The 141,693-nt window shown below is 42.4% G+C and overlaps 8 protein-coding genes across 10 annotated transcripts in view; 5 read left to right on the top strand and 3 right to left on the bottom strand.

Annotated features, from left to right (window-relative positions):
* The window catches only part of camta2 (calmodulin binding transcription activator 2), a 26,993-nt gene extending 22,051 nt beyond the window's left edge, over nucleotides 1–4,942 (top strand). For 2 of the 3 annotated variants that reach the window (XM_085258825.1, XM_085258835.1), the window contains exons 23-26: nucleotides 3–23; nucleotides 806–999; nucleotides 2,368–2,442; nucleotides 2,519–4,942. In XM_085258825.1, the coding sequence (XP_085114951.1) occupies nucleotides 3–23; nucleotides 806–999; nucleotides 2,368–2,442; nucleotides 2,519–2,573 (345 nt within the window). In that variant the 3' untranslated portion in view covers nucleotides 2,574–4,942. The remainder of the gene's footprint in view (nucleotides 1–2; nucleotides 24–805; nucleotides 1,000–2,367; nucleotides 2,443–2,518) is intronic. The other variant, XM_085258843.1, reaches the window with a different exon arrangement.
* A 13,747-nt stretch (nucleotides 4,943–18,689) lies between these two features.
* Nucleotides 18,690–20,537, top strand: LOC146578363 (E3 ubiquitin-protein ligase TRIM35-like). The gene has a single exon (XM_085259377.1). The coding sequence runs from the start codon at nucleotides 18,702–18,704 to the stop codon at nucleotides 20,094–20,096; it is 1,395 nt and encodes a 464-aa protein (XP_085115503.1). The 5' UTR covers nucleotides 18,690–18,701; the 3' UTR covers nucleotides 20,097–20,537.
* Nucleotides 20,538–34,251: 13,714 nt separating this feature from the next.
* Nucleotides 34,252–42,169, bottom strand: LOC146578364 (stonustoxin subunit beta-like). The gene is made up of 3 exons (XM_085259453.1): nucleotides 42,138–42,169; nucleotides 36,404–36,450; nucleotides 34,252–36,249 (listed from the first exon to the last, which is right to left on the bottom strand). Exons 1-3 carry the CDS (start codon nucleotides 42,158–42,160, stop codon nucleotides 35,702–35,704), a joined length of 618 nt encoding a protein of 205 aa, XP_085115579.1. The 5' UTR covers nucleotides 42,161–42,169; the 3' UTR covers nucleotides 34,252–35,701.
* On the bottom strand, nucleotides 38,753–40,097 carry LOC146578365 (protein NLRC3-like). Its single transcript, XM_085249921.1, has 2 exons — nucleotides 40,079–40,097; nucleotides 38,753–39,489 (listed from the first exon to the last, which is right to left on the bottom strand). Exons 1-2 carry the CDS (start codon nucleotides 40,095–40,097, stop codon nucleotides 38,753–38,755), a joined length of 756 nt encoding a protein of 251 aa, XP_085106047.1.
* A 4,190-nt stretch (nucleotides 42,170–46,359) lies between the features above and the next one.
* LOC146578366 (protein NLRC3-like) lies at nucleotides 46,360–57,583 on the bottom strand. Its single transcript, XM_085258942.1, has 6 exons — nucleotides 57,495–57,583; nucleotides 50,921–51,052; nucleotides 50,756–50,836; nucleotides 48,690–48,768; nucleotides 48,317–48,527; nucleotides 46,360–48,160 (listed from the first exon to the last, which is right to left on the bottom strand). The coding sequence occupies exons 2-6, from the start codon at nucleotides 51,007–51,009 to the stop codon at nucleotides 46,371–46,373; spliced, it is 2,250 nt and encodes a 749-aa protein (XP_085115068.1). The 5' UTR covers nucleotides 51,010–51,052; nucleotides 57,495–57,583; the 3' UTR covers nucleotides 46,360–46,370.
* A 12,556-nt stretch (nucleotides 57,584–70,139) lies between these two features.
* On the top strand, nucleotides 70,140–83,980 carry LOC146578367 (uncharacterized). The gene is made up of 7 exons (XM_085259070.1): nucleotides 70,140–70,176; nucleotides 70,883–71,239; nucleotides 72,188–72,520; nucleotides 72,606–72,707; nucleotides 72,911–73,231; nucleotides 76,757–77,101; nucleotides 83,495–83,980. Exons 1-7 carry the CDS (start codon nucleotides 70,140–70,142, stop codon nucleotides 83,557–83,559), a joined length of 1,560 nt encoding a protein of 519 aa, XP_085115196.1. The 3' UTR covers nucleotides 83,560–83,980.
* LOC146578368 (putative C-type lectin domain family 20 member A) lies at nucleotides 83,646–110,299 on the top strand. The gene is made up of 5 exons (XM_085267807.1): nucleotides 83,646–83,849; nucleotides 107,610–108,030; nucleotides 108,127–108,471; nucleotides 108,557–108,645; nucleotides 108,729–110,299. The coding sequence occupies exons 1-5, from the start codon at nucleotides 83,646–83,648 to the stop codon at nucleotides 108,852–108,854; spliced, it is 1,185 nt and encodes a 394-aa protein (XP_085123933.1). The 3' UTR covers nucleotides 108,855–110,299.
* A 24,475-nt stretch (nucleotides 110,300–134,774) lies between these two features.
* On the top strand, nucleotides 134,775–137,162 carry LOC146578369 (nuclear factor 7, brain-like). The gene is made up of 2 exons (XM_085259206.1): nucleotides 134,775–134,905; nucleotides 135,007–137,162. The coding sequence occupies exon 2, from the start codon at nucleotides 135,024–135,026 to the stop codon at nucleotides 136,176–136,178; it is 1,155 nt and encodes a 384-aa protein (XP_085115332.1). The 5' UTR covers nucleotides 134,775–134,905; nucleotides 135,007–135,023; the 3' UTR covers nucleotides 136,179–137,162.
* The last annotated feature ends 4,531 nt before the right edge of the window (nucleotides 137,163–141,693 follow it).

Genomic DNA, 141,693 nt, shown 5'->3' on the forward strand with positions numbered 1-141,693 from the left:
AGCTAACATGGATAGCTCTGAAGGTAATATGGCTGACAGTAGACGTAGTGATGTGTAGTCAGTACATCGCCCTGTGTGTGTGTTGGTGTGTGGCTCACTGTTTAACGACCGCAGTAATGTATCCGTACTACCTCGAGCTCATGATGTCACTTTATTTTAGATCCAGTTTTCATTCGAGCTGGAACAGAGAGGCCCAAACCTGGGAAATTACATAAAATTGTTAAAGTAGGGCTTCACTGTGCAGCAATAAAATACTCAAAGATAACAACTTTATTGTCAAGTGACAAAGAAAAATAAAAATTATCACCTTTGACAGCGTAAAACAGCAAATATGTTCCCTTCTCTTTTAGTGGCAAAAGCAATGTAAGATAGTCCCAGCAAGTTATGTTCATCGAGATATTGAGTTCATAGCAGGATAAACTTTTACTATTACTGTGAAAGTAAAACTGAGATTAAGTTTATGCCCAACATGAACATCTTAAAAAACATTGTTCAACTCTGCTCAGAGGTTAAATGGGCGAAATGGAAAACCAAACGAGTGCTGTCAGCGTTAATCGCGTTAAAATGATGTTAACGCCATAACCGCATTAATGCGGCAAATCTCCGTTAGCGAGCTGATGCTGACAGCACTGAGTAAAACAAAAAGAAAGTCAGATTTATAAAGAGTCCTGAACTGAGGTACGGTATTTGAGGTTCACCGGAGTGACGACATCAAACAGAAAACAGATGATGGATCATCTCCCCGTCAGTTTCTCTAAACACTGTTTCTTCTGTACGAACTCTAACACTCCGTTTGCCCCCTCAGTACGCTCTCTATAAGAAGATGACCCAGGCAGCCATCTTGATCCAGTCCAAGTTCAGGTCGTACTACGAGCAGAAGCGTTTCCAGCAGAGCCGGCGGGCCGCCGTCCTCATCCAGCAGTACTACCGCAGCTACAAGGAGTATGAGAGGCTCAAACAGGCACCAAGAGGCACCGCCTCCCACAACTCCAAGATCAAGTAAGACCTTATCACTCCTGAAACAAGCTAATAAACCTGGTCTGATCGCATGGAAACAAGATTCATTTCTGCCCACAAAAATAATGTAGTAATGACAGGTTAAGACGGTGTCTTCTTCCATACTCTTAAGTATAATAGTTTCCTAAAAGGAAAAAAAGTTTCATTCTGATTACAAATTGTTCCCTCAAGAAAACAAGGAAATTTTTATCTTTTCCCACAAGATAAAATTTTGTTCTCTCAACACAATAAACGAGTTTCTCCTTGTTCCTTCTGAATATGAATTTGTTCCTTCAAGAAATACAACTTAGCCCTTAAATAAATCATTCTTTAAAACAGGTTAATAACTTGTTCAGTCAAGATAACTTTTTCCTCCAAAAAGGTAATTTGTTCCCTCAGGATAAAAACTCGAGGGAACAAGTTGCTGTCTTCTTTCTGTCGTCTGCAGAAAAATAATTTGTTTTCCCACAACAAGATCATTTGTCCCATCATGAGAATAACTTGCTCCTTTGGGATATTCACCGACGTGTTGAACATCTGGACATATGTTGTTAGCTTGTTTCACACAAGAAAATAACTTTCAAAATCTTCTCTAAATATAATCACTTGTTCCCTCAAGTTTTTCTCGAAAAGATCAGTTGCTGTGCTGCCTTCATGTCAACAATGAAGCTTAATGTAAAAGTTCTCTTTAAATAAGCCTCTGCATCGAAACACAGATTTAGTTCCTCATTTTTAAGTAAGTCCCATTTATTAATGTAGCACTTTTTAAGAAGAGAATGTGCTACAAAGTGCTTTACAGGGAACTTAAGTTATGTTGTTTTTGTGTGATGCATTTTTAAGGCCATAAAAGTAAGAGTGAGGATTTTAAACTGATATCTGTAGCTAACCACAAGCCTTGCAGCAAGCCATTGCAACTAACAGTGGAGTGATATGTGAGACTTTGAGTGTGAGTTGAAAGCCTTGCAGTAACCCGTATCCGCTGCCATCAGAAGGTCATTTGTGACTTTAAGGAGAGCTGTTCCTGTGGAGTGTAACTTCCTGAAACCTGACTGAAAGTTATCAAGAATATTATGTGTCTCAAGTGCCTTACTTACTTGTGACTTGTTTTAATATTTCTGTAATGATGGGAAGTTTCGAAATGGGTCTGTAGCTTGTCTGTGGTGTGTAGTTCTTAGCAGAGGTTGAATATCTGCTGTTCAGAGCACCTGGGTAAAGAGCCGGAGAGCAGAGAATAATTGATCAAAGTGACCACAGAGGGCCCAATTTAAACTTTAAGATAAGGGTTTCGTTTGAGTTAGATAGATCTCTTAAGTTGTGAGGTTTAGAGACACACACTGATGACAGATTTTTTCTTTTCTCGTTGTCATTAAGGGGGTCGTTTCTGACAAAGAAACAGGACCAGGCAGCCCGCAAGATCATGAGGTTTCTGCGGCGCTGCAGACACAGGTAACAGGAGGAATTTTAAAATTATAATGATATTTTTTCTGCCAGCTCGAATTGAGTTTTAAATATATTTTTACAGGATCAAAGAGCTGAAACAGACGAGGGAGCTGGAGAGGAGAGGACTGACCACCTAAACCATTTCAACCTTTTTTCCTCTCCTCCAGCGGGGAGAGGGATGACGGCGGGAACGAGAAAGTTCAGCAGGTTTAGTTTGATGTATACAAAGAGAAAAACCAAACGAGGAAACGACAGATGGAGAGAAGGACAGTGACGGAGAGATGCCTTACCCCACGCCAACTCTATCTATCTACTGATCTATCTATCTATCGATCTATGTCTTCTCTCCTGTTGAATGTAGCTGTCTGTCTGCAGCTTGAAGCGCTCCGTTCGTAAGCAGCTCAGCCTCCGTGGGCTCGCTTCTTTGCCCTGAGCAGTGTCTTGTAGTGAGATTCTGGCGGTCTTTTCTTACTCCTCATCTGACAGGACAATCAGAGCTTTCAGTCTATATTTACAAACTGAAGATGATATCAGGAATTGATCTGATCAGTGAGTTCACTGACAGAAAAAAATGAACTGTTTTTGTAATAAAACAAATCAAGCTTTTTTTTAGTAAAAACAGAAAAAAAACAATCCTCAGATTAATTGCTGAGGATCCCTGTTAATATTGACCGCACTGCATTTGTTTACCTTTATATTTATTTATTGATTATTTTCAGTGCGGTGAATAAAAACCTTCCTCACACTGCCAGATTGAAATTCATCCTCTATCGGGCGCTTCTTCCAACAGGTCTGCAGTTTGATTTTTCCTTTCCATAACAATCAGCAGCAGACGAGTCAGAGACATGAAGTTAAGGAAGAGCGCTTTGGTTTCACAAGGAAGCACACTGAGAAAGCTGCCTCCTGGGAGGCACAGCTCAGGGCACAGTGAGCCCACATCCAAGTGTTGTTCTTTTGTTTTTTGTCCCATAATTCACTGCTGTTTGTCATTTTGGGGTTTTTTTATATGAGGGATCGAAGGGACGTGTGAATGTTTGATTTCAGCTGCGGCACTTTTGAATGGAGCTCTGCTTCTTTTGAAATGTACATGATTCTATCAAAGCTACTTATAAATATATTTAAACACAGCCACATATAGAAACATATATACATATATATATTCTAGCGTTGGACTTTATAGATGCTCTGGATGTTTTTATTTATTACAGCATGAACTGTTCCTGTGAGTGAATGTGCGAGTGTGAGTTCTGCACAGACTGTGAGGTCGAGTCTTAATAATCCCACCCCCCAGGCGACGGAAGCTTTCCCCTACCCTGACCTCTGACCTCAGTCCGATGCTGATTTTTCTGTTTTAGTGAGAAGATCTGATCAGAAATCAGAGAATTAAACAGCTTGTTTATTGTTTACCTTAAGTACCTTAGAGATCTGGTTGTTGCTGCCTGATCTAAACCAGAAGCTTCATTTATTCTTCACATGTGCAAAAAGGGCTTCTTCCTGTTCCTGCCTTTCACAATAAAGGCTCTTAGTGTATCCACTTGCAGAAGATGGACATTGATAAAATGTAAAGCAGATTGTAGAAACAAAATCAAATTTTATTTTCAGGTTTATTAGATGCTAAACAGAGAACATGTTAATATATATGTTAATCAGTATTCATGTTAGATTTATTTGGCAGTTTTGAAGTCTGCTCCAGGTTTAGGGAATAAAAAGTAGTAGATTTGTGGAACACAGAGTCCGATGTGGGGAAGTAGAACTTGCAATAAGTACTGCCACCAAGGGAGTGGAGGGATTCAGATCACTTTATGAAAAAACTCCACAATTTCTCTGCTTCCTGTTTCGATGTCTTCTACTGCGCGACACCTGTCAATTAAAACAATGCAATGAGTGCTTCACTCATCAGGCACCTGGATAAGACTTAAAGGGCCCTCCATCCTTTATCTTCCATTTATCTGAATTCAGGCTGTGGTGGCAGGAGGCTCAGCAGGTAATCTGGATGTCCTTCCAGATGCTCAACAGTCTAGTTCCCCCCAGGATTCTCCTCCCAGTTGAGCGATAAACCTTTAAGTAAGATAGCAACACAGATGCAGGTAGTAAGATGTGTTTTCTTTGTAAGTTATTATTATAAATGGTACTTTGAACTTTTAAGCACAGCCACTTCCATTTGATCAAATCCCACGTTATTCTTCCTCTGATGAGGTCAGAGGTCAGATGGAGCTCCTTTCTCTTCCATATTTTAATCTGTGCAGCATTTTATTTCAGGGCAACATTGAGGACAAAGTACTCTCCAAGTCCTGCTGTGTTTTTTAACGATGTGCTTTTGTTAGGCGGACACTGAAGCGCCCGAGCATGAGCTTTCATTACGAGTTGTTTGCTCTCAGTTTTTCTTCTTCAGCCATTGCAGTGAAGCTTTGCATGAGTTTGTATTGACTTGTTCTGCATTTTAAACCTTTAAGATGAAATCATTGTTGTATGACTCGGATGATTAAATCAACTGTTTGCTACTCGTCTCTGTTGTTTGATTCCTTATTTTGATAAGTGAACCAAAGAGGGGAAAGCCCAAATATATTTGTGATTTTCTTCACCCTTTTGTGTATTTCTGTATTAATGTGTAAATTAGATCCTAAAAGCTTTTAAAACAAAGTTTAACCTTTGTTAACTTGTCATTCCTAAGGGGAGTCAATCCCTGTAAACTCCAGTGTTAAGACTTCGCAGTCCAACTTCACAGCAGAAATAAACGTTTACAGCCTGATACATAAAACTGCTCCCCTCTCTCCACACTTGTGAACAAGAGGCCGAAATACTTACACTCCTACACTTGGGACAGTAACTTGTCCCTGACCCGAAGTGGGCTCTTTGCCATTTTCCATCTGAGGACCATGGCCTGACGGTGCTGATGGCCACGAACCACTCCAGTGTGAGCTGGAGGCCAGCACCTGAAGAAGCCATCAGAACAACATCATCTGTGAAAAGGAGGGGTGGGTGTGGCATCATGAGCAGCTGATCCACACAGCTGTTCTACATCAGCTAATCATGCTTCTATATATTTTCCCACAATCAGGTTTTACATGTAAAATGACAAAGGTCTGTTCTATTGTATATGAGCAGGATGCCAGGTTACGAAGGGAGCTGGAGAGCAGGACAGAACTGAAGGGTGCAGCTGGAAAGCTGCTAAGAAGAAACTGTTTAAAAATCAACTGTAAATAAACATTAATTTACCTTGTAACACTGTGTGCACCGGGTTATTTTTCATGAGTGATGCCAAAACCCAGTCATAGGATGACTGGCAAGAATGGTGGCAGAGCTAACCGCTGGATCAGGAGCAGGCGGTGGAGCACCACAGACAGCTCAACTGACTGCAGGACCAGGCCAAACACCGGACAAAACCACTGGAGGTTCGGTGTCTCTTGCCAACACTGCTTCCCCTGGCCCCCGCATTGACACTCCACCGGATGGACAAGGGATATGACCCCCAGCCTTCATGGAGGTCTTCCAAGCAACAGCAAAGGCGTACCAGTGGCCCGCACTGGAGTGGTCACTGCAGCTGCTGCATTTGCTGTCCAGAGAGTTGAAAGTGGCAGTGGTGACCCTTCCTGCAACAGCAAGGGCCAACTTTTCAGATGTCCTCCAGGTAATACTGGAACAACTGGGGCTTGAACCAGAGGACCACCGCTGCCACTTCCGGAGAGATAGAACGGTGCCAAAGGAATGACCATTCATCTATGCCATGTCGCCAACCAGTAGCGGTTTTTGATACGGGCGGTTGCCCAGGCGGCATCGTGGTGGGAGAGAGGTGTCTTCAAGCAACTTAAAGAAGTCCAGACGCTTTTCTTTGCAAGCTCCTTTGATTAGTTTTAATCTCCCCAATCAATGATGATGTTATGTTGGAATGTTGTTAAAGAGGGTCAAAAATGTTTCAACCCAGTTTGTTTTGCAGATTCTGTACAGCAGCTTTAATATAGGGAGGACAGTAAAAGTAAAATCAGGTTTTTTCTCTTTGTCAGTTTAACAGTTTCTGTTGTGCCTGTCACTGCTCCCTGTCTGTTTGCTTACCTGGTTCTTCCTGACCTTGTACTTTCTCCTCACGTTCCCTCTTTCCTCTCTCCCTCTTTGGACTGACAATCATACACAAGTAGATTGTATTCAATCAGATGAAAAATTACATTAATATGAAAAAAAAATTCTATTAAGATCACTAATAAAAAGTCCTCTCTCAGTGTACTTTCAACCAAAAGGCAAATAACCAAACCACATGAACATCTAATAAAAGATATAAACATTGAAACATTGATCCAACATTATTCCTGATTCACGGATCATTTGATTTTACACTTTTACCTGAATGTGGCTCCTTTTTTTGAAAAAAACTTCCTCATATCCATTATGAACCTGGCTGTGTCTCTGTACACACACACACACACACACACACACACACACACACACACACACACACACACACACACACACACACACACACACCAGGAGTTATAAGGTTAATGGGCATTCAGTCAGTTAGTATCCATTTCTAACAGGACAGCGGTAACAACAGCAGGCTACGGACAATTCTAAGTTTTAGATTTTAAATAGGCTGTATACATTTCAATGGGAGCAACAGGACGGTCAAATGTGGCTGATTTTACTACAGAGCAGGACGGATTGTAGGGTAGCAAACATCGACGGAAAAGTTTTCAACACTGCAGGTTACCTGGTGTAATGTATTTCAGCTAAAAGAAACATGGTCTGACTCCTACCTAACTATATAAAGAGTAACTGAAGGTTAAATGCAGCTAATATGTCCTGTTTTAAGCCAGGCACTAACACCTCCGCTCTGCTGCGTCTCAGCCACCATCGCTCTGGCAGCAACGGCGCTGGAGCCAGAGTAGGGGAGAGGCGAGCTGGAACAAACCATTTTGGGGGAGGGGGGGGGGGGGGTTGCTCTTTAAATCAATGGCTAAAATCGCCATTGATTTAAAGTCTCACACACAACCCGTCGAAAGGGCAGGAGGGCCGGCTGCTTCCAAATAGAGCACATTTCATTCATATTGTTGTAAATCCAAGCCCATCATGTATTCATGATTTGAATCCTGGGTTGTGTGAAATCCCAGAAATAAACGCTAGACAAAGTGAATCTGTGAACTAAGGTGTAGGTGTGTTAGGTCATGTTGTGGTGATCCTCGGGTTGGAGGATGGGTGTTCATACTGGAGTACAAAATTAAAACCAAGATGGACAAGAAAAGTTCAAAGCCATCAGGTGCTCAGTTTAGAAAAAGAGAAAAGAAGAGGAGGAGAAACGAGCAAAAGATGCAGGTAAGCAGATGTGTGATTGGATAATGGCAGGACATCCTGAACCAATCAGAATCAGAGTACTTTATTAATCCCTAAGGAAATGATGTGGGTTACAGTTGCTCCAAGAAGAAATGGTAAAAATAGCAACAGTAACAGACTAAACTCCAAACAATACATTATGTTACAGATTTTAATATTAATTAGTCATTGTCAGTTGTTGATTTGTCCTGTTCTCATTGTGTGACACATTATGATGGCTGTTTGGTATCCGTTTGCATACAATGCATACTCTCTCTCTCTCCATATGTGTGTGTTGGTCTGTGTTTCCACAAGCCCCGCTGGTTTAGAGACTTATTCATCATGAAGAAAGCAAGAGAGTCAGCGATCGATCGATTTACTTGCAAGGGAGGCCTCGTTGGTGTCTACAACAAAATGACCCCAAATCCAGCCTCCGACTGCTGCCTTTTATTGGGAACACAGTTCACACAAAACAATAGTACCTCCCCTCATAACCCCCCTCGGTTACAAAGACAAGGCACTGTATGTATGTCTGTGTGTGTGTGTGTGTGTGTGTGTGTGTGTGTGTGTGTGTGTGTGTGTGTGTGTGTGTTATGTGAGAATGTGTGTGAGTGACCTCCTGCTGACCGAAAAGGTCATAAAAGCAGGAAGCAACGTGTGTTTCTCTGGTGAAATTCAGTATGGTTCCGACAGTTTTATGCTAATGTACAATTCTCAATATGTTTTGTGTGTGTGTGTGTGTGTGGGGGGGGGGGGGGCACCATAGGGAGTGTTCGCCCAGGGCGCCAAACAGGCTAGGACCGCCATTGTCGCCAGCCCTCAACACCCTCCCTCGGTCTGAAAGGGATTCCGTCCTCGTCCAGCATCCAGCTGCCCTGGTGAGCCTACAGGAGGAACACATATCATATGTTTTGCAAATGTAAAGTGTCCAAAACTGTAAAACAAAAACAAACACACGAAAAAATGTTTGAGCTGGCTGAAGGAGTGAGAGATTGCCAAATTGCAAAACTCTTATCTGTGTCTCTATCAGGTAACGTTCATATGTTGATTCATGGTTTTCTTCAGTTTTTGATCTACTGCAGAATATCTTTAAGGTTATCTGCTATAAAAAAAAAAACAAAACCAGGCCAGGAAAAGCTCCTTCATGTTTTTCTGTTTTATCCTCAGTTACTTTGACACAAAAGCATCTGCAGTGATGCTCACACCTCACAAGCGTCTGCTTAGTTTAGATAGATAGTTTACACTGAGTTTTTAATTGCAGAGAAACAGTCAAATAATTTGGAAAGAAATATCTTTAATTTACAAGGTTTACAGGGTTCTTTTAACAGCCCATATCCAAAATAAATGATCGTATTTATAATATTTCTGACTGAGTCAAAATTGAATTGAATCCAATCATGACCTTGTGAATCAGAATAGAATCAGTTGTAGAAATCAGTGACAATAACCAGCCCTGCTCACACACTTCTAGATCTGAAAGTCTACTTTTACTGTTTATATAAAGAAAGACAAAGTCCTGCCTGCTGCTCTACACGCATAATAAAACCACAGTAACGGTGACGTTATTACTGACTCACACAGATTTCTTTAGTCAGAGAAGATTCATTCATGCACACGGACTAGCTGACCAACACCTGCCTTCCCTGACCGCTAGCTGGTTAGTTAACCAGCTAAAAACACAGTTAACTTAGCGAAACAGTGCGGAGGGGTTTCGGGTCCGTCTGTCGGTTATTTTCAGTTTATTGAATAACACCTCAGGCTGTCAGTGTGTAACAGTCTTGGAAAGGTTCATTATCACTAACAGGATACTGTTTACTTCACGGCTGACTCAGCGGAGGAGGATTTAAAGACGTACTTAAGATGGGTGAGAATTAGCCCATGAAAAAGCCCATGCCTCTGAGCACATCTGTCCTTAGTGCGACTGCGCATACAGTTCCGACAACCCCCGCAAGGATGATTTATGGTACAGACCAGCGGTTCAATACAGTGTGGCTTTATAAACGGAGTTATTGTGAGTAACACGAATGTTAACAGAGGGAGAATTTCACTGAAGCACATCGATCAGCACTGTCACAGCTTTCTGTCTTTAACAGTCTCGTTATTTTTATTTCCTTGTTATTTTTATTTACTTCCAAAACGTGACGATCACAGTGATCGACAGTCTGATATAACAGGGAGATTTGTTTGGTATTGTGTTGCGTCACTGTTTCACATAATAGCATTATCAAAATGTGGCAATGGCCAGTTTTATGGTAGTAATTAGAATCAAACTTATGAAAAAGTAGACCCCCGCAAGACAAATCTTGGGGAAGCCTTTATCTGAGGGGGAGGTTGTCGTCCCACCCGCTAACGTGGAGGAGGCGGGGATTATGGGCTGTCCTGCAGCCAAACACCAGTGGGCGAGTCAGCGAGTAGGGTTGCCGAAATGTTTTCTTTACCTTTTTTATAATAAATATGTCTTCCCTTATTTAAAAACAGAATCTAGTCGTTGAGGTTTTATTTCCTTTTGAGATGAATAAAAAAGTTAAATTACATTGTTTTTTAACAGAGCCATTTGTAATGCAACTACTCAGCACCGCAATGGAGGCAATGTGGCAGCTGTGGCGATGGCGGCGACAAGAGAAGCCGGATTAACGGGAATCATGGCGGAGCAGACCATAAACCTAGACACCAGCGACGGAGGGCAGCCCTCCGAAGCTCCCAACGAGCTCCAGGTCAGCGTCCCGGATGTTTTTTACTCTACAACGGACCGTTTATCATCCGGTTTATTCTGGTTTTAGTTCGGTTTCGGAAAAAGAAAATAAAGACGGTTGGGCTTTTGGCGCCTCTGAAAAACAAACTAATAAGACGGGGCAACCCGTCCACGAGAGTACCCACGAGAGTACCGTGCTCCAGAAAGCTGTCGTCTGTCCTGCAGACAGCCGGGTTTGAGAGCTGCAGTCAGGCTTCTCTGAGGTTCAGGCTCATGTTAATAAACCATTGTTACTAACAGCCAGACACTGTAAACTTGTGGGGGTGTGCAGTGCTACAGGTTAAATAACCATCCAAACTACTGTTACCCGATGTTCACATATGGCCATGAGCATTATAGCTACATGTACACTTTGTGCTTCTGTTTGTTTCTATCGTCTTCGTTAATCTGACTGTTAAGGTGGATTTCTTCTGTTGTAGTCCCTTAGTTTTCTGTGTTTTTTAATGCCGAAGTTTAATAATTCACAGAAAGAATTAAAGCCACACATTAATTATAACATGTTAATAACCAGAAAATATCTTTAGACACCACGTACACCAATAAAAACATGTTATTCCTGAATTTTACAGTACCAATAAAACAATAATAACCCACACATATATTATAATTAGAGATGGACCGATCCGATATTACGTATCGGTATCGGTCCGATACTGACCTAAATTACTGGATCGGATATCGGAGAAAAATAAAAAATGTAATCCGATCCATTAAATATCACGAAAGCACCTCACAAAACTTGCAACACGCCGTAACTCGCCTCAGAACGTTAGCACGTCGGAGCAGTATGCATCACGTGATAGAGCGGCTGTGGCATGCGGGACCCTTCGGTGGTCTGGATAGCATTTGGAGCTTCGCTAGCAACCTGGCATTTCATCTCCGACAAAGTTATCCCCGAGAGAAGTAAAGCAAGTGTGTAAGTCCATCTCTGAATGTTTGTAAAGCATTTCTGCTTAAGCTTAACAAGCGACTGCCTCTTCTTGCTGCTATCATGAAATCATCATGAAATTGATCAATGATCAGCTGATCGGCTTTTCTGTCGCGAGTCCGTCTCTCTTGTTTGTTTTTGGCCCACTTTGCACCAGAAAGAGGAAACCAGCGGCTGAACAACAGCAGCACGTTTAAGCTTGATAAGCTGTTGTTAGAATTTATTTAATATTACTTTCTACACCAGGATCTTTTTCTACGTAGCTGACGCTGGTAACTGTGCAGGGGCGGATCTAGCAAAGTTTAGCCAGGGGGGCCGATAGGGCATGAACAGGGAAAAGGGGGCACAAAGACATACTTTTCTTTCTTATTCTCATTTAAAATGTCTAGCTTTTAATGAATAATTATCTGACACCCAAAGTTTTAATTTGATGTAAAAGGAATAGAAGTCAATTACTGTACATAGTGACTATTAAGTCTAATATATATACCCTAGTAAGCTATAGTACTTTTTCCTTTGGGAAGGTACCATCTGTGCAGTCTGCAATTTTGTTGAAGAAAGATGTTGAATCTATTTAATATTTCTTGAAAAATAATTGATTTCTGTGCATTTTTTTTCACACTGCATCAAATTAAGGTTGATTAGGTCGATTAAGCATCATGAGGTGGTGCGTGAGGGGTGGTTCTTTATTTTTTTATTTATTTATTTTTGTTGTTGCTGGGAGTTGGAACCCTATTAGATAGGTTGCTTAATATTTACGCTAAGTACTCTTTAAAATACCAGAATAGGGAGGATGGTGTAGGTTTAAGTTTATTAGATTGATCAGTATTGCTGAACTATGAAATATTTTTTTTTGCATACAGGTATAACAGAATAGCTTTAGTGTAGTTGTTGTTTTAAACTTGAGTATGAACTTATACAAAATGCAGCAAGATATTTAAAAAAAACAGTTTTGTTGATTCAAAAACACTATATCGGATTCATATCGGTATCGGCAGATATCCAAATTTATGATATCGGTATCGGACATAAAAAAGTGGTATTGTGCCATCTCTAATTATAATAGTTAGTATATAAAATGACTAAACTGTTCACCCATCTGTAAGGGAGAGGCCAGCTAGCCTTCAAAGGATTTGCACCAGAGAGAAACTGTACAGCTGCGATGAATGTGGATCACTATCTACTCAATCAGGTAACCTGAAGAAACACATCAAAATTCATACTGGAGAGAATCTGTTCACATACAGAAAATATGGGAATGCTTTTACTCTTTCAGGCTCCTTGAGTCGCCATCAGCAAATCCATATGGAGGAAAGGTCTTCCAGCTGTGACCAGTGTGGGTCTGTGTTTACTCAGTCAGGTAGCCTAAAGACACATATGTGTATTCACAGTGGAGAAGAACCATACAGCTCTAACCAATGTGGGAAACGTTTAACTGTGCCAAAAACCTTTAGAGTAGAAATGCGAATAAAGAGCTGACTGGAGAGAAACTCGACATGTGTCGTGAATATAGAACCGCTTTGATGCTTTTATGTTCCCTTAGATGACCTCAGTCATCCTAGAAAACCTTTACTCAGAAAGGTACTCTGGTGTGCCACATGTTAGTTCAGGCTGGAAACAGACCACACTGGGGGAAAGAATGCAAAACACTTTCAGGAAAAGGTTGAATTTAGTGCTCTGTGAAAACCGAGACACTGAAGTCCAGACTTTAGTGTAGACCTTTAGAGTTAAAAATGTATTGTGCATGTAGTCTATACTTGTTAGAAAGGCTGTTGGGAAGTACCCATTGACATCTGTGGTATTGAAACTGAGCAGATGAAATCAATCAGACGTGTGGAGCAAATGTTTTGTTCTAAACCTCTGAGATGATATATTGAATTGACAGTTTTCTGTGACTCAGATGAACAGATCCGTTGTTTAACATTCAGTGCTTTTGTGTTTTTCAGAAGCAAAAAAAAGGTAAAATATTACAGCTATTAACTTGTTCCTTATGCTGTCTTGTTCACTTAAAAAGAAATGATTGAACTACTCCCCTCTGTCTGCAGGGAGCGAGCAGGGTTGTAAAACTACTGATGGTACATAGTGTACCATACCTTCATGAGTATTATTTAAACTGTACTGTACTGCAAAAATAGTGTGTTGTTGTAAAAAGGATGCAAAAATGGAGTTAACAATAGAAGAGATATCATAATACTTCTTAAAGAAAGTCAATGTGTCACTGAGTACAGTTTCTTTCACCATGAAAAGGCACTCAGGAACTGGTGCAAACTGAGAGGAAGAACTCTGGCAAACACAAAGCCACAGCTAAATCAGAAGACAAGTTTCTAAAAGTCAACAACTTGTGTGATAGGCACAAGGCACAAGCGATGAACTGGTAAAGACTGGAAAAAGGTGTTATGAACTGATAAATCGAAATCTGAAATATTTTGTACATCACACGGTGATTTTTCAATATGTGGCATCAAATGTCAGACATGTAGAACACGTGATAGTACTGTTGCTGGGCCCATCAAGTTGTTTTGGGATGAACTGGACAGAAGGTTAAAAAGCACCCAAAAAGCGCTACACATTTATGGAAACTTTTGCAGCAGAATTGGGAAGAACCTTTTGAAGAACATCCCCAAAGTGGGATAAACGTTTCGTCACTTATCCAAATGACTTCTTCAGTCTCAGCTGTCTACAGGTTTGACCAATCTTATAAACAGTACATTTGCACAATGACTGAAGCTAGCTGAATGAACAATGAAATGTTTCTGCCACTGAAAATGCTTTTTCCAGATGAAGAAATCAACCTTTTGGGATTTACCTACCCAGATGACTGATCATGCATCAAAACCTTTCGAAGAATATTTGGTTTCCACTGTAGAAAGAATGACACTAGTGTGTTCAGCTGTCATAGGTGTCAAATAGGTTACTATTTTGAGTCTAGAATAAGTCTAGAATAAATTTTGATTACAAATGGATTCTGTGATTTTGTTTTTTAACCTTAGTTGTTTATTTGTTCTGTGCTTTCATTTCAAAATACAAAGAGACATTAAACTGCTTGGGTTTCAGTAAGATTCTGGAAGAATTGGGGCTTTTGACCAGAGTGTGTATATATAGAGAAAATATATATACTTCTGAGTAATATGTAAACATCTGTTTTCAAAAGAAAGAAGCTGCTGATAAAAACCACAGTTTTCAAAAAATTGTAATCAATAAACTGTAATAACAATAACTGGGTGTGAAGGCGGGTGGTTTGGGGGGGGGGGGGGGTGCGGGGGCTCCACTCCAAACTCATTTATGGTGGTTCATTATTCTATTGTGAGAGTATAAATTCAGTTACAATATGACGGTAATAGAAAAAGAACTTCTAAATTCGAAAATTTCAAGATTATAATGAAATTTCAGCAGCAGTGTCAGTCCAGCAGACTGCAGAGTTTTCTCCAACTAATACCAGTCCAGCAGACTGCTGGCTGCAGTCCAGCAGAGTACAGGGTACAGTTCAGCAGGCTACAGTCCAGTATCTTATAAGCCCTGCTGTAAACAAACACATTTTTAAGATATTCTCATTTTTAAAAATGGAAGACATATTTTGAGAAATATGAAAGGAAGATGAGCCGATGAGGTGGTGTAACACCTGATTTTTCTCTAGTTTTAACACCTGATGCACTGGGTGCATTTTTAGGTAAATAGTTTGATATAACTTTGCTGTTTGCAGTTTTAACATATTTTTTTTTTCAAGATTACAGTTTATATTTGCATTTCAAGTTATAAAAATGATATTTTTAAACATGTATGTGGTTTTTACAGTAAAAAAAAATACACTTTTTCTACTCGGATTGTATTTTTTTTTTAGATTGTTTGTGTTAATGCAGCATGTCAATGAATAAATAACTGTAAATTTAGAGATTTGATGTTGTATGGAAAAGAAAGATACCAAACAAGGCAAGGCAAATAGCTTTTAAAGGTGAAATATAAAGGTAAAATCAAAAGTTGTCTGAAACAGCCAATTATAGCGTTATAGAGCAATGGACAAGCAACACAGCGAACATAAGAGAGCGACTTAAAATTTGCCTCTTCCATTCTAAGTTTCAAACCCCAAACCAATGAATTACAATCCATTTGGCTTTCCATACACAGCTGATGTGTCAGACCTGCAGAGATGGGAAGTAACAAAGTACAAATACTTTGTTCCTGTACGCTGAAGTACCATGAACACAACGTATTACATTTTTGAAATTGTAGGGATTAGAAAGTACAGAAATTTGTTTAAAGTTGTAGGGGGGAGAAGTAAAATTTTAAGTGGCAGGTATATCAGCAAGCACACAAACTGTTTGTGTGCAGTTTGTCACATTCTGCAAGCTGAAGGTAAACCTGCTATATTTCCCAGAATGAGAGGGAACGTCACTCAGAGATGGAAAAAGCAGAGGTGATATTTAGAGGTAAGGACTGCTTAGTGGGAACTGAAAACATTTACATTTAAAACTTACATGCAATGTCTTCTTTTCTTAAAATCAGATTTTGTGTTTGTATATGATGTTGGTACAGGGCATTGAAGATGATAACAGTGGGTGGATTATATTCTTAAACTTAGTTACAGCGCTTTCAGAAAGACATCTACTGTGATAAAGTCTACTCTCCAACGCTGTGTAATCAATTATTGTAAATGTTATCAGGAAATGATCAGACAGGAGAGGGTTTTCAGGAAACACTGTTAAATGTTCAGTTTCTTTGCCATATGTTAAAACAAGATCTAGAGTGTGATTAAAGTGGTGGGTGGGTTCTTTTATATTTTAATCTACTGTGGATCTCCTTTTGTGGTGTTCCTGATGGACAGTGTTGGGAAGGTTACTTTTAAAATGTATTCCACTACTGATTACAGAATACATGCCCCGAAATGTATTTTGTAACGTATTCCGTTACGTTACTGAATGAGAGTAATGTATTCTGAATACTTTGGATTACTTAATATATTATCATGCTTTTTTACAACTACATGAATGTACTATTGCTGTGTGATTTATTACTATTACTGAAGGTTACTCGTCATACCAACACCAACTAGATTTTTAAATGTTAATATAAATGAGTAACAGTAGGTGGACATTAGGTAAGGCTGCACTTTTTGCAGTGATCTCGTATAGAAAACTATTCTGCATGTATATAAAACGGGTCCGCGGCTCCGAACCGTAGTAAAGGGACCTCTGGCTAATACGTTGGGTTCGTGTTGGGCTCGTAGCCGAAAAATAGCTTTACTTTGTTGTGTGGGTCAACTTTTCTTGCGAGAGACAGAGAGAGGCGTTGAAAGGCTGCTCCAACGGAACTTATTGTTTCAGAGGAAAACATGAACACGGTGTACAGTCGAGTCTTAATAGCTTACTTACAACTGGGCTCGTCAGGCACTCTTCTTGGCTGCAGTGGTTATTATTATATTTACATGCTTCCAGCTCCCGTTTCTGCTCGATGACAGCTCGTACTTTTCCACTATCCTTTTTCTCCCTCCCTCGCTCACAGACACATAATGGGTATAGCAGTCCATTCTCCCTGCAGCAAGGACTACACTGCCCATGATGCTACATTCTTCAGGGCAATGCCTGTAACACTCTGCCTATTGCCTTCATATTAAATCATTTAAAAAAATATTTCTTCAAGTCATTATGAGACGAGAGAGACACAGACATTAGAGCCTCTTAATGTGTGTTTTGTTTGGGTTTCCAACGGTGTGTAATTACCAAAAATAGTAACTGTATTCTGAATACCACCTTTTTAAACGGTAACTCTAACAGAGTACAGTTACTCATATTTTGTATTTTAAATACGTAACGGCGGTAAATGTATTCCATTACTTCCCAACACTGGCTGCAGCTGATGAAAACAGTGCATTGTAATTGATGGAGGACTGAAGTGTGTGTCCAGCTGAGCTCTCTGTGTGCTCATATATACAGATGCTGATAAACACATGTTTGTATTTGGACCCTGTTACTGATCAGGACCTGCTGTGTGTTTCCTGTCCACAGGTCTACAAAGAGTCACACTTCCTGCTGTGGTTCAGATGTTCAGCGTGTTGCTTTGTTTCTCACATGTTGGCTCCACGGTCTCTGCTGCTGTGGGCTGATGTCATGCAGCAATACAGCTGCTCAACATCTGGCCTTGTTTTGCTCCATCAGCAGATATTTGGCTTTTAGATCACATGATATTTGCATGCAACCTTCAAAGACATGTGGAGAATTCATTATTTCTTTGAGAGATTTTTTAGTAAATAACAGAAAAAAGAAAGTAAGAGAAACTTTATTCTGTAAAACGTGAAAAATTCCACACACATGTAACTCACCACTGTGTGAACATCACAGGGGAGAAATCGTTTCTCTGAGTCAGAGATGAGTGTCAGTAACACAAAAGTAACACTCAGTGTCATGCAGTGACTTTTACACAACCAGATCAGATGAACCAACTCACACTAAAACATGCATTTTGCTGCACTCTTTACACTTATTTCTTTTCTTTCTGCTCTTTTATATATTTTGTAAAACCACAAAAAATATTTTATATCAGCAGCAATTTTTCTCAAACTGCTGCATCACAGCTTTCATGCTCTGACCTCCATGTGAAATGAGATAAAAGCTCTTTATTAGTAACTTTTACAACTTCTGGCAGGTTAATGTCTGAACTTTGGAGTGAAACACACCCTTAGTTACAGGAAATAACACCACTGTCTGTAACTAAGTGAATCCACCTTAACACCACCTGTGTGTGTGTGACTGCATTACACTCCCACTGCTGGGAACCTGAACAAGAACCAGAACAAAGTCTAAAATAGAAGCTGACAAACAGCTGCACCACCGAGTGACACTTTATTTTATAAACTTCACAACAGGTTTCATGTTGTGACCTGTGGAGGTGAAAAGACACAAAACCTGTTTTACAGCTTTTGAGCTGCAGGCAGGATTGAAACACACCTTAGTTAAAAGTCAAACAGCAACATTTGTCTCCTCCCCTCACGTCACTCAAATGTGACAAACCAGGAAACAGGAAGTTCTTCGTCCTCAGTAAAGAGAGACGCACAGACGATCAGACTGAGCTCAGACCAAACTAGCAGCTTCCTCTGAGTGAGTCCAGCTACAGGAGAGAAAAGTGGAAAACTCCAACACTGCTGCTTCAAGCTGCTGACGCTCCACACACTGAATGTGAGTTTGAGCAAAAACACGACTCAAAGGAAGTTTCAGTGAAGGTGGTAGAGGAGGGAGGGGAGCCAGGACTGACTGTACTTCCTGTCTGCTGTTTTCAGCTTCACTCACAGACTCAATGGCTTCCAGATCAGAGGAGGATCTCTGCTGTCCGGTCTGTCAGCAGGTCTTCAGAGATCCTGTTCTTCTGTCATGTAGCCACAGCTTCTGTAAAGACTGTCTGAAGAGATGGTGGAGAGAGAGACCAACACACGAGTGTCCAGTTTGTAAAAGAAGATCTTCAAGGGATGAACCACCTTCAAATCTGGCTTTAAAGAACCTGTGTGAGTCGTTCTTACAGGAGAGAGATCAGAGAGCTTCAGAGGCTCTCTGCAGTCTGCACTCTGAGAAACTCAAACTCTTCTGTCTGGACCATCAGCAGCCAGTGTGTCACATCTGCTGTGCCTCAGAAAAACACACCAATCACAGATTCAGACCCATCGATGAAGCTGCACAACAACACAAGAAGGAACTTCAGGAAACTCTGGAGCCCTTAAAGAAGAAGTTAAAGGTTTGTGAAGAAGTTCAAGTGAAGTTTGATCAAACAGCAGAACACATTAAGGTCCAGGCCCGACACACAGAGAGGCAGATTAAGGAGCAGTTTAAGAAGCTTCAGCAGTTTCTAGCAGAGGAAGAGGAGGCCAGGCTGGCTGCACTGAGGGAGGAAGAGGAGCAGAAGAGTGGGATGATGAAGGAGAAGATGGAGGCTCTGAGCAGAGAGATAGCAGCTCTTTCAGACACAGTCAGAGCCACAGAGGAGGAGCTGAGAGCTGAAGACGTCTCATTCCTGCACAACTACAAGGCTGCAGTGGAAAGAGTCCAGCGCTGCCCCCTGCTGGATGATCCACAGCTGCCCTCAGGAGCTGTGATAGACCAGGCCAAACACCTGGGCAACCTGACCTTCAACATCTGGAACAAGATGAAGGACATGGTCTCCTACACTCCTCTCATTCTGGACCCAAACACTGCAAATCCATATCTCATCCTGTCTGAAGATCTGACCAGTGTGAGACGAGGAGGAGAGAGGCAGCAGCTTCCTGATAATCCAGAGAGGATTCATTTGTTCTGCTCTGTCCTGGGCTCTGAGGGCTTTAACTCAGGGACTCACAGCTGGGATGTTGAAGTTGGAGACAGTACAGGGTGGGGACTGGGTGTGTTAGCAGAGTCTGTGCAGAGGAAGGGATGCATACAGTCTGGATTATGGAGAATACAGTTCTATGAAGGTAAATACTCAGCACGCTCACCATCAGCTCCATCCACTGCTCTCTCAGTAGAGAAGAAGTTCCAGAGGATCAGAGTGAATCTGGACTGGAACAGAGGAAAGCTGTCGTTCTCTGATCCTGATACTAACACACACATACACACCTTCACACACACTTTCACTCACAGGATGTTTCCATACATTGACACTGTTGTTGGTAAACTGAAGGTGTGTCCGTTGAAGGTGTCAGTGTCAGTGCAGCAGATGAGTTGAGGATGATGATGTTTCTAATGTTGTTTCCTGTCAGTGAGTTGAAGCTGTTAAACTGCAGCTGTCCTCCTGCTGCCTCGTTGTTCCAAAGCTCTTTGTTTCTCTTTTAGTTTCACTGTTTCTTTCTGTTTCTGCTGTCCACCTTTTCACATGGAAAATCATTTCACCGTTTCTCACTGAATGACTCCCCAAACTAGATTTGAAATTCTATCAAGTTTCTAATCATTACAAGTGATTCATGTTTCTATTTGATGTGTAAATGGAGATGATTTAGTTTGCTGGGATATGGACTGACATGTGTTGAATGGGAGGAGCAGTTTGTTGTTGTCTTCTTGTCTGTTTATGACAACAATAAATATGTTGTTGAAACAATGATTCATGTTTAACTCCATATATGAAATGTTTCTGATCTTTGAATTCTGTTTGATTAAAGACTTTCTTCATGACACAAATGAGATTTCAGTGTATTAATAGAACTAAATAAGCTCAGAGTTGAAAGGCTGGAGTATTATGTACGTGCTTCACTGTCAGGATCTTCAGGGGGATTCAAAGGGAAACATCAAACTGCTGTAATGAGATAAACTAGTTGGGCTGAACACACTTATCTGTAGTTTGTCTCCATCCAGGATCATCAGAATATAATGAACATGTGTGAAGAGCCACAAAATGCTGCTGCCCTCTCAGCATGATGAGCCCCAGCCTTTGTTAGCAGGACAACAGGAAACATGAGACAACTTTCAGAGACAGTAACCAACTGTGGCCACAAGATGGCAGCAGCTGATCTGAGATCCTTTATTGGACAGAAGGACTCTGCTCTGTAACGTCATCAGAGAGACGGCCTTCACTCTGATAGATCTGACGTCATGTCTGCACTGCGATGATGAAAGCTGATAAACACATTGTTATTGATCCATGAAATCACCTCTGTCCTCTCAAGTGTAGCTGTTTACAGAGCTGAAGAAGTCCTTCATCATCAAAACAGACAAACATTAAGTCCTGTATTAAGTGACGTCATCCTCACTCTGACCTCTTACATACATTCTGTTCAGTTTTCCTGCTGTAAGAAATAAACTGTGTGAAAATAGAAATGCAGGGAAACATCCATTAATCACAGCTGAGCCGTTTGTTTCTGACTCACATTCAATGAGGCTTCAGGTGTAAATACCTCAGAAGTGTTTGTGAGTTCAGTAGAAGCAGACCCAGTCGACCATCATGGCCTCCACAGCACTACACAATGCAACAGAAAGGCCTTCATCATCTGCTGAACCACCTCTGAACCACGACGCTCTCCCTGCATCTAAAAGCTGTTAGTCAGGATGAGATGCTGCTGTGATCGCTCACAATTTACCTGTGAGACCTTTGTAAATATTGTCTTTGTTTCTGGAGGAAACACCTTTAGTCTGTTTGTATTTGGAGTGCAGATCTGGGCGTCCATCACAGTATATACATGTGTATATAAGCACCACTGAACAACACAGGAAATCTTTCCTGCCTGTGGCCATCTCCCTGTACAACGCATCCACTTAACACACTGGTTACTGCTACAACTACACGCTTCTTTTCCAGCTATTTATTAATGAGTGACTTATGTATATATGTGTATATATTGTACTATTCTTAGTTAGCGTATTGTCTGTCTTGTCTTAATGTTGGTTTATGTTGGTTTATAATGGAGCACTGTAACAAAAAAATAATTTCCCCCAGGGATCAATAAAGTATTCTGATTCTGATTCTCATATATACACTCAACAAAAATATAAACGCAACACCTTTGTTACTGCTCCCATTCCCCATGGGATGGACGTAGAGACCTAAAATTCATTCCAGATACACAATATAACCATCCCTCCCAAACAGTGGTCACAAATCAGTCCAAATGTGTGGTAGTGGGCACATCTGCCATATTGAGATAATCCATCCCACCTCACAGGTGTGCCACATCAGGATGCTGATCTGACATCATGAGTAGTGCACAGGTGTACCTCAGACTGCCCACAACAAAAGGCCACCCTTTAGAGAGTGGTAAGTGGGACCCTTGTGTTCATCATAACGTGGCATATAGTAGGGTGGACCTTGACAACTGTTTCCCTCTTTTGTTGCAGGTTTGCACTATACTGCTGCTGTCTTGTCACATGCTGTTTTGTTTGTTATGTGATGCTTTTATAACGAACAGTACTTTGGGGTGTAATTGTTTTATGTAAATCTTTTATTTATGTGTGTAACGTTTTATGCTCTGTTTTATTGTTTTAGTGGAGGTGCGGCCGCTTGCTGAGGGGCTAGGCACGTGAGGTGGAATCCCCTTCCCGATGCATGCGAGTGTATGCACCGGGCATAGGTAGATTGCACCATTTAGAGTTTAGTGTGAGTGACAGTGAGGTCTGCAGTGAAGTTGCACAGGTGAGTAATTGGTGGCACCCTTGGGCACTCCTCCCTGTAGGTTGCCTCCTCAAGTGGCCGGCCTCCACTATTTTGTTTAGTTATTCTTTTAACATGTTGTGATTGTTTTTAGGGTAGCATCGTGGTAGGGAGTCTGGTCGTTTTGTTAATAAAGTGTTTTAATTATCTATTTTGCCGTCTCAACCCTGCTACCTTAGGTGCCTTTTTGATTTTACAATTCTATGTTTTTAGTAGTAGTTCTTAATAAACTTTGTAAAATTCATCTGTCTCACCTCTGCCGTTAATAACGAGTCTGTGGGCTTTGGTAGCCAGTGTGATACTTTGGCTAGAGAAATCTTTCCTGGGGTGTAACTCCCTCCCCCAGGTGGCATTGTCAACATCTTAGTTACCGTCCCCGGTTATTCCTCATCGCGACACCACATTATGCTGTGGTGTTTGAATGGTTCTACGTGCTGAGAAGCAAAACAAATCCTGTTTGTCCCGTTTTCTAGAATGTAGTCCGTAAATCCGAGGTGTTTTGAACGCAGCAACTGTCAGTACTTACAGCTGGAGGAAAGCGGGGTGTTTCCCCGCATATACAAAACACAAGGAACAGGAGCCACAGTGAGGCGTGTGTGGGAGCTCTGCTTCATCCAGGGTTACCGGACTTTGTGGCTGCTGTGGTTTTTAAAGGAGGATGAAGATGCTGCTGTTTCTCCTCCTGAGCGGTAAGAAACTCTGAGCTCAGTTAAACTGTTTAATCTGCACTCAGTCACATCACAGCGCCATAAATTCACTCAGTGTCGGAAAACAGCGACCTCATGATGTTGACTTTACCTGTGAGAGTGTGAACGATGTCTGAGAGGGTCAGGACTAACGGACTGCGGGCTTTCAGGTGAAAGCTTGAGAGTTTCTACCATGGGGGAGGCTAACTATGTGCCAAAGTAGCTCAATGTGCCAGAGTGCAGGGCTGATAAGCGTTAAGTCACATCAGAATATTAACAACTTTTGGAGAAAATGACATCAGGTCATTCTCAGATTATTACCGCCCACAGTTTAACCCTCAGGATTTGTTCAAAATCAATATCTGTTCGGCTTGTTTTTGGCCACAAACAGATTAGGTCTGTGACCGTTGTGATCCAAGATGGGGCCGATAAGAACGATCACGTTCTCATTGTGGGAGATTTTAAAATCCATGTCTGCTGTCCTGACAAACCTCTGGTGAAGGAGTTTTTAAGCCTTATTGACTTTTAATCTGGTCCAGTCCGTATCTGGTCCCACACACGAATACAGACACACACTAAACCTGGTCTTGTCACACAGTCTGCCTGTGTGTAACGTGGAAATGTCTGACACTGCCTTTCCTGACCATATAATTGTATTATTTGATGCTGTGTTTTAACACACTACCGTTCAAACTACTGTTCGCCGCTGTCAGATCAGTAACTCTTCCACTGCCGCCCAGTTTTCCTCTACTTTTAGCCTGTCTGACCCTGCTGATCTCACTCCCTTGGACACAGAGGACCTCAGCTCCTGGTTTGAATCTTCTTGCCTAGCTATCCTGGACTCTGTGGCACCATTAAAAACCAGTGTTAAGTACCAACACTTCACCGAGTTCTTTTGATTCCTCAGAGGCATCTGATGGAAGACAAAACACGGCTCAGTAGACCATTTAACTCTTTATTTCTCTTTCACATGACTTCCTGAAGGGAGATACGTCCTGCATGACACGTTGCTGCAGATCTCAAAATAGTGGTGTGCCCCTGACAGTTTTATTACAGGGCGTCCCACTCTAGTCTAAACAACAGTGTCTCAGTAACTTTCCACTAGAGATGGTCCCTCTTATCTACTTTTTCCCAGGCAAGCGTGAGTGAGAGTCTGCAGCTTTCTACTCCCCAAGGACACATGGTCTCATGCCTTTATTTTTCAGGGCTGTATCCACTTAATACTACACTATATAACTTTATAACACCTATTAATAAAAAGCATAGCATTATTGAGGCACTGCAAATTAGCTAATCTCAACACCAGGCAGCCCAAGGCTAAAACCGAGCCTTGGTTTAACCTCCTAGGACCTGACATGTGGACATCACACTTTGGGTTGTCTAGACCAAAATAATAAATTTTGCTCTAAAGGGCCTGATATCCACTCACGAGGACATTTTACCGCCACTGTTCTATTGAAATTTAAAATGAATGTCCTCATATGTGGATATCAGGCCCCTGTAGAGCAAAATCAGGTAAAAAGATCATTCTTTGTTTTTACATTCATCAAGTCCCAATCAGCCCGAATAGCAAAGAGAAATTAAAAATGCATGCCACGGAAGAGTTCGGGTCTTAGGAGGTTAATGACACCACTCGGGCTGTGAGGAGTAGTGTTGTAGAGCTGAACGCAGATGGAAGAGGGACAAACTGCAGGTGTCTCTTCAAATCTTAAAGGACTGCTGACGTATCAGGATATGGTCAAAGAGGCTAAAATAAAAAAACCTATCTAAGATCATTTCCTCCAACAGTAATAATCACGTGTGTTATTTAACTCCATTGACTTCATTTTAAAGTGACTGTTTGGAGGCCTCTCATAAACTGTCTAATGATTTTATGTGTTTTTTCATTGAGGTTACAGCTACTCTCTCATTTCTTCCCCTGAGTCTGACCCCTCTGTCTATTTCCAATTGATGGATTTTTTTTTTTTTTTTTAAATGAGAACAGTATCTTGGAGGTCTTCCAATCAGGTTTGAAAAACCTCTATAGCACTGAGTCAACACTCTTAAGGGTTTTTCATGATATCCTCCTTTCCTGTGATTCTGGTAATCATGTTGTTCTTGTCCTCCTTGACCTAACAGCTGCTTTTGACATTGTAGACCACAACATTTTACTGTCTCATTTACAACATCTTGCAGGCATTCGTGGTACTGCTTTGAATTGGTTTAGGTCTTAGAACTTTTAGTGTTAACTTTTTAGGGCATGAGTCCTTTTCTGACGCCCTTCAGTTTAGGACCTGCAGGACTCAATATTAGGGCCACTGCTTTTTTCATTATATTTACTAGAGATGGACCGATCCAATATTACGTATCGGTCCGATACTGACCTAAATTATTGGTACTGATTGGTACTGATACTGACGTAAATTACTGGATCGGGTATTGGAGAGAAATAAAAAAATTAATCCGATCCATTAAATATCAAAAAAGCACACACAAAACTTGTGACACGCTGTAACTCGGCTCATAACCGTAGCACGTCGGAGCAGTGTGCTCACGTGATAGAGCGGCTGTGGCGTGGAGACCTGTCGGTGGTCTGGTTCAGTATTTGGAGCCTCACTACCAACCTGGCATTTCATCTCCGAGAAAGTTATCCCAGAGAGAAGTAAAGCAAGTGTGTAAGTTCATCTCTGAATGTTTGTAAAGCATTCCTGCGTTAAGCTTAACAACCGATATATGGAGCGACTGCCTCTTCTCTCTCCCTCCCTCTCCTGCTGCTATTTCAATCATGAAACTGATCAATGATCAGCTGATTGGCTTTTCCGTCGCGAGTCCGTCTCTCTTGTTTGTTTATCGCCCACTTCGCGCCACAAAGAGGAAACCAGCAGCTGAACAACAGCAGCACGTTTAAGCGTGATAATCTGTGGTTAGAATTTATTTAATATTACTTTCTACACTAGGATCTTTTTCTACGTAGCTGACGGCTGGTAACTGTGCAGGGGCGGATCTAGCAAAGTTTAGCCAGGGGGGCCGATAGGGCATGAACAGGGAAAGGAGGGCACAAAGACATTTCTTTCTTATTCTCATTTAAAATATCAAGCTTTTAATAAAAAATTATCTGAATCTTACAACCAAAGTTTTAATCTGATGTAAAATGTAGAGATGGACCGATCCGATATTACGTATTGGTATCGGTCCGATACTGACCTAAATTACTGGATCGGATATCGGAGAAAAATAAAAAATGTAATCTGATCCATTAAATATCACGAAAGCACCTCACAAAACTTGCAACACGCCGTAACTCACCTCAGAACGTTAGCACGTCGGAGCAGTATGCATCACGTGATAGAGCGGCTGTGGCATGCGGGACCTGTCGGTGGTCTGGATAGCATTTGGAGCTTCGCTAGCAACCCGGCATTTCATCTCCAACAAAGTTATCCCCGAGAGAAGTAAAGCAAGTGTGTAAGTCCATCTCTGAATGTTTGTAAAGCATTCCTGCGTTAAGCTTAACAAACGATATATGGAGCGACTGCCTCTTCTTGCTGCTACTTCAATCATGAAACTGCTTAACGATCAGCTGATCGGCTTTTCTGTCGCGAGTCCGTGTCTCTTGTTTGCTTTTGGCCCACTTTGCACCAGAAAGAGGAAACCAGCGGCTGAACAACAGCAGCACGTGATTGTGTTTGGTCCTAGTGGACCTTGTGATCCCTCCACTATTGATTTGGGACCCCTGGCAGAGTATTTTAAAGCTGTTGTTACTAACTTGGGTTTTAAGATGGTCAGTGATTTTAAATTAACTCAAATTAGAACTACTGTCAAGTCCAGTTTTTATCATTTAAGGCCGTTGGCAAAGGTAAGACCTATGTTACTCCATGCTTTTATTTCGTCTCATTTAGATTACTGTAATGCTCTGTATTGTGGAGTTAGTCAGTCTCTTCTCTCTCGTCTGCAGCTGGTCCAAAATGCTGTTGCACGACTCTTAACCAGAACTCGTAAAAGAGAGCACATAACTCCCATCCTCGCTTCAGTCCATTGGCGGCCTGTATATCTTAGAGTTCATGTTTGTTTTTAAATGTTTAAAGGTCTTGCTCCGCCTTACCTCTCTGAGCTTCTTCATCCCTACTCACCCCCCAGGTTTCTCAGGTCAGCTGACCAGCTGCTCCTGTAGGTACCAAGCAGGTCCAAGACGAAGCTCAGAGGGGACAGGGCTTCTCTAATGCTGCTCATAATCTCTGGAACAATCTGCCCCAGCACATTAGAGAGGCCCCTTCATTGTCCACTTTTAAAATGTGTCTTAAAACCCATTTTTACTCCTTGGCTTATGACACTGTATGACCCTGGTTTTATTGTTTTAGCTCAATCTAATGTGCTGATTTTATTAAAATTTAATTCCAATCATTTTATTATTTTTTTCTTTTTATTCAATGTATCGTTTTTGGCATGTCAAGTGTACAGCACTTTGTTTTCAGCTGCTTGCTCGCTTTTTTTTTTTTTTTTGCCAGTTTTACTGCAAGTTTTTAAACTAACATCAGTTCTTTTCACAAGTATAAAATAGTAATTACTTTTTACATTTTTAACCCTTAAAACACCAGTTTGTTTGTACAATGCACTTGTTGGAAGACGGCCTCAAAAATACCCATTTCCTATATTTGCAGTGCTACTGGATCTTGTATTGTTAGTAGTAGAGTCTGGGACATGTAATCGATTAACAACAACATCGATTATTATGCTTTTTTTGTTGTTGTTTTTTTTGTGCAGACAAAGAAAAGTCTTTATTGTACAGTGAGGTGAAGAGGCACTACAGCTTAGTTGTTCCCCCCTCCTTTGTCCTCCTGTTTCCCCTCCCTCTCCCCTCCAGAGAGGAGTTAAACAGTTTGATGGCGTGTGGGACAAAGGAGTTTTTAAGTCTGTTAGTTCTTGTCTTGGGGAGAAGCAACCTGTCACTGAACAGACTCTTCTGGTTGTTTATGGCCGTGTGCAGAGGATGCCCAGCATTGTCCATAATGTCCATCAGTTTCTTTAATGTCCTTTTCTCTGCCTCTGTCACCAGAGTGTCCAGCTTCATGCCGACCACAGAGCTAGCCCTCCTGATCAGTTTCTCCAGCCTGGATGAGTCCTTCTTTGCTGTGCTGCTCCCCCAGCACACCACAGCATAGAAAAGTACTCCAGCAACCACCGACTGGTAAAACATCCTCAGGAGCTTCCTGCAGATGTTAAAAGACCTCAGCCTCCTGAGGAAGTACAGTCGGCTTTGGGCTTTTTTATACAGGTGCTCTGTGTTGCATGACCAGTCCAGTTTATTGTCCACCCACAGCCCGAGGTACTTGTTGACCACCTCCACCTCCTCCCCCTCTATCTGAACCGGCAGTGGACCTTCTCTGGACCTCCCGAAGTCCACAACCAGTTCCTTAGTCTTTGAGGTGTTGAGTTGCAGGTGGTTTGTGTGACTCCATGCGACAAAGTTCCTCACCAGACTTCTGTACTCCTCTTCCTGATCATCCCAGATACACCCCATGATGGCTGTGTCATCTGCAAACTTCTGAATGTGGCATAATTCAGAGTTGTAGCAGAAGTCAGAGGTGTACAGGGTGAAGAGAAGAGGGGACAGCACAGTTCCCTGTGGTGCTCCTGTGCTGCTGACCACAGTGTCAGACGTGATGTCCTTCAGCCTGACGTACTGTGGTCTGTCGGTGAGGTAGTCGGAGATCCAAGCCACCGGGCAGGGGTCCACCTCCATCCTGTTCAGTTTTTCCTGAAGCATACAGGGCCGGATGGTATTAAAGGCACTGGAAAAGTCAAGAAACAGGATCCTGACCGTGCCTTTTCCCCCATCCAGGTGTGAGTGGGCTCTGTGTAGGAGGTACAGGATGGCATCCTCCACTCCGACACCCGCCTTGTATGCAAACTGTAGTGGGTCCTGGGCATGTTGTACCTGTGGTCGGAGGAGGTTGAGGAAGAGCCGCTCTAGAGTCTTCATAAGATGTGACGTCAGTGCTACCGGTCGGAAGTCATTCAGCTCATTGGGCCGGTTCTTTTTGGGGACCGGGACGATGCAGGATGTCTTCCATAGGGCGGGCACTCTCCCCAGTCGCAGACTGAGGTTGAAGACTCGTTGTAGCGGCTCCCCAAGTTCAACAGCACACGCCTTTAGCATCCTAGGACACACCTTGTCTGGGCCTGCTGCCTTTCTGGGGCGAAGCTTCCTCAGTTGTCTCCTGACCTGATCCACTGTGACACGGGAGATGTTTGGAAGGAGGGGAGGGGGGGAGATGTCTTGCTGCTGAGAGAGGGATTGGAGGAGGGGGGTGTCATGGTGTCAGGAAGGGGGGGAAGCGAGGGAGGTAGGAGAGTGGGGAGAGGACTCTGTAGTGAAGGTGAGGGTGAGGGTGGGGGGGTTGTGGGCTGGTCAAACCTGTTGAAGAAGTTGTTGAGTTTGTTTGCCTTCTCCACAGTCCCCCCCACTGTGCTTTACTTGGTGTTGTGGCCTGTGATGGTTTTCACACCATTCCAGACCTCCCTCATATTGTTCCTCTCCAACTTCTGCTCCACCTTCCTCCTGTAGGTGTCCTTTGCTTCCCTCAATTTAATTCAAATTCAGAACTTATACCCTTCAAATACCAGTTAAATTACATATTACTAACTTTTTAGGGGAAAAAGCAATACAGTTAAATTTTTTTCAGCGTTTTAATGATGAAACCTAATATCTTTTAATCTTTGCAGGCCAGTAACAATAACAATAAGGTTTTTTTTTTCAAAATTGGGCAGACGTAAAGTACTTAAAATAGCAGTTTACCATTTTGAAAATGTACTTAAAAATATTGTCTTTAAATAATAATAATACAAATTTCCAAATAAAGTGCCAGCTTTTGGAGTTTTACCAGCTCGGATGGAGTTAAAATGACTAGCTTGTGCTTTTGTTTGTCTAAAGCAGCAAAAACAGCCTCTTGACTTATCCAGCATTGAACTCCACCGCATGGAAACATCCTGTATGAGTGGCTCTTTCTGTTGCCCCACTCTTGTTTGCTCCCAGTGTAGTTCCTCCATATTAGCAGAGCAGACCATGTGTTGAGTTTAGAATGAAAACAATTTAGTACTATAAATAACAAGGAATTATAAAAATGCCATTTAATGAGTAGCTCATTGTGGCTTGTTGATCACTTCAAAAATTCGTTGCGGCATTTAGTCCAAGAAAATGCAGGTGACGTATTGTTACCTTCAGAATAACATTTAAAGACAGACATTTATGAGGGTTTGTTTGCTGGTTGAAAGTGCATGTAGGTGGACTGATACAGGTATCAATAATATCGATGCGATTGCTGGTATTTCTATCTGATCGATACTTTAATTGTAGGCTCAGTGTGTTGCTGTTCTTCATTAGAAAGAAGACATGTTTGTGCATCTTCTCCTCCCTGCTCTGCTGTGTGGTGACTCGGCAGCTCAGAAATTTGCCTCAAAAGCGTTCAGATGTAGATGATATGATCCCAAGCGTAAACTAAGATGTACAAATGTATGCAGCGATGTGTGTGCTATGTTTGAGGACTCACAAGCCCATGCTTCAATCCACACACAGATAGGAAACAGTCTGAGAACACATAAAATTATCTTACACATGCGTACATCCTGCATAAAATGTTACTTTTCATTCGTCATTTAAACTCTGGGTCAAACCCAAAATATTTGATTTGAGTTTCTCTTTGTGTGTCCTCAGTTTCCCAGCATGCTCTGGTTGTGGTGGTGGAGGTGAATGAGGGGGAAAGGTCTGTCCTGCTGCCCTGTCTATTCTCAGGTATTACACCTGAGGACACCACAGTGATGTGGACTCGCAGTGACCTCGATCCCAAATCTGTACATCAACGACGAGAAGGAGGAGACGATGTTAGAGGACAAAACCAGCGTTACAGCAGGCGCACATCAATGAATCGTTACGCTTTCATCATTAAAGACTTCAGCCTCACTCTGAGGAATCCCACAAAGACTGACAGCGGCAACTACACCTGCTCCATCAGTGCTGGAGGGAAAGAACGGAGACTCAGAGACATCCAGCTGCAGGTCAAAGGTCAGTAACAAACCCAACACCTGCTGTAATTACAGGGCAAAAGGCAATACTGCATTCAGAGGTCAAACTGAAGAAAATTACTTCCTTAAGTGTTTAAAAAGTACTGATGAAACACGCAGCATAATTTAGCACAGATGTAACCTCAGTGGAAACACAAACAACAAAGCAGAAGATGACTGAAGAGAATGATATCTTTTAATGATATAAGTTTGCATATGGTAGAATACTGCATGTAATCATTTGTGTTTAGAAGTATATTGTCATGGTCTGGCTAGCAGAACATGAGGAGTTGGGGAAATAGGACCCAAACGCCGGACTCTTCAGTGCAACAGTGTTTATTTACAAGGTGGTGAAGTAAACAACAATAAATCCCCCCATTTCTCAGACTCCCGTGTAGTGTCTTCTTCCAAAAGTCCCCGTGTAGTGCTCTCTGCCCCAGTGTCCCTGCACTCCCCGTGCTCACTGCTCCTTCTCGTCCCACACTCCTCCTGACAACCCTCATAGATGAGGAGAGAGCAGCAGGACGTGAATTCGGGTCTGGGCAGGTGTTTTTAGTCTTGTCCGCGGCGCTGGGATTCAGTCTGATGATCCGAACCACCAGTGAGACGTCGGAGGGTGAGAAACACCATTTTGGTATATAAAACGGCCACAAAGGTTTAACCCTTTAAGACCTACCATAGAACCAAGTCTGCCAGAGCTTACTTTATACTTTTACATGCTGTAGTGCCATTTTTGGGAGCATTTCAAGTTGATATACATCAATACAACCATTACAGCCCAAATTTTAATAATATGTATTCATTAAGTGCATAGTAATTACATACATTGCAAAAAAGTGCAATAAACTACAAAAAAATTTAAAATCGTTTTTGTGTTTTTAACATATATTTCTAGTTAGAGAAATTTAAGAGGCTTATCCCTCAAAACTGTAAATACAAAAAAGTTGCACAAACTAGTTTCCCACCACAGGAAATTTATTTTAAGTGTCTTCATAGTTTTATTTTTGAAATACACCAATTTTTATATACTGCAGGAAAAACGAAAATAAATATTATAGTGCAAATTTGCAAAATAACAGCATATGCATCAAAATAAACTATTTCCAGCAGTGCAATATGAGTCCTAAGCATCCCAGAAACGACACAGAAAGTCATAAAGTCAAAGATAACTTTTAAAAACACCAGTAGAGGCTCATAAGGCCACGATGGTAAAAAAAACTACATTTCCGCAAAATGACGTCACTTCCTGTTTCGGGCAGGTTATGGCGGACATGCGATAGTTCACGCTGATGGACGTAGGAAGTGTTATGAACAGCTGATCGGATCGGCAAAGCGTGTTTCTGGAATATTATGTTTTTGTTGCTGCAAGTGCTTTTTATGCAGTTTTTGCAAAGCTATATGTGGAAGGAAACTGTGACCGAGGACAAGCTGATGGCATAAGATGTAAGTACAACTCCGGTTTCATATGCAAAAAAAAATTATTGCGCTAGCTCATATGGTTGCAGTGCTACCGGGATTTAAAAATAGTTACGCAAAATGGAGCGTGCCCGCTCCGACCGGCTTTAAAGGGTTAAAGGCTTTAAAACCAAGCTGACGCTGAAAGTACAAACATCACTAATGTCACATAACTTTGCCGACATGTGGCCAACAGTAATGTTTTAATGTTCTTCATTATTAAACATTCACACATAAATAAGTGACATGATATTCAGTACTTACTTTTGACAGTTCACTTTTCGGCCGCTCTGCTTTTGCCGTCTGCCATATTTTGCAGCAAAATTATCCACACCCACCGCCGCGGGATGGGGATATTGTGGGAATTGTGGGATATATGGGACCATGAAGTGCGCACCGGACCACGCTTGATATTTGGGGAAAATCGACGGTGCATTTGGAGTACGCATTTGAAGTACACTTCAAATTGGAGCAGCCGTTGTCGCGTGGCGGTGACATAATCGCACTCAAAATGCGTACTTCAAGCTTGCGGTCTCTTAATTTGGACACAGCCACTGAAGAACACACTGATCAGAGATCAAATGGTCACATGACCAAAGAGAAGCATTCAGACTGCAGTGATTGGTTACTGTTCTGTTACTGTTACTGGCAATTTGTCCTGAAACAACAACTTTATTCTCAAAATGATCAATAATATTTGTTTTCTTAATGTGGTCCTAATACTTCTTGGTATGGTTCTATATCTAAGATACATCAATAAAAAAGAACAAAGTGCGCTGTCTGTCTCCTGCTGTGCCTGCAAATATAGAGACCCGGAGCTCAGCAGCTCTCCAGACGTGTTTCTAGTCTGATTTACAGCTCTGTAAATGTATTCCTGCTCGGAAACTGTGTCCAAACTCACATTTGACTATTAAATGTCAACTCCCACGAAAATAAGACCTTTTGTTTATTATTAATGATCTAATGAGTGAAAATGAATCAGATTGAATGTTTCTTGTGTAAAACTGGCTCACAGAGGATGGTGTCCCAGTTAGAAATTAAACCTGACCCCCAAACATAGGTTCTTTCCAAGCTGTGAGACACCATCAGAATAGTGGAGGCATTGGAGTTCTTCACTCAAACCAACCTGTGTGTAAAATGATGGCCCTCGCTACTTTGACTTCATTTGAATACTTAGCTGCTGATTTACACATGAATTTGAATGAATGAATTGAATGAATCATTTACACATGAAACAAAGTATCCTCACTATCCTGTCCTCACTATTAGAAAAGCACCAAGACAAACAGCTTGCCTTCAAGATCAAAATAATATATTTGATATCAAACTTGATTCTGAGTATGATGATGATAGAGTGGTTAAACTGATTCAAGTGACTCTTTTCTCCACTGCAGAACAACAGATTTTATTGAAAACTCAGAGTTTTTTCAAGCTGTTTCCTGGAGCAGGACCCTGAAAATTTTGAAAAAGCAGATTTAAAAACACTTCATGTCATCTGTGTTCATGAAAATGACATCATGCAGTATATCTTGTCACTAGCAGAGGGCCACAAATCACTATCAGTGACGAATTCAAGGAGATGTTAGTATCTTTTTCAGCCATGGAGCATCCACACAGTTCTAAGAGGGTTAGACAGAAAATAAAAGCAAAAACCATGAAAATGTTCTCTTAATGTGAAAATATACTCATTTTGAGAGCTTTCTTCTTTTCCCGTTTCAAAAGCAAGTGAGCACATTTGGAGAGGTTGGTTTAAAAAATGTAAAAAAAAAAAAAAAAAGAGAAATATAACATTTGGATTCTGTACATCCTCTGCCTTCCCCACATCAAGACTCTAATGACACAGTTCCTGGTTCAAAGGTTTATTGACAAAGGGAAAGCTGAAACTGCAACATACAGTTCAAGGCATATGTACAGATAAAATGATGAAAATAAAATAACCACTTTTTTAATACAAGTCAACATATATTCCTACAATATTTATGTGAATTTCTTCCATTTCTAACACACATATAAATATTAAATTATGATTTTAAACAACTCTTGCTGTAATTAATTGCTTGCACCTCTATTTTGTTTTTCCGATTGCCCTTTAACTAACTCAGTGATCGATCGCTAGTATAAATTGTAGGAGATTGTTTTTTTATCATTATACTTAGAGAAAATTACCTTCTTCAACAAGAATGATCCATACATGAGCATAAAAAAATAAAACAACTCTGTATATACATACATACCCACAAAGCCACCAAAGGCAATGGATGTATCCGGACAAAGCTGGATTTAACTAGCTGAGTAAAATCTTTCTCCTCAATTTACTGACTACCTTCTTGTTTGCTTATGACATAATTTCCTATTACAGATTAGATTTTAAGGTGGTGGAAGTCAGTTCTGATTACATATTTAACATGTAAGAAATTAAAATAATATACCCACCATCTACCTTAAACTGACTTTTCTTTTAATATCATATATCAATAATAGTTTGTGTGTTCGCTCAGACACATGAAAAATTAGAGGGAAGACTGATGTCAACCCCCCACTAAAGATCTCAGTCAGTAAGCATGAAACATACAAACTTGCTTTCATTTTCAAATGATGAGCTTCCAACAATGAGTGAAACAGTGAGAGCATGTGGAGAGTTTGAAAACATCCGATTAAGAAAGAGAAATCAAACATTTAGATTCATTTTAATGAGCTCAGACTTGTTGAAAATGCAGAGGAGCTGGTTGTGAACTGAGCTTCAGAGAAACACAACATACTGAGATTCACTGTGAAGCTTTGAGTGGAAAAAGACAGAAAACAACATGTGGATCCGGGAATAATGGGAGCTTCCATCTTTAAAGGACTGAAGAGGAAGAAGTTTACAAGGAATCATTCAGAACCGTTACAAACATCAACTGATTGAATCCATGAATCTGGAAACGTGTTTGTGAGTGAAAGAGACAGACATGTACAGACTGAACTATCTGTTCAACAGTCAGAGTGTTTCTCTAACAGGAGACACTCTTTACACTCCACTCAGCACAGGGACACTGAGGCACCAGGAGACCAGAGCCAAAATCCAGGATAAAGAGTTTCAGTGAATGTGGTGTTGAAGGTGTGGAGGTGGATCAGAGTATCAGAGGAGACTCTGTAGAAGGACAGAGTGCCAGCAGGACAGTCCACATACACTGCTACTCTGTTAGAGACAGAGGAGGAGGAGGAGGAGGAAGAGGAGGAGGATATGGATGTGTGGCTGTTATTGTGACAGATATAAAGAGGACCATCCTCAGAGCAGATCAGGCTCCAGGAATGATCGTTCCATCCAAATGCGCAGTCCTTACTGCCTCCTTTCCTTCTGATTCTTCTGTAACTCACTGATATCTCAACTGTTTCTTTCCACTCGACCTCCCAGTAACAGCGACCAGCCAGACCAGTACTACACAGCAGCTGTTCACAAACATCAAATCTGTCTGGATGATCAGGATATGACTGAACCTCTTCCACATGTGTCATCTTCCTGTTGTTGTCAGACAGTTTAATGTGTCTGTTTACTGTGTTTGTGTCGATTTTGAGTTGACAGGAATCTGATGGAGAGAACAAACACAATCCAGCTGCAGTTATTGATCCATCATCTGTTCATTGATTGACACTTTGATGATGACTCCTGACATCAGAATGATGATGATGGTTGAATGAGTGCTGCTTTGTTTTCATGAATCACATTAAAAACACACTTACACTTCCTCAGACCTGGTCTCAACCATTGGACTCCAGCAGGCTCCACCCTGAAAGGAGGAGGGGGGTCAGAGCAGCACAGTCAGCATGCACACATGGACATTACATTGCTGTCATACACATACTGTTAGACACTGTATAAAAGGCCCCAAAGTTCATAGAATAGTTTTATTGGTGTTTACAAGTTTATTTGCAGTTCATTTAATATTCAGTCTTCTGTCGGTTTGGGTCAGCCCACCGTCTAGTGACATCATCCGGTTAATAAGGTGGGCAGTTTAATGTCAGATGAGCAGTGTTGGTCCGGAGAGGGTGCACTTAGGGTTGCCAACCGTCCCTTAAAAAACGGAATCGTCCCATATTTAGAAACAAAAGTGCACGTCCCGTATTGAGCTAATAAGGGACGCACTTTGTCCCGTAATACAGTGAGAATCAAAAGTAGTCTATAAATGTTAATGGAATTAACGCTTTGTTTGAAAACATAATTCCCAGCCCCTCTCCTGCTTTGTGACCAATGAGCTGACAGCACACTTATGACAATTCGAGTATGACAATTCAGATTACCGCTCATCTCATTGGTCGAGGAAAGGTCGCTTACGGAGAAAATACCGGAAGACAACAGATGACCACAACAAGAAGCATGGCCAACAGGGAAACAAACGCCGACACGGCGGTGCAAGTCTCGGACGACAGTACACCTAAAGCTGGGCTTACACTGTTTTTTTCAAACTGCACGATTGACTCGCAGGGGTTAGAAGTTCATAGGTCACGATGCAGGGTCTCACACTATACGGCCTGATGCTGTGATGCAACCTGAGTGCTCACACTGTGCCTCCATAAAACGAAGGTTATAACCAATGTTCCCTCTAATTTTTCATGTGTCTGAGCGAACACACAAACTCCCTGAGCGTCCCTTGGACCACTGTGAGCAACAGCAGACGTGTGCACTGTGGTCACGCCAGCATCGAATCCATCCAAGTTACATGATTTATTAAAATAATAAAATTACAGCGTTTATGTTAGACTACTTTTAATTAACTCCTTTAGCCCCACTTACAATGAAAATTAAAAAAATAAAAATCTAGTCATTGACCTGTGTAGTATGTTAACACTATTGGAAGTAAAAATAACTTGAACTCCAATTTTGAAAACACAACTTTCTTTTATTTATTTATTTTTTAAATAAAGCTCTGACTTATTATGAGTCTGAGTCTGTGGTCTGGGAGAGAGTCCTGTAACTCTGTCTGCAAAATACCATATATAATGACCAATGTTGGGCAATTAATTATATAGTTACTACTTCAAAAAAGTTACTGAGTTTTGCAAACAACAAAGTTTTTTGCAGCTGTTTAACTAAAAATGCAGCCAAGGCGTTTTTTAAATAAACATTTCAAACTATTTACAGAACAATCAGCTGTTCTGCATCAAATCTGATGCCACACAAATTATTTGTGCCACTCCAAAAAATAATTTGTGTCCACTGTGAGATAAAGGAGAACAGCCTGATACCTGCAGGCCTGACAATAGGAGATGTATCACTGCTGTAGCACCTGTAACATTCAGCAGTCGCCTCATTGTTCTGACACACACAACAAAACTATTGACTACACTACACACTAACTACACTGGACTGTTTCCTGATTGATCTGTGAGCTATTTCCTGTCTGTGTCAGCAGACCTTGTAGGAGAGTCTGATTGGTCTGCAGTGAAAGACCCAGGAGGAAGCGGAGGAACAAGTCCAGGTGTCCATTTGGACTCTGTAAGGCCTTGTCCACAGCACTCTGGTAGAAGTGAATCGCTGAAGATTCTGTTGTTTCAGGCTTCTGGGAGGTTATTTGGTCTTCCAGCAGATTGAGTCCAGAGTTGATGAAGGTCAGATGGACATGAAGAGCAGCCAGAAACTCCTGAACACTCAGATGAACAAAGCAGAACACCTTGTCCTGGTACAGTCCTCTCTCCTCTTTAAAGATCTGTGTAAACACTCCTGAGTACACCGAGGCTGCTCTGATATCGATGCTGCACTCTGTCAGGTCTGATTCATAGAAGATCAGGTTTCCTTTCTGCAGCTGATCAAAAGCCAGTTTTCCCAGAGACTCAATCATCTTCCTGCTCTCTGGACTCCAGTGTGGATCTGTCTCAGCTCCTCCATCATACTTGACCTTCTTCACTTTGGCCTGAACCACCAGGAAGTGGATGTACATCTCAGTCAGGGTCTTGGGCAGCTGTCCTCCCTCTCTGGTTTCCAGCACATCCTCCAGAACTGTAGCAGTGATCCAGCAGAAGACTGGGATGTGACACATGATGTGGAGGCTTCGTGATGTCTTAATGTGGGAGATGATTCTGCTGGCCTGCTCCTCATCTCTTCCTGAAGTACTCGTCCTTCTGTGGGTCAGTGAACCCTCTGATCTCTGTCACCCTGTGAACACAGTCAGGAGGGATCTGATTGGCTTCTGCAGGTCGTGTGGTTATCCAGAGGCGAGCAGAGGGAAGCAGTTTCCCCCTGATGAGGTTTATCAGCAGCACATCCACTGAGGTGGACTTTCTAGGGTCAGTTAGGATTGTAGTTTTGTGGAAGTCCAGAGGAAGTCGACACTCATCCAGACCATCAAAGATGAACACAACCTGGAAGTCTTCAAAGCTGCAGATTCCTGCTTCTTTGGTTTCAGTAAAGAAGTGATGAACAAGTTCCAGCAAGCTGAACTTTTCCTCTTTCAGCACATTCAGCTCTCTGAAAGTGAATGGAAATATGAACTGGATGTTCTGGTTGGCTTTGTCTTCAGCCCAGTCCAGGCTGTATTTCTGTGTTAAGACTGTTTTCCCAATGCCAGCCACTCCCTTTGTCAGCACTGTTCTGATTGGTTCATCTCTTCCAGGTGAGGCTTTAAAGATGTCTTCTTGTCTGATTGTTGTTTCTGGTCTGTCTCGTTTCCTGGATGCTGCTTCAATCTGTCTGACCTCATGTTCATCATTGACCTCTGCAGTCCCTCCCTCTGTGATGTAGAGCTCTGTGTAGATCTGATTCAGAACGGTTGGGTTTCCTGCTTTAGCGATCCCCTCAAACACACACTGGAACTTCTTCTTCAGGCTTTGCGCTAAACGTTGCAAATTTCTCACATCCCCAAACACCGCCGTCACTCCTAAAACTTCCTCCCGTTTCTTAACAACTAAATGCCATGTTTTGATTGGTCGACATGGTACATTTTTTGACCAATGGGAAAGGGTGGGATGTTTTGGTTTCGTCTTTGCTCACAGGTGGAGAGTGCTTTCAAGCATTTTCCTTATAAAACGCCGTTTTTACTGTTTCTTCCCGCAGTAAATATAAACAACGATGAATAAAGTATTCTGATTATTCAGGAAGAAAACCAAACATTGCAGATATTTTTATCATAACTCTGGTTTTACATGGCCGATCAACACAATTTAAAAACTGGTATAAAGTCCACACTGTTTCCGTCAATTGTTCCGTCTGTCCTGCTCACATCTCCAATGGTTGTACACGTTGTCATTAACGTGGCTTCACCCCACATCAGCCACGCCGCTTTGCTAGCTAGAACACCGGTGTCGGCAGATAAGAGCACTGTCATAGCCTTCTTTATTTTCAATTCAGGTTAGAATTTGTTTTCTGTGCGCAACGCAGATTTTTTCTGAGCAGAGACCGTGCCAACTCACACTTTGACTCACACAGACACACCACCACCATCAACTTTGCTAAATTGCTAATGAAAAGCATTGATCGGGCAGCTGGGATTGAGCAGCAGTGTAAATCGAACTATTTTCACGGTTGTTGTGGTCATGATAATAATTTTGTGAGGCCGCATCAAAAAGGCTCGGATGAGCTTTCCAAAGTTCTACAAGTTGTGCCTCCATCGCTTGTGTCCAGATCACAGGCTGCACAGCAGTGCTGCTCCATCTTTTTCACTGACGTTTACATGTTTGCGCATGAGCAGTGTGAGTGGCTGTGGTGACACCCTCACGAGCGATTGATGATCGGGAGCTGCTCGAGGTGTTAATCGCTTCTCGTTACCTCACGTATACTACACGATGCACGATGAAGGCCAAAATCGGGCCGATCACGAAATCGGTCGCACGACTCAAAAATCGGCTCAAAATGGGCCAAAAATCGCACAGTGTAAGCCCAGCATTAGAGCAGCAATGTTTGTTCCCCTCAGAGAAAGAAAAAAAGGCGGCAAAAGTACAGGAAGGAATGGGAAAAGGAAAACACCTGGCTGGAAAAGTGCATGATAACACCTTTAAAGCGCACTGCACTGTGTGCCGGCGCACTTTTTCCATAGGCATGCTTCTAATGGTGGGCACATGAAGAACATGATTGGCGTGAAAGCTCGGGGAACCCTTAACCAATTTTCCATCCACCAGGCCACGGCAGAAGCAGATATGGTATGTAAACATTGGTTTGTTTTTTTTAAACCCTCTGGTTAAGGTTAATATGGGCATGTTCAGTGAATATCAGCGCTATGTGGCCAGAAGTGTGATAATATAATTTATTTGATGAGTTATTATGCGTAATCATGGGAACAAGCAGGTTTACAAATGGGAGCAGCTGATTAGCATTAGAAAAGCTGAAATAATGCCTGAACTGAAGCCAATTGTACTAAAAACACTATATGTGCACTGTTACAAGAATGTTTTTCGTTCTATTGTTTTCTATTAATTTATATAATTTTAAGTTAAGCAGGACAGAGTTCTTTTAAAGAAAGATTTACTTATATTCTCAAAAGTTAAGCATGACAGGCTTCTGTTTAAGAAAGAGACCTGTTTTACTGTGTTAATGTTGTCATTTTGAGCTAAAAATAAATGGCTAAATGATCATTTGTTTCACATGTGTTCATATCACAAAGAATATGCATCTGCTTAAATCAAATTCAAGTCAAATGGTTAAAAATATAATTTCACACAAAAAAAAAGAGCTACCACACTGGGAAGGGTGAAGACAACTGGGTTGCCCGGACCTGGCCACGAGGTGTCCATTATTTATTTTTCAGGGAGTTGGCAACCCTAGGTGCACTGATTCCAGGGGGATGTTATGTGTGTGTGAATGGCAAGTAAGTAGTGACCTGTGTTGTATTTTGCCTTTGTTTGTGTCAGTACTGTAGTATGTTACCATTTAGGAGCTAATATAGTCCATAGTTGGAGCGGTAGGCCACGCATGCAACGCGGGAGTTCACTGTCATTTCATATGCTAATTTATGTTGTTAGCCTATCCCGGTTTAGCTTTGTTGATGCTCGTATGTCCATAATGTCATTCCTGTGTTATCAGACCTTCTATGTACAATTAGGTACGAGGATTAATAAAATAGCGATCGTAGTTTGACCGGAAGGATCGCGTTCCCGCTTAGCGTTCACAATAAGAGCATTACGGGTCGGGTGATTATAATGGGCTTTTATTCATTTTTTTTTTATTTAACGCTTTTATATTGTACCACTGCCGGAAGTAGTTCCTATGTCCCCACGGTGACTTAACCTCGCACTAATGCAGTCTAGTTGCATAGTGTGAGCAGTTTGAAGTGTACTAAATTGTTCTGATATATATATATATATATATATATATGAGATTATATTAACTATATTGTATTATATCTATATTTGAGTATTTTACTTCTCTATTCTCTTTATTTATCTTTTATTTGTATTGTTTATTTCCTTTGTAGAAAACCACACATATATGTGCTGTGTTTACAGCCCCAGAAATTGAGTGGTGACAATAAAGTGTCTCAAACAGTACCTCAAGCTCCCTTCTTCTGTCATACTCTGGGACAATTTGGCCTTAAGTGGTGTTCTGGCCGACACACCAGGGTGACCGTAGTGCTCAAAGACTGAATCATTGCCACAGCCGTGCCTATCTTTGATATCTCCACTATAGACACTGATAAAGAAACAGTCCAACATTTTCACAAATACACTTCAGTCCATACGTGGATCGAACTGCTGATGATTTCGAGTGGCTACCGGCTCGGACATTGTCTGGATCGACAAGGCCAAAATCAAGATGGTACGGAGGGAGGTTAGCCAAGTACCGAAGCTGCAAAAAGGTGCAATAAAAGTGCCTAAGAAGTACAGCAAGCTGTGCATATCAGAGGAAACTGCCTTGCAAAGACTCACAACCTTCACCAGCCTCTTGAACACTGCAGAAACTCAAAATCTTACCAAGTATATTTGTCTTATTTTTGAGTCAAAATTATCTCATTACTCATAAAATAGAACACAATCAGCTAAAGCGCAACATTTCAGTAGGCTAAAGGAACTTATTTCAGGACAGTGAATCTTAAAGCTAAAATATCTTGTATTAAGTGAAAAAAATCTGCCAGTGAAACAAGTGAAAATACTTGGTCACATTACAGCCACAAACATGAATCAATTTTATTGGAATTCCACGTGAAAGACCAACACAAAGTGGTGCACACGTGAGAAGTGGAATGAGAATCATACATGATTCCAAACATTTTTTACAAATAAATAACTGCAAAGTGGGGTGTGCGTAATTATTCAGCCCCCTTTGGTCTGAGTACAGTCAGTTGCCCATAGACATTGCCTGATGAGTGCTAATGACTAAATAGTGCACCTGTGTGTAATCTAATGTCAGTACAAATACAGCTGCTCTGTGACGGCCTCAGAGGTTGTCTAAGAGAATATTGGGAGCAACAACACCATGAAGTCCAAAGAACACACCAGACAGGTCAGGGTAGTGATGGCCAAATGAAGCTTTCTGAAGCACTGAAGCTTGTATTGAAAAACGGTTCATTACTAGAGGCTTTTCAACATAGTCCTCTCTGGTGACATCTGGTGGCCAAAAATATGAAGAGCAGCTTGAATCCACAAAATAAAACCAACTGCTTCATTATGATTGCCCACTCTACAGAGTGTAATTCTGTCTGATATTGGGCCGCCGTTGTGTTGCTTTGAACGTGTATTTTTTGGTGGTTAAAAAAATGTGGTTTATTTGTTTAATAAATAATTTTGACCTGTAAAATTTCCTTGTTTAAACATGCACCATGGTGTGGTCTTTCTTTGCTTGTGATTTCTTGATGTTGGTAAATGCAATATTTGAAAAATACCACGTTACATATAATAATGCACATTATGGAGTATGCTTCTGCTGTGAGGTCCTGCCTCCATGTACTTTTGCAATTAATTGCTAGACGGGTTAATTTATAAATAATATTATATTAGGGAAATTTTCCTATACATATTTTTGACCTGGGGGTAGAATTGATTGTGAAATGGAAAGGGAAAATGCTTATGAACTTGCAAATTAAAAACATGATGCATTGACGGTAACCCTTTTTCATTTTTATTTAAGAAGAGAATTTGTTCCTCTGTGCGATGGCCGAACCTGTTCCTTTTCGTGGAGATAATTTCTCCTGCCTTAAAGAAAATCTGTTCACATGGAACAGAGGAGGCTGGAGTGCAGAGAAACTGGTAGAGATGCAGTTATACAGTCTACCTGGGCCCCACAAACTATCAGCTAAAGAGAATAAATACATTAAATTGCTGCACATTTTGTAGACTAACATTTTAAGATTATTTTAAAAATAAAATATATGTTTTTATAACATTAAATGTTACGAGTCAAATGGAAGTCTTTCTAAAGTTATTTAATGATATTTATATTATGGAAGCAGATTTTTGACATTTTAAGTTTTTCCTGTTTTCAGATAAAATAAACACGCACAAAACAAAAGCAAACAGCCAGAACACAAAGATGGAAAACCAAAATCAACTCAAAATACTCCCACACAACAGAACCTCCTCTGTCAGTGCGCCCCAGGGTGGCTGTGGTTACAATGTAGCTTGCCATCACCAGTGTGCGAATGTGTGTGTGAATGGGTGGGTGACTGGATATGTAAAGCGCTTTGGGGTCCTTAGGGACTAGTAAAGCGCTATATAAATACAGGCCATTTACCATTTACCATATTCCTCGCTGGCTCCAAATCTCTCAGTGGAATGATCAGTGGTTTGCTATCTGTCACCATCAAAACACTCCACAAATCCCGCGAATGATTCACCTGCTTATAATCCAGTGAATCAGATACCGAAGCAGTTAGGTTCTAAATGAAGCTTCGGACGTCACTGATCACGTGACTCTGGCAATACAAATCAAGCTTCGACACAGTGCTTCTGAAGCAGTGTGTTGACTCTGGCAATACAAATCAAGCTTCGACACAGTGCTTCTGAAGCAGTGTGTCGATTTATTTGACACACGCACCGGAGCTTCAGCTTCAAGCGAGCCATTACTAGGTCAGGGATAAAGTTATTGAGAAATTTAAAGCAGGCTTAGGCTACAAAAAGATTTCCCTTGAACATCCCACGGAGCACTGCTCAAGCCATCATTCAGAAATGGAAGGAGTATGGCACAACTGTAAACCTACCAAGACAAGGCCGTCCACCTAAACTCACAGGCCGAACAAGGAGAGCGCTGATCAGAAATGCAGCCAAGAGGCCCATGGTGACTCTGGACGAGCTGCAGAGATCCACAGCTCAGGTGGGGGAATCTGTCCATAGGACAACTATTAGTCGTACACTGCACAAAGTTGGCCTTTATGGAAGAGTGGCAAGAAGAAAGCCGTTGTTAACAGCAAACCATAAGAAGTCCTGTTTGCAGTTCACCACAAGCCATGTGGGGGACACAGCAAACATGTGAAGAAGGTGCTCTGGTCAGATGAGACCAAAATGCAAAACGCTATGTGTGGCGGAAAACTAACACTGCACCTCACTCTGAACACACCATCCCCACTGTCAAATATGGTGGTGGCAGCATCATGCTCTGGGGGTGCTTCTCTTCAGCAGGGACAGGAAGCTGGTCAGAGTTGATGGGAAGATGGATGGAGCCAAATACAGGGCAATCTTGGAAGAAAACCTCTTGGAGTCTGCAAAAGACTTGAGACTGGGGCGGAGGTTCACCTTCCAGCAGGACAACAACCCTAAACATAAAGCCAGCGCAACAATGGAATGGTTTAAAACAAAACATATCCCTGTGTTAGAACGGCCCAGTCAAAGTCCAGATCTAAATCCAATCGAGAATCTGTGGCAAGATCTGAGAACTGCTGTTCACAAACGCTGTCCATCTAATCTGACTGAGCTGGAGCTGTTTTGCAAAGAAGAATGGGCAAAGATTTCAGTCTGTAGATGTGCAAAGCTGGTAGAGACAGACCCTAAAAGACTGGCAGCGGTAATTGCAGCAAAAGGTGGTTCTACAAAGTATTGACTCAGGGGGCTGAATAATTATGCACACCCCACTTTGCAGTTATTTATTTGTAAAAAATGTTTGGAATCATGTATGATTTCCGTTCCACTTCTCACGTGTGCACCACTTTGTGTTGGTCTTTCACGTGGAATTCCAATAAAATTGATTCATGTTTGTGGCTGTAATGTGACAAAATGTGGAAAAGTTCAAGGGGGCCCAATACAATTGCAAGCCACTGTAACTAACTGATTTAGGGAAAGCTGAACAAAGAGTGACTTTTTTTTCGAACTTGCAAAGGGAACCCACTGACAACATTAAGAAAATTATTCTGTTCACCACAAACTGCAGAAATTGAGTGATCATACAAGTAACGCCAATTACAGCACATAAGAATTAAAATGTCTTTTAACTTAGCATTGTCACAAAACATTTGGAAAATGCGGGACAACTGAATATAGACAGTGCAGTAACAGAACAATGGTTTGTTCCATGTATTGCATTTTGAAGAGTTGTTTTCACTACAGGCTGGATCTGGGTGTCTCTTTAATAATAATTACACCAAGGAATATTTTAGAAATTCTGAAAATTTATCCTGCTACATGAACATTCACTACTGAAATGAGTATTGACGAACACTTAAAATTGGATCCATTTTCCAGACACTAGCACCCATGACAGTTTTTTTTTTTTTTTTTTTTTTTTTTAATTGTACACACCAGCTTTTTGCTTATTAGAATAAATATTAACAAAATAAAAGGATGAGAGCATCTTTACTTACAAAGAGTTATTAGAGGCACTAATCACTGGCGGCAGCCTCAGAGGAGTCTCCTCTGCAGAGAATTTCTTCTGGTCAAAAAAATGTAGGTCTTTTCTTGATGACATTAAGATGAACAGCAGAGCTGACCACTGAGCAGGAGAAAGAAGTGAGAGACTTCCTGAACTCAAGTACCGCTGAATCTCCTCCACTAAAGAACAATCATTTAGTTCATTCAGAGAGTGGAACAGATTGATGGTTTTCTCTGCAGACAGATTCTCACTGAGCTTCTTCTTGATATACTGGACTGTTTCCTGATTGGTCTGTGAGCTACTTCCTGTCTGTGTCAGCAGACCTTGTAGGAGAGTCTGATTGGTCTGCAGTGAAAGACCCAGGAGGAAGCGGAGGAATAAGTCCAGGTGTCCATTTGGACTCTGTAAGGCCTTGTCCACAGCACTCTGGTAGAAGTGAGACGCTGAAGATTCTCCTGTTTCAGACTTCTGGGAGGTTATTTGGTCTTCCAGCAGATTGAGTCCAGAGTTGATGAAGGTCAGATGGGCATGAAGAGCAGCCAGAAACTCCTGAACACTCAGATGAATGAAGCAGAACACCTTGTCCTGGTACAGTCCTCTCTCCTCTTTAAAGATCTGTGTGAACACTCCTGAGTACACTGAGGCTGCTCTGATATCGATGCCACACTCTGTCAGGTCTGATTCATAGAAGATCAGGTTTCCTTTCTGCAGCTGATCAAAAGCCAGTTTTCCCAGAGACTCAATCATCTTCCTGCTCTCTGGACTCCAGTGTGGATCTGTCTCAGCTCCTCCATCATACTTGACCTTCTTCACTTTGGCCTGAACCACCAGGAAGTGGATGTACATCTCAGTCAGGGTCTTGGGCAGCTGTCCTCCCTCTCTGGTTTCCAGCACATCCTCCAGAACTGTAGCAGTGATCCAGCAGAAGACTGGGATGTGACACATGATGTGGAGGCTTCGTGATGTCTTGATGTGGGAGATGATCCTGCTGGCCTGCTCCTCATCTTTGAATCTCTTCCTGAAGTACTCGTCCTTCTGTGGGTCAGTAAACCCTCTGACCTCTGTCACCCTGTGAACACAGTCAGGAGGGATCTGATTGGCTGCTGCAGGTCGTGTGGTTATCCAGAGGCGAGCAGAGGGAAGCAGTTTCCCCCTGATGAGATTTATCAGCAGCACATCCACTGAGGTGGACGTTCTAGGGTCAGTTAGGATTGTAGTTTTGTGGAAGTCCAGAGGAAGTCGACACTCATCCAGACCATCAAAGATGAACACAACCTGGAAGTCTTCAAAGCTGCAGATTCCTGCTTCTTTGGTTTCAGTAAAGAAGTGATGAACAAGTTCCACCAAGCTAAACGTTTCCTCTTTCAGCAGATTCAGCTCTCTGAAAGTGAATGGAAATATGAACTGGATGTCCTGGTTGGCTTTGTCTTCAGCCCAGTCCAGGGTGTATTTCTGTGTTAAGACTGTTTTCCCAATGCCAGCCACTCCCTTTGTCAGCACTGTTCTGATTGGTTCATCTCTTCCAGGTGAGGCTTTAAAGATGTCTTCTTGTCTGATTGTTGTTTCTGGTCTGTCTCGTTTCCTGGATGCTGCTTCAATCTGTCTGACCTCATGTTCATCATTGACCTCTGCAGTCCCTCCCTCTGTGATGTAGAGCTCTGTGTAGATCTGATTCAGAAGGGTTGGGTTTCCTGCTTTAGCGATCCCCTCAAACACACACTGGAACTTATTCTTCAGGCTAGATTTAAGGTTACGATGACAAGCGGCAGCTTGAAGTTCTAAATTAGAAGAAATATGTAGACTATCACGTGAAAGTGGAAACAAAGACTTAATTCCAAAATGAATGAATCTTTAAAACCTGTTGGTCCGTCTCTTAAGACATTAGAAAACTTTCATTCATCCAAATGTTTAAATCTTTATAGAAATCCTCTTACTGCTCTGCAGACGGTCAGCCAGCTCCCCCTGCTTCATTCTCCTTAGGAAGTCCATTGTGATCTTCACAAATGCCTCTCTGCTGCTCCTCCTCTGCTCCTCCTCCTCCTCCTCCCCCTGACTCTCTAAGCATTCTGGGTAATCTGGACTCAGAACCTTCTGGATCTTCTTCAGCTCGTTCTTCACAAAAGTGATGATGTTGTCCTCTAGCAGCTGGAACAGAATACTTTATGAATGATCCAATCAGAGTGAAATCATGGAGCGAAACATCAGATCCATGTTGGACACAATGACATTCCAATGGTCTACAAAGAGCAGCATGGAGATGACTGTGAACAGAATAGATGTAACAGTAGTTGTTGTACATGTACAGACCATAAATATGGAGTCCAGCTGTGTTTGATGCTGCTTGGCAGACTGACCACTGGGAACCTCTGAGCTCTGCTGGTCCACTCTGTGGAGGAACCATGGACACACACACACACACACACACACACACACACACACACACACACACACACTTTAATTATTGAAATTTGAATTTAGCCTCTAAAAGCTGTGTTCAGTCACTTTTGCTGCTTCCCTTGTTGCATCTGTATTTGTAGTTTTGCTGTCAGAGATCAAAATGATCAATAATACAAATTACACTCCAGAGTCCTTCCACTGTTATCCTGACCACTGACACTTCTTTGTTGGGTTTTTCACTCTACAATCATTTTTGTTTTTTTTCCAAACTTAATAAAAAGGTAAAATATATCAGGAGGTCAACAACAGTTTGTTAAACTCACAGCTGAACTCTGAACATCACACTGCTGGAATCAAAAAACTACTTCCTGTTCAGCTGCTGCTTGCTGTATTTCATTAATAATTAATGAATTGATTGAAGGAATTTTTCTGCAGTCACAGAAATTTTCATTAAACACTTCAGTTCATGAAAATGGCAGCACTGCTAAGGAGCAGGAAGTGGGCATCAGACTGAGTGAAGAGTTTTAGGACAGAGAGTTTGAGAACATCTCCCCTTCCTAAAAATAATCTGAGTTACTGCTGTGTTTGTGGAAACACTCCAACACACACCACTGCACATATGAACATTAGTGATGGGATTTCCGGCTCTCTTTAGAGATCCGGCTCTTTCGGCTCGGCTCACTAAAAAGAGCCGGCTCTTTCGGCTCCGAACCGGCTCTTCAGGTTGTTTTGTTGCTTTAATTAATTTATTATTCACAATAATATAAAATTATGCACAAAAGGAATTACTAACGTAAAAACAAGTGGTTTTATTTATATATGTTTATATATAAATATATGCGGTGGCCACGTACAACACGTACAAACTCCAAAACACATTTCTAGCATGAACTGAACTTCCAAAGCAGAGCTACTAGATCACTTAAATTACACAATTGAAAGCATGTGTGTATTGTTTGTGTATTTATACACAGGCACTCCAATATATTCAAATAATTTAAAAAAAAGTTCATCTACCTGTTACTATCACACACCAAATCCGGTCGTTGGTACTTGCTGGATTGTGTAGCCACAAGATAACAAAAGCTCAACACTGCGCCCAGCATCCTGGAGCACTTCTGTTGTCTTTTGTAAGTGTTTTGAGTTTTTATGTGCTTCTGAGTTTTTACGTGCTTCGGAGTTTGTACGTGTTTTTACGTGTTTTGGAGTTTGTACGTGTTTTTACGTGTTTTGGAGTTTGTACATGCTTCAGAGTTCGTACGTGATTTGAAGTTTGTATGTGCTTTGTCTCTAGGGACCACTGTAAATATATTTTTATTTATTCACGCCACATAAAATGTAATAAATAAATCATATAATACAAAAATCAACTATTCACATTTCAACTTTTAACTATTTAAATTTTCAGCTGTTTCCTTTTACAAATTTAAAGTGAAAACAACACAAAACACTGCAAAACACAACACAATTAAATATAAATTATAATATGAAAACAAAAAGAACATGCACATTCTCTGTCATATGGACCTGCATGAATCCGCACTTTCTGAATCCTTTATCATCTGCAACCGAAAATAGTTGTGGATGATTACTATACCGTTTCTAATGTGAAGTTGTTGTCCCTGGCTCTCTTTCTCTCTCTCTCCCTCTGGCTCTGTTCCTGTGCTACTGAGTGTAACTACCGCCCCTCCCCCCTCTGCCCAGCGTAAAGCACAAGGCTCGAGTGCAGAGTGAAGCGGAAAAAAAGTGCGAGAGAGAGAGAGAGGGTGAGAGAAAGAAAACAAAAACAAAAACCCACGAGCCGTCACGGCTCGCGATAAGGAGCCGGCTCTCGTCGTTCACGTCAAAGAGCCGGCTCTAAGAGCCATTTCGTTCGCGAACGACCCATCACTAATGAACATGTGTGTGAAACAGAGCTGACATTAAACATGGAGGATTTATTCACAAACACACAACCACATTTACACACACATTACCTCTCTTTAAAGTCAATACCATAACCTTTAGACTGGTCACTCTGTAAGGACGCAGAGCTGGGTGGAGGTCCAGGCTGGTCCCTGTGAATAATGATGGAGCAGTGATGTGAGTGCTGAGCTGTGACATGGAGAAGAGTCATGGACAGTTAGAGATGGTCATCTCACCTCTGAGCTTTGGTCTGGCTCTCATGTTCCCCACACAGAGTGGTTTTAGAGGGAGGGGCTCCCTCCTCTCTTTCCTCACACTGATCCATGCTGCTGAATTCACATCAGCTCACACACAATTTCTGCCTTCACCTGCAGAGGAAACACAAATCATTCATGTGCACATTAACTGAAATCCTCCTTTCCATCATGTGTGCTGTCCAAATATCAGCTGCTTCTTTCCTGCTTCATCTCAGTGTCAGCTGAATGCAGTCAGACAGCAGTGTGAGGCAGAGGAAGCTGCCATCAGCTTCTCTACTTCTACTATCAGTCCACTTGGCTCGAGCCACGAACCACACATGATGCATTCAGGGCACAACCAGGCTCTACCATCAGCCAGCAGGCCACAGCCCAGCTGCAGCATCAGCCACCAGGCCACAGCCAGCCTCCACCATCAGCTAGCAGGTCCAGCCAGCAGGCCACAGCCATGCTCTACCATCAACCACCAGGCCACAGCCAGCCTCCACCATCAGCTAGCACAGACCTTCCCAAAGTGTGGGGCCCGCCCCTAGGGGGGGCACAGAGCCATTGTAGGGGGTCGCGGCATGAAAAAAAAAAAAGAACAACAACGTTTGGACACTGCTAGCATGGGGCGCCTACACAAACGCAAAGCAGGAGATGAAGCATGGCTGAATATGTTTCCAAACCAACTTCATTCTAAGCCAAAGACTAGAAAATATGGTGAAGCAAATCTTCCCTTTGGTTTCACCTGCACAAGTGCCGAGGTAGGTCTCCCTGCAGGATTGGTTTTCCCTTTGTCGCGAGCGTGGGCTTGGCTCTTCAAATCATGGACAAACCATATTCCACATTCTTGATTTTTAGTTCACTAACACTTGTTGTAATGACTAACTACTCCTGATATTTTGGAGATGTTAGCTCTTTATACAGTAAAGTTACAGCAGGATATCTCTAAGGCTAGGCGCTATATCCCGCATAAAGATCTCGAAAAGCTCATCCACGCCTTTGTAACGTCGAGGCTAGACTATTGTAATTCACTTTATTGTGGTCTCCACTCTTCCCTTTTACAGAGATTACAGACAGTTCAGAATGCTGCAGCTCGCATTCTAACCAAAACCAGCAAGTTTGCCCACATTACTCCTGTCCTTGCCGATCTGCACTGGTTGCCTGTCAAATATCGTATTCAATTTAAAATTTTGTTGTTTACTTTTAAAATTACTAACAACACTGCACCCAGCTACCTTAAGGACCTTTTAAACCCTTATGCTCCTGCCAGGGCTTTAATGTCATCGTCACAGTTACTGCTGGCTGAGCCCAGATCTCGACTTAAGACTAGAGGTGATCGATCGTTTGCTCTTGTTGCACCTGTGCTGTGGAACAATCTCCCGATTGGCATCTGGGCATCTGATTCTATTCATTCTTTTAAATCACAGCTTAAAACATATCTTTTTAAACTTGCCTTCTCCACCTTTTAATTGCTGGTTTGTTTGTTTGTTTGGTTGCTGTGACCTATTGACCTCTTGTATTAATTCCCTCCTATCTTTCTATTGGTGTCTTTTATTATGGTGGTACAGCTTTTATCTTGCTATTACCCATGTGCTGTAGTCATTCTTATTGGTAGCTTTTATCTATGAACATAACTCGTTATTTTTTATTTATCCTTTATCAATGTTTGAACCTTTTATTGTTTTATGTAAAGCACTTTGGTATGCCCAAGGCTTTTAAATGTGCTCTATAAATAAAGATTGTTGTTGTTGTTACAAATAATATCAGGCTGATCCTTTCTTTTTTTTTTTTTTTTTAAATAACATTTTAATATCTAATACATGTAATTAACTCACTTGCAAAATAGTGGATTTCCTTTTTTTTTTTTTTTTTTTTGCCTGTCCCGTTTGGCTCTTTTGCCATCAGAATTGTTGTCTAAAGGCGAAGAAAGATGCCCAACGGATTTACTTTACCAAATTGACCATCCCAGCCTTGCCGTAATGGTCCATTTGATTCACCTTTTATTGTTTATTTTATTTTCACTTACTGAATACGGGACAGACTTGACTGGGGGAAAGAAGGGGAGAAAGAAAGAGGGAAAGAGAAACAGCTGAGAAGAGGGACGGGGGAGAAGGGCAAAAGACAAAAACCAACAGAACGGGCAGAGAAAAAAATGCATATATCAATCACCTGGATCACCTGCTGAGAAAGAAAAAAGAAAACAAGCAGAAGAGAACTAGAGTAATAGAATAAACAACATCACAATGATATATGGGAATATGACAGTAAATACTAAATGTTAAACATTATTGTGCAGCACATAAGATCAACAGAACACAGTGTGCTTTGAGGTAGGAGCCAAAAAGGGTGTAGTTTGTGGGTGTGATCACCCGTGTGTACACCTGTGAGCATGGACGCGCTTGTTTTTTGTTTTTTTAAAAGGTTCCTTCATGTAATAATCTGCTAGAGGGTGTGGGGGGGCTGATCCTGCCACGATTTGTTCCCTCGGTTCAAATCACGGACAAACAGGATCCCACAGCTGTTTATGTTTTTAAACCCATTTTGCACAGAGAGGCATTTTTTTGAAAAATGTATTGATAGCAATGTTGAATATTATTACACAGGAAAAAAACAACTACATGTAAAATAATTACACCGTGACGCCTTTGTAAATGGAGGGACAGTAACTGCATGTGTATGTAAGCGTGTAAAACCTGCAGATAGTCAGATTAACAGTATTTTGTCTCTATCTGCCATTCTGCAATTCATCTCATGTAAACAATAACATGGCACACAGTGTGATGTGAAAAAAAGGCACATACCTTTGACGTTGTGTGACGAACTCTGTATTCCTCGTCCACACGTAAACGCAAAAAAAAGGAGTTTTAAAAAATCTCAGTTTTCGGTGATTCGAAACGCCGTTTACGTGTGGACGAAACAGCTGCGTTTTCAAAATCACCCGTGTAGGTGCGGACGTAGCGTAAAAGATTTAGTAGTTTATTTTCTTACTACCTGCAGATTACTTGTATTTGCTTAATTGTTTACTAAATGTTTGAGGTGTGAAATAAACCGCAATGGAGCAAAATATCGGCGTGTGTGGTTGGAGGATGTGTTAGTGCGTACGTGTGTGCGTGCGCGCGCGGGGTGTGTGTGTGTGGGCTTGGGGGACAACATTTTTCTTTTAAAACAAAGGGGGGCCCAGCAAAAAAAGTTTGAGAACCACTGAGCTAGCAGGTCCAGCCAGGCTCCACCATCAGCTAGCTGGTCCAACCAGCAGGCCACAACCAGGCTCTACCACAGGTCTACCTGGTCTACCTTTTTTTTTTTTCCTCTTTCAGTCAGCATGTTGTACTCAGTAGCCTTTTTTTCCTTTATTGCTTTTATTGAAAGCTTTTTGTCTACATGAGGTGCAGGAACAGTCTGCAGAGCAAGAGAAACCATACTTCTTACTCCTCTCAAAGGGAACAAGGTGGGATCTTACATCTTTTAGAAGCTTCTCAAATGTGATCATCAGCAGAGATCTCGATCCAACTGATTTAACTGATTTATTTATTCCATATCACTGGTTTATTTCCCAATTCTCTTACCCCCCAAAGAGATCGGGCACTAAGAGAAATCAGTCTGTAATCCTACGAAAAAAATCTGTGAAAAGAAAATGTTTCATTGTTCTTCTGCTTCTTTTATCTGGAAATGTGCAACCTAATCCTGGTCCAGACTGCAAATGCTTAAGTACTCCTTGTGATTTTAAAGCTCGAACAGGTCTTGGTATCACTCATTTAAATGTCAGAAGTCTTCTTCCCAAACTTGATTTTGTGAAAATTTGGATGAAAGAGTTAGATACTGATATTCTTATATTATCAGAAACCTGGCTTACAAAATCAATTACTGACAAAGACATTGCAATAACAGGCTATAATCTTTTCCGTTGCGACCGCCCCAGAAAGGGTGGCGGTGTTGCAATTTAGGTAAAATGCAAATTCCATGTTACTGTCGATTCATCTGTATCTGTTTGTAAACAGTTTGAACTTCTTGCCCTCAAGCTCCAACTTTTCAAGGGCTATTTTATTACCATTTTGGGCTGTTATAGACCCACCTCGGCTAGTAGTGAGGCTTTAGTTTCACTTAGTGAAAAACTATCTACCTTAGATTTTAATGAAATTGTTCTGGCCGGAAATTTCAACTGGGACTGGTTGTCCTCTGCCTCAGACAGTTTTAAATCCATGTGTGATTCATATAATCTCACACAACTAATTTACAGCACAACTCGTCCAAATCTTAACTGTCCAGAAAAGTCATCACTTATTGATTTATTTTTAACTAACATGCCGTATAAATATTCTCACACTGGGGTTTTCACAAATGATATCAGTGACCTCTGTGTGGTAGCTGTAGTCAGACAATTAAAGCTCCCAAAATCAAGGCCACAAATAACTTTTAAACATGATTTTAAACATTTCTGTGAGCAAGCTTTCTTTCATGATTTATGGCACTATAACTGGAGTAGAATCTACCTGATAACTGATCTTGAGCTGGCATGGAATTATTTTTATGACACTTTTATCAAAATTATAAATAAACATGCCCCCATGCGCAAATAGAGTAAAATGCAGAAACAACCCTTGGTTTTCTCCTCAGCTCTCCAGTTTACTCAAAAAAGGGATGCTGCCTGGGCTAAGGCCAGAAAAACTAAATCTGAAGCGGATTGGCTGATTTTTAGACAGCTCAGAAACCGTGTCTGTAAGGTCAGGATTAATGTTAACAGCAAACAAAATGAAGGCAGATTTTCACAATAAGAAGAGTTTGAATTTTCACTTAAGTCTGCATTTTTTCTGTATGTGTAGCTCTAATTTAAACTAGGGGAAAATAGTACTGAAAAGCAAGCTGTAACTCCTAAAAGTTTGAGGTGTAAGATTATCATTGGAAGAGACCAATAGGGACACAATTAGAAATGAGTATATCAGATGGACAGCTAACTGCAAACACTTTGGAGAGAGAGCGAGAGAAAGACTGGCATCTGCACTTTGACTTAAATCATGTCTTTGTACAAAATGAAATCAATAACTGTCATTTGATATTATCATATAGAATTACACCATTTTATAGTACAAGCAACTGTATTTTTATATCGTCCATCTCATCAATATGATCTTATTAAAACATATTTTGAAAAAAAAAATGTTTTCAAAATCTGACACATGATGTGTCAAGGTTGGCATAGTTTTTTGACATACCAATTTGAACTCATATGTTAATTTTCTGAGTAGTTAACAGTAATTAAACGACACATGCAAATGTAATATAATATTTTTGGTTGTTCTAATGAAGTCAGTTTGAATAAATAAACGCATAAACCTTTTTGTTATTATTATATAAAGAATGGTGGTCATAATTACCTCTTATTGAAGCAGATCCAACAGTTTGTGACGCAGTATTTTTATTCACACAGAAGCCAATTCAGCTAATTCAGTTCTTTACCACATCTATGCATCCACCTACACTGTAATTATAAAGACCCCCAACCTCCAACAGCTGTTGACACAATAACTGGTAATGGTCAGACAGCGGCTCCTCTACACCTCCTCCACAGACTGAGGGAGGCAGGAAAATCATTCTGGATTCAACTGATGAACACATCAGACCTGAGTTTACAGTCATGCAGCCCACATTTACTGAATCCTGAGATCACACAAATTAAGAATTCCACTAAGAAGTTTTCCTTTATCTAAATGCAGCTTTTTACTGTCTGTGTGCAAACTGATCTTTGTGCCTCACTTCAAACTGGATTTAACTGTGTGTGTGTTGGTGCCACAACTCATGTGTTCACTCCAAAAATATGTCGTCTGACTAGTCAGACTGAGCCAGAGTAAAGTTTCCTTGCTGACGTGCACTGTTGAGGTTATTACTGGAGAAAAGTAATTATTACTGTATTACACATTGCTCATTACTTTCTTAAAATAATGCAGTACATTATTTATCACAGGAGTAAGTATTATTGTTGTTGTTATCATTATTATTATATTAGTATTATTGCACTACCTGTCATATTACATTCATAGACATCAGAGTCCTGGGGGGTCCATGAACCAACTGTTTATACACATTTAGAGGTGATAAAGTCTTTTTTGTGATGGATCCTAATCTTTAAACTACACTTTCATATAAGAGCTGCCCAAACTGTCAATAATTTAATAACACTTTAAAACCAGTTCATTTTTACTGGTATTTAGCTATGTGATTAAAAGTTAAAAAATAATCCTTTATTCTCTTTATTTTAACTGTGTTCATACTCTGTCTGAAAGCCTTTTGGTGTTTTCATCCAAGGAAACATTCTTCATGGAAGTTTAAACTAGAAAAACTAGTAACTGCATGCAGCATAGTTTCAGTTTACAGCACACCTGATCTTTGTGAAGCATTAACAGTAACAGTATGTTATTTAACAGAGCTGTAAAAACACTAACACACGTCAGGAGTTTGTTTGATTATACATTATATGATTTATTTTATGTTACGTAAATAAAAATGTCTCAGTTTCTGTTTTGCTCCCAAAGTTCATAAAGACAAACTGTTAAAGGAGGAAACAAAGAAAACTTACAGTTTCTTCACACACACCAACAACAAGGTCCACTCCACACCTGGACAGCTGCTTCCTGGAGGGAGGCAGGACTCCACCTGAAGCTCAGCACAGGTGGGAGGAGGGAGGGGTCAGAGTTTCTGGCTGTTTAACTTTGTCTCATGAGATTTAAAGAGGAATTAAACTTCTCACCACAGTTTAAGTCCACATTGACAAGACTGTCTACTACTAGGGATGGGTACCGATATCCGGTGCCATTATTGCACCAGTTCTGATATAAACTCGTTTCTTGTTTGGCTCTTAGCGAAGGCGGTCTGGTTTGGTATAACCCTACTTGTGAAGTGAAATTTCCCAGCCTGTCAGTCTTAACATGACCCCAAGATCTATGCACCAAGTGGTTTAAGATATTTTTGAAATCTGGACTCAAACCCGAGGTGAGTCTTTAAGTTAGTGGCTTATATGATTTAGACCCGCCCTTTCACATAAGTACTGCCTAATCTGTCAGTAATTGAAAACTACTTATTCTCACTGGCTCTCAGCTTTAGTTGAGCAGGACAGATTTGTTTTTGTTCTGTAAATAGACTCTGATTTACTTCTTTTATTATTTGATATTTCTTTTGTAACTGAGTGTAACCCAGTGTTAAAAACGGGATTAAAAGCATAAATATTAATACTCTTTTAATTAAAATATGATTTGATAATGGGAATAAATTTTGATAAAATACAACGTACTTTGTCCGTTAGAGTGTTTTTGTTAGATCCACTGAGCAACCAATCATTGGCTGGTCTGACCCTCCCCCAATCTGTGTGCGCTGCTCTAACACCTGTGTATGCCTTTGTGTACTAGTCAGCTACGACAGAGATACAGGCAGAGAGAGATCAATTACTCGGGTTGTGAAGAAGCCAACTGGATTTAAAAGCTTTTCCGGTGAAAATAATAACAGTGATAGTGTATTCCAGAGGCCGTGAGCCAGCATGAGCACTGTGAAGTCCCGTGTAGCATTTGTTGCTTTTGTTGCTTCACATGGTTTTTTTCTTTGCTTATTTGGATTGGTTTTGAGGACTCAAGAAGAATCGAGAATCCCTTTTCCAGTACTGGATGGCGAGCCCAGCTCAAAGAGCTGGTAGATTGTAACCCGACTGGTTACAGACACACAATGACTGTTGAACATTGACAGACTGAAACTGACTTTAAAAAAGGACACAAAAGACAATATATCCTTGGGTCGACTATTTGTGGGTTTATTTTATTTTATTTTCAAGAAGCCCGCTCTACTTTTGTTAATTGTGCATAACCTGCTAAGTCCTCTGTTGTCATACACCCTTGGCTCCCCCGAATCTAGAACCTGTCTGATCTGGCCCATATTTCCCTTCTGTCCTCGTACTGCGGTTAAAGGTAACTATACTGCCTGTACTACAGGTAAAGAAGGCTAGAAGTAGCGCTAACAGGTCTTACATGGCCACTACCAGTATTACACCACCAGTGCTACATGAGGTTTATATTTCAGTCAATATTTATTGAGAATTTAGTGATTGGAGTAACTCTGTGATTCAAAGTTTAAAAAATAATAATTTCTATGCCCTCTTTAAACTAACTAAGATTTATTCTATCTCATCCTCTGTCTAAAAGCCTTTTCAATTCTCTTCTGCTTGAAGGCTCCATCTCCTCCACCCACTGCAGTGGAGAGTGAATAAAATATATTTGAATCTAAGAAAAAAAACAGATTTTCTCTTTTTTTAAATCCAGTTGTTTTTTTTGTTTTGCTTTTTTTTTTTAATGGCATAGAAGAGATTAGAGATAGACCATCTCTAATAGACCAACATCTTTGAACACACCAGAAAGGAGGAGAGAGTGTTTGGTTGTAATTTCTCTTTCATCATCATGGTTTGGATTAAAACACAACCTTTAGTAACATCCCCATTGTGAGTGGAGGAAGCTAAATATTAAGCAGACAGAAAGACCAAGATTAACTATAATACCATCAGAATTAATAGTCTAGACCAGGGGTCGGCAACCCTTCTGATGACGAGTGCCATCTAAAATTTCCTCAGAAGTCAGTGTGCCATATTGCACATATTGCATTAGCAATAAATTTAATAACGCTCTATATTAACAGTTACACACTATATAGAACCAATTTATAGAATTATATTTGTTCACAGATGTTGGCAGCTATCAGCGAATAGGTATCAGCTGTTTTGAAACAAAAAAAGACACTTTTTATCCATAACAAGAACTCAATAACAGCAAATGAACTATACAACAGAAAATACAAATGCTATTTATGGTCTCCTCACAACAATGATAAGAAAAATAAACTGAGCCAATATGGCATGTTTGTTAATACAGGGATACCTATGTTAATGTGATCTCTGGTCTCCCACACATAGACACGCACTCTCCGAGTGTCCAGCATTCAGACGTTTAGAAGTTTAACAAGTATCAGTTCTTCTAAATGTACCAATTAGGAACTATATAAATGTCTTTAACATAAAATTATTGGCATTAGCTGGCAGAGGTTTGTAACCAAATCCAGGAAAACTGACTGAAATAAGATCAAGTGGGCTTTAATTGAGACTGAAAACATTTCTAAAAGAACAAAATTCAAAGTGTTAAACAAAGAAAATCCAAAGACTTGGGACCTCAAAATAGGGAGAAACACTATTAATGATTAAAAGCTTCAAACACTTAAGAACAAAACTAAAATCTACTGATTAAAAACACAAATTACAAAGTGAACATGACAGCAACACGAAGACATGAAAAAACTGCCAAGGTAAAATACTTTTCTGCACATCTGTGAAGGTTCTCAGTCATTCAGGTCATGCTAGTCTAAGGAGCTTGGAAAGAAAAACGTCTGGACTTCTTTAAGTTGCTTGAAGATGTTTCACCTCTCATCCGAGAAGCTTCTTTAGTTTTAAGGTCAAATGGTGGAGAGTCCCAGACCTCTACATTGGAGAGACCAAACAGCCACTTCACAAGTGCATGGTACAACATAGAAGAGCCACCTCCACAGGACAAGACTCAGCAGTCCATCTGCATCTAAAGGTCAAAGGACACTCTTTCGAGGATGCCAATGTTCACATTTTGGACAGAGAGGACAGATGGTTTGAAAGAGGAGTGAAAGAAGCCATCTATGTCCACTGTGAGCGACCATCTTTGAACAGAGGCAGTGGTTTACGACACCAGCTCTCTGCCATCTATAATCCAGTTTTGAGATCCTTCCCAGACGCCTTAACGCCCACTCACATCCTGGGCCATCTGACCTCAGGAAATCACATGATAGGGTGGGGGCCAGGTTTCACACCCGAAACCCTGGCTGATTGTGACCCACACCCGCTTTCGCACCTTGGCTCATGTGATTAGGTAGAGGATCATCAGGGGGTGCTTTGTCCCTCTTTGGGGGGATACTCCCACGGGGTTTAAATCTGGGACTCTTCACCATTTGACCTTAGAACTGAAGAAGCTTCTCGGACATTTTCTTTCCAAGCTTCTTAGACCAAGCTACTTTTCTGCACATTATGCATGACTCAAGTAACAGCCTCCACATACAGATACTATCAGCAGGTACAGGATTTAAAACATGCTGTAAATGTTCACGGTGCTTGTGAGAATCTATATTTTCTTCTGACATTCCTTGTAGTAACCCTGAACTGAACTGGAGCTGCTTTGTTTCCTGTTTTTCCAATGTCACTTAAGTAAAACCTGAATGTCAACTTCTTAAGAACAAACTGATTTTATCTAATTGTTTCCAGTTAAAGGGCAGAACAATGTTCCATCAGATCACGGATCAGCGTCTGATGTGTCTAAAGTTTCATACTGATCAATTTAAACTGTTCATCACAGTAACCGGTGTTTTTATGCAGAGTTACTGACTGCTAACCAGTGTGGATTCAGTCAATCAATAATCTATTATCATGTGGATTTGTCTTCAAACACAAGAGTGATCAAAGTTTGTCCTGAAATAAGAGCTGAACATCAGGTCCAAACATCAAAAGAAACAAACAGTCAAACTGTTAAAGGAGGAAACAAAGCAAACTTACAGTTTCTTCACACACACACCAACAACAAGCTCCACTCCACACCTGAAAACTAAACACGGACATACAGGTGAGCTGCTTCCTGCAAGGAGGCGGGGCTTCACCTGAAACAAGACAGTTGGGAGGGGCTCAGCAGGAGCAGCAGCCGAGTTCATTTATCAACATACTTGAAGTTCCTGACAAACAGACTCTGATGTGAAAAGTGAGGCTTCCTTCAGGTCCCTTTCCCTTTTTTCTTTCCTCCTTTCCAAAGCTCCATTTACACTGAGCTTTGATTTCAGTGGAGGTGGACGTGTTAAACATAATCATTAGGAGAACTAAGAGACATGATTTGTGGTTATCAAACTGACTTGTTGTTTAACTTTGTGTGTTTTTTTTCTTTTCAGGTTTATAAAGGCAGTTACTTTTCACTCGGTTACATCACCATTCCAACACACTTTTGCACACCAACAGCATTGCACACTGTGAATAATCAGGAGTGACTGTCCTCATCACCCTGATGTCCTTCAGCTGTGTAAGCAAACATAAACAAAATGAAATGACCTGTTAGTTTGTTTATGCTACAGCTCCAACATCCAACTGTAAATACTGAAACCTGATGTTCCAGTTTGAGGGTAAAGGCTATTAAACCCCGATTTTTTTGTCCCCATGACAGAACAGAGAAAACCGACTCATAGTGTGTTAAAATATTGATATTTCTTTTATTCAATCATCTTCCGGAAGAGAGAGACCTCTGCACAGCTCAAACGCCAGTTGCAAGAGCTCTCTAACATTAGAATCATAAACTGTGCTTCATATAGGTGTTATTTTGGTACTTTACACGTCACACAGTCTCAAACATTGCTTATATGGCAAGTTCCTCATTTCAGTGTCTTATCTATTAATATGGCTGTGCACTAAAACTTCCTGTTTTTCAGTCTGGCTGAGCACTTAGTTTGTGAGTTAAAAGTGGCCTTGCTCTACAAGCCTTTATTAAAGTACATAAAACAATATAATGAGCAGATACACATTAACAAATATTTCTCTTATCCCTAACAGTCCCCCTTTTTCATTTCTCACTTGAGGAATGAACTAATTCCTAATTTAGCACATTAAGTTTACTTAAATACAATCCAATTCAATTTTATTTATATAGCGCCAAATCACAACAAAAGTCGCCTCAAGGTGCTTCATAGGTATAGAGAAAAACCCAACAATCATATGACCCCCTGTGAACAAGCACTTTGGCGACAGTGGGAAGGAAAAACTCCTTTTTAACAGGTAGAAACCTCTGGCAGAACCAGGCTCAGGGAGGGGCGGGGCCATCTGCTGCGACTGGTTGGGGTGAGATAACAGAGACTTTTACGAGAGAGACCTAATATTTAATAATCCACATTTCACTGTTTTAATCTTTGGTTCAGATGTGGATTCTGTGTTGTTCTTTCTTTGTGATTGTTTATGTTTAAGTTGTTTATTGCTGGCTTTTAGTTTGTTTTTGTCTGTTTGGGAGCTGAAACAATCTCTATGGTTAAGGATTTTTTGACGGGTAGCATCAGGAGAGAAGCTCCAGACAGGCATGTTCCATGTTAAAAGCTAAAATATAACCAAAGAGATTATGTTAAACAAACAAAACCTTTCAATTGCCAAACCCTATCTTACCCCTCAATGGGTTGTATGTTTTCAATGTTTCCTTATTATTTTGTCATAAAAATAAATCAAACAATTAAATCAAGCTGTGAGACAGCACCTTGCATCTATGCCAGGCTGTGAGCTGCCCTAAATCTACTTCCTTCACCCCCTTTTCAACTAGTTTAAAACCACTCCTTACTTCCCTCAGAGCTCACTGTAAACTCCCAAAAGATAGAATTAGCTTTTCCTGGTAAAGGGTCCTAGATTATTTTGTCAACCTTTGGAAACATCCTCTATAGAGTTAATCCGTTTCATCTTTAAAACTTAGGCCTGGTTTCTTCGCCCCCTTTAACGGGTAGCGCATATCCGGCCTGAACACTGTGTTTGGGCAATTTACATAACATATAAATTCTGCAACTATTCCTAAAGTCCCTCTCATTACTTTTATGCTCCCATTATAACCTGTGTCTAACAAGCTTTTGATCTTCTTTGCAATGTAAACAACTAGGTGTCTTTATGCTCCGTTCTTCTCCTTTCTCTGGTTGGTTCAGTTCGGTCTCGGGCTTCCTTACTTTTCTTGCCTATGGTGTGCCACAAGGTTCAGTTTTGGGGCCTTTATTGTTCTTACTGTATTTACTTCTTCTTCAACACTTATTGAGCACTTTTAAGGACATTTCGTATCACTGCTATGCAGATGATATTCAGGTATATATCTCCTTTAAGCCCCATGATGTTTCCAAGCTACAGATTTTGCACAAGTGCATAGATTCCATTAGATGTTGGATGGCTGGAAACTTTCTTCAACTAAATGAGGAGAAGACTGAAGTTCTTGTTTGTGCTCCTAAAAATTTTGTACCTAGTGTTATGGAAAACTTGGGTCCACTTGCTACATTTGCAAAACCGTCTATCAGGAGCCCTGGTGTTAGTATTGACTCAGCTCTGACTTTGGATGCCCATGTAAAATCTTTGGTTCGCTCCTGTTTTTATCACTTGAGAAACATTGCTAAGCTGAGTCCCATTGTATCGTGCTCCGAATTAGAAATTGTCATTCATGCATTTGTTTCATCTCGTCTGGACTATTGTAATTCTTTGTTTACTTGTTTATGTAAAGCCTCTTTGGAGCGTCTGCAAGTTGTTCAGAACGCTGCTGCAAAGCTTCTGACCAAGTCCTCCAAGTTTTCCCATGTCACACCCCTGCTGATTCAGCTGCACTGGCTCCCCATTAAATTCAGAATCCAGTTTAAGGTTTTGACCTTGACTTTCAGGGCTCTGCATGGACAAGCACCAACCAAGTGAACTTTTACATCCATACATTCCCAGCAGGTCCCTGAGGTCATGTGACCAGGGCTTGCTTGCTGTCCAACACACGAGGCTGAAAACCAAAGGCGACAAAGCTTTTGGAACTTAAATCACTGCTGCTGTTATTGTGTATATATTTATTTATACTTCTTGTGTATTTTGTTCATACATTCTTATATAGTTCTATATTGTGTATTGTGTATTTTGTTGTACAGTTATTTTATTTTATTTTCAATTTAATTTATATATTTTATCTTATTCTTTCCCAGTGTGTTGTACAGTTATTTCATTTTTAACCTTAATTTATATTTTATTCCTTCCTAGTTAAATTTACCCTTTTTAATTTTTCATATTTATTTCCTGTCTTATTCATAGCCTTTTCCTTTTTTGTTTTCTTTAGGTCACGAGCAGTTGTCCAAGCATTTCACTGCATATCGTACTGTGTATGACTGTGTATGTGACAAATAAAATTTGAATTTGAATTTGATCTGTGGCCCCCAGATTATGGAACTCTCTCCCTTTGAGCCTGAGATCTGTGGACTCAGTGGTCGCTTTTAAAAAACAGCTAAAAACCCATCTTTTTAAACTTGCTTTTGGTTGATTTTTATTTTTAGGTTTTAGCTTCTGTGAAGCACTTTGTGATTTTTATCTTGAAAGGTGCTATATAAATAAAGTTTTACTTACTTACTTACTAAAAATGAGAAAAAAGAGAGAGCTGATTATTTGCTCATCAAAGCACAAAACAAAATCACCTGCCAGGTTTTCTGTAAGTGCACTTTTACAAAAATAATGGGCCCCTCTTAGACATGTCCGTGTTCAATAAAACTCCCTCTATTAAAATAAGAAGAACACCCAAAGCAAACTAACCGAATCAACCCATCACTACAACAACAACCTCAAAAAGCTTAAACACACAAAAGTTTTGCCACAAGTTCTTCAGGGTCCTGACACTCTCAGGTCAACTGACATAATTTCACCTGCTCAATACACAGAAAATCTTGTTAAACGCCACACAGTCACAGTGTCTCCTCCAGTGCAAGCTTCACTCCTTCAGTCAGACAGGAAACCCAAGTTCCTCTTCTTCTTTTCCTGTCCCGAGACATGTTTAAACATTACCACCTTATTCAATTATTTTATTTCTTTCTACAGTGATCACTTTTTTTTTGATCCATCTGTACAAGAGCACTTCTAATTCGCTATTCTAAAAACTGCTCCACACTAAGCGATTTGGACAAGATGATAAACAGACTCACATGCTCAACATGCTGTCTAGTCTTCATGAGCTCTCTTGTATTTCTAAGTGCAATGCATTTTCTGTTTGTGTGTGAGTTTGTATATGTTTCTTTTTGCAGTGTTTCAGACTCCTTCACAATTTTCCAACTTAAGCAGTCAGTTTTCTCTTTCCCAAATTTGCTAACCTAAATTTTGATTTCCCACATTAAATAACAGCATTCCTCTGTGTTCTCCACCTCCTCCTCTCACTCTGTTGTCCTCTCTCACTTCAACAGTCCAGTACCAGGCAGTTCTCTTTCCGAGACAGAATCCACTCTTGGGTTTGGTCTCCTCTGTGTACACATGGCTGCCGTTAATGCACAGGTTGTTCAGGTCACTGTTGCTCTGCTTAGAGCGGCCCATCAGTGAGAAAGGACCCAAAGACACCTTGCTGTCAGAGCTGCCGGTTCGTTTGTGTCCTGTGGAGAGCAGGGAAATTATTTTACTGCTGTTGTTAATAATCATCATCATTACTATTGCATTAATAATATAATCGGCAGCATTGATATTGTATTCAGATGTTTAAACAGTGTGTGTGTCTTTCAGAAAGACTAAGTTGCAGGCTGACAGGAAGTTGCAGGCTTTGTAGAAATGAAACCGAGAGCAGAGTCTAAGTTATTCTGAGGAGCAGGTTAGACGAGGCTATTTGAATTACTAGGTTATTCATATTGTCTGGTATACTTTTATATTCTTTTATTAAGCTTTTAGTAGAGGTTCTTGATTAAAACATTTATTCAATATAGTACATATACTTTCAGTTAGGTTGTTACACATAAGGATGAGCCTCTGTTCTCGTGAAAGGTCAGAAGTGCAACGGGTGAGATGAGAGAGCATTTGAGGACGACATACACACACACACACACACACACACACACACACACACATGAATACACACACACACACATGCATGCACACACACACACACACAATCACATATGCACACACACACACACACACACACACACACACAATCACATATGCATGCACACACACACACACACACACAATCACATATGCATGCACACACACACACACACACACACAATCACATATGCATGCACACACACAATCACATATGCACACACACACACACACATGCACACACACACACACACACACAATCACATATGCACGCACACACACAATCACATATGCACACACACACACACACACACACACACACACAATCAATCACATATGCACACACAGACACACACACAGACACACAATCACATATGCACACACACACACACACAATCATATACACACACACACACATACACACACACACACACACACACACACACACACATACACACACACACACACACACACACACACGCTCACGTATCAACATTCCACTGAACACATGTTTTCATTTTTCTTGTGTATAAATAAAGACAAGTGCAAGAACAGAGCGCACACTTCACAGGGCCCCACTCTGATGTGAGCTCTGTGAACGACCTTGCAAGTAAAGTCTGCAGCGTGTGTGTCTTCACTCTCTGACTCTCAGCTGAAGAAGCGTCTTTTAGAATAAATCTCTTGACAGTTTATGATAAGTTATATTTTTTCATATTGTGAATGCTCCTGCATAACAGTCGGGGTGTACTAACTTTGTCTTATTTAAAGGTTGCATAAAAATACTGTGCAGTTCAGGGCAGAGTTAGGCTAGCTTGCCTCTCTGTGGTGAACACACAGTAAAGAACACTGTGTTGGTGCACAGCGACTGTGGTGCTCATCGTCACAGTTGGGTTACATCAAGCGTTCAGAGATTTAAGTTGATGCTGAAGGATGTTACACACTGTGTTATTTTACTAATCAGAATTCACCATGTAGCCTATATACACACCAAATGTGTTACATTTTTGCAAAAAGTCCCCAAAAACTGCACAGTGAAGAAAAAAAGTGACGTTGGCGTGGAGAACATTATAGTTTGATGCAGGCGTAGAAGCTGTATCACGCATTCATACATATGAAACGATGTCAGTGAGACAGTTTGAACTCTTGTTAGCAGCTGGCAGCAGATCTGAGGAAGCAGAGGAATCGCTTTAGAGAGCTGATTGAACCAGAGCAGCATCTGACTGTGTGTCTGAATAGGGAAGGTCAAATCAGGAAAGACATAAAATCTCTGCAAAATCAAACATGCGGATCATAAACGTACTGAATCAGTCAGGGCCCAGGTTCATGATGATGGCCTCTGGTGCTGTTGACCAACAGGGTGTTAATGCAAACAAAGGAGGAGACAAGGAAAGCTGTTCGGAGGCAGCAAGACAGAAGGAAAGATGGGACTGTGGAGGTGAGAGTAGGGACTTTAAACACAAGGACTAAGGCTGGTAAAGGGAGTGCACTCGCTGCAAAGTTAGAGAGACAAGACTGAGACGGTGTGGACATGTGCGTGGGAGGGACAGTGGATACAATGGACAAAGGATGTTGAAGATTGATCTTACAGGCAGCAGAAAAGACAGACCACAGGGAAAACTAACCATGCCATTAATCTGGCCTCATGATTCTGAACTTGAGCTCCATTAAATCCTCCTCTCATTTAGTCCCATTCATTTCATTGGTGTGTAAAATCCTGTATTTCCATCCCAAAGTTTAGTCCTTTGTTTGGTTCAGAAGTATCGTTTTCCTCTCAAGTCTAAAGTTGAACCATCTGAACTTCTGAATTCAGTCCCAGAGTTTGTTCTTTTTCAATCGTGAAAGAGAGTGTGTGAAGGTTAAAGGGTTAAACGGTCGAAGAGATAAAGAAGGTAGACAGGAGTAACGGGATGTTGAAAGCCAGGCTTTCACACGACTGAGCTTCCTTTCAGTCTCTTGAAAGGAGAAGAAAATCCCAGGCCTCATGTCACCAAGGACTCACTCAGGGCGAGAGCTCCATTTACTCCTATCAGCAGAGAGAGAGAGAGGAGGCAACACTGTGCTGTAATCGAATGTTATTGAGAATTTCAGTATCTCAATAAAAACCTGCTCTCTGCTTTCAGGAAGGAAATAAAACAGGAGTTCTATAATAAAACAGTGACGTCATCCTCTGTGTAACCCGACACTCACACACTGCACCGCCAGAAAGAAAATAATCTGTAAAAAGATTAAAAAAACACATCCATTAAATACAGGTGATCTACTTCTTAACTGTTTTCATGGCAAATTAGTTTTTTCCTTTTTAATTCCCACCAATGCTTCTGCTGCAAATTTATCATAAACAGCAGAAGTAATGAAGGTTCACAGACTCAGTAAAACATCATGTCAGTGTTACAGGATAAAACATCCACAGCAGCGTGATTTTTAATTCATTAAAAACAAAACCTGATGCTATGTCAGCCTCTAGCTTTGCTTGATAGTGTGTTAAACAAACCTGATAACATGAACTCCCAGAAAACCTAAAGTGACACAAACACATGGTTATTACAGGAAGCGCTGCAGTCATTCCTCTCTGTGTTTGGCTTTACAAACTGATTTATTGTGAGCAACACGAATGTTACTGTGTCACCGTTTCACACAATATTATCATCAAGATGTGGTGATAGCCAAATTGTCCAGCAGGTGTCACTGAGGAGACGGTTTCAGGTCGTCTCGAAGCCTCGATACACTTCTACCAGCACTACTCCACAGCTGGCGCTCTCTCTCCCTCTCTGCGGGGAAACAACACCAGGGCTGCTGCACAGAGGAGATGACAAATGAGTAATCTTTGAGGCAACAACAGGAAAGCAGACTTACAGATGGGAGCTGGTTCACTAGCACGGTTAGAGGAGGAGGGTGAAGGTCCTGGATCCTGGATCCAGCAGGCCTGGTTAAAGAAACAAACACAAAAACACTACATATTCATACTGAGAGAGAAATGGCAGCGACACACAGCAGGCCTGGAGGACCATGACACACACGTACAGGCGAAGGATTGTCTGCTGTTTCTTTGTATGTCACCTTGCGGGGAGGAAGAATAGGAAGAATACCTCACCTTTGCCCTAGAGGTCTTTGCTTTTGTGAGGACACAAAGAACTGAACTGATGGGAGATGCACAAGGAAAGGGGCTCAGGTCCACTGTGAGGTAGCCTCACTCTGACAGCTGAACCTCAAATCTCTGTTCTCAGCTGATCAAGTTCATTCCCGATTCTCTTCTGTGATTGGCTAAGCTTCAGGCCTTCTCTCAGTGCATGTTTCCATGTCGGGGTGAAGGTGGAGATTTGTGTGTGCCGCAGCAGCCGCCTCCAACCAGAGAGCTCGGGCGTGAAACTATGAGGAAAGCCGACGTCCTCCTCTTTCCTCAGAAGTGATCTGTGGCCGGCCGGACTTCATTCCACAGATGTGCTTTAACAAAGTGTGAAGCTGAACTCTGAGCTGTGACAGTGAAGCAGTGTGAGAGTGTCAGTAGATGATCAGCAGAGGAAAGTGAAGCTGCTGTGAGCTGATGTCCTGAAGGGCTTTTAAAGAGTCTCTGAGTTTGACGGGAACATGAAGATGTTTGTGGTGTTTGTGATCCTCCTGCACGGTAAGTACACCTTCCTCTCTCTGCTCTCATCATCAGCTTTTCTTTCATCTCTCTCTCTTTAATGTGTTGAAGTGCAGCAGGAGGAGATTTCCATCAAACACTGGATTCTGATTCAGATCAAACTAACAATCCAAAGCAGCAACTTTCAAATCTCTGGATTCTTCTTGGTGCCTTTCAGATGAGCTCATGTTACAATCAGCTGCTGTGTGTGTTGTTGTGTAGCTCTGTATCTCCCATCGTCTATGGACATTTAAATTCTCATGAGTGGATCAGGAAGTCTAGTAAACTGTGATTATTATTATTTTTTTACAATAGTTTCAATACAACTAAAGTATCAGGTGTTTATTTTGTGTAGTTTTGTAGTTGTACTGCAATGCTACAACAGTGTATTTCAAGCATTTGTAAACAACTTAATGTGTTCATCCCTTTAGCATTTCCAGCTGTTTAATCCCAGATCTGTTGTTTATAATAATATATCTTAGTTTGATATTATATAAGAGAGTACTGCACAGATGTGTGATGAGGTCACACTTTAAGAGTTTGTTTCATAATTTCTTTGACCACCAGCATCTCTGATTGAATCTGTTTTTTCATGGAGAGACTAACTGTAAAAGTTGTCTCTTTCATGCCTGCAGATAAATGTCAGTACGGTGCGAAACTGAAGGCAAGCAGTTAATTTGTGTTTCTGTTTGTGTGTTCATCTCAGTTTCCCAGCATGCCCTGGCTCTGGTGGTGGAGGTGAATGAGGGGGAAGACTATGTCCTGCTGCCCTGTCGGTACTCCAGTATTATACCTGAGACAAATCCCACTGTGACGTGGACTCGCAATGATCTTGATCTGAAATCTATTCACCTACGACGAGAAGGAGGAGATGATCTTACAGGACAAAACCAGCGTTACAGCAGACGCACATCAATGAGGTCTGACGCTCTGGACACTGGAGACTTCAGCCTCACTCTGAGAAAACCAGAAGTGTATGACAGCGGCAACTACACCTGCACCCTTAGTTATGGAAACCATGGAGTAGAACGTAGACTGACAGACATAGAGCTGGAGGTCAAAGGTCAGCAACTAACCTTGATTGATTAGTTTAAAAAATTTGCCTACTTACATAAACATTCCAGTTATTGTTCTTTTCCGGGTAAAATGAAGTGGCAAACCGTCCTGGCTTTATGAATATGAGCTACAAGCATACTCTGATGGGCAAAGTTTTACCAAAGTAGAATGTCAGAACACCGGCATTGAACAAAACATTCATTCTCCTATACTGGCACCTTGTCTGAGACAATAATCCTAGATAAGCTAGCCGCATGTTGCCGGCTCTTTAGCACAGTTTGAAAACCCTGATATGTTTTTCTCACCCGTTAATTCATTAGGAGGGTGCAAGGTTTGTTTCATCTGAGTGCTCGATTTAGCATGAAAAAAAATTAAAAAAGATGTCAAATGAGTGATTTTGTATTATTTTTTGCAGTGAATGAACATGTAAAAGTATCTGTGCACCACTCCACGAGGCTCAGCACACTATCAACTGATAATGGCCACACAAAGGATACTTTATTAACACTACTGGAAGGATAGAGTCAGAAGAGAGGAATGTAAATACAGAGGAACCCCAACTTACGAAATTAATTTGTTCCCGACGGTCTTTCGTAAGTCGAACATTTTCGTAAGTCGAAGCACCCATCGCGCCTTTTGAGTAAACGATAGCCTATAGGCTAATTGCTAACTTCAACAACAATACGTTGTTCAAGTGGAACAGCGAAGCGCAAGTACGAAAGCAAAGGGGGTTGTCACGTCATTTGGAAGGCATTGTAGGCATTCAGCCAATCAGAGCCAGCGGATTTCGTTACGCGGGCATTTTGCCATTAAGTGCCTTCGTAACTTGAATTTTTCGTTAAATGGGGTATTCATAAGTCGGGGTTCCACTGTACTAGGATAACAGTGTAGTTCACTGTCGTGGTAATGGCTACTGCTTCTATATGTGATCATTTTTTGTTCCTTGTCCTCTCAGACCAGCAGGTGATTGTGAAGGTGGTAGAAGGATCGGAGTCTGCCATCTTGCCCTGCAAAACGACAGCTGACCTCTCACAGGATGCCACGGTTGAGTGGACTCGCTCTGATGTAGACTTCATGTTGGTCCATGTGTATTCAAAGACACGTAACACCATCAGGGAACAGGATGGCTTTTACAGAGTCCGAACGATGATGAATGAAGACCCACTGAGAACTGGAGACCTCAGTCTGACCCTGAAATACCCCACAGATGGAGACAGTGGAGGATACGTTTGCACCATCTACAGGGACAAAGACATCCTTAGACAGAAAGTAGTGCTGCAGGTCAAAGGTCAGTGTAGTAAATGCAGGTCGAGGGTTGCTGCTACAAGTAAGAGCGTAAGAGTTCAATTTCTTATTTTATTGTTTCTTCTTAGAACAATCTTGGGCCAAAGTTCTAGTGGCACTTCTGGTTCTCCTGGTTCTTGTTGTGGTTTCTGGAGGTCTTTTATATCATTTCCGGCAGTATTTCATGTCAGGTGAGTGTCTCCTACTACACTACCCATAATGCCGATGGTCAGCAGGTGTCCTCTGGTGGCTCCTTGACTGTGGCTCACACAAACTTGTTCCAGAAGCTGAAAGAGTTGAGAGTTACAAACAGCTGATACAGAGAGCTGAAGAGAATCTCATGTGATGACAGCTGCTGCTGATGTCATCATGTTGTGCTTTGTTGTCCTCTCAGTTTACGAGGTGAAGGTGGATTCAGTTGTGAAGTCTGTCCAGCTTCCCTGCAAAGCCGTAGTTCACATACCTAAAGATGCTAAAGTGGAGTGGAAGGACATGAAAGACAGGCTGGTCCACGTTTATGTTCTCATAAACGTGGACCAGCCTGACCAGCCTGAAGAACAGCACCAGTTTTACAAAGGACGAACAGAAATGAAGAGAAAACTGCTGAAATTTGGAGACTTCAGTCTGAACCTGAAACACCCCAAAGGCAGAGACACAAAGACCTACACCTGCACCGTCTACAGCAAGGAGGGAAACATCCGATTAGAAAAAAAAAGGAACTGCTTCAGGTCAAAGGTTAGCACACTTTCAATAATGACTATGCCAGAACTCAGCTTGTGAGCATATGTAACACATTTGTTTTGTCTTAAATGTAAATCTTTTATGGATCATTTCAGTTAAATTAAAACCATTTCCTTCTGAGAAGCTACAGTTTGATTTGCCTCGTACACTTCTCGGCCAAAAACGAAACAACGTTCTGCTACTTTGTTGGACAACCAACAAAGAGCAACACTGACACTGTGTTTCTGTCCATCATCAAGCCAGATTTATTCACACTGTCAACTGTCTAATTAAGCTAATCACATGTTTAGACCAATTAGTGACTCTTAGGTGCCTGTAGATGTAACTGCTAATTTTGAAATTACATAAAAACACTCATATTTTTAAGTGTTTTTATGGTGACACTATATTAATGTATAAAATTGTCAGCAGATTTTCAAGACTAGTCTTTGGAAAGTATAATTTGGAAAGATAGAACTAACACCACCTAACCCCCACCCACTCAGGCTCAACCAACGATGAGATAGATTCACCAGGGGCAATGGGGAACAACCACCCTGAAGACCTCAGTCTGACGCTGAAACACCCCACAGATGGAGACAACTCCACCTACACCTGCACCGTCTGCAGCAGGGAGGGAAACATCCTCAAGAAACAAGTGGAGCTGAAAGTCAGAGGTCAGTGCTGCAGACCTCGGTCTTTGTTTTCTGTTTCCAGCTAATGAGAAGCTGATTGTTGATAAAAGTGGCTTCCAATTCAAAAGTGCCTCTTTGACTTTGGAGTCAGAGTGAATCTTATGGAGTCAGTGCAGGATTTCTTTGCTAAACATGCCAGGCGAGTGTTTCCTTTAGGTGGAGAACACAGGACACACCGACAGCAGTAGCTCAAAGCTTTGAGGACACACAGAAATATGATAATGAGTGGAAACACTGGTGGTTTTAAACAGCAGCTGGGGAATTACTTCTTCTGCAGAAAGTAATTAGTGGGGAAGAAAGACCATGATTTAGGTCCTTGCAGTGTGAAACCAAACACACTGTTTTCAGGTAGTTAATGTCTTCACATTAGACCCAAATCAGTGTGGAGTATTATAACAACAGGATTCCTTGTGCATACTTGTACACGAGTGTTCATATGCGAATATACCGCCAACACTCCAGGAGGATTGCCAGGATTTATACATCGGGGAAACCAAACAACCTCTGGCCAAGCAGCTGGCACAACACAGAAGAGCCACCTCATCAGGCCAGGACTCTGCAGTCTGTTCACACCTACAGGCCAGTGGACAGTATTTCAATGATGAGGATGTACACATCCATTGATCACTCATCAATGGTCTTAGATCAGTGGTTGCTGATCAATGGTCATACAGTGGCATATTAATGATCAAGGAACTGGCCTTGTAGTCCATTGTTCATTCAGTGGGCTGGTTTGAGTGTAGGTCTGTCGTGGTGCATGTGTGTGTGTGTGTTTGTGTTCCGTGTTCAGCCGAGAGAAAGTGTCCCTTCACCCGGTTAAGCAAAATTCAACAATCTTCGATCCACGCTGGTGGCCTTGAATGAGGGGAGAGAGAGTCACGATGAACAGTCTTATTATCTAAAGGAGAGTTTTGTCATTCCCGTCAGCTTTTGCCTTGAGCATCCAGCTGGTGCCAGGGGGGCCGCATGAGATGAAGATGGTAGTTGTTTTGGTTAGTGCGAACAAACTGCATCCAATTTTACAGTAATCTATGTCCGTCACTGGTCACCAGGTTCTCAATTCCCGTTGTTCTTCTTCAAGATGTTATCCATATCGCAAAGCCATGAGCTTCTCCAAGACCTTATCCATATTGCGTTCAATAAACACAGTATGAGTACTCACAGCCCTGCCCATCGTCTATCATGTTGGCCACTTTTGTTTTTCGATAAGCCAGCTCCAATCAGCCAGAACTCTGTTATCATGATTCCGAATTGGTAGATGTTGTTCAATGTCCTCCATCGAGAGTGTCGCCAGACAAACGACGCAACTGACCATCAAGTATCTGGCAGCAAACGTCTCTACAGGACAATCAGGCTCTCCCAAGCCCAGGAGGGTGTCAAATCTGTTAAGAGACCAGTTGATCAAATCCATAATTCTTCTTTATGTTTTTAGAGAACAAGTCTGGGAGACTCTCTTAGGGTTAGAGAATAAGCAACACTATACAAGACATGAGAAGCCAAGCAGGAAAGATAAGGGAGAAGGAGAGGGAGAAAGTGCGACCGCCTCTGTCAAGAGCCAAGAGAGAATGGATGAGTGATGAAACGTTTCTCCCACTGAAAATGCTGCGTCCAGATGAACAGAATCAGCCTTTAGGGCACATTTTTGGAAGTTTTCATATATTTGACCAGGTTTTTACAAATAAGAGCTGCTTCATCCAAAGTGGGATGGATGCCGTCTCTCCTAACAACACCAGATTTAATCTTGAAAGTTTCTCAATTATCTAGAAAGCCCACATTGTTTTTTGGACACCACTCAGACAGCCAGCAAGCTAAACATATCAACCCTTCTCTTGCTGGGGAGGGGACCAGATAAAACCCCAGTTTTTTGAATGTGGATTAGCAGTTTAGCTGCTGGTGCAATGTTTAGGAATCAGCTTAATAAGGCCAGGGGAAGAGATTGGAAACACTGGAAATGGTGGACTGGAGCCGTCCTCTGAATTACTTCATTTTATTTATTCTAGAAACTACTCTGCAGGAGGATTAGTGTTGGGTCTAAACTCAGACCCCGCTGTATCCAAGACTTATTCCCATGAAAGAAAAGCAAGGCAACAGTGTTCGATCGATTTCTTGCGCAAGGGAGGCCTCTCATCTGTGACCAGCACGTCGAAATGACCACACTGGTGGCCTCCTCTCGCTGCCTTTTATTGACAAACTTCAAACAATAGTTTACAAAACACCTCCCCTTGCAACCCCCCTTTGGTTACAAAGACAAGGCACTGTATGTAAATGTATACACTGAGTGTGTATGTGTGTTATGTGAGAATGTGTGTGTGTGTGTGTATGTGAGAATGTGTGTGTGTGTGTGTGTGTGTGTGTGTGTGTGGGAGACCTCCTGCTGACCAGATGGTCATAAACCCAGGAAGCTTACATCAGAAGAAACGGATCTTTCAGATAGGATGTATCTACAATAAAACCTCCCCGAGCACAGAGTGGCTGGAGAGGTGGTCAGGATCAAAGGAATGGCTTTGATCCTACTGCTTAAACTGTACAGACTGTACAAATTTAAGAAACACAATGGCAACACACAATGGCAACATTCAACAATTAGACTTAACAATTAGAGTAAAACCTTTTCATGCTCTGTGCAGGCAATGCAGATGCACAGGGCCCTTTTAGCCTCCAGACAAAGTAACAAATCCTCTTCACACATTTGTTCAGCATCTCCAACAGCTCAAAAAGTTGCTTTAACTTTCTGTCCTGTTGCCTTCTGCTCTGATCGGCTTCTGTCCTTCAGCTTTCTCTACAACCCTGAAAACTTGCTGCTGCTGTCTATACAGCTCATCTTTTGTTTGTTGTCCTCTCAGTCTGTCAGGTGGCGGTGGATGAGGGGGAGGAGTCTTTGGAGCTGCCCTTCAAAACGACAGGAAACCTGCCTAAAGACGTTGTAGTGGTGTGGAGGGACAGTGATGACAGGAAGGTCCATGTATATGAGAACGGCTCTGACCAGCTTGAAGAACAGGACCAGATTTACAGAGACCGAACAAAGATGAATGAAGACCTGCTGGGAACTGGAGACCTCAGTCTGACCCTGAATCACCCCACAGAGAGAGACAGTGGAGAGTATACTTGTATAGTCAACAGCAGCAGTATCATCCAATACAAAATGATCCCGCTGAAAGTCAAAGGTATCTGTCTTTCTCTGTCTTCATTGTAGCGGTAGACTACTGTTCCCATAAGGCTGTGTGTGGGGGGAGCTTCCGGGTTACGAGTAAAGTTGGAAAACATCGCCCGAACACGTTGCGTCCAGTGTCATCATTTATACGTGGTGTCAGAAGTGCGAACGGCAGTCTCCACTGTTTTTTTTTTCTTCTTCTTTTTCGAGTATAGTACGGTGCAGTTAACTGCGAGAGAAGTTTTCGCGCCGGTAACCCGAACAAGACCGGCATGCAGGTGAATTGCGGCCGAGGCTGTGACCGGCGCTAGCAACAGGGCGCGCGCCCTCGAGCACGAGCTTCACATGTCGGAAGGAGGAGACGAGGTCGGCGCACCGGAAAGCTTGGATTCTGAACGCGAGGAAGCCAGGGATCCACACGTCACGATGGCGACCACGGTACAAATAACACCCCCAGAAACATTTGACTTTTCTCATCCTGCCGAATGGCCAAAATGGATCAGAAGGTTTGAAAGATTTCGCATTGCAACCGCTCTTGATAACAAATCAGACGAGTATCAAGTTAATGCACTCCTGTACGCTATGGGAGACGCTGCTGATGATGTTTTGGCAGTTTTACCACTGTGCGATGCAGATAAAAAGAAATATGCAACTGTCAAAGAGGCATTTGACAAACATTACGTAGGAAAACATAACGTAATTTTTGAAAGAGCACAGTTTAACTCCAGACGGCAACAGGAAGGGGAAAGTACAGTCGTTCATCACTGCTGTGCACAAACTTGCAGAAAATTGTGCATTTGGAGCACTCAAAGACGAACTCATAAGGGACAGAATTGTAGTTGGCATAAAAGACAAAAGACTGTCCGAGCTGCTGCAAATGGACTCAGAGTTGACTCTTGCTAAAGCCATTGAGAAAGTTAGGCAGAACGAAACGGTAAAGAAACAACAATCAATACTTCACAGCAGCGCGGCAGTGGAGAAAACACTGAACATGGACACAATACGGACAAATACAACACGCGGGAAAACGCAGACGTGGCAGAAGAAAGAACAAAAGCCAATCAAGCAAAGTGGAAAGGAATGTGGCCGCTGTGGTCGCAAGAACAAACACTCATGGAAAGAATGTCCAGCCAAAGAGGTACAGTGTCGAAAATGTCAGAAAAAAGGGCACTTTGCTGCAGTCTGTCACAGTAGTGAAGCTACAGCGCTACGCGAAGTGACAGAAAATCCGAAAGATACAGACAGCAAGGATTGTGTGTTCTTGGGTGAAGTAGAGACTGGGAGGTCACAGCCCTGGGTGCAAAAGGTCAAGTTAAATGGGAAAAATGTATATTTTAAACTTGACACAGGGGCGGATGTTACATCTATTCCAGAGGGTTTGTACAGTCCAGACAGGGATGGTAAGCTGCAGAGACCCAGAAAGAAATTACTAGGGCCGGGCAGTAACCCACTCAATGTTAAAGGCTGTTTCGAGGCACAGCTAGCAGTGAAAGGGCGCAGTGTTTCTCAAGACGTCTACCTTGTGTCAGGTCTAGTACAGCCACTGCTAAGCAGGCCAGCGTGTGAGGCTCTGGGTCTTGTGTACAGAGTAAGCACAGTAACGGAATCGGTGACAGATTTCAGGGCAGCATACCCAGACGTTTTTACAGTTTTAGGCGTGCTGAGGGAGCCTTATCACATTGAGATAGAGCAAGGAGCTGTACCAATAGCCCTATCTGCCCCAAGACGTGTTCCTCTTCCCCTCAGAGATGCAGTGAGAAATGAGCTGCACAGAATGGAAGAAATGGGTGTTATCTCCAAAGTCATTGAGCCTGCAGAATGGTGTTCTGGCATTGTAGTGGTCCCCAGACCAGCAGGAAAGCCCCCCAGAATATGTGTGGACCTCACACCCCTGAACACAGTAGTCAAAAGAGAAAGACACATCCTCCCAGCAGTAGATCAAACACTAGCGATGATGAAAGATGCTAAAGTGTTCACAAAGCTCGACGCCCGGTCTGGATTCTGGCAAATTCCGCTCACGCCAGAGTCAAGGCCACTCACTACCTTCATCACGCCTTTTGGAAGGTTTCAGTTCAACCGCCTTCCTTTTGGCATTGCATCGGCGCCGGAACATTTCCAAAGGCAAATGTCACAGATGCTGGAAGATTTTGAAGGGGTGATTTGTCACGCCGATGATGTGCTTGTATATGGCAGAGACAGGCAGGAGCACGACCAGAGGTTGCACTGTGTGCTCCAAATGTTTCAGAAGGAGGGTCTCACTCTGAATGAGAAGTGTGAGTTTGCTAAAAGTCAAATAATCTTTGTGGGACACAAAGTGTCAGCAAACGGCATTGAGGCTGATCCCAACAAGATAACAGCAATCCAGCAGCTGCCGCAGCCTCAGAGTGTGGAAGATGTGCGCCGTCTCATGGGCATGGCCAACTATCTTGCCAAGTTTATGCCACAACTAGCCACAATCACCACACCATTAAAGGAACTGCTAAAAGACAGAAACGAGTGGATATGGGCGGAGCCACAGGAAACAGCATTTGGGAGACTAAAAGGGATATTAAGCTCTCCAGAAGTGCTCGCTCAGTACTCTAACTCAGCAGATACACGAGTCGCTGCAGATGCATCGCCATACGGTATCGGGGCTGTTCTCACTCAGAAACAGTCTGACAACTCCTGGCGACCGGTCACATATATCTCAAGAGGTCTCACAGACACAGAGAAACGCTATGCGCAGATAGAAAAGGAGGCGCTAGCTGTAACGTGGGCGTGTGAACGACTGTCATCTTACCTCATGGGCCTACAGTTCACTCTAATCACAGATCACAAACCCCTGGTCCCTCTTCTGAGCACAAGAGGCCTGGACGACCTGCCTCCACGCATCCTGAGATTCCGCCTCAGGCTGCTGCGCTTTACTTTCACCATTGTCCATGTTTCAGGGAAAAACCTTGTCACTGCTGATGCTCTCTCACGAGCACCGCTGGCAGGGCCTCCATCTGCTGGGGATCTTCAGCTGGAAAAAGAGGTGGAGGTTTTCATGGACGGTGTAGTTTCCCATCTCCCTGCAACAGATTAAAGGCTGGAGGAGATTAAGTTGGCGCAGGAAATGGATGACCTGTGTAGAAAGGTGGTGTATCAATGTGGGACAGGCTGGCCAGAAAAAGGTAAACTAGATCCAGAGTTAAAGGGGTACTGGCAATACAGAATGGACTTCAATCTAGTCCATGGTCTTCTCATGAAAGGGGAGAGACTTGTGATACCACCTCAAATGAGAGCGGAGGTTTTGTCACGTTTGCATGAAGGCCACCAGGGCGTTTCAAAATGCAGGGCCAGAGCAAAAGAGTCTGTGTGGTGGCCGGGCATCTCAACCCAAATACGTCAAATGGTAGACAGGTGCGAAACATGTCAAAAACATAGGTTACAGTGCCATGAACCAATGCTGGCAACTCCTGTTCCCAACCGCCCATGGCAAAAAGTCGGCATGGATCTGTTCGAGTGGTCAAAGAAACACTTCCTGCTGATTATTGATTTTTTCTCAAGGTACATTGAGATAGCTGAACTGAGACACACAACTGCAGAGGTCACTATTAATGCTGTAAAAGAAGCCTTTGCAAGACATGGTGTTGCCGAGACTGTGGTATCGGATAACGGGCCGCAATTTTCATCAGAACAGTTAAAGCACTTTGCCAAAGAGTACCAGTTCACACATGAAACGAGCAGCTCTAGGTACCCCCAAGCCAACGGGGAGGCAGAACGCGCTGTTCGTACCATTAAAGACTTGTGGAAAAAGGACTGTGACTACACCAGAGCACTGCTAGCGTACAGAGCTACCCCACTGGAACATGGGCTCTCGCCGGCGCAGTTGCTTATGGGGAGACACCTGAGGACCACGCTGCCACAAGCTGTGGCAAAGCTGGTGCCAAAGTGGCCTGACCTACAGGCTTTTCGCAAAAAAGATGAGGAGGGGAGGCGTGAGCAGGCAAAACACTACAACCGCAGACATAGAGTCAGACCGCTTCCGGAACTATCGTCAGGACAGAAAGTGTGGATTACCACTGAAGGAACTACCGGAGCAGTAGTTGGACCTGCCAGTGCTCCCAGATCCTATGTGGTAGAAACAGACAGGGGTTTTCTGAGGAGAAATAGGAGCCACCTCAGACCAACAGGGACTATTACCAGATCTGGTCGAGTGGTGAGACCTCCTGAAAGACTGGATGTGTAATTCTCTGAAGTTATCCATTCATGCCCTATTCAAAGCTGGGTTAAGCTGTCAGAGATGTTTACAATAATGTCCATCCATCCATCCATCCATCTTCATCCGCTTTATCCGAGGCCGGGTCGCGGGGGCAGCAGCCTAAGCAAAGAGGCCCAGACCTCCCTCTCCCCAGCCACCTCCTCCAGCTTGTCCGGGGGAATACCAAGGCGTTCCCAGGCCAGCCGAGAGATATAATCTCTCCAGCGTGTCCTGGGTCTGCCCCGGGGCCTCCTCCCGGTGGGACATGCCTGGAACACCTCGCCCAGGAGGCGCCCAGGGGGCATCCTTGTCAGATGCCCGAACCACCTCAGCTGGCTCCTTTCGATGTGGAGCAGCAGCTGCTCTACTCTGAGCCCCTCCCGGATGGCCGAACTTCTCACCCTATCTCTAAGGGAGAGGCCAGCCACCCTTCGGAGGAAGCTCATTTCCGCCACTTGTATCCGCGATCTCGTTCTTTCGGTCACTACCCACAGCTCGTGGCCATAGGTGAGGGTAGGGACGTAGATTGACCGGTAAATTGAGAGCTTCGCTTTTACACTCAGCTCCCTCTTCACCACGACTGACCGGTGCAGCGTCCGCATTACTGCAGCTGCAGCCCCAATCCGTCTGTCGATCTCCGGCTCCCTTCTCCCATCACTCGCGAACAAGACCCCGAGATACTTGAACTCCTCCACTTGGGGCAGGAACTCATCCCCGACCCGGAGTGGGCACTCCACCCTTTTCCGGCTGAGAACCATGGCCTCAGATTTGGAGGTGCTGATCCTCATTCCCGCTGCTTCACACTCAGCTGCGAACCGTTCCAGTGCGAGCTGGAGGCCCTCACCCGATGAAGCCAACAGAACCACATCATCCGCAAAAATCAGAGATGAGATTCTGAGGCCACCAAAGCGAAAGCCCTCCGCCACTTGGCTGCGCCTAGAAATCCTGTCCATAAAAATTATGAACAGAACCGGAGACAAAGGGCAGCCCTGGCGGAGCCCATCACCCACCGGGAATGAGTCCGACTTATTGCCGGCAATGCGAACCAAGCTCTTGCAACGGTTGTATAGGTATCGAATGGCCCGTAGCAATGGGCCAGACACCCCATACTCCCGCAACACCTCCCACAGGACACCCCGAGGGACACGGTCGAATGCCTTCTCCAAGTCCACAAAACACATGTAGACTGGTTGGGCAAACTCCCATGCACCCTCAAGTATCCTCGAGAGGATAAAGAGCTGGTCCAGTGTTCCGCGACCAGGACGAAAACCGCATTGTTCCTCCTGTATCCTGTATCATGTTCATATTTAAAGATTCAAGATGCAAGATTCTTTAGTTGTCATGTGCATCGTTATACAAGTGCAACACACAGTGAAATGTGTCCTGAGAAGCCGCTCGACTGTGCAACAAAACAAGAAAGAGAACATTATATACAGTGAGTGAATATGTACAAAGAGGACATTATGTGCAGTAAGTGAGTGAATTATATACATTATATAAATAAAATAAAACAACCTGTAAATTTACAGTTTGAATCTCAGAATGTACTTTGCATGAGTGGCGTGTTAAAGTGTCCTGTGCCGTAGTGAAGCCAGAAGGATTGATTGTTAATTCATTTCAAACATGTAAACAATATACAGGTACATTTAGAAAAGAAAATAAGAGAGAAAAAAATACTAGATCAGACATGATATAAGAATGTGGTAACAATAAGACCTGTCTCAGTCACGTATGGTGGGGGACATGTCCTGATTTAACACACAGATGGCCTAAGGATGGAAGCTGCTCTTGAGTTTCTCTGTTTTTGCGCACACGGTGCAGAACCTTCTGCCTGATTGCAGTAATTGGAACAGTTTTTTGCTGGGATGTGACAGGTCCTTCAATAGCTGGGCTATTGTCCAGCACCTACTGGTGTAGATGTCCTGTTGGGAGGGGAGAGCAGCCTTGCAGCAGCGTTCTGCTGTACAGATCACTCTCTGGAGAGCTTTTTGGTCCTTAACATAGCTGTTCCTATACCAGGATGTGATGTTCTGTGTGAGGATGCTCTCCACAGCGCCTACATAGAAAGGCCCGAGGATCACAGGAGAGACCCCAAACTTCCTCAGTTGTCAGAGATGATATTTGTGTGTGTGTGTGTCTGACTGTGTTGTGTCTCCTCTGCAGGGAGAGTTCCGGTCCAGCATCAAACAGGGGACATCAGGAACAGAAGCAGCTCCATTGATCCGACTCCTCTGATGGCTGATCAATCAGTTTGATCTGTGTGTTCTTTGATTATTGATCAGTGATGTCAGAGTGGAGTCAGTGTGATGTTGTTGTTGTGTGTTTGAGACTTTTAGTGTCCATGAAGGTCTCTGCTGCCGTAGATCCTCTGAACTGTGACAGAGGTCTCACTCTGGAGGAAACTCTCAGCACTTTCCAGCAGCTCCTCCATCATGGAGGACGTTCCCTCACTGTAACAGGTGGAGGAGAGAGGAGAGGAAGCACAGGTGGATCCTCTGAGGAAGAAGAGCGTTCCTACAACCCACATGATCACATGACCAGAATGGTATAACTACAAAGTCAGATTAATGGGTTTGCAGGTGTCCTTAAAGTCAGAGTTCTCAGATGCAGAAAACTGTCACTCATTTTACCTGTTATGTCACCGTGGTAACTGAATGAAACAGTGCATTTATGTCAGGTTTTTTAAATTTTTTATTTTTTATTTTATTTTTTACATGTTTAAAGTAAAGCAATTAATAACACATCATTGTAATATTAAAGGATCTCTCCATATGTTTCCATTTAAAGGTCAGTCTCACACAAAGCAGACCAGTGATTTTACTTTACTTCCATATGATGTGTTGTTTGTATGTCTTTTGACTTCATGCTGGTCATACTGGGTTTTGTGCCATTTTTGAGTTTTGCTTTTGTATTTATTTATTTTAATTTTGTCCCAATTGCTAGTCTTGGTAGCTGGGGATCAGTCTGCCAGGGCCTCCACTCTGGCCACTGCCTGGCACACATTGCACCTGACACTACGGCGCCTCCTGTAGGTGGTGGGCCTGCAGGAGGATGGGCCCATGTCCCTTTTTTCGGGCTGTGCCCAGCCGGGTCCCATGGACTATGGCCCCATAGGGGGCAGATTTGGAGGACCATTGGCTGAGATTTGGAAGATCCATGGCCTCCAAATATGAGGGTCCACCAAATCTGAGACAGTCTTGTGTCCTGGGTTCTGTGTTTTCAGTTTTGCTTCCGCCCTGCCTCATTTTGTCAGATTGGTCCCAGCTGTGTTTCCCGCCTGTGTCCCATTGCCTCATCACTCTCTGGTGTGTTAAAGACCTGTGTTTTCCTCTGTCCACTGTCACGTCATTATCCTTTGTTGCTGTGTGTTTCTGCAGAGTCCCACGTAAATCCAAGTTTTCTGTTCCAGTCTTAGTTTTCCAGTTTCCTAGCTTTAGTTCCATGTTTCTAGTTCCTAGTTTCCTGAGTTTTGGTTATTGATGCTTTTATATTTGAATGGCTTGCTATACTAGTACAGCTGCCTCCCTATCCCTCTGTGTCTTGTGAGTCCTGCATTTGGGTCCTCATCTTGTTTGCCACTAGGGCTGGGCTATATCATACCGTTCACAGTAATACCGGTGTAATTTTGGGCAACGATAGGAAAATGAAATATTGCGATAGAATATAGGTTAAACGCGCATGCGCAGTGCCTATGTTTACATACGCACATGGCAGCGACGCAGAACAAGAAGAGCGAAATGGATCGTCAAATGAAACAGATGAACCAGAGTTGGTTTGTAAAAATGCTGCAACTTCAGTGGTGTGGGACTGGTTTAGCTTTCGTCCCTCAGATACACAACAAAGCACTATTTTTGGTAGAGCGTGCTAGCGGGCCATTGTTATTACCGCGTTGTTTGGAAAATACGGCACACTTAAAATCAACCCTTTGATTTCCACTTGAAATGCCTTTTGGTTAAACTGTCAGCAAGGAATTTGCATTTGCACTGTTACATTTTTATATAACTTTAATGCACTTAAAAAACAGCTGCTTGTTTAAGTGAAAATACATTGATGGGGTTTTTTTTGCACTAATAAAGTTGTGGAGTTGTAAAGTATTTTGTCTAGTGTCAATTATATCGTCAGTTATCGCAAATTTTCAAATGTATATTGTGATAAATATTTTTGGTCATATCGCCTTGCTCTACTTGCCACAGCACTAACCTTGACATATAAGCAGAAATCATATCGATCCAAAGGCACATTTATCAATTCAAGTAGACACAAACCTCAAGCTTATCAAATTTATTATCATGTAATTTATTAATCAACTGGATGAAAGATCAACCAAACATATTTGCAGAAAGTAACAAGGAATGAATATTGGGTAACAGTACTGAACACGTCCTGAGTGTGTTTGGATGTTAGTGTGCACGTGTGTGGAGTTTTCTGTGAAAACAAACTTGTGTGACCTTGTTGCCACAATTTCTGTGGCTGTGGGTGCTGTCTGTTGATCGAATGTGAAATGCTTTGCATTAAAGCACTCACAGGTCAGAATTTGTTTTGCTGTGCACTGGCAGCTGACGTCCCTGTATGTCAGGTCTCCTTGGGAAAGGTTCACTGCCTGATGTATCCTCAGTGGATGGAACTGATGGCCCATCTTTAGCCATCTCCTGAACTGCTTTCTCAACTGCTTCAAACAACTTGATTGCCATTTCTGCCTTTTCAGAATCTGGATTTAACAGGAAACCAATGAAGGGAAGCCAAAACAGGAGAAATCTGCACTCTCTTTCTAGTCCCTGTCAGGACTCTTGCTGCAGCATTTTGGATTAACTGAAGGCTTTTCAGCAAGTTTTTTGGACATCATGATAATAATGTATTGCAGTCGTCCAGCCTGGAAGTAATAAATGCATGAACTAGTTTTCCAGCATCACTCTGAGACAGGATATTTCTAGCAGTCTTACATATTTGTTTAATATGTGCGTTGAAGGACATGTGCTGGTCAAAAATGACTCCAAGGTTCCTCACAGCGTTACTGGAGGCCAAGGTAATGCCATCCAGAGTAAGAATCTGGTTAGATACCATATTTCTAAGATTTTCAGCGCCGAGTACAATAACCTCAGTTTTATCTGAATTAAGAAGCAGAAAGTTAGCGGCCATCCAGGTCTTTATGTCTTTAAGACATTCCTGCAGTTTAACTAATTGGTGTGTGTTATCTGGCTTCATGGACAGATAGAGCTGGGTGTCATCTGCATAGCAGTGAAAATCTATGCTACGTCTTCTAATGATACTGCCTAAGGGAAGCATGTATAATGTAAACAGAATTGGTCCTAGCACTGAACCCTGTGGAACTCCATAATTAACCTCAGTGTGTGAAGAGGACTCTCCATTTACATGTACAAATTGGAGTCTATTAGATAGATATGATACAAACCACTGCAGCGCAGTACCTGTAATACCTACAGCATGTTCTAATCGCTCTAATAGAATATTATGGTCAACAGTATCGAATGCTGCGCTAAGGTCTAGCAGGACAATCACAGAGATGAGTCCACTGTCAGAGGCCATAAAAAGATCATTTGTAACCTTCACTAACCCTCCTGCCATCCTTTAAAAAACCCACACCCATCACCATAGGGACCATTCTCAGCCACGCCCAAAAACGCTATAAAAAGACCATATATCCATATTTTATTCCACTTTAAATTAGCCAACCTTGTAAAACTACTTCTCCCTGAAATATTCATGTAAAGTTATAATTATATTTTCGTTGTTTCAACCCTTCAAATCCCAGTGTTATTACATGAGCGCCCTGTGTTATTAGCCCCAAAAAACAAAAAACGAAACTGAATACTTCCACAAAAAACCAGTTGAAGTAATATGTGATTGTCATTATAAGTAGGCCTTTAGATGGACCAAAGATTGGCACCAACATACATTTTGACCTGCCATTATTTTTTTGCATTTTTTTTGCAATTTAAAAATTCAAACTTCAAGGCCCTGAGTCTTCATTGACATCCAAGAAAAGAAGAAAAAATAAAATCATATAATGATAATTTGGGGTTGAAAAATAGCATTTATAATGGAAGTCAATGGGCCGAAAATGGTCCCCAGGGTGATGGGTGTGGGGATTTCTGCTGCTCAGCCATTTTAGGCTGATTTAAGGAATTCACACTGGAATATTAACATTGACAGGTAAAAACTATCCTGTGGCAAGTTTGGTTATATTCCACTGAACACAGTGGAAATGGCAGCCATTTCACACATAGCAGTGGCACAAAAAGGTCCCAAGAAGGCAAGAAGGTTAAAGCTGTTTCTGTGCTGTGCTGAGCTCTGAAACCTGACTGAAACTCTTCAAATAAACCATTCCTCTGCAGATGATCTGTTAGCTGTTTGACAACTACTCTTTCAAGGATGTTTGATATGAAAGGAAGGTTGGAGATTGGCCTATAATTAGCTAAGACTGCTGGGTCTAGAGATGCTTTTTGAGTAAAGGTTTAACTACAGCCAGCTTGAAGGCCTGTGGTACATAGCCGATTATTAGAGATAGGTTGATCATATTTAAGATCGAAGAATTAATTAATGGCAGGACTTCTTTGAGCAGTTTTGTAGGAATGGGGTCTAAAAGACACGTTGATGGTTTGGAGGAAGTAATTATTGAAGTTAACTCAGAAAGATCAATTGGAGAAAAAGAGTCTAACTTATCATCAATGGTACTAAGAGTAACTGTAGATAATATTACATCTGTGGGATGATTATTGGTAATTTTTTCTCTAATGATAAAAATTTTATTTGTGAAGAAGTTCATGAAGTCATTACTAGTCAACGTTAAAGGGATGGTTGGCTCAAAAGAGCTCTGACTTTTTGTCAGCCTGGCTACAGTGCTGAAGAGAAACCTGGGGTTGTTCTTATTTTCTTCAATCAGTGACGAATAGTAAGATGTTCTGGCTTTGCGGAGGGCTTTCTTATAAAGCAGCAAACTATTTCTCCAGGTGAAATGATGATCCTCTAAATTTGTGACACGCCATTTCCTCTTACAAGTCATCTGCTTTAGGGTACGTGTTTGAGAATTATACCACGGAGTCAGGTACTTCTGATTTGAGGCCTTAGTTTTCACAGGAGCTACAGTATCCAGAGTCATACGTAGTGAGGAGGTGAAATTATTAACAAGATAATCGACCTCTGTTGGGGTAGCGTTCAGATAGCTGCTCTGCTCTGTGTTGGTACAGGGCATTGGAGATGATAACAGTGGGTGGATTATATTCTTAAACTTAGTTACAGTGCTTTCAGAAAGACATCTACTTTGATAAAGTCTACTCTCCACCGCTGTGTAATCAATTATTGTAAAAGTAAATGTTATCAGGAAATGATCAGACAGGAGAGGGTTTTTAGGAAACACTGTTAAATGTTCAGGTTCGATGCCATATGTTAAAACAAGATCTAGAGTGTGATTAAAGTGGTGGGTGGGTTCTTTTACATTTTGAGAGAAACCAATTGAGTCTAATAACAGATTAAATGCCATGTTGAGGCTGTCATTCTTAGCATCTACATGGATGTTAAAATCACCCACAATAATTATTTTATCTGAGCTCAGAACTAAATCAGATATAAAGTCTGAGAAATCAGACAGAAACTCTGTGTAAGGCCCAGGTGGACGATAGATGATAACAAGTAAGACTGGTTTCTGAGTTTCACAGCTGGGGTGGACAATGTTAAGCATCAGGCTTTCAAATGAATTAAAAGTCTGTCTTGGTCTTTCATTAATTAATAGGCTGGTGTGAAAAATTGCTGCCACACCGCCCCCTCGGCCTGTGCTTCGAGATTTCTGGTAGTTAGAATGACTCGGGGGTGTTGATTCATTTAAGCTAACATAATCATCCTGCTGCAACCAGGTTTCTGTAAGGCAGAGTAAATCAATTTGTTGATCAATTATTAAGTCATGTACTAACAGAGACATGGAGGAGAGAGACCTAATATTTAATAATCCACATTTCACTGTTTTACTCTTTGGTTCAGATGTGGATACTGTATTGTTCTTTCTTTGTGATTGTTTATGTTTAAGTTGTTTGTTGCTGGTTTTTAGTTTGTTTTTTGTCTGTTTGGAAGCTGACACAGTCTCTATGGAGATGGGTTTTTGGGGGGGTAGCAGGAGGAGAGAAGCTGCAGAGAGGTGTGTAAGACTGCAACTCTGCTTCCTGGTCCCAACTCTGGATAGTCATATTTTGGGGGGTTTAATAAATTTGTCCATATTTCTAGAAATGAGAGCTGCTCCATCCAAAGTGGGATGGATGCCGTCTCTCCTAACAAGACCAGGTTTCCTCCAGAAGGTTTGCCAATTATCTATGAAGCCCACATCGTTTCTGGGACACCACTCAGACAGCCAGCAATTTAAGGAGAACATGCGGCTAAACATGTCACTCCTGGTCTGATTGGGGAGGGGACCAGAGAAAACTACAGAGTCCGACATTGTTTTGGCAAAGTTGCACACCGATTCAATATTGATTTTAGTGACCTCCGATTGGCGTAACCGGGTGTCATTACTGCCGACGTGAATTATGATTTTACTGAATGTAGCTTATTGAACCTTTTGGACTGTGTTCAGCACGATATTCATTAGTGTTCGCCCAGGGCACCAAACAGCCTAGGACCGCCACTGGCTGTCTGTCATTAACATTTCACTGAGGCAGGTTGTGCTCCATCCTGTTTCAAACATGCTGAGTTCACTCCTCTGTTGAAACACTGGAGTCTTGATGCCAGCTCTGCTGGTGATTATCAGCCTGTTTCAAAATTGCCATTTGTGAGAAAATTATTAGAAACAATGTTAGAAAATGAGTTCAGCTCTTTACTGTGCAAATGACAGATTTGTGACCCGTTTCACTCTGGCTTTAAAAGCAGCATCCATTGAGACTGCTCTCTTGAAGGTCTGTAATGATCTTTTCATGGTTTCTAATGCAGGGATTTTTTTCTGTAATCATTTCCTGTAATATTGACCATAAAATCCTACTTAATAGACTTCAGGTTTTGGCTGGTGTATCTGGCTCCGTGTTTTAATGGCTTTTACTAATTTCATAGGACTCTGTTAATAGAAACAAGTTCACCTCTAACATTGCCTCTCTGACCTGCAGGGGTCAAGAGGGTTTAGTTTGGGTCCATTGTTATTTTCTTTTTTCATGCTTCCTTTCGATGGCATTATTCAGTCTTTTGATAACATTTCTTATCATTTCTATGCCAACGACATTCAGCCTCATCAGCTCAATAGTCTATCCACCCTAGTGCACTGCTTAAATCAGGGGACTGATTGACTCTGTAGCAAACACTTTGTCTCAAACACCAACAAGACTGAGACCTTGATCATAGCTCCTCCTGAACTACAAATATTAAATTGGTTCTTGCTTCTGTTTGTTCAACTGTTAAATCCAACATTCAAAATCTTGGTGGAATATTCGATTCTTCTCTGGGCTTCAACTCACATATAAAATCTGTCTCGCTCCTGTTTCTTTCATTTAAGGAACATTTCTAAACTGGGACATATGGTCTCCTCGGCTGAACTGGAAAACACTGTTCATACATTTGTGTCATCGTGTTTAGATTATTGTAATGTCCTGTTTGCCAGCCTGGACAAATCACCTCGTTCTCGCCTCCAAGCAAGCTCACATTACTGCTATTACTGCTATTTAATTTTCTTTATATTGGTTCCCAATAAATTTCAGGATTTGTTTCAAAATTCTTGTTTTAACACACAGAACACTAAATGATCACGTCCTAGATTATTTTTCTCAGCTTCTTACAAAATAAACTGCTGCTCGTTGTCTCCGTTCAGACTCATGATGTGTTAGTTGTTCCCTGTACACGACTAAAGACTAAGTGTGACAGAGCCTTTCAGTCTGTGGCACCAAGGCTGTGGATCAGTCTGCCTCCACAACTACGTTTAGTCGACTCTGTGGATTCTTTGAAAAGCTGTTCAAATGTTTCTGTTTTACAGGCTTTCTAATGACAAACATTTTATTGAATTAGTATTTATTTATTTTAAAACCACCTGTTTATTTTACTGTCTTACTGAATCTTTATTTTCACCTAATGTTCATGTTTATTTGTGCCTTTTGTGTGAAGCGCTTTGTGACCGCTGTGAAAAGAGCTTAATAAATAAACTTTAATTACTTATCTCTGACAATCAATCAATCAATAATCAAACAGTGAGTTTGTGCGTTTGAGTTTGTGTGTTTCAAAGATGGAGGCCACGCTGCTCTCAGAGGACTGTGTGTGGTTGTGGTAAACGTGTGAGCTGCTGCTGCTTCTTCCTCACATGTTTGATATGTTTCATATTTTCAGCTGATGCTGATCACCCTAACCTTAACATCACAGACCATCCTTTGGTTCTTCTTCTGTTCCTCTGAAACTTCCTGTGTGGTGCCTTTCAAATTAAAAGCCCTCCCTGACTGTAAAGACTGGACTGTGCTGCAGCTGGTGGAAACAGTGTGCAGGTGTGTTGTGTTTGATGGAGGACTGAAGTGTGTGTCCAGCTGAGCTCCCTGTGTGCTCATATATACAGATGCTGATAAACACATGTTTGTCTTTGGACCCTGTTACTGATCAGTACCTGCTGTGTGTTTCCTGTCCACAGGTCTACAAAGAGTCGCACTTCCTGCTGTGGTTCAGATGTTCAGCGTGTTGCTTTGTTTCTCACATGTTGACTCCACAGTCTCTGCTGCTGTGGGCTGATGTCATGCAGCAATACAGCTGCTGAACATCTGGCCTTTTTTTACTCCATCAGCAGATATTTGGCTTTTAGATCACATGATATTTGCATCTAACCTTCAAACACGTGTGGAGAATTCATTATTTCTTTGAGAGATTATTTAGTAAATAACAGAAAAAAGAAAATAAGAGAAAAAATTTTCTATAGAACAGTGAAAAATTCCACACACGTGTAACTCACCACTGTGTGAACATCACAGGGGAGAAATCGTTTCTCTGAGTCAGAGATGAGTGTCAGTAACACAAAAGTAACACTCAGTGTCATGCAGTGACTTTTACACAACCAGATCAGATGAACCAACTCACACTAAAACATGCATTTTGCTGCACTCTTTACCTGAAAAATAGGATCATGGCCAAGCTTGAAACCTGGATCCCCCGTAGCCGGTTACCAAGATTACGTGAAGTACCCTCAGAAGGTCTGCTAGATGATGTTAATGCAGCACTACGGGCAATACCTACAACCACGATTACCGACACTAACAAGCTGATCTACAATACGGCAGCAGTGATCAGTGAGATGCTTGGCCACAAGTTGAACAGCCACAAGGGGCAGTACCCTCCATGGAGAAGGAGGCTAGAGGGCAAGATCAAAGTAGCACGGAGGGAGGTTAGCCAACTAACGGAGTTGCAGAAAGGTGCGACAAAGAAGGTGCCTAAGAAATACAGCAAGTTGTCCATACCTGAGGCCTTGGAAACTGCCAAGCAAAGACTCACAGCCTTGGCCAGCCGCTTGAGGAGGTACACCAGAGAGATAGAAGGCAGGAGAATAAACCAGCTGTTCTCCACAGAACCAGCAAAGGTGTACTCTCAGTGGCAAGGGAACAATAAGAGAACAGCACCACCAAGGCTGGAGACGGAGCAATACTGGAAGAGCATATGGGAGAAGGATGCAACCCATAACGGCAATGCTCAGTGGCTAGAGGATCTGAGGGCAGACCACAGCGACCTCCCTGAACAGGGTCCAGTAACCATCACAGTGGCAGATATCCAAGAAAGGGTCTCCAGTATGAAGAGTTGGACAGCACCAGGGCCCGACATGGTTCACGCCTACTGGCTGAAGAAGCTGACTGCACTCCACGAGCGTCTGGCAGCACAAATGAACCAGCTGCTAGTTAACGAAAGACACCCGGAATGGCTAACTGAAGGCCGGACGGTCCTGATCCCCAAGGACCCCAAGAAGGGACCGGTCCCCTCCAACTACCGACCAATAACCTGCCTCAGTACTACATGGAAGCTCCTGTCAGGCATCATATCGGCTAAGATGAACAGGCACATGGGTCAATACATGAGCGGGACACAGAAAGGAATTGGCAAGAATACCAGAGGTGCAAAACACCAGCTACTGGTAGACAGAACAATCAGCCGAGACTGCAAGACCAGACTGACCAACCTGTGCACTGCCTGGATTGATTACAAGAAGGCCTATGACTCAATGCCCCACAGCTGGATACTGGAATGCCCAGAATTGTACAAGATCAATGGGACCCTAAGAGCCTTCATCAGGAACTCAATGGGGATGTGGCGTACAACACTAGAGGCCAACTCCAAGCCCATAGCACAAGTTACCATCAAGTGCGGGATCTACCAAGGAGATGCTCTGTCCCCACTGCTGTTCTGCATAGGCCTGAACCCCCTCAGTGAGATCATTAACAAGACTGGCTACGGATACCGACTACGGAACGGAGCAGTTGTCAGCCACCTCCTGTACATGGATGACATCAAGCTGTATGCCAAGAGTGAACGAGACATCGATTCACTGATCCACACTACCAGGCTATACAGCAATGACATTGGAATGTCGTTCGGACTGGAGAAGTGTAGTCGGATGGTAACAAAGAGAGGGAAGGTAGTCAGAACTGAGGGGATTGAACTACCAGAAGGCAACATTGCAGACATAGAGGACAGTTACAAGTACCTGGGGATCCCGCAGGCAAATGGGAACCATGAAGAGGCCGCTAGAAAGGCTGCAACCACCAAGTACCTGCAGAGGGTCAGGCAAGTCCTGAGGAGTCAGCTGAATGGTAAGAACAAGATCCGGGCCATCAACACATACGCCCTGCCCGTGATCAGGTACCCTGCTGGGGTAATAAGCTGGCCAAAGGAGGAGATAGAAGCCACTGACATAAAGACAAGAAAGCTCCTGACCATGCATGGAGGGTTTCACCCCAAGTCCAGCACCCTGAGGCTGTACGCTAAGCGGAAGGAAGGGGGCCGGGGACTGGTGAGTGTCAGCACCACAGTCCAGGATGAGACAAGGAACATCCAAGAATACATTGGGAAGATGGCCCCAACTGACCGAGTGCTCAGTGAATACCTCAGGCAGCAGAAACCCAAGAAAGAGGAGGGAGACGAGGAACCATCATGGAAGGACAGGCCCCTGCACGGTATGTACCACCGGCAGATAGAGGAGGTGGCTGATATCCAGAAATCCTACCAGTGGCTGGACAAAGCTGGACTGAAAGACAGCACAGAGGCACTAATCATGGCAGCACAAGAACAAGCTCTGAGTACAAGATCCATAGAGGCTGGGGTCTATCACACCAGGCAAGACCCCAGGTGCAGGCTGTGTAAAGATGCCCCAGAGACTATCCAGCACATAACAGCAGGGTGCAAGATGCTAGCAGGCAAGGCATACATGGAACGCCATAACCAAGTGGCCGGCATAGTGTACAGGAACATCTGTGCCGAGTATAACCTAGAAGTCCCGAGGTCAAAATGGGAGATGCCCCCAAGGGTGGTGGAGAATGACCGAGCTAAGATCCTGTGGGACTTCCAGATACAGACGGACAAAATGGTGGTGGCTAACCAACCGGACATAGTGGTGGTAGACAAACAGAAGAAGACGGCCGTAGTGATCGATGTAGCGGTTCCGAATGACAGCAATATCAGGAAGAAGGAACACGAGAAGCTGGAGAAATACCAAGGGCTCAGAGAAGAGCTCGAGAGGATGTGGAGGGTGAAGGTAACGGTGGTCCCCGTGGTAATCGGAGCACTAGGTGCGGTGACTCCCAAGCTAGGCGAGTGGCTCCAGCAGATCCCGGGAAAAACATCGGAGATCTCTGTCCAGAAGAGCGCAGTCCTGGGAACAGCTAAGATACTGCGCAGGACCCTCAAGCTCCCAGGCCTCTGGTAGAGGACCCGAGCTTGAAGGATAAACCGCCCGCAGGGGCGTGCTGGGTGTTTTATATATATATATATATATATATATATATATATATATATATATATATATATATATATATATATATATATATATATATATATATATATATGCATTTATTACTTCCAGGCTGGACTACTGTAATTCATTATTATCAGGATGTCCAAAAAACTCACTGAAAAGCCTTCAGCTAATTCAAAATGCTGCAGCAAGAGTCCTGACAGGGACTAGAAAGAGAGAGCATATTTCTCCTGTTTTGGCTTCCCTTCATTGGCTTCCTGTTAAATCCAGAATTGAATTCAAAATCCTGCTCCTCACATACAAGGTCTTAAATAATCAGGCCCCATCTTATCTTAATGACCTTGTAGTACCATATCACCCTATTAGAGCACTTCGCTCTCGCTCTGCAGGCCTACTTGTTGTTCCTAGAGTATTTAAAAGTAGAATGGGAGGCAGAGCCTTCAGTTTTCAGGCCCCTCCTCTGTGGAATCCGACGGAGTCCGGCACAGTGGGGGTCAGCCATGTCTCCGTGAAGCACAGAATGTTGCAGTCCCTCATGTCACGTTGGAAGGTGACTCTTGCTCTTAGGTCATCGAGCTTGTTCTCCATGGATTGTATGTTGGCCAGTAGGATACTGGGCAGTGGTGCGCAATGCGCCTGCTGTCTCAGTCTGTTCCTAATGCCAGCGCGTTTCCCCCGGCGCTTCTTTGTTCTACGCCTCGGATGAGCGCCCCGTCCTTTGTTGTTCTCCGCGCCGCGTAGAATCTCTGGCGGCCAGGATGGGTCGGGTTTAAAATTGTCCAAGATTAGATGTGCAACCTTGTCACCGATGTTTACAAGTGATCTGCTGTCGTATACTATAAGATTAGAGGATTTTGGGATGTCAACCAGGGCAAAAAAAAAGTAAAAAACAAGAAAAGTGGATAGTCGGAGCAGAGCGGTCAGGAAGGCGTCTGGACATGGCCGCGCCATCTTGAAAAGTTTGTTAAGTTTCCCCCTGTCCCTCTCTGCCATTCCACCACTCCAACATAAAAGAGAGCAGAAAACCCAGGTATTTATACTCCTCCACCATTTCAATTGCCAAATCCTGGATGTTCACTGGTGTAATAGGGGGTGGCCTCTTGCTGAAGTCACTCACTAGCTCCTTCATTTTGCTGGCATTGATGCGATTACTGTGTATCAGGTGTCACTGCATGGTTATTTTTAATTTATATTTTAGGTTTTTAACAGATTTCTGTTCATTCACACATAAACATATTTATTTTATGTATTTTTGTATTTTAACTTCCACTTAGTCTCAGTAATAAATTAATGATGTAAATCTCTAATAAACAACACTGTAAAGTTCCAAAATAATGGGCTTGTTCATATGCAGCATCTTTTCTACTCTCCCTCAGCACTCAACATGCCTCATTCCACACATCTATACAATCATTTCACAACTACAACATTTCTTCTATCATAAATTGACACAGAAGGATCCATCAGAGACAGAGCAGCCAGGGATTGAACCACCAACTTCCTGAGCTACAGCCACGCCCAATGTACTGAGCAGACAACTCAGGAATATTTTGCTGGTTGTTTGAATGATGATCATGATTTAGGTTTAGGACGACTTAAAATTTATATTTTAGTGAATACAAAAATTATTTTTAGCTGACCCTGAAGACCCTGGAGTGGTTGTTTCTGGCTCAATTTCGGCGCCTGGTGAGCTCATCAGTGGACCCACTTCAGTTTGCCTACCAACCTAGCATTGGAGCAGATGATGCTGACCCAATGCTTTGTGGACTGGTGCCAGCTGAACTACCTCCAGATTAACACCAGTAAAACCAAGGAGCTGGTGGTAGACTTCCGCAGGCACAAACAACCTCCACTGCAACCACTGAACATCCAAGGTATGAATACTGAGGCTGTGGACAGCTACAGGTACCTTGGTGTTCATCTGAACAACAAACTGGACTGGACTCCTAATTCAGACACCCTTTACAGGAAAGGGCAGAGTCTCTACCTGCTGTGGAGACTCAGGTCTTTTGGAGTGGAGGGCCCACTCCTGAAGAGCTTCTATGACTCTGTGGTGGCCTCAGCTATCTTTTGTGGTGTGGTCTGCTGGGGTTTCCAACATCTCAACCGGGGACAGGAAGAGACTGAACAGGCTGATCCGAAGGGTCAGCTCTGTTCTAGGATGCCCTCTGGACCCAGTGGAGGTGGTGAGTGACAGGAGAACGGCGGCTAAGCTGTCATTCCTGATGGACAACATCTCCCACCCCATGCAGGAGACTGTGACAGCACTGAGCAGCTCCTTCAGTGGCTGCGGCACCCACGGTGTGGGACGGAGAGATTTCACAGGTCTTTCCTCCCCACTGCTGTCAGACTCCATAATAAAGACTTTAACTGATCAAGCACACACATCCACACATGTGCAATAAGACTAAGTGCAATACTCTTTTTCTGACAAAGTTGTATTTTTACTCAGTTACATATAGAATTTGTATTGTATTTTTATCCTGTTGTATATTTTATTCTACTGTATATAGTATTTTATTTTATTCTATTCTGTACAGTTTTGTATTCTTATTGTATTCTATTTTTTGCTATATAACCTTTGCACTGTAAATTGGCCTGCATTTGTATAGCGCTTTTCTAGTCCCTAAGGACCCCAAAGAGCTTCACACTACATTCAGGCATTCACCCACACACATTCACACACTGGCGATGGCAAGCTACATTGTAGCCACAGCTGCCCTGGGGCGCACTGACAGAGGCGAGGCTGCCGGACACTGGCGCCACCGGGCCCTCTGACCACCACCAGTAGGCAAACATGGGGTTAGTATCTTGCCCAAGGATATTTGGCATGCAGCCAGGAGCCAGCCTGGGATCGAACCACCGACCTTCTGATTAGTGGCTGACCTGCTCTGCCACCTGAGCTACAGACACCCACTTCCTGCTGTGGCAAAACAAATTTCCCACATGTAGGACAAATAATGCTTATCTTATCTTATCTTATCTTAGAAGCTTAAGCGTTCCCATCCCTGAGATTCAGTGACAAACTCTACAGTGTCCTTAACGCATGGAGACAAATGACGAGCACAGACTCAACAATCCTTCCCCACTTAATCCTACTAACAACTGCGCCTGTTCCTAGAACCACGCCTGAGTTAATTTGCTTTGTTTTTTTTAAACTTATTAACAGCTTGATTTTCCTAATGGTTTGCATGTTGGTGAAGCAGAATCATTTTAGCGTAACCTTGCGTGTGTTTCTTTAAGCATCGAGGCACACCATTTACAGAATTCCTGGTTTTTAAAAAGCACAGGTATGGTCACATGGCCAAAAATACCATAATATTTAGTTTTGGGAGTGACACCACTTCCAGCTACATGTAGTTGTTTTATTGTCAATAAAAGTCTTTGAAACGTGTTAAATAAAAGTTTAACACTTTGATGCCACTGCAAAAACGTTTCATGACTGTATAGAAAAAACCTGTTGCCTCACAGGTTCTGTAGAACATATCTGCAAGTCCACTTGCTACCTTTTTGTAAATTACAAATAGGAACACTTGAAGACATTTACATATACAGTATTCAGTTTGAAGCATTAAATTGAAACATTTTCCTGCTCAACAATTTTTCTTAAGATCTCCAATCAGAGAAGCTAAGGGGATAATCAATAAACTGGTCAGAGCTCAGAACATACAATAATAGTTTAGATAAAAGTGTGTTTCTACAGCGAGGTCACTCCCTTCTGCTTTCCTCATTTGACAGTAAAATATATGAAAAGAACAAACAAAGACCTTCTTAAAAGTCAGCATCATGCCTGTCTGAGAAAAGTGTATAAAGCATGTAGTGAGGGGTTTTACAGTCTTAAAACATCTATAATAAATGTAAAAAAAAAATCAAGTTGGTTACTTCATGGATTTCACCTACCCCGGGTTATTTTTAAAGCGTAACTCCTGCGATAAACGAGGGACTGCTGTATTATTAATAGTAGAGTCCGGGACATCTACTTGATCAACATCAACATTGATTATTATGCACTGTTATTTTTAACAACACTTTTTTCCACTACTCATGATGGCGCCTTCATCTGGGTCGAAATTTTCTCCAGGACCCAGGTGAGATTGACTACTTTTTTCTTTTTAAATATTTATTTATTGCTATTTCACACATATTACGACTAATATGTAATTTCTTCTACGTCTTCTTCTGTTTTTCCGGCAGTTGGCAACCAATTTAATTACAGCTGGTAGTTGTACTCCCCTCTAGTGGTAGAGATTGTAATTGTTCTGCCCGTTACTAGCCCGTACTTTGAGTACTAATCAGGTGGAACCAGATAATTTTCCAGGCATACCTGATAATTTCTTGTGGCACAGTGGTTTGGAAACACTGGTATAGATCATATTTTAATAATAAACTGCTTAAATGGCATTTGAATGTGGTTAGGTTCTTGTTGTTGACTTATGTATGTATGTATGTATGTATGTATGTATGTATGTATGTATGTATGTATATATTGTACTATTCTTAGTTAGTGTATTGTCTGTCTTGTCTTAATGTTGGTTTATAATGGAGCACTGTAACAAAAAATAATTTCCCCCAGGGATCAATAAAGTATTCTGATTCTGATTAAATGCATTGATGTATAGTTAGTGGTCTTTTGGCCTCACATGTATTATGTCTGATGTATTATAATTTGGTGCTATATAAATAAAATTGAATTGAATTACTGGAAAATTATTAATGATAGATCTGCATCGAGCATCGAGGCACACCTTGAAACATGTTAAATAAAAGTTTAACACTTTGGTGCCACTGCAAAAACGTTTCATGACTGTATAGACTCAGAAAACTTGTTGCCTCAAAGGTTTTATAGAACATACCTGCATGTCCACGTGTTACCTTTCTGAAAATCACAGATAGGCCCACTTGAAGATATCAAACATTTACATATACAGTATTCAGTTTGAAACATTTTCATGTTTAACAAGTTTTCGTAAGATCTCCAATTAGAGAAGCTAAGGGGATAATCAATAAAGTGGTCAGAGCTCAGAACATACAATAATAGTTTAGATAAAAGTGTGTTTCTACAGAGAGGTCACTCCCTTCTGCTTTCCTCATTTGACAGTAAAATATATGAAAAGAACAAACAAAGACCTTCTTAAAAGTCAGCTTCAGTCAACAGAGGAGAAGATAAGCTGTCAGGTAAGATATGCATCATTAATCCTAAAGTTATATTCTTGGATATGTTTATATTATATCCATTATTCTAAAACTTAGAAATGATGATTTAAACCGTTTTTAAGACATGATAGTTTTGAAATATTTAAAAATCATTGAATAGAATTATTTTGGATATGCATATAAACTATATACTTATTAGACTGGAGAAGAGAAACCTTAAATGATAAACACTTGATAATAATTACAGTACAATAATAATCATGATGAGTATCTATTAAACAGAAGAATGGAAGAAACCTGTTTACTGCTCATCCTGCTGCTCTCAGGTCAGTAATATTAATATCTTAAACATTTGAAATGTAGCCTATAAACACACAGAGACAGACTGATGACATTTGGGTAATCAGATTACATGTACAGTTTTTTTTTATTAACACATCAACCACAAGAACAGTCAGAAAATCTTTATCTCCTCCTACCACAACACCTGCATTAATGTAAAATTATCTTCCTTTGTTAATATTTTGTTGTTTTGTTGTTGTTTATAATGATATCTATTGAACCAAATAGATTTTTAAACTTTGGCTGTTGATTCGTGGCAATTCTACAGCTTTGGGAATAAATATTTTTTCTCTTCACTTCTTTTCCTCCTCATTCTTATTATTACTGTTATTAACAACAAGCCAGCGTAAACCTATAGTTTGTCCCAAGCCCAGATAAAATGCTGAGAGTTGCATCATTATTGACACCTGACGTCAAATCACTGCCAAATAAAATGTGGATAAGAATTGAATTTCCATACTGGATGTGCCCTGAGTTAACACTTGCTAATAGCAGCGCCATTACAAACTGCTGGGCTTAGACAAAGGAGGAGGACAGGGAAATATGTGTAAATAGAGAGAGGTAAAGGCAGTGTGGTGTGTAAGAGTAAGGATTTTAAATATAGGGACTATGACTGTAAAGGGAAAGGACTGGCTGCAGATAATGAATGTACATACATTGGTATTGATATTAAATAAATTAGGAATTGTAAGTGTAATTAAAAGAAAATAGTGCTGCTAAATTAAATTAAGTTCATCTAACATTTTCTTTTATTTGACTTAGTTTAATGTATTATTTCTGATCAACTTAGTAGTAATCTGCTACTTAAAAATATCATTAAGTTTGACTTATTTATTTCTATTATATGGAGGTCATCTTTGAAAGGTTTCGATTCCTGGGGTCAATTTGACCACAAACATAAAAGACTTTTCTGAGCAAAGGAACTCGAGTAAAAGTAAAATGTCCTTGTCTTTTATCAATTGCTCTCAGGTTCTTGCATTAACATTATGCACAAAGTTTAACAAATAGTTTTTGATGTCGTTGTTTTTACTTCTGTTTTGAAACATGGCATAATGATTTTAAAAACAATTCATGAAAAAAAAAAAAGAATTTACTGGAGCATTAAAATGAAGCATGTATCAACTGCAATCTTTAAAAAGACTCAACTGACTTTTCTTTATTTAGCTTTTCAATGCTTTAAATGCATTTCTCTAATAAAAAGCTAGTGAGGAAATTTTCGGTCACAGTAAAGATTTAAAAAAATGCAATTGTTAGATAAGAGTCACAAGATGGTTAAAGCAAAGAAAAGAGAAATGTACAAATATACAAACCAGTTTTAAAAAGTAATATCCAATAAATAGGGTTTTATATATATACAGTTGGGTTGAGAGTGATGTTGCACTTCAAAACTATAGTGGAAAAAGTTCCTCAAATGACTTACCAGTGAACAAAACAGGGGTTCTTATTAATTCATCATTCATCTTTACACAGTTCATGTGCCGATATAGCTCCAGTTACAGGAAATGATACTTAACTTATTAAAGGAGCTTGGAAAGAAAATCGTCTGGACTTCTTTAAGTTGCTTGAAGGCACTTCACCTCTCATCTAAGAAGCTTCCTCAGTTCTAGGGTTTTGTGGCACATCCAGACATTCCTGTCTGTCTGGCCACATAATTTCATCTACATCACAACGGATATCATCCCTTGTGATGCAACGAGGAAAGTATCTCCTGGAGTGGCGAATCCACCCTCTGCATGACTCTGTAATGTCGTCTCATGCTGCATCCATGGCTGCTAGCAGGGCCTTCCACCTCCAGGCAGAGAAAATCTCCTCTTTTGGATTAAGGAATGGGGAGCAGGGAGGGAGAAGTTAAACCAGCATTGTGTCATGTGCTGCAAACCACTTTATGACCAGATGTGAGTGGTGAAAACGGACATTATCCCACACAACAACATTCATGTTGAGTTGGCCTCCACCCCTCTCATTCTCAGGGACTATGTCCCTGTAAAGAGTGTCTGAAAAGTCAGGAGATGTTGTGTTTATATGGAACAAAAAGGGAATATGGGTGAGGATGCCATTGTCTGAGTTGGCTGCACATATTGTAACATTCCCTCCGTGCCAACCTGGGACATCAGTGGTTGCTGTCTGTCCAAAGCGATCTCTTCCACGCCTTCTGCCTTTGGCCAGATTGAAACCCGCCTCATCAACATATATGAATGTGTGCAGTGGTTCCCTATCCAGTGTAACATAATGCATTTTGCATGTTCTGTGAATATAGAAACAGAATTGCTAGTCTACTACATGAAACTACACAAAGTAAAAGAGTTTACAGTGCTAAACATTAGAGTATACGAGACATGTTTTACCTGTACATACTGGTGACCGATCTCCTTCACTCTTTAACTTTTCCGTTCAAATGGCACTTTGTACAATTGTTTCATGCACATTACTTTTCTCTTGAGCACTCTGTCCATTATTGCAATTGACACAGATCCAATATTACCAAATACACCGTTATCCTCTATGACAGCGCTTTGAATTTCTTTCAACAAAGTTGAATCACCATTGCACAAATAGTTTCCTCTTACTGCGGGGTAAAAGGGGGCTGTCTTCCACCTCTGCGAGCCTGTCTTTCAATCCTTTGTGGTGCAAATTACAGTAAAACTACAGTAATGCACACTAAACATGAGATATTATGAGATGTTGGATTACTGTCCCATACTATACATACCTGTTCTGCCTATGAAATGTTTGAATGATTGAATTCACAGTGGTTCTTCCAACATTTGGTTGCGCCCTCCGACAAGCCTCATCCACTTTGAGGCCGCGATTGACAACATGGACAACAAGTGTTGCCCCAATTTCATTAGGAATCTGCCTATGTATGTGGCGTCTTCCCCTGTTTTGTTCCCCCCGCATCCTCACCCCTCTTCCATGATGCTGACCTTCCATTTCTGTGTCACAGAACTGTAGAAATGGTACACACTATGTCCTACTCAGTTCATATATGCTTGCCAGTTGAGAGTTCATGGTATTAATCCATGAGTGACTGTAAACAAGAGGCTTGTCATTGGTTACAACTAGAGATGGCATGATACCACTTTTTTATGTCCGGTACCAATATCATAAATTGGTGTATTTCAAAAATAAGTCTATGAAGGCACTCAAAATAAATTTCCTGTGGTGGGAAACTATTTTGTGCAACTTTTTGGTATTTACAGTTTTGAGGGATAAACCTCTTAAATTTCTCTAAGTAGAAATATATGTAAAAAACAAAACAAAAATTATTTTCAGTTTTTTTGTAGTTTATTATTCTTTTTTTTTGCAATTTATGTAGTTACTATGCACTTAATGCATACATATTTTTTAAAAATGGGCTATAACGGTTGTATTGATGTGTAGAAACTTGAAATGTTCTGTTAAATATCCCAATTCTTTGATCTTTGGGCTGAAGGAAGAACAACACTCGGTGTATAAAAATGCTCAATCAACAATCTGTCTAAAGAGCTTGTAAAGAAAAGCGTCTGGACTTCTTTAGGTTGCTTGAAGACGTTTCACCTGTCACCCGAGAAGCTTCTTCAGTTCTAAGGTCAAATGGTGGAGAGTCCCAGATATAAACCTAGTGGGAGTTTCCCCCCACAGAGGGACAAAAGGACCCCCTGATGATCATCTACCTAATCACATGAGTCAAGGTGTGAAACTGGGTGTGGGTCACAATCAACCAGGGTTTCAGGTGAGCTCATTGTGAAACTTGGCCCCACCCTATGATGTGGGAAGGGATCTCAAAACTGGATTATAGATGGCAGACAGTTGGTGTCGTAAGCCACCGCCTCTGTTCAAAGATGGTCGCTCACAGTGGACATAAATGGCTTCTTTTACTCCTCTTTCAAACCATCTGTTCTTTCTGTCCAAAATGTGAACATTGGCATCCTCGAAAGATGCAGATGGACTGCTGAGTCTTGTCCGGTGGAGGTGGCTCTTCTGTGTTGTGCCATGCGCTTGTGAAGTGGCTGTTTGGTCTCTCCAATGTAGAGGTCTGAGCATTCCTCGCTGCACTGTACAGCATACACTATACACTACATATATAACACATTGTTAAGTTTGTATTTAGGATTAGGGAAGCACCGATACTGGTATCGGGTATCTGGGCCGATACTGTAAAATGTGTGTGTACTCATACTCGTATAAGTTAACCGATACCAACTTATTTCATTAATCAGAGGGTGGCTTGTCATTTCTGTTGTAGTTTTTTAGATTGGCCACTAGGGGGACATCCCGCGCTAAACAGGCACAGGGTTAGGGGAGTGAGACTGACGACTCCAGATAAAAAAGAGAAACTGGAGGCTGCTGTAGCTAGACTAAACAAAATGTCAGCAGTGTGGACTGGAACAGCCAACTTTAACTCAGGTTTTGGAAAAGCGATGAAAAATGTCAAGAGAAAATCCACGGGCAGCTTAAATAACAGAGGCTCTGACTCATTTTATCGCTCTGGATGACCAGCCAATGCCGGTCGTGGAAAACATAGGATTGCACCATCTTCTCAGCATACTCGAGATGCCATATGAAATTCCCAACCGCCCACATATCAGGGAGATAATGGTGCCAAAACTTTCTGAACAGGTGAAGACAAGCAGTGTGTGCGCGATGTCAGTCCTCAGTTTAACGGCACAGTGGACTGATGAGGAGTTCGTTCGTCAATGCCAAATACTTTCGTTATTTTGTTTGTTTGTTTACAATATGGACACTCTGCAATAATTTAAAAGTTTATTTTATTCTCAAACCTAATTTGTATTTATTTTATTCCAAACAGAAGTGTTTATTTATTATTCTGAAAGCTCGAGACAGTGCCAATAGTTCAGTGATATTTTGTAAAATTACAATGTGGAGACTCTGCAATAATTTAACAGAAGTGCTTATTTTTCACTTGAAATTTTTTTGTGGTCATTTTTATTAAGATTTTATTTTTTATCGGCATGGAATATAATAAAACCTGTCTTCCAATTAATTGTATTTGTGTGTGTGTGTGTGTGTGTGTGTGTGTGTGTGTGTGTGTGTGTGTGTGTGTGTGTGTGGTAGAAGTATCGGTTTATGTACTCTGTATCGGCAAGTACTCAGATCCAAGTATCGGTATCGTATCGGTTTGAAAAAATTGGTTTCGTTGCATCCCTATTTAGGATTGCATTTTTTATTACTCTCCGATATCCGATCCAGTAATTTGGTTCAGCATCGGACCGATACCGATTTAAAACGAGGAAAAAACAGGAAAACAAGTACTCAAAAGCAGCTTTATTGCTGACTCAAAAGAAAAACAATAAAAAAATGATACTGAGATAATATGAACTAAACTCATGGAGAGACACACAGGGAAGCACACAGCAAAAGGGATGACACAGCAACAAGCAGGGGATGAAAGAGGACTAAAATACATGACTTAGTAATCAGGAAATGGGAGACAGAAGGGAAACACAGCTGGTACTAATTACACAGAGGAGATGGGGAACAGAGGCTGAACGTAGAGCAGAACTGTCAAAATAAAACAGGAAGTACACGACTGACAGAGACCCACACTAGACACTGAACAGAGTACAGAGACAGGAGCAACATGAGACATTACTGACTGGGGAACAACACAAACACGAGGACAGAACTAAACCGACACTAAACATGGGGGCACCAGAACAAAATCTAGGAACTAGGAATTAACAAAGCAAAAAAGGACTAGAGCGCTAACACAGAAACCAAAACAAAAGTAATCAAAAACCATGAAGTCACAGAATAATAATAATAATAATAATGCAACAAATCCAAAAGACTGGCTTAGTGACCCAGGACCGTGACGATACTGTTGAACTGATGAAATCTACTTAAGGTTTTAAATTAAGCAGCAATCTGTGCAACTGGGTAATCAGCTACGTTAAGATTTTTACATTTTGTCTGTGTCACGGTTTGGCGTGGCAGACCGTGGGGATGTGGGGAAGGAGGACCCAGGCGCAGTGCTCTGTGTATAAACAGTGCGTTTATTTAAAGTGTGTGGAAATAAGAACAATAAATCCCCGTGCTTTCCCCGACTTCCACTCCGTGTCTTCTCCCAGTGTTTGTGCTCCATGTGTCTGCTCCCTTGTGCCCGTGTAGACTGTGCCTGCTGCCCTCTCATCCAGCAATCCTCCTGGGAAAATAGAGGCAGTAGTTAGCACCCTTAATTACACTTGGTAAGTTCACACTCACAAACAGACCAGCTGGAGAACTGACGGGAAGTCTCACGCAATGATCCCGCGTCGGTGGGAGCTCCAAGACTCTCTTAGGTAGCTCCCCCGACGAGGCCTGATCAGCAGCAGGTGTGTGGCTTCGGGTGTGGCCAGTTCGCCAGCAGGGCCACACCCACCAGGCCTGAAGGTGCCCGCAGAAACACATATACACACACACACGTGCGCAAAGAGGGAGAAGAGGGGCAGCAACACCAAAAATACATAAAATAACACAAGTCCATGACTGCCCATGGATCCTTGGTCGCTCAGGCCCAGGACCCTGACAGTCTGACATGTTTTTTGAGATTTTAATATCCAGTTATTTGACTTTTGTGTAATTAAAAAGATTACAAAAGTAAAGAAAAAACTATTGAGTTTTGCTAAACAGAAAAAGTTACTCTGTTATACTCATTCTATTTAGGTTATGTTATAAAAATTTTGTAACATTATTAATACTATTAATAATATTAATTGTACATGATTGCGCTACACATAGTTATTGCAGTTTGAATAAAAAGAAAAGAAAAATAAACAGAATTAAAAAATATTGCTCATTCACCAGCAGGACTTTCTTTTGTGTGTTATAGTTTTCTCCATTTAAACTCAAAGAACAGTATAACTATTTAAAGGGTTTAAATTTTTCAGTCTTTTTCAGTGGTTTGTCTAACAGCCCAGTTTCCACAATAAAAACTTTTTATTTTTCTCAGGAGGACTTTCCACTCTTCCTCCCCACTCCAGAGAATACCACTTTGTGAACCAGCTGAAGACCTGGACTGAAGCTCAGAGTTACTGCAGAGAACACTTCACTGACTTGGTCACCATCTACAACAGCAACATCAACCAACTGCTTTTCTCAATTTCACCAAGGATCAATGCTTGGGCTTGGATAGGGCTCTATGATGATCGTTACAGCTGGAAGTGGTCCATGGAGGGAAAACTTTTTTATGTTGGCAGCACACATGAGTTTTTGATCTGGGCTAACGGCCAACCAGACTGTGTAAATGCAAAGGAATACTGTGTGGCTCTTCAGGGACAAACACAGATGAATGATAGACCCTGTGGAGCTTCTTACCCTTTCCTGTGTTACAATGGTAGGAAAAAGATTTGTTGGCATAGTTGTCCTACTAATTTATGAGATTCATAGTCTGTGTGTTTCAAAATTAATCCTTTTTTTTTTAATTTCACAGCCAAAAATACAAGTTACATCTTAGTGATGGAGAGCCGCTCCTGGTCAGCGGCTCAGTCGTACTGCAGGACATACCACACAGACCTGACCAGTATAAGAAGCAAAGAGGAGAAATCCAACATCACGCTCACTTTGAATGGATCAGGGGCTCAGTATGTGTGGATTGGCCTCTACAGGGATCCCTGGGCCTTCTGGTCTGACAACACCACCTCCACATTCACTAACTGGAGGTCTGGTCAGCCTGAAAACTCCGGTTCAGTTCAATACTGTGGAGCAATGGATTTAATGTTGGGGCAATTGAATGATGCCAACTGTGGTGTCAGACACTATATTTTCTGTTTCAGAGGTGAGGTCCAGAATGCAAACACTGTAAGATCCTGTCATCATGTAAAACACTAATGTTTGTGTTGTTATATGTGGTTCATTTTTAGCAGTGACAAAGCAAACAGTGGTGAAAATGAAGCTTCAGTCAGAGGCAGACATGCACAGCACAGAGATCCAGCAGCAGGTTTCACAGCAGGTCAGCAGTTCAGTCACCAACACAAACTTGACACAAGTTCAAACTATGCTTCATGTTTTTCATCATCTGCACATTTTGTCCAGCTGTCAGGCCTCATGCTGTCAGAAGGACTGACAGACTTCAGGATTCGTTGGAGGAAAGTCCAGAGTTACCGTGACGACCAGTCAAAGAAGCAGGATGTGGACGGTGACTGCAAAACTGAAGACTGACTGGACTGAACCACTTCATGTGTGAAGTTAATAACATGCTGTGCTGAGCTGTCTCATCCTTTGAATCTTTCAATATTTCAGAGTGTAAAGTTCCACCAACAGCTCATTTGTTCAGCTGCAGTTGTAGTTTGGTAGAAATTCTTTAATCAGAGGTCCACTCACTAGTTTTCCTGATAGGCTCTAGTCTCTTGTTTTGATTTGCAGCGTCTCTTTCAACACTTTAGACACTGTCCTTCTGTGGACGTCACTGCACAGGCTTTGTCTGTGTGCAGTTTATTAGGATCCATAGTTCTGTTTCATCTGACAGCAACCTCTGCTGACTTACACAAATGATAGAGAAGAAAGTGAGGAGGTCAGGGGGGAGAACAAAACATTGTACGGTTTATGTCCTGTTTCTACTTCTACTGTTTAATAACTGTAACAGCCATGAATTCAGTTCAATTCATCTCAATTCAATTTTACATATATAGCACCAAAATAAGTCACATCAAGGTGCTTTATATTGTAAAGTAGACTCTACAATAACAAATTCAGAGAAAAAAGAAAAAAACCCAACAATCATATGACCCCCTATTAGCAAGCACTTTGGCGACAGTGGGAAGGAAAAACTCCCTTTTAACAGGAATAAACCTCTGGCAGAACCAGGCTCAGGGAGGGGCGGGGCCATCTGCTGCGACCGGTTGGGGTGAGAGAAGGAAAACAGGATAAAGACATGCTGTGGAAGAGAGGCAGAGATTAAACAACTGATTGAACAATTAACAGCTATCAATGAGACCATAACAGTCCCAAACCTTACCTGATATAAATGTGGATCATCGTTTTCAATGGAGTGCAGCTGCAAAACATGCTGGATGTCCTCGTATCTGACACTTTAACTTGACTGTCACTTTGGAGGCACAGACAAAGTCACAGTCACTCTAGTAAGAACTGCAGGTGGTGGGTAAAGTTTGTGCTGGTGTTACCATAGTTACTGTTGTGGTCTTAGTTTTGACTTGTATTTTCGCCTGTGTTGACATGTTTCTCTACTTTTTGTTTTTGTAGCTTTCAGCTTTCTTCATGATATATTTGAAAGGGTTTTAATGTGTTCTGTGGTTTCATTCATGTTTTTGTGTGTTTGAAAATGATAAATCCATGTAGACAGGTATAGAAAAAGTAATACAAAACGAGAGAGATATATTAAAATAATAAGTAAACAGAATGGTTGAACCATTATTTATTGCCTTTCATAGATTAATTTCTTATTTAATATTATAATTTGACTTCAACAAATTTATATTTTGCCAATATTGACATCTTTGTTTGTTTCATTAGCTTAGCTGGAGTGAACCCATGAAAATAATTTCATTTTATTCATGTGAACTTAATTTGTGGTGTAGGTAATTTGATTGTACTTTTCTGTTAATAAATGAATGAGTCATTTGTGTGTTTTGACTCTGAGTGATAAATCAGGTGAAATTGCTACAGATCCATGAAAGTAAAGTTAGTTTGACACTGAAGCTTTTTTGTTTCTTTAGTTTTGTGTCCGTCTGTGTAAGTTTGAGGTCCATGTCAAAAGGCATTCAAATGTAAAGGGCCTTAAGTTATATGTTAGTTATGAGAATATTCATCAGTGTTGCGCTTTTACTACACACCAACAAATCCCTCTCGTAATGAGGACGCATGTGATCTTTCTCTTTGTGTTAGGTAAAGAAGGTGTGGCTGGAGTGTATCCCAAATCAAATCAAATCAAATCACTTTTATTGTCACATCACATGTGCAGGCACACTGGCACAGCACATGCGAGTGAAATTCTTGTGTGCGAGCCCCACAAGCAACAGAGATGTGCAAACACAACAACACAAACGAGCAAAATACAAGAATGGCCAACCTGAAACTAATAAATATATGTACAATATATAATAGTGTATGCATTTCTGGATGTGTATACTAAATATTTTCCTACGTGTGTGTGTGTGTGTGTGTGTGTGTGTGTGTATGCACATTTTTACAAATTAAATAGTTAAAAAAAATAAATAAATAATAATAATAATAATAATAATAATAAAATATATAAAATATACAGAGTTGAATATGTGCAAAACAGTGGCATTACTGTACAGTATGGAGTGCATAATGTTGAAGTTCCAGTAGTGAAGCTGAGGTGTCTATGACGTGTTCAGCAGTCTGATGGCCTGATGGAAGAAGCTGTCTCTCAGTCTGCTGGTACGGGACCGGATGCTGCAGAACCTCCTTCCTGATGGAAGCAGTCTGAACAGTTTATGGCTGGGGTGACTGGAGTCCTTGATGATCCTCCCCGCTTTCCTCAGGCAGCGCTTCCTGTAGATGTCTTGGAGGGAGGGAAGCTCACCTCCAATTATCCGTTCAGAGCACCGCACTACTCGCTGGAGAGCTTTGCGGTTGTAGGCGGTGCTGTTGCCAAACCAGGTGGTGATGCATCCAGTGAGGATGCTCTCAATGGCACAGTGATAGAAGGTCCTGAGGATGCGGGGGCTCATGCCGAATCTTTTCAGTCTCCTGAGAAAGAAGAGGCGCTGCTGCGCCTTCTTCACTGTTTTGTTTGTGTGTACTGACCACGTAAGATCCTCAGCCAGATGTACACCAAGGAACCGGAAGCTGCTCACTCTCTCTACAGCAGCGCCGTTGATGGTGATGGGGGTGTGTACTTCTCTGCACCTCCGGAAGTCCACTATCAACTCCTTTGTCTTTGCGACGTTGAGGGTGAGATGGTTGTCTTGACACCAGTGGGTCAGGGCGCTGACCTCCTCCCTGTAAGCCGTCTCATCACTGTTGGTGATAAGACCCACCACTGTAGTGTCGTCCGCAAACTTCACAATGATGTTGGAGCTGTTAGTGGCTGTGCAGTCGTAGGTGTAGAGTGAGTACAGGAGAGGGCTCAGTACACACCCCTGTGGAGCACCAGTGTTCAGTGTGATGGGGGATGAGGTGATGCTGCCCAGTCTGACCATCTGGCGTCTGTCAGACAGGAAGCTAAGGATCCAGCTGCAGAGGGAGCTGCTCAGTCCTAGATCCTGCAGTTTCCTGTCCAGCTTCGAGGGAACGATGGTATTGAATGCTGAGCTGTAATCTACAAACAGCATCCTCACATACGTGTCTCTCTTCTCCAGGTGTGACAGGGCAGTGTGTAGTGTCAGGGCTATGGCATCATCAGTGGACCTGTTGTGGCGGTATGCAAACTGTAGAGGGTCCAGTGAGTCTGGTAGTGCAGAGCGGATGAAGTCCCTGACCAGCTTCTCGAAGCATTTGCTTACGATGGGGGTCAGGGCTACAGGTCGCCAGTCGTTCAATGAGGAGATGGTGGAGGATTTGGGTACAGGGACGATGGTGGCCATTTTGAAGCAGGCTGGGACTACAGACAGAGAGAGGGAAAGGTTGAAGATGTGTGTGAACACTCCAGCCAGCTGAGCCGCGCATGACTTGAGGACCCGGCCGGGAATCCCGTCCGGACCAGTAGCTTTGCGCGCGTTCACCTTCCTGAAGCACTTCCGCACATCCTCCTCAGACACAGTGTGCGCACTGACGTCATCCGCGGTGCGCACACTGTCCGGTCTCATGGTGTTCGCTGTGTCGAATCTAGCGTAGAATACGTTTAGATCCTCACACAGAGAGGCCGTGGTCTGCGGTGTGCTGGTTTTCCCTCTAAAGTCTGTGATCGTGTTTAGTCCCTGCCACATACTCCGAGGGTTGTCAAACTGTTGCTCCACCCTGTCCCTGTACTCACGTTTGGCTGCTTTGATCGTCTTCCGGAGTTGGTAATGTGCGTGTTTGTAGTCCGATGTGTTCGCGGAGGCAAAGGCGGTGTTCCGTGCCGCGCGAACATCTCCGTTAATCCAGGGTTTTTGATTTGGGAAGGATTTGACTGTTCTGGATGGGACGACATCTTCCACGCATTTCCTGATAAATCCACAGACTGAGTCTGTGTATTCATCAATGTCTCTGGCGGCCACGTGAAACATTTCCCAGTCCGCGTGATCAAAACAGTCCCGCAGCGCAGACTCCGATTGGTCCGTCCAACAGTGCACCGCCCTCCGGGTTGGAGCTTCCCGTTTCAGCTTCTGCCTGTAGGCGGGCAGGAGCAGGATGGAGCAGTGATCTGATTGGCCGAATGGGGCGCGGGGGAGGGCTTTGTACGCATCCCGGAAAGAGGTGTAACAGTGGTCGAGTAGCCGGTTTCCACGTGTGTTGAAAAGGATGTGTTGATGGAGTTTTGGTGAGACTTTCTTCAGGTCTCCCTTATTAAAGTCTCCGGCTGTGATAAACGCTGCCTCTGGGTGTGCGGTTTCCTCGCTGCTGATCGCGCTGTACAGTTCCCTGAGTGCACGGTCAGTGTCGGCTTGTGGGGGAATGTAAACAGCCGTAATAATCACTGCTGTAAATTCCCTCGGTAGCCAGAATGGCCGGCACTTAATCATCAGGTACTCCAGGTCCGGTGAGCAGAAGGATTTGACCGGGTGCACGTTCGCATAATCACACCAGCTGTTGTTGATCATGAAGCACACACCACCGCCTCTGCTTTTCCCAGTAAGATCCTGTGACCTGTCCGCGCGGTGCACAGAGAACCCCGGCAGTTGTATTGCGGAGTCCGGTACTTTGTCCGATAGCCAGGTTTCTGTGAGGCAGATCACGCAGCAGTCCCGCATCTCTCGCTGGAATGAGATCCGTGCCCGAAGCTCGCACAGCTTGTTCTCCAGAGACTGCATATTAGCCAGTAATAAACTGGGTAACGGTGGTCTGTAAGTGCGCCGTCTCAGTCGAACCAGAACGCCAGATCTTCTCCCTCTGCGTCGGCGTTTGCGGCCTCCAGGGCCAGAGAACAAAGGCGTCTCAGGTGAGATGAATGGGGGGTCTGCAAACGGAGCATCCGTGTTGCAAAACTTGAACTCCGGAAAGTTATTAGAAAGACCGTCTTTTATATGTCCAGTAAGGTTTGTCGGTCGTACACAAGGAGACAAGTGCTGCTCGTGAAAAAATAAAGGAAAAGTAAAATAAAACACAGAAGAAAGCCGTTGCTTGGGGGAGCTCGCGACGAGGCTGCCATACTCGGCGCCATCTTGAACCGACGATGAACCCAGCTACCATGGGGTGAGATGCATGGTACACCCTGGGTCAACAGACCTGAATCAAATGATTAGTTCATTACCAGGCTTCTGGAGAACTTGAAGACATGTTGAGGTCGGTTATTTACCTTTAAATTAGCTGTATTATATCAAGGACACATCTAAAACCTGCAGGACACCGGCCCTCGAGGCCTAGAGTTCGACACCGGTGGTTTAAAACATAAAGATGAACAACCATTCACACCTATGGGCAATTTAGAATGACCAATTAACCTAACCCCAGGTTTTAGGTTTAGAAAATAACCGGTTCTGTTCCCTGTGAAATAACATCACTAAACTGGAAATAATTTAAAACGTTTGCGGAATCCCACAAAACACCCCCTCATTTCTTTTGCTTTAATGTCCCATGCGGAGATCCGTAGGATATGAGCGCCCCACGTGACCGCTTACAGCAAACCTCAGCAGAGTAGCAACTGTCACTACCGTCACTAACTGTCACTACTACACACCCGCCGCAGCTGAAGCAGCCATGTGTTCAGCTGAGTCTCTGAGAGAGTTCATACAGGAGAGGCTGGCTGCTGTCTGTCAACAAATCTTCTGCGAGGTTCAGAAAACCATCGTCCAGTATGAGGAGGAGATCCAGCGTCAGCGCAGACTGCTGGATATCAGCCGGAGACCCGACACACACTCACACGGCTCAGGTACGGACATGTGTGCTGAGCTCAGGTTCCTCTCTGTTGATGAAGACATGAAAGCTCGTCAGCGTCTCCGGGATTTCTCTGATGTTAGCTGGGAGCAGAAAGCTGTTACCTTGGTGATTAATTTAATTTCGGAGTCTAATTTGTGTAAAATATCAGACACTGGGCATCAGCTAAAGACTGCAGTCAGGTGTGTTTGGCTGTTTTTCACAGTCGTACTGAAACAATCAGTGCAGTTTGAGTTCATCTGTGAGATTATTGTTTAGCAGGAGTAAAACCCTGAAAAGAAATAAACGCCTTGATGCTGATAAAGCAGCGAGTTTAAGGCCAGCATGTAGTTCAGGTTTTTAAGTCTTGAGCTGCCCCTGATTTCCTCATATGTTGCTAAAGTTAAATAAAATATGTGACTTGAGGGAGGTACCTATTTCAATAGGATGGAGCTGTAAGTATATAGTCACTTCCCCCAACTGGGCAAAACACTATAAAAAGGAAATTCATCATTGCCGTCTCCACCCAAGCTCACCACCACGGTGCATGCAAAAGCGGCAAGAAAAAGAAACGTTTCCTTGGAGTGCCTTTGCTGTCTGCAACGATATTTTTTTTTAAAAAAAAAAGAAGAAAGTAAACCACTCTCAACTACAATCAGTACACACATTGGTGCCTACTGATACAATGAAGAAAAACAACAAACAAATAAACAAAACAACATCGACAGCCACAGCTGTCACAATAATCTTCAGCTCTTCGCTGTCGAGTTAAACCAGTCTAAAACAAATTAAAACAAGCACTGGTGTTTCGGGACCTCGGCCTGCAGCCAAAAATCCATCCAGGCAAAGCAAAGCTGCAGCTTGACAATCTGTAAATGAAAACAGGACATCACTTACACTGAACAGTTTACCACAGCAGGAATATCCCTGTTCACAAGTTAGGGTCACACCCTAATAAGTATCGGCAAGTGGTGGCGGAGTCCACTACACATTTCTCTGTAGGAATAAAACACTGTTTCCTTCTAGAAGAGTGAAAATGACTTTAAGCATCTGCCAAACTACAGAAACTCAAGTGGGACATGTTCTGTTGCCTAAAAGGGGAAAACTACCGACAAAGGTCAGGGCCCTATTTCAGGAAGCCGGTTTAGTGGAAAAACTGAGTAAGTATACCCTGAGTTAACGAAAACTCTGGGTTTTCGGTTTCACAAAGCGAGTTCAGCTGAAGCCTGAGTGAGTCTGTAACAGCCACTATGGTGTGGTGTCCCTTTAAGACACCCAAGTCGAGGGTTGATGGTGTCATCAGTGTGTGCCACTGCTCTCTCTCTCGCTCTGGGATTATGAGGACACGTGCCTTCACGCTCGTGCTTAACGAGGGACGGACTTGTGTTTTCTTTTCCAGACCCTTTTTTTTGTTTTGTTTGCAATGCTTGGGTTGTATGAACGCTGGGCATTTTGTTGTTGAGCCGCAGCCGTTCAGCCGGGCTTTTATACGGTTGCTGAAGAATGCGTATTAAAGAACCACCGTGGATTACTGATACCAGCGTGGGTGTGTATCCTTCCGCCTAGCCTGCTAGGTGTTTTGCCGCCTCTTCTCAACCACACAACACAACCCAACGTTACAAAATGGCGCCCGAACATCTTCTCTTGGACCTCAGTATGCAGTATCTTCGAGCAGCTGATGATTGATACACTAAAAGGTACATCGCGGCAAAGTAGATCTAGTAGTAGCCCGCCATACTTCGCGGAAACAGACCAGGCTGGCCTCGACGCGGACGTCCGATTCGCCGGATCACGGAGGTGTGTTTCCACGGCAACGAGTGAAGCCGCCGCAGCGCTGTTTTCGGGATGTATTATCGTCATCTGCTGAACGCCTTTACTGGGACATTTTTGGATTAACGTGGATTCACGCTACTTGGACGCGAGACGGATGCCGCTTCTTCATAGTTTCTGAAGTGCATGTATGCGAAGTGAAGAGCACCGGATTTTTCTTCCTCACCAGCTGAGCTCACGCTGCAGACTTTGCTTCGTTCGTACGGTCTCTGCAAGTGGGAACTTTTCCACGGGACAAACCTCTATGCCGTGTCAGGACTGGACAAGTTTGGAGTCCTCTGGAAAATCGTCGGACTGATGTTGTGAGTGTATATTTAAAAAAAAACAAAAAACGCTGCCTATATTTCAAACTGATTTGCTATTGATTCTCAGTGGCTTAACTGTTCTTATTGAGATGCTGTTTTAAGTGCATTTGACTTGAAAAAGTGTTACTCATACACAGCTACTCGTAAGTTTGGATCTATTTTACACCTAAATGCTTTTGATCCGGGGTGTTTACTCCTTCTACTTCCACGTTTCAAAGTCAGCTGTGTAGCTAAACTTCAGAATTCACGTTTCATATATTTTTGTGTGACCAGAACTGAAGTTGATTTCTGCTTAACTGCTACCTTGTATAGATTTGGGTCTTTGATAAGTGTGTATTATGGCTACTCATCCTGACTTGAATGACATGTGTGATGATATAGACTTTATATTACACCCCAACCGACTTACTGCCAGACATAGTACTGCTGACCTTGGGCATAAAGTGCAAAGTCTGCAAGCAGAGGTTGATATGCTTCAGCAGTGTCTTCATGACTCTTTGGACCTCCAGAGGAATATTCTGGAGCAGTGGACTCAACAAAAACGACCAGTCCCAAAAGTGCCAGCTGCCCAGATTACTCACCCTTTTCCTCAGGCCTCCTCTACCCCATATGTGCCAGGCCTGCCAACCAGGGAAACGCAGCAATCTATCTCAACACCTGGCCCCACACAGCCCGCCAGAGCCTTGTCACAATCTCACTCAGATTCACTGGAGCTAATTAATACAACCAGAGTCCTTGCTGCGGCATTGCACCAAGCTAAATTGGAGCCCAAGGTGTTCGCTAATGATGGCAGCCTTCACCCAGAAGAATGGCTGCAGTCTGTTGCTGCTTATAAAACCTCCTTAGACCTAACAGACGCCCAAATCCTCAGAGAGCTGCCACACTTCCTAGCTAAGGAACCAAGAAAGTGGTCTAATGTGCTCATTCCTCACGTATCTACATGGGCTAAGTTTTGTGAACTTTTCAGAACCGTCTTCTTGCCTGCTGACAACCAGGAGCAGATTTTGAGAGGCATCCTGGACTGTTTCCAGCACCCCGAAGAACCTCTGCCAACGTTTGTTGCCCACATGCTCAGTGAATTTAGGAGACTGAGGAACCCACCATCTGAACTGGAGCAAATTGAGCTCATCTGTAAACACGCAGTGGAGAAGTACAGAGTAGAATTGTACGGAACGCCTGTAAAGTCAGTAATTGATCTAGTGCTGCGTGCCCACGAGCTGCATTCTGTTCTTGGCACTAACCTTTCACGGCCCTCCCGAGCTCAGCCGAAAAACAGAGCTGAGGGAGGACCCCGCTGTTTCAAATATGCCATGCCTGGTGTTACCTCTCGTTCGTGCCCTAACTGTTCCACTGATTTTCAGGGAGCTCGACACTCTCCCAGGATGGCTCCGGAGCTTCCCCAAACGCTGTCTCCTGACCAACATCCAGTAACTCAGCCTGCGGATCCAGATGAAACTGGCGGGGTCAGGGAGACGAGAGCAACGGGCAGGAGGCCGGGAAACTTCAGGGGGGGGAGAGTGTTTCACAGGGGCAACCCTCCCCCCAACCAATAACTCAGCCCTCATCGCCTTTGTCAAATCAAAGTGTGCCACCAGTGCTCAATCACATTGAAGATGGAACTTCGCAAGCATCGTGGAACACCCCTCTCAGAGTTAAAGTGAACTTTAATGGGGTGGCTCTGGATGCCACACTAGATACAGGAGCATCTCTTTCAGCAGTAAATGCAGACCTGTTATCTAAGAGACACCGAAACCAGTCATTAGAGAATCCGTGGGATTCTCCCCCAATAAGACTGGCCAATGGCACCAACTGCAGTCCATTAGGAATAACCTGGCTGACCATTGGATTTATGGGCAAGCGAGTCTATCAGCGGTTTGTGATAGTGCAGGACCTGTCATCCCCCTTTGTTCTTGGGATGGACTTCATGACTCGCACTTCACTGACAATACATGTCCCAACAAGAACTGTAATTATGGAGGATAATCCCCCATGTCTTGATGAACTCTTTGAAAATGGCTTTGTGGAAGCTGATCTTGAGTGTGGAACTATGACCCTGCAGAACACCCCGCAGCTCCATGATAAGGCTGGAGAAGCTAACTTGGATTCTGAGGAACGGGAAGATCTGTTGGAGTTATTAAATAGTTTTGGTGACCTGTTTGATGGCCACCTTGGTCGCACTTCTCTGGCAGAACATGTCATTGTAACTGGGGATGCAAAGCCTGTTAACTTGCCACCATACCGCACCTCACCAGCTAAAAAGCAAATCATAGAAGAGCAAGTGGAAAAAATGCTACAGGATAACATCATCGAACCTGCATCAGGACCATGGGCAGCCCCCGTGGTCATTGTGAACAAACCCCCCCGCGAACCACGGTTCTGTGTTGACTTCCGTGGTCTGAATCAGCTGACCGTGAAGGATTCTTACCCACTCCCGCGAGTGGATGAATCACTGGACTTTCTGTCGAGAGGGAAGTTTCTCACAACACTAGACCTCGCTCGAGGTTACTGGCAGGTCCCCATTGCTGAAGAAGCTAAACCAAAGACTGCTTTTATCACGCACTGTGGCCTGTTTCAGTTCAGAGTCCTTCCTTTCGGCCTGTGTAACGCCCCTGCGACTTTTCAGCGGCTTATGAACAATGTTCTAGCTGGCCTGATTTATAAGTCCTGCGCGGTGTATCTAGATGACATTGTTGTCGCATCACCGACCTTTGAGCAACACCTGCTTGACTTAAAAGAGGTCCTTGGTAGGCTTCAGTCCGCTGGCCTCTCTTTAAAGCTGAGCAAATGCCAATTCTGCCTTTCAGAACTCACCTTCCTTGGTTATCGGGTTACGCCGGCTGGCATTCATCCTGACCCTGACAAGGTGAGAGTTGTGACTGACTTCAGAGTGCCGACCACAACAAAGCAGGTGCGACAGTTCCTTGGCCTGACTGGCTACTATCGCCGCTTTGTGCAGGACTATGCCCGCCATGCAGAGCCACTCTTCGCCCTCACTAAAAAGGACGTGCAGTTTCACTGGGATGACAAGTGCCAGGCAGCTGTGGACTTTCTGAAACATTCAATAACCTCAGCGCCGGTCCTCAGGTTCCCAGATTTTTCGTGTCCATTCTTCATTCACACTTATGCATGCGATGCTGGTCTTGGGGCAGCATTAATGCAAAAAGATGAGGATGACAAAGACGTTGCTGTAGCATTTGCTAGCCGGGCTATGCACAAATCGGAAAAGCCCTACTCAACTCCAGAGAAGGAGTGTCTGGCCGTGATCTGGGCCTTGGAACATTTCCGACCCTATGTCGAAGGCTTGCATGTAACCATTTACACCGACCACAGCAGCCTCAAGTGGTTGATGTCTCGACCGAATCCCTCTGGCAGGCTTGCTCGGTGGTCTCTGCGCCTTCAAGACTTTGACTTCAGCATCATCCACAAACCTGGAGAACGTAATAAGGTGCCCGATGCCCTTTCCCGTAATCCTCTACCTGATGTGGATGCCCCCATTGATCTTCTCCCTCCCTATGCCGTGATTGGGAGCATGGACCTTCGTGCTCTACCTTCTGTGATTGTTTCGGACCGCCTGCATGTTCGTCAGCTGCAGCTTGAGGACCCGGTCACAGGCCCGTTGCTCAATCAACTGGAAACTGACCAACAAACGGGGGAGAATAATCAAGATCTGGAACAGTACGTTGTCCATGACAGTCTCCTCTATTTCCTCGACCCAAAGACAAAGTGTGGTCTCCACCCACTCAAGCAGCTTAAACTGTTTGCTCCTACTGCCCTCCGTGGTTATCTGCTCAAATATTACCACGATCATCCCACAGCTGGACACCTGGGCATTGCAAAAACGCTGGCACGCTTGCGTCTCAGATTCTTCTGGCCACACATGAACTCTGACGTGAAAAAGTATGTGGTCTCATGTTGTTCATGTCAAACCACTAAGCCGAGTCAAAGAAAAACAGCAGGCCTTATGGTCCCTATCCAGCCACAAAGACCATGGGAGTACGCAGGGGTGGACTATGTTGGCCCGCTGCCCCGCACACAAAGAGGGAATGCTTATATCCTTGTTTTTGTGGACTATTTCTCAAAATGGGTCGAGGTGAGTGCTGTGAGAGAAGCCACTGCTCAAGTTGCTGCGAACAAGTTCATTACTGACATTTTTGCCCGACATGGTTCTCCCTCCCACCTTATTTCTGATAGGGGAACGCCTTTCGTCAGTGAACTCTTTGAGCATGTTTTGTTGACTCTTGGGACTGAACACAGACTAACAACTGCATACCATCCTCAAACGAATGCAACTGAGCGTGTAAATCGCACTTTGAAAACGGCCATTCGAGCCTATGTTGGGGATAAACACACCTCTTGGGACAAGTATCTTCCCCAGATCTGTTTTGCACTGCGCACTGCGCCTCACGAGAGCACAGGCCTGAGCCCGTCCATGATGCTGTATGGGCGAGAGTTGGACACGCCCTTGGACCTTGTCACTCAACCCTCCTGGGAGGGACTGAGCGACCCGGAAACGTCCCACTCAGATAACCTGAGAGCTTCGCTTCGGGATGCTCACGAACATGCTCGCTTGGTGCTCGGAGAGAGTCATGAAAGGCAAAAGCGCTACTATGATCTGAGACGTCGCACGGTTTCTTATGAAGTTGGGGACCTCGTCAGGGTAAAGTCACACCCAAAATCAGATGCATCGTCCAACTTCTCTGCTAAGTTGGCCCCGCTTTACACGGGTCCCTACCGCATCTCCAAGAGGATGTCGGATGTGAATTACTCTCTCACCACAGTGGACACTGGGGAGAGAGTGGGAGTTTTTCATGTTGCGAACATGCAACCATTCCATACCTGGGACTCAGCTTTGTCTAGCCAGCGTGCGAAGCTAAATGTTACAGCAGCTTTGGATCTCAGTGTCCCGGACAGCAGTTTGCCTCCTGCTCTTTCAGTCCCGGGCCGCATTGACTGTGACGCGGTTGACGCAACTCCCGCGGTCTTTAGCAACGCCCCTGCTGAGACTGACTTTGACTGTGCTGACGCTGCCCCGCTTGTCATGGACCAGAACTCTTTCCAAGAGACTGCTGATGTTGCTCTGGAGACAGAGGTTAACAGTTCACCTCCTGCTGCCGATGGGTGTGCTGTTAGAGGTTCTTATGACCTCAGACCAAGACGAGTTCCTAGGGTCACCGCTGACTGGTCAGTCAATAGGTGGACCAACCCTTTTCATACTGACAGATTTGACATAAAGTGACCTTGTTTGCTTTCTGATGTGTTTCATGTGGTCTACTGTTGTCACAGGACCGTTGTTTGAGTTTTCTACGATTCATGTTGGCACTGTTTTCATGTTGTGGTGATTTGTTCATGCTTACTGTTGCAATTTTTGGGAAAACGGTGGAAACGCAATGTACCAATAAGAGGGAATTTCATTCTGTCATTGTCCTGGCTATCCTAAGTTTATTTTCTTTCTTTGACATTTATTTGAATGGGCATTCACCATGTGGGACACTGTCATGTATGCCAGTTTGTCAATTTTGGACTGTACATTCCCCTATTTTGGTTTTAACGTCTTATCCTGCTGACCATGTATGGAGGCTGGTTAAGTTTGAACTGTACCTTTGCTGTGTTCGGCTGGGGACAGCCTTTGTTTAACCCGGGGGGAATATGTAACAGCCACTATGGTGTGGTGTCCCTTTAAGACACCCAAGTCGAGGGTTGATGGTGTCATCAGTGTGTGCCACTGCTCTCTCTCTCGCTCTGGGATTATGAGGACACGTGCCTTCACGCTCGTGCTTAACGAGGCACGGACTTATGTTTTCTTTTCCAGACCCTTTTTTTTGTTTTGTTTGCAACGCTTGGGTTGTATGAACGCTGGGCATTTTGTTGTTGAGCCGCAGCCGTTCAGCCGGGCTTTTATACGGTTGCTGAAGAATGCGTATTAAAGAACCACCGTGGATTACTGATACCAGCGTGGGTGTGTATCCTTCCGCCTAGCCTGCTAGGTGTTTTGCCGCCTCTTCTCAACCACACAACACAACCCAACGTTACAAGTCACTATGACGACACACGCCGTGAAGCTAACCTGCCCCCTAGCAGGTTTACTACAACTAACCCTGACTGTCCCCGCCTCTTTGTCGGAAACCTGACAGTAGGAAGTGTCGGACATGGCGTGCCACTTCCTTGAAGACCCAGTAGATCGTGAAGCCCAAATTCTCCGCAGAGCTCACCGCCGGGAGAGAGTGATTAGAGCGCGTTTGGACATTTTATCATTTCCTGATGATTTTCTGTGCGAACGTTACCGTTTCTCAGCACAATCTATAAGTTATGTGAATAACATCCTCAGGCCTAATATTGCTCATGTGACACATCGCGGACATCCTCTCAGTTCTGTACATATTATTTGTATTGCACTTTGGTTTTTTGCAAACGGGAGCTTTCTGTATAATATTGGTGACGCTGAGCACGTTTCCAAGGCTACCGTCTGTCGGGCAGTCAGGAATGTTACAGTTGCACTGAAACGTCTCCTGTACTCGTTTGTGGTGTTCCCCGGTCATAGACCCACAAGATTTATCAAAGAGGGATTCCACAAAATTGCAGGTATCAGGATGACCAAAACTTAATTTATGATGTGGTGATACTTGAACTACTACTTAAATTTTACATTTATTTTCACGGTTCCCAGGCGTGATTGGCTGTACAGATGGCACTCACATTCCAATCATTGCTCCTTCAGTAAATGAAGGAGACTATGTGAACAGGAAGTCTTTCCACAGCATTAATGTACAGGTACATAGTTCCCTGTAGCATTTCAAACTAACAAATTATTCCATTATAGTAATGGATGCTAATTTGTGTTCTCTGCACTGTGAAGATCATATGTGATGCTGCCAACATTATCACAAATGTGGAAGCCAAGCGGCCAGGCTCTGTCCATGACTCACAAATATTCCGTGAATGTACACTCAGCACAAAATTTGGACATGGTGAGTTGAGAATACTTTAAAATATATAAAGACCAATTGCTTCAGGGACATTTGAACTGAAGTGTATCCTTCTGTCTTAGGAGAGTTCACTGGCTACTTGCTTGGTGATAGGGGGTATCCATGTTTACCCTATTTGCTTACCCCTTACCCTGACCCTGAACCGGGCCCACAGCAGCGATATAATCTGGCTAATTGCAGGACAAGAGCCAGAGTTGAAATGACTATCGGAATGCTTAAGGCCCGGTTCCAGTGCCTGCAAAGACTCAGGGTCACCCCAGAAAGGGCATGTGACATTATTGTGGCATGTGTGATTCTTCACAACATTGCCACAATTAGAGGAGAACACTGTCCTTCTGAACCAAACATCAGCAGTGATCCAAACCATGAACATCCTGACCCTCCCACGGACATACAAGATGGAAGCGCAGTCAGAGACACCATATGTCACAATCATTTCTTTTGACCCATCACCTCAACATGTTGAAAGAAGGATAAACAGATTTTTTGTTCAACTGGCTTTATTGGTCGCCTGTATTTCCTGTACACAAAGTATTAAAAGATGTACACCTCATAAGTGTCTCTGTTGCTTCCTCCTCCGTAACAGCTGTCAATGTTTCTTCATTATTTTCCTGTAGTAAAGAAATAAACAACATTGCTGTTCTACTGTAAACTCATATAATCTGTGGAGTATTACTCACAACTGCATGTTGGTCTGGCTCAACAGGAGGCTGCACCAGATGCAGTACACCATCACCATCAACTGATAGAATATGAGGTTTATACAGGTCACTTATAACTTACAAGGGACCAAATGGCAATTAACAAACATACCAATCACCTTACACTTCATTGTCATTATGCTCTCAAAGACAACCAAGACTGAGGCAAGGCAAAATCAGTAGGAAAATAACTTCACTACAAAATAATCCATTATGGTAAAGAGTTTATCAGATGAATGAGTAGCACTGCAAAGGTGACTGTGAAGAAAGGATGTATGCACATCATGTATTATTTTGAATTTACCCCTTATGTCGGCACTTGTGTCTTGCGGGGTTATTGACTCAGAGGATGTCCCCGCAGAGATGCCTTCGGCCACAGGGCGCCCACTGTTTTGGCTGAGGGCCAACTGCTCAGCCTCTGTGAGTGGTGGTGGTGGAGGACCCCCACCTGTTTTTCAGGCCTCCGCTTTTTTTCTGTTGGCTATAACGGACCACATTTGAGCATACAGAGTAAGCAAATATGTACTTGTAATGTGCTCAGATAATTTCAATAAGTGCTTACAGAAAGAAAATTAATGTAGCCTCTAACTGCAATTGATTTACATCGGACAAACAGACCAAGCACTATGGCTCATAATACAATTACACCTTACCTGTTTGGACTATATTTTTATATTTCATTTTTACTTGCTGCCAGGAACGTTTGGGGCCTGTTGGGTTGCACCTGCGCTCACATCACATCACAAAATAAAATGTATAAAATAACAAATAAAATAACATATGATAAAATAACGTGTTAAATGGGTGGAAATCCCTAGATCAATGTTTAAATTAACACTCACGCATTGACTCTGTCGGCTATGTTTTGCCATGCATGCTCCCTTTCTTTTGCAGCTGTGGCTGTGTTACTTTTTTCCGCGGAATTTGCATGTTATCGGCATATGCTGCCATCAGAATTTCGGCCTCAAGCGCTGTGACATACGTTGACCGCGCCTTCTTTCCCTCCGTCTCCATGGTGACTCGCTTAATCTGTGCTCCACTAATCAGGGCTTTATGTATCCTCGTCCGCGCGCTTCACTTGGGGTTAAAGCAACTCCGCGTTGACTGAACTAATTGTTATCAGCCTTTCTGAAACCGAATATTCCGAGTTGGACAGTTCGGGGTTACTCAACCCTGAGTATCGTTTTTCACTCTGAGTTTTCTAAACCGGCTTCCTGAAATAGGGCCCAGGTCTCACCTGTCACACATAAAAAGAAGAATTTGAAGCAGCTATTCCAGAGAGTTTAGACTTTCAGTCAATTTTTTTCTTTATGCTTTTGTGGAATCAGATTAAGAATAGGCAAGGGAAGGCAAGGCAAATTTATTTGTATAGCACAATTCAACAACAAGGTGATTCAAAGTGCTTTACAGAGACATTAGAAACAAAAACAAATAAAAAGCATGATTTAAAATTGATTAAAACAAGCAAACAAACAAACTAACTAAACACACACATTTCACACCTGTTCGCGCACAGTCCTTCTGTGGACGAGCTACTTTCTATTTTAAATTCCCTGAATTTAAAATACTCTCTAGACCCAGTCTAGACCCAGCTGGGGAGCTACCCAGAGCTCTAACACACTTAACAAACAAACAAACAAACAAACAAACAAACAAACAAACAAACAAAACAGTATGTAAAATTAAAACAGATAAAATCAGAACAGTAGATAAAATCAGTAGTTAATGTAAGTTTTGAAATTTAAGCTTAACTAATTAACAAACAAATAAAACAGTATGTAAAATCAAAACAGATAAAATCAGAACAATAGATAAAATCAGTAGTTAAATGTAAGTTTTGAAATTTAAGCTTAAAAGTGTGGATTTGGTGCTTTATTCAAATGCAGCTGAGAATAGGTGAGTCTTCAACCTGGATTTAAATAAACTGAGTGTTTCAGCTGATCTGAGGCTTTCTGGGAGTTTGTTCCAGATATAAGGAGCATAAAAGCTGAATGCAGCTTCTCCGTGTCTGGTTCTGACTCTGGGAACTGATAAACGACCGGATCCAGATGACCTGAGGGATCTGGAAGGTTCATACTGGGTCAGGAGGTCACTGATGTATTTTGGTCCTAAACCATTCAGAGCTTTATAGACCAGCATTAGAACTTTAAAGTCTATCCTCTGACGGACAGGCAACCAGTGTAAAGACCTCAGAGCTGGACTGATGTGGTCCACTTTTTTGGTCTTAGTGAGGACTCGAGCAGCAGAGTTCTGAATGAGCTGTAGTTGTCTGACTGATTTTTTAGGTAGACCTGTAAAGATGCTGTTACAGTAATCAAGCCTACTAAAGATGAATGCATGGACTAGTTTTTCCAGGTCCTGTTGAGACATCAGATCTTTTATCCTTGAAATATTCTTGAGGTGATAGTAAGCTGATTTTGTTATTGTCTTAATGTGTTTCTCTAAGTTTAGGTCTGCATCCATCACTACACCCAAATTTCTCGCCTGGTTTGTGGTTTTTAGATGTATAGATTGAAGTTCTCTGGTGACCTGTAATCGTTTTTCTTTGGCGCCAAAGACTATTACTTCAGTTTTGTCTTTGTTTAGTTGGAGAAAATTGTGGCACAACCAGTCATTAATTTCCTCAATGCATTTACCAAGAGCCTGTACAGGGCCTCGGTCTCCTGGTGACATTGTGATATATATTTGTGTGTCATCTGCATAGCTGTGGTAGTTTATTTTGTTGTTCTTTATAATCTGTGCCAGTGGGAGCATGTAAATGTTAAACAGAGGGGGTCCCAAGATGGAACCTTGGGGAACTCCACATGTGATACTTGTCTGCTCGGATGTGAAGTTACCTATTGATACAAAGTATTTCCTGTTTTCTAAGTATGTTTTGAACCAGTTTAGTACAGTTCCTGAAAGACCTGTCCAGTTCTCCAGTCGTTTGAGTAATATGTTGTGGTCAACTGTATCAAATGCTGCACTGAGATCCAGTAAAACTAAGACTGACATTTTTCCACTGTCTGTATTCAGACATATGTCATTAAACACTTTGGTCAGAGCGGTTTCAGTGCTGTGGTTCTGTCTAAAACCTGACTGGAAGGCATCGTAGCAGTTATTCTGTTTTAAGAAGTAACTGAGCTGTTGAGAAACTGCTTTTTCAATGATCTTACTTAAAAATGGGAGATTTGAAATCGGCCTGTAGTTTTTCATTTGTGTCTTGTCAAGATTGTCCTTTTTCAGTATAGGTTTGATTACAGCAGTTTTTAGTGGTTCTGGAAACACACCTGACATTAACCCTTTAAGACTTACCATAGAACCAAGTCCACCAGAGCTTATATTATATTTTTACATGCTGTGGAGCCATTTTTGGGAGCATTTCAAGTTGCTATACATCAATACAACCATTATAGCCCAAACTTTAATAATATGTCTGCATTAGGTGCATAGTAATTACATAAATTGCAAAAAAGTGCAATAAACTACAAAAAAAATTGAAAATCGTTTTTGTTTTTTTAACATATATTTCTAGTTAGAGAAATTTAAGAGGCTTATCCCTCAAAACTGTAAATACAAAAAAGTTGCACAAACTAGTTTCCCACCACAGGAAATTTATTTTGAGTGTCTTCATAGTTTTATTTTTGAAATACACCAATTTTTATATACTGCAGGAAAAACGAAAATAAATATTATACTGCAAATTTGCAAAATAACAGCATATGCATCAAATATGAGTCCTAAGCATCCCAGAAACGACACAGAAAGTCATAAACTCAAACATAACTTTTTAAAACACAAGTATAGGCTCATAAGGCCCCGATCGTAAAAAACTACATTTCCGCAAAATGACGTCACTTCCGGTTTCGGGCAGGTCATGCGGTCATGTGATAGTTCGCGCTGATGGACGTAGGAAGTGTTACAAACAGCTGATCGGATCGGCGAAGCGTGTTTCTGGAATATTATGTTTTTGTTGCTGCAAGTGATTTTTATGCAGTTTTTGCAAAGATATATGTGGAAGGAAACTGAGACCTAGGACAAGCTGATGGCATAAGATGTAAGTACATCTCCTCCGGTTTCATATGCAAAAAAAATGATTGCGCTAGCTCACGTGGTTGCAGAGCTACCGGGATTTAAAAATAGTTACGCAAAACAGAGCGTGCCCGCTCCGATCGGCTGTAAAGGGTTAAGGAAAAGTTGACGATCTGTAACAGGTCTGGCTCTAAAGTCTTTAAGACCTTTTTGAAAAAACTTGTTGGCAGGACATCTAAACAGCAAGAGGCGGAGTTCAGTTGACCTAAGATGTCCTCCAGGTCTTTGCTGTTAATCGGGTGAAACTGTTTGATGGTGTTTAAACAGTTTTTCGGTGGACACAGTACATATCCCGGATCTGCTGTTGATGTACCAACTGCTTGTCTAATCTTTTGGATTTTGTCTGTGAAGAATTTGGCAAAGTCATTGCAGGCCATGGTTGAATGAAGTTCAGCTGCCACTGGCACAGGAGGGTTTGTTAGCCTGTCAACTGTAGAAAATAAGACCCGAGCATTATGGCTGTTTTTAGTGATGATGTCAGAGAAGTAGGACCTTCTTGCATTCCTCAGTTGTAAATTATAATTGTGAAGTTTCTCTTTATAGATGTCATAATGAACCTGGAGGTTTGGACCCTCTGTCTCTCATACTGGCCCTCCCCAGGCGGCGATTAATATCCAAGAATAATAGGAGATTCCACTGTGTTCTCATCTATGCGGCAAGGAAGAATATACTACTCCAATGGATTTATGAAAAAGCACCAACTATTAAAGGTTGGCAAAGAGTAGTGTTGGATCTAGTACCATTGGAATATCTTACATGTATACTGCATTCAAAAACAGATCAATTCTTTAAGGTGTGGGAACCATACTTGAATTATGTGGAACCTGATGTTTCTAATATTATGTTACAAGGATTCTCTTGAGTGTTCAAACTGCAACGTACTATTGGGACCACAGGTTTTGTACTGTATTGTATTCTCTCTTTATTTATTTATTTATTTATTTTTAGATGGAACTGAGCTGGTGTTCTGTGCTTAGTTATCAGTCTGTTTTTGTTTTGTTTATTTATTTTTATTTTTTGTTAGTTTTTATTTATTTATTTATTTTTGGTTCTGAATTGTACACTTTATTATGTTATGTAATTATGTACTATTTGTGAAAACAGAAAAACTAATAAAAAAATATATTTAAAAAAAAACACCAAATAATTTTTAATGATTTCATTTGTTGCAGCTTTAAGGCAGGGATGACTCCGGGAGTTGCTTTCTCACTGCATATGCTTTATTTCAAAATCAGATCGATGACAAAAACATACAGCAACTCCTCTTCAACTCCTAGCCCTTGGCTGCAGTGGAAAAAGAGAACGACTCCAATCCCCTTCAAGGAACCTACGTACAAAAGAGTTTTCCTGACACACCAATGGGGCGTTCAATGCCATATTGTAAATATGAGTACTCTGGCACAATAACAGTTCAAATGAAAAATACACCAGAACAAACAAGCAAGAAAAAAAAGAAGTGTGGGGTACCTTTCAACCAATGAACAAAGTATAACAATTTATACTTTTTAACATAACCCGACCCCGTCAATATGTGTATCTCTCACACTCTCCCCGACTCGAGAAATGTCGTCCCGACATAAATGTGCCTTTCAATCTACAATCCATAGAGAACAATAGAATGGCATGGACTATTTACCAGGTTACATTACACCATTTTTTTAAAAGTTACCCAAACTACCGTGCACTGTAGTTGTGTATACAGGGAGTGCAGAATTATTAGGCAAATGAGTATTTTGTCCACATCATCCTCTTCATGCATGTTGTCTTACTCCAAGCTGTATAGGCTCGAAAGCCTAGTACCAATTAAGCATATTAGGTGATGTGCATCTCTGTAATGAGAAGGGGTGTGGTCTAATGACATCAACACCCTATATCAGGTGTGCATAATTATTAGGCAACGTCCTTTCCTTTGGCAAAATGGGTCAAAAGAAGGACTTGACAGGCTCAGAAAAGTCAAAAATAGTGAGATATGCAGCAGTCTCAAAATTGCAAAGCTTCTGAAGCGTGATCATCGAACAATCAAGCGTTTCATTCAAAATAGTCAACAGGGTCGCAAGAAGCGTGTGGAAAAACCAAGGCGCAAAATAACTGCCCATGAACTGAGAAAAGTCAAGCATGCAGCTGCCAAGATGCCACTTGCCACCAGTTTGGCCATATTTCAGAGCTGCAACATCACTGGAGTGCCCAAAAGCACAAGGTGTGCAATACTCAGAGACATGGCCAAGGTAAGAAAGGCTGAAAGACGACCACCACTGAACAAGACACACAAGCTGAAACGTCAAGACTGGGCCAAGAAATATCTCAAGACTGGTTTTTCTAAGGTTTTATGGACTGATGAAATGAGAGTGAGTCTTGATGGGCCAGATGGATGGGCCCGTGGCTGGATTGGTAAAGGGCAGAGAGCTCCAGTCCAACTCAGACGCCAGCAAGGTGGAGGTGGAGTACTGGTTTGGGCTGGTATCATCAAAGATGAGCTTATGGGGCCTTTTCGGGTTGAGGATGGAGTCAAGCTCAACTCCCAGTCCTACTGCCAGTTTCTGGAAGACACCTTCTTCAAGCAGTGGTACAGGAAGAAGTCTGCATCCTTCAAGAAAAACATGATTTTCATGCAGGACAATGCTCCATCACACGTGTCCAAGTACTCCACAGCGTGGCTGGCAAGAAAGGGTATAAAAGAAGAAAAACTAATGACATGGCCTCCTTGTTCACCTGATCTGAACCCCATTGAGAACCTGTGGTCCATCATCAAATATGAGATTTACAAGGAGGGAAAACAGTACACCTCTCTGAACAGTGTCTGGGAGGCTGTGGTTGCTGCTGCACGCAATGTTGATGGTGAACAGATCAAAACACTGACAGAATCCATGGATGGCAGGCTTTTGAGTGTCCTTGCAAAGAAAGGTGGCTATATTGGTCGCTGATTTGTTTTTGTTTTGTTTTTGAATGTCAGAAATGTATATTTGTGAATGTGGAGATGTTATATTGGTTTCACTGGTAAAAATAAATAATTGAAATGGGTATATATTTGTTTTTTGTTAAGTTGCCTAATAATTATGCACAGTAATAGTCACCTGCACACACAGATATCCCCCTAAAATAGCTAAAACTAAAAACAAACTAAAAACTACTTCCAAAAACATTCAGCTTTGATATTAATGAGTTTTTTGGGTTTATTGAGAACATGGTTGTTGTTCAATAATAATATTATTCCTCAAAAATACAACTTGCCTAATAATTCTGCACTCCCTGTACTCCTTTTGTATCAGTTTAGGTTTTTTTTTTTTAGTCCAAATTTCAATCTATCAAATTACCATGCTATTTTACTGTAAGGGCGTTAACTTTGTCCACATCTCATGTGAACACTGAGCATCTTCCCTTTACTCATACACATGTTCGGCCTGCAATCCATGTGTCACGATATCTCAATCAACATAGGTACATTTGTTACCATCTGAAATAGGGGTACAAAGTGTAAATATTATATCTTCCTCTTTTACCAAGGTTGCCAGTAACCCTGAACATTCACACATTTAGTGGCCACTATTCTTTCTTCAAGACTTGGTTGTCCAAGTTTACTATAGGTCAAAGTCTGTGGTCTCCTCCTTTCTCTCTTTGGGTATGGACTTGGCTGGTCTGTTTCCAAAGCCTCTTCGACATCAGAGCTGCTGTCCACCTCCCCTGCACCCACAATAGCCACATCCTCTGGTTCCATATTGTCCATCTTCTCCTCATCAGTTTGGCTGGGGTCCCCCTGGCCATCTCCTGACATGTGAGGAAACTCATCTGGCTCACCCCCGTCCCTTAGTGGCATAAACTCTGCCGCTGTGGGGTCCAATGTGGGTGAACACTGAGGCTCAGGATAAGGCCAGGTGAAAACCGCATCAGAAAACTCATCTGTGTCCTCCTCCTCCTCCTCACTCCCCACTTGTATGCATGCTTGTTTCCGTTTGTTATAATGTTTTTTCCTTGTTCTAGTACTAGTTACAGTTGCCTCCTTATCTGCTGGGAGCGGAAGAAAATCGCAAGGCAACAACATATTCCTGTGCAAAATCCTTGTCCTGCCTTTACCATTCTCTGGCTCTAACTCAAACACAGGACTGTCCTCTCCCTTTTGTCTTTTAATGATGTAGATGTTGTCTTCCCAATAGGAGCGGATTTTACCTGGCACACCCCTCTCCACAACATTTCTAACAAGGACACGACTCCCTATTTAAAGTGGTGGACCATGCACACTTTTGTTGTACTGCTTTTTACCTCGGCCAGCCGACTTAGCTGCATTTTTGGAGGCGACAGTGCAAGCTTCAGCCATTCTCCTTCTCCATCTGTCCACATAGTCCTGGTAGGAGCCTGAACTGTCCTCCTGCTCAATGCCAAAGAGAAGGTCAACTGGTAACCGTGGTGACCTACCAAACATTAGGAGAAAAGGAGGGTAGCCAGTGGCCTCATTAACAGTACAATTGTAGGCATGTACAACTTTATGGAGGTGGCTTTTCCAGTCTCTTTTCTGTTCCTCTGTTAGTGTTCTTAACATTGAGAGCAGGGTCCTGTTGAATCTTTCGGTCTGCCCATTTCCTTGTGGGTGATAAGGAGTAGTGTGTGACCCTTTAACACCAGCCAGTTCTTTTAAATGGTTCAATAGTCTATTCTCAAACTCTCGCCCCAAATCGTGGTGTAGTTTTTCTGGAAAACCAAACCTGAGACAATAATCATTGAATAGTTTTTCTGCTACAGTCTTAGCTGACTTATTTGTAGTTGCATAGGCCTGAGCGAAGCGGGTGTAGTGGTCCATAACTACAAGTATGTATTCACACACCCCTTGCATTGCTCCAGGTGCAAAAAGTCAACTGAAACCAACTGAAATGGATGAGTGGTCTCTATGCTCAACATAGGTGCCCGTGCCTGCCTGTTTGGCTTCCTCTGTTTGAGACACTCACAAACATTACTGACAAAGTGTTCAATGTCTCTTTGCATCTTAGGCCAAAAGAAAGGGTCCTTTCTGATCCCAAGTGACCCATTTGTTGGTGTAGTTCATTGAGCACTAGCGGGTGGTAAGCTGAGGGGAGAACTAGTTGTTTTTTGTGTCGAGTCTCTCTGAACATAGTTCCATCCTCTCTGATTTTTAGTTTGCTCCACTCTCTAGCTAATGCTTTAAACTCAGTGCTCTCAGTTTTAATTTCCTGTGTGGTGGGCCTTTTGTTTTGCACTACAGACTCATACATTATACCTATCACGGGGTCTTGCCGCTGTGCTGCACAGATTTCCTCTCTCGGTATTGGCTGAATCATGTCCAGGGGGGAAAAATTGAAAAATGAAACAACAAAAAAATAAAATAAAATATTGCTCATCAGATTATAACAGCTAAAAACATGAAATTTGCATTAATTCGATGACCTATATCAAATATATTCGAACCCAACAATAACACCTCTCACTATTGCCAATATTGATAAAACTAAAAAGAGTAGGCCAACTTATGAAAAAGGCAATGTGGCAAAATGTTGTAATAAAACTATTACAACAACTAACATCTGAGTAGAAAAGGGGTTTTTTTTACTGTAAAAAACATATTTAACAAATTATTTTCATAACTTTTCTTAAAGCATGCTCAATCACCCAGGTAAATAAAACCCCAAAAGTCTTGATCAAAGACCACTGATCGATCGTTTTTGATTGATGGCTGTGACAATTTGAATATTAATGATCACAAAGCTGAGGTTACAGCCTATTGTTAGTCTGTGGGCGAGTTTTAGTTATTGTGCAAATGTACTGTTTATAAGATTTAGGGAAACCTCCAGTCAGTTGATACTGAAGAAGTCACTTGGATGAGTGACGAAACATTTCTCTGACTAAAAATGCTACGTCCAGATGAACAGATCCAACCTTTTTGTAATTTTCTGAACTGAATGACTGAGTTTTTATCGAGGTATTCTTCTGTTTTAATTGCACGTGATTCACGATGAAATGCTTTGCTTACTTTGCAACAAAAACAACACTATCAAAGCTGCCCAAAGAGGCTATTCATACAATGAATTATATAATGTAGTTTGTTCATGCCTCTATACTGTAAATTATCCACCAAAGCAGAAAAAAGCAACATCATGTTTTCATGCTCCTGCAGCACATTGATGCTAAACGTTCTCAAACAGCTGATTTCATGCACTGACCTGTGCAAGTGAAATGAGATAAACGCTGTTAATCAATAACTTTTGCAGCTTCTGGCAGTCTGAACTTTGGAATAAAACACACTCTGAGTTGTAAGGGCTGTAACAACAACAACACTGGAATCACACTCACATTTGGTCCAAACTAGCAGCTTCCTCTGAGTGAGTCCAGCTACAGGAGAGAAAAGTGGAAAACTCCAACACTGCTGCTTCAAGCTGCTGACGCTCCACACACTGAATGTGAGTTTGAGCAAAAACACGACTCAAAGGAAGTTTCAGTGAAGGTGGTAGAGGAGGGAGGGGAACCAGGACTGACTGTACTTCCTGTCTGCTGTTTTCAGCTTCACTCGCAGACTCAATGGCTTCCAGATCAGAGGAGGATCTCTGCTGTCCGGTCTGTCAGGAGGTCTTCAGAGAGCAGAGCATAGTGCCAGTGTGTCACATCTGCAGAGAAACAGAAAAACACACCAATCACAGATTCAGACCCATCGATGAAGCTGCACAACAACACAAGAAGGAACTTCAGGAAACTCTGGAGCCCTTAAAGAAGAAGTTAAAGGTTTGCAAACGAGTTCAAGTGAAGTTTGATCAAACAGCAGAACACATTAAGGTCCAGGCCCGACACACAGAGAGGCAGATTAAGGAGCAGTTTAAGAAGCTTCAGCAGTTTCTAGCAGAGGAAGAGGAGGCCAGGCTGGCTGCACTGAGGGAGGAAGAGGAGCAGAAGAGTGGGATGATGAAGGAGAAGATGGAGGCTCTGAGCAGAGAGATAGCAGCTCTTTCAGACACAGTCAGAGCCACAGAGGAGGAGCTGAGAGCTGAAGACGTCTCATTCCTGCACAACTACAAGGCTGCAGTGGAAAGAGTCCAGCGCTGCCCCCTGCTGGATGATCCACAGCTGCCCTCAGGAGCTCTGATAGACCAGGCCAAACACCTGGGCAACCTGACCTTCAACATCTGGAACAACATGAAGGACATGGTCTCCTACACTCCTCTCATTCTGGACCCAAACACTGCTCATCCAAAACTCATCCTGTCTGAAGATTTGACCAGTGTGAGACGACGAGGAGAGAGGCAGCAGCTTCCTGATAATCCAGAGAGATTTGATTATTACAGCTCTGTCCTGGGCTCTGAGGGCTTTAACTCAGGGACTCACAGCTGGGATATTGAAGTTGGAGACAGTACATGGTGGGGACTGGGTGTTCTAGCAGAGTCTGTGAAGAGGAAGGGAAGCATACTGTCTGGATTATGGATAATATGGTTTGAGGAAGATAAATACTCAGCATGGTCTCCATTAGCAGGATCCACTGCTCTCGCAGCACAGATGATCCAGAGGATCAGAGTGAATCTGGACTGGAACAGAGGAAAGCTGTCGTTCTCTGATCTTGATACTAACACACACATACACACCTTCACACACACTTTCACTGACAGGATGTTCCCATACATTAGCACTGATGATGAAGTGAAAGTGTTGCCGTTGAAGGTGTCAGTGTCAGTGGAGCAGAGTTGAGGATGATGATATTTCTGTTTTTCCTTTTTTTCTTTTTAAAAATCCAGTTCTGTCTGGCAGCCTTTGCAATCAGAATTATGATATGAATGCACTGTTGTGCCAAACACATTTTGCTTTTCCAAATCAGCTCTGTATATTCTCTATGGGCTCCCCTTGTTTAAGGTTTAACTGTTTATTTTGTCTTCTCTGTCCCAAGTAAAAGATTAAAAATGGTTCATAATAATATAGTGATAAAAATGTAATATTTCAACTGTGGTAATTTATGTTAAAAAAGAGAGTCATTTAGTTAAAAATATATTCTATACAGTCAGCATTAGTTTTTCTGTATCTTATTTTGAAGGAGTAATCTGTGATCGCAATGCATTGTGGAAAGCAGGAGCTGCAGTCAGTTGGGAAAAAAGCATTGTACAGAAAACCTGCCTATCTGTGTTTAAATTTCATCTCCTGTGGCCTGAATCTTTATATACATCATCAAAAGCAATGGCTGTAAGTTTATTACATGTTCTGGTTTGTTTTATATGTTTTATATGCTGATTTAGAGATCGTTGTGTGAATGTGTTTGTACCAGAAATTAGCCTTATCCCAGAATCGGTTTTTGCTTAGAGCATGGTCTATTAACATAGCAATGATGCTAGCAATCGAATATGCATATCAGAGGATTGTTAAAACTACTGTTTATCATTACTTAGCAGCTAAGACTAACTTTGATACATGTTTTCTATTACTAACTATTTCTTTTCTGCATTTATTTCACAATGTTAAAGAGCTAAAGGATATTTTATTTTCTGGTTTATTTTTTAGTTTCACTCAGAACTTTCATCGAGCTATTCAACCCACAGTTGTAAAAGTTGTAAGCCGTCGAGAAGACTGTAATAAAGGAGCAAGATGCTCAGTTTCCTGGCTCATGAAAATTGAGTTTGGCTTGCTGTTGACCTGCGTTAACATACACAGTGTATCCAACACGTAGCGATAACAGTATATCGTCTATGCATGCTATTTTGGTTATTACAATATATGTTGTATAGAGTATGATCCTGTCTACGGCAGGGCAAGAAGGAAAAAGGGAAGAGGCCCTAGATGGGCACCTATGGCCAAAGAGTGACAGCCCCAGAGGGCCAGTCGATGAGCAGCAGATCCCACTATAGGTGAGAGCCGAGACCAGGGTCCCAGTGCTCCATGTGCTGAAGAACTGCCCAGTACACAAGACAGTTACCTCCTGACATGGAAGAGCTCAAAGCCACCCCTGGCCACCAAGGAAGCCGGTGAACTACCACACCACAATGTCCAACCACCGGCCCTGGAACCAACAAGTAAAAATGCCCAAGGTGAAGCGGTCAAAAGTCTGGCTGTACTTCACAACAAAAGATGCAAACTCAGCAGCCTGCAACAAGTGCTTTAAGGTGATACTGTGCAAAGGAGGTAACACCTTGAATCTGATGACGAACCTGGTGATGTATAGTGCTTTTTTTTTTAAAGCCGAGAAATGCGCCGTATTTGATAGCTTGCTGCGAGACCTCACACCGTGCACATCTACTGCGGGTGTGGTGCCTGTTATCGGACCCAGAGTTAGCAACATCTCCTAAGAACCCGAAGAGGAGAGTCCTGGCCCCTAGCCCTGCCAGTGTAGCAGAAATGATGATGGATGATGATGGCAGCAGCAGCCGTTCTTCTCTGGGCGAGTAGCTTAATGTTGTTTGTGTGTAATTTACGTTGAGTAGGCTAATCACGTTATTAAATTAATGCATGTAAGGTGAACTAGCAAACACCGTCGTAGTTACATGCAGCTGTCTTCTTGTTTGATGGCAGATACTCCCTTCACCCTGGTCCAAAAGCCTAAAATGACCATAGAAAAAGTGGAAAACAGCTAAACATGAGACATTTTTGGACAAAGTTAGTGTTTTTTCCATTGTTTAAGCACTGCGTCCATCAAAGATTGATACCATATATGCCCTATAGCTGCAGAAAAGGCTAACATTGTTTGTTAACTATTTCTTTTTACAAAAAACAGCTAAACATGGAGAGCCAGGAAATAACTCCTCCCACCACAGAGAGTAGACTATAGTGTGTAGATGAGTCCCGCGTCTTAGGGCTGTGACTGTGTCACAACACCAGAAAGGAACAAGACACACTAGTCTGGGTCTGGGACAAGCTGCACTCAGCACTGGTTACTCCCTCACATGGACACCCCATCCCATCTCACACAATGGGCCTGCAGGCACCCATAAGTCCCCAAGGTACAGGCCTGAAATCCTAGCATGGCACAACCACCCTACACAGTGAGGCAGCCAAAAGGGGTGCAGACTAACCGAGCACAAAAAGATACCAAGCTAGAGAACAGGCGACCAGGGCGCCAGGGCCCGATGCCCCACACCCAAACCTACCTAGAAGAGGTCAGCCACCCAACTAGAGAAAAGAAAAGGAGAAAAGGACCCATGACCACAAGCACTTCAGGCCCCACACACCAAGATCGCTAGGCAGCACCCACCCCAGTCCCCCACCACCACGAACTGAGGCAGAAACCCAGACCCTCCAAAACTACAACCACAGCTCTTTAGGGCCCAGGAAGCCGCCAGACCTATAAGTTTCAGAGAATGCCTTCATTCACTATTAAGGAACCCAGGCAAATGAGACCACCCCTACATGTTGTTCCTAGAGTATTTAAAAGTAGAATGGGAGGGAGAGTCTTCAGTTTTCAGGCCCCTCTTCTGTGGAACCAGCTTCCAGTTTGGATTCGGGAGACAGACACTATCTCTACTTTTAAGATTAGGCTTAAAACTTTTCTTTTTGCTAAAGCATTTAGTTAGGGCTGGACCAGGTGACCCTGAATCCTCCCTTAGTTATGCTGCAATAGACGTAGGCTGCCGGGGGATTCCCATGATGCACTGAGTTTTTCCTTTCCAGTCACCTTTCTCACTCACTATGTGTTCACAGACCTCTCTGCATTGAATCATATCTGTTATTAACCTCTGTCTCTCTTCCACAGCATGTCTTTATCCTGTCTTCCTTCTCTCACCCCAACCGGTTGCAGCAGATGGCCCCGCCCCTCCCTGAGCCTGGTTCTGCCGGAGGTTTCTTCCTGTTAAAAGGGAGTTTTTCCTTCCCACTGTCGCCAAAGTGCTTGCTCATAGGGGGTCATATGATTGTTGGGTTTTTCTCTGTATCTATGAAGCGCCTTGAGGCGCCTTTTGTTGTGATTTGGCGCTATATAAATAAAATTGAATTGAATTGAATTAAATAATGGTATGAATCAGTGGGGACCAGAGAGAAACTAATAAACGCAGTTCGTCTTTTGAGGAGGAAAACACTATCTACAGACTGATGTGATCTAGAAATAAGATAAGATAAAACTTTATTAATCCATCGGGTGGGTTCCTCTGGGAAATTCAGTTTCCAAAAAGCACAGCACCGACAGAAGTTACAGAGTTACAGAATATTATATATATATATATATACACATATATAAATACAGAGACAATATAAATAAAATATACAAAGGGGATAAATAGAATAAATAGGAATAAAAATAAAAATACAAGTGAATTGTACATTTCAAGTATTGAGGTCTATTGCACCGTTGACTATTAACAAAGGTATTGCACAGTGAAGTGAAGAGACACTACAGCTTAGTTGTTCCCCCCTCCTTTGTCCTCCTGTTTCCCCTCCCTCTCCCCTCCAGAGAGGAGTTCAACAGTCTGATGGCGTGTGGGACAAAGGAGTTTTTAAGTCTGTTGGTTCTTGTCTTTGGGAGAAGCAACCTGTCACTGAACAGACTCTTCTGGTTGTTTATGGCCGTGTGCAGAGGATGCCCAGCATTGTTCATAATGTCCAGCAGTTTCTTTAATGTCCTTTTCTCTGCCACTGTCACCAGAGTGTCCAGCTTCATGCCGACCACAGAGCTAGTCTTCCTGATCAGTTTTTCCAACCTGGATGAGTCCTTCTTTGCTGTGCTGCTCCCCCAGCACACCACAGCATAGAAAAGTACTCCAGCAACCACCGACTGGTAAAACATCCTCAGGAGCTTCCTGCAGATGTTAAAAGACCTCAGCCTCCTGAGGAAGTACAGTCGGCTTTGGGCTTTTTTATACAGGTGCTCTGTGTTGCATGACCAGTCCAGTTTATTGTCCACCCACAGCCCGAGGTACTTGTACTTGTTGACCACCTCCACTAGGGCTGGGCGATATGACCCAAAATTCATATCTCGATGTTTTTAGCTGGATGGCGATATAAGATATATATCTCGATATTTTTTTTTTAAAGCCATAAGTTAAGAACAAAAACAGAGTTCTTAGTCACACTGTGTCCCAGATGTCACACCGGGCACTTTTATTTACATACAGCGTAGATGTACATGAAGAAATTACTCAAAAATAAATTATCAGCATTTATTAAATAATCATGGTCCATAAATAAAAGAAAACAATGTTGTTTTTGTGCATAACAAAAAGCTCACAATTGTGCAGTCAAAATGTAAACTAATACATACATAATACGTCGGCCCTCCCTCCAAGGGCCGACGCAACAACTGCCTGTGAGAAAATACACACAGTCACAGCAAGACTTCAGACACAAAACCCCGAGGCTTTCATTATTATATCTGGAGACTTTAACCATGCCACACTGGACTCTACTCTGGCTGCTTTTCACCAGTTTGTGAATTGTCCCACAAGGAGCAACAGGACAATTGACCTACTGTATGCTAATGTGAGAGATGCATACAGAGCCACCCCCCTCCCCCCACTAGGGAAGTCAGACCACAACCTGGTTTACCTACAGCCACAATACACACCCCTCGTCCAAAGGCAGCCTGTCACAACGCGCTCCATCCGGAGATGGACCCCAGAAAAGGAGGATGCTCTGAGAGACTGCTATGACACCACAGACTGGGATGTGCTCCTGAGCCCACATTGTGAGGACATAGAAGGGGCGACACACTGTCTTACAGACTACCTCAACTTTTGTGTGGACACAGTCGCCCCTGCTAAGACGGTACGGTGTTATCCTAATAACAAACCGTGGGTAACACAGGAAGTCAAAGCTGTCCTCAACATGAAGAAGAAGGCTTTCAGGAGCAAAGTGAAGGAGGAGATGAAAGCAGCACAGCGGGAGGTGAAACGCTGCCTGAGGGAAGCAAAGGACACCTACAGGAGGAAGGTGGAGCAGAAGTTGGAGAGGAACAATATGAGGGAGGTCTGGAATGGTGTGAAAACCATCACAGGCCACAACACCAAGAAAAGCACAGTGGGGGGGACTGTGGAGAAGGCAAACGAACTCAACAACTTCTTCAACAGGTTTGACCAGCCCACAACCCCCCCACCCTCACCCTCACCTTCACTACAGAGTCCTCTCCCCACTCTCCTACCTCCCTCGCTTCCCCCCCTTCCTGACACCATGACACCCCCCTCCTCCAATCCCTCTCTCAGCAGCAAGACATCTCCCCCCCTCCCCTCCTCCCAAACATCTCCCAGTGTCACAGTGGATCAGGTCAGGAGACAACTGAGGAAGCTTCGCCCCAGAA

This window comes from Mchenga conophoros, linkage group LG3 (assembly GCF_057382185.1).
Source record: "Mchenga conophoros isolate Kocher_MC1m ecotype Shallow Benthic linkage group LG3, M_conophoros_male_GT1.1, whole genome shotgun sequence".
NCBI classification, from domain to species: domain Eukaryota; kingdom Metazoa; phylum Chordata; class Actinopteri; order Cichliformes; family Cichlidae; genus Mchenga; species Mchenga conophoros.

Coding starts and splice junctions, on each gene's coding strand:
- LOC146578363 (XM_085259377.1), top strand. CDS start 18,702: ATGGCTTCCAGATCAGAGGAGGATCTCTGCTGTCCGGTCTGTCAGCAG.
- LOC146578364 (XM_085259453.1), bottom strand. CDS start 42,160: ATGACAGAAGAAGGGAGCTTGAG. Junction 36,451..42,137: donor ACAGAAGAAGGGAGCTTGAG/GTACTGTTTGAG, acceptor TCCTCCTTTCAG/GGTGGAGCCTGCTGGAGTCC. Junction 36,250..36,403: donor GAGACCAGGTCTGAGGAAGT/GTAAGTGTGTTT, acceptor TCTCTCCATCAG/ATTCCTGTCAACTCAAAATC.
- LOC146578366 (XM_085258942.1), bottom strand. CDS start 51,009: ATGGATCAGTGTGAGGAAAGAGAGGAGGGAGCCCCTCCCTCTAAAACC. Junction 48,769..50,755: donor GGTATTGACTTTAAAGAGAG/GTAATGTGTGTG, acceptor GTTCCTCCACAG/AGTGGACCAGCAGAGCTCAG. Junction 48,161..48,316: donor GGCTGACCGTCTGCAGAGCA/GTAAGAGGATTT, acceptor CTTCTAATTTAG/AACTTCAAGCTGCCGCTTGT.
- LOC146578367 (XM_085259070.1), top strand. CDS start 70,140: ATGAAGATGTTTGTGGTGTTTGTGATCCTCCTGCACG. Junction 70,177..70,882: donor GTTTGTGATCCTCCTGCACG/GTAAGTACACCT, acceptor TGTTCATCTCAG/TTTCCCAGCATGCCCTGGCT. Junction 72,708..72,910: donor CCGGCAGTATTTCATGTCAG/GTGAGTGTCTCC, acceptor TTGTCCTCTCAG/TTTACGAGGTGAAGGTGGAT.
- LOC146578368 (XM_085267807.1), top strand. CDS start 83,646: ATGAAGGTCTCTGCTGCCGTAGATCCTCTGAACTGTGACAGAGGTCTC. Junction 108,031..108,126: donor CCCTTTCCTGTGTTACAATG/GTAGGAAAAAGA, acceptor TTAATTTCACAG/CCAAAAATACAAGTTACATC. Junction 108,646..108,728: donor AGCAGCAGGTTTCACAGCAG/GTCAGCAGTTCA, acceptor CATTTTGTCCAG/CTGTCAGGCCTCATGCTGTC.
- LOC146578369 (XM_085259206.1), top strand. CDS start 135,024: ATGGCTTCCAGATCAGAGGAGGATCTCTGCTGTCCGGTCTGTCAGGAG.